We start from the raw sequence: 137,923 nt of genomic DNA, 5'->3' as shown, positions 1-137,923 counted from the left end.
TCCCCGCTCCAATATAAGAAGCAAGTTGGATTAGGATAGGGCAGTGCGGAGGAAGAAAAATACTTTTTTGAGATCTTATATACTTGGGGCAAGTTCGATCGGGCTCAAAGCAGGTTTATTCAAGGCAAATTCGGTGTGGATTTTAGGAGAAGGGCAAGGCGAGCAGGGTGGAGTAAATAAAAAACCCATACTTGCTCCACCCCACATAGCTAACTCAATTGGGTCGAGGCAAGGCGGGTCTTGATGGGGACTAAACAAATTATCCTCCCTACTTCAGACAAGGACATGCAACATGATCTCTAGAAACAGTAAAATTACCATTGTTCATCATGAGAAGATTCTCACCACTAAGTAAGGTAAAGAAGTTACATATTCACAAATGAAGGATGAAATATCCTCCTTCCATAGTCCTGCAGTAACAAAACATATAAAAAAATGTAGAACCATGAGAAAATTGATAACAAAATAGTTTTAGAGTCCAAAAGAGATTGACATCAAGTAATTACAGTTCAAAAAAAGCACTAATTACAGGTTCAATAACAAGTGGTAGATAATCAAATAGCATCAAGCAAGATGTAATCTAAACTTCATCAACATAATAAAGAAAAAGAAACAAGTGGAAAGAACAACTATAGTAAACATTGGATAAAAATTAAGTTCCTAAAGTCTGAAAATTTGTGTATATGTCATGGCATCATCTCTAACAAGGCTTAAAGTAAGGTATCTGACAAAAATCATATGTTTCAGTAATGTAACATGCTGACAACCAACATGCATTGAAGTGTGCCAAGATAAAGTCAGATGGATTTTTCTTCATTGATCTCCTTACACTTGGCTATTTTACTTCTAAAAATAAAGATTATTACAATTAAATAATGAAGTAAACAAGTTAAACATCTAAAGTAATGATATATCTTACTAAATCACATATTATTTCATATATTATATAGAGTTTTAATTATAACTTAATTACAAAGTTGTATCAATCAAACCTAATTAATTAAATATTTAAGCTCAATTATAAAGTATATAATTAATAGGTTAGGATAATTATTTATGTATAAAACATAAATTAAACTATTTAATACTAACTTAGAGTTAATTATTATATACCTAAATTTACCTGTAATTGTTTATTAATTTATGTAATATTATTAATTAAAAAATTAACTGATATTAATTGACTAATTTAATTACGTATAAACTTTAAAGTATATAATACAAATATATTTAAACTTAACTGTAATTAAGTAACGACACATAATTTTACAATAACTTACAAAGATATAAAGTATTATAATTAAATTTAAGATAATATTCTACCAGTGAAATATTAAAATATAATTAATAATTAAATATAATAAAATTAATCCATGCAATTAATTTATGTTATAAGCTTATAATTATAATTACTATATTATATTAGTCCATACATTTAATTTATGATATATGCTTATAGTTATTAATAACTATATTACCTAGAACTAATCCAAATTATTTAATATTTAATCACATATGTTGGTAATAAGTTTAATAAACTTATTGCATTGTACATTAATTAAAATAGAAAATTTTAATAATATAACATATTAAGCTTAATAATTTTATTAGCTTATTAATCAACAACTATATAACTTCAAAAGTTTGATAACATAACTTATAAATTATTATCTATAAATTTTAGTTAATTTATTGATCAATAACTTCATAATTTAATAATTCAAATAATATAACCTATAAATTGATTAAATTAATCACAAACTTTATAACCTAACTATATCAAGTTAATTTATATTAATTAATTAATTCAATAAACTTTACAACTCATTGATCAATAACATCATATCTTACTCCATAAACAAATTATAGATTAATTAAATTATAGATGTACTCTTCAAAAACTTTGGCTACCACTTCCTCCTTTTTCTTCCATGTTTTTGCTTCTCCTCTCATTCTCTACCTTATTTTTCCCATATGCCCACTAGATTCTTTGTGTCTCAGCCCATGCCAACTAGGACGGGATGAGTGTTGTTTGATGCCATGCAGTAATGTGTCGGCATGGACAGCAAGCCACAAAAAGGCTGTGTCAGTATAGCTCAAGTTTCAATTAGTTGATTGAACAAAGAGTTACACTACAATTCCTTTTCTGAAAATTGAGAGTACTAGGATCATGTTTATAAATTTGACAACCGCCTACTGTAGCCTCTACAGGATCAAAAAGTATTAATTTTCATCCATGGTGAGATTCATGTAAATCAATTTTTTCCCCATATTAAGATCCTTTGAAGGAATAACAAAAAGGGCAATCCAGTGTACGAAACTCCTACCATTGCAGGGTCCCGGGGAAGGGTCTATTGTACGCAATCTTATTCTGCTTTGCAAGAGGTTATTTCCGAGACTTGAACCTGACCTCTAGATCACACATCAACAACTTTACAGTTGCGGCAAAACTCCCCTTCCTTTGAAGGAATAACGCTAGAACAAAAAAGTGTTGACAATTTAGTAATTTGTTAATCTTGTTAAGAATCACTAGTCCTGAAACCACTAATCTGCCATCTCCCTCAATAGGTGCAACTTAAGGCTGCCAACAAACATAAAAGTCTCTGGATTCTTGTGCTCTGTTAATATTTGTTGTAAATATATCATATCCAAACTGCACCACAGATGTGCAGCTTGATAATCACTGTTCCAGAGTTGATTTTTTTTTATTGAAAGACAAGTAAGAAAATAATTAAAATGGTCAAGCACTTCATATCCCATAGCCAAAATCATTCTACAGCATCTATAGCTATCACTCATCTTAGTGTCATTGGAGTTGCACAAATTATTCCCTGTCAATTGATCCCTTATCTACTATCTAGTGTATGTTATATATTTTCCCAACTAATTATTGCATTAAATGGATTGCATGAGCTAAAAGAAGAAAAGGCATCTACCAGGTGTATCGAGCTCGAAAAAATACTTCTCTGCTAAATCCTCCAGTTGCAATGTCCCTAAGGACCTAAACACACTTACTATGCACTTCGGCGAAGAAATTTTACCCATATCTATAATCTCCAGAAATTGCAAGAGGTCCTTCTTCCGATCACTACCACTTCGACAGAATGCCAACAAGTAGTTCTCTGAAAAACAAGGTAGCATAAGATTTGTAGCAAAACCAACAAGACATCAGCTAATATGCACTCAATAAATCAAAATAGTACCGTTCAAGCAAATTATGTCATTTTATTAAAGTTGATAAAACACACACAGCAGGTTACAGGGCTGAGATCTCAAAAGATGCAATAGAATCAGACAAATAAATCCATCCATGCAATCATGTTATGGGTGACCCTCATAAAGAAGTGGATTTTATTAACATTTCCAAGAACCACTTGGTTGGGTGTTGTCACAAATGCACCATTTAAATGATATGAAACCTGGGGCTCCATATACCTTGGAATCTGGAATGGTATAACCTGAAGATAGTTTTTTAAAAAATGTGTAAAATCTCCCAAACTCAAGAAGTATAAAGGCTTTTAAAAGAGGATGACAAATTTTTATTGGATCATGACTCAGATAAATTTATAATGTTAGGAACAAAAATATCAACCCAAGTAGAATAAGGTAGACTTTTATCTATCATAGTTATAACACTGATTTTAGAGTGCATCTTGCTATGTAGTTTATATCCAAAGTAATGTAAGAAGAAATTACTTTTGCAATATTTGGTTTCTACAAAACCTAACAAGGCTAAACCATAACTTAGCAAGGAAAATTCAGGCAAAGTGGCCAATCAAAATTGTTCCAGACTATGCAAAATTCATATAGACTAGAACTAGATTTCCATGGAACAAATTCTTAAAGCTCAATAATTAGATAGGTCAACTTGTTAACCAAGTGTCTACTTCTAAAGACATATTAAGTAGGGTTAACCTTATTGCTACATCAATTGAAAAATGTCAACATAACTAAACATAAAAGAAGGGTTATAATTTGAAGAATCATCACAGATACACTCAAACTAATGAAGGAAACAACAACGTTGAAAAAAAGAGACTATCATGCGCTTATAATTAGTTAAAGAAAAAAAAAGAACAAGTTCAAGACGATTCATCAAGGAATTACCAATATAGCAAAAACAGAATTTGTTTAAGCAAAAAACCAAAAAAAGTGATGCTATTAATAGATAAACCACAAAATAACAATTTAAGTAAAACATTTTTTATTAAGTTCAACAGTTACCTATAAAGGGATACTTGTCTTCAAAATTACCAACTTTGACCAGATCAAGTAGTTCCTTTATCTTTTTTTCATCACCCACCCTTATCCAAAAAAACATTTCATAGTAACCTATTCTTGGGCAATCAGGAATCTCATTTTTAAATAACTCAATGAACATCTGGAATCCTTGCATCAATTTCTTGTCAATCATGTAATTTAGAAGCGGACCATAGCTTTCTTCCTCAATTGGCATGCCCTTTTCTATCATGGATAGAAAAAGTCCATGAACTTTATTGATATAAACTAAAGAATCTTCTTCTTTGCTACAACATCCAGCTTTATCTATGCAAATCTTTATTAAGCTATTGTATTCCTTCACACCTGTTTCTCTCCCTAGCTTTTCAAAGAACTCCAAAGTGGACTCAGTGCCAAGTTTGTCAGCACATTTTTTCATCAGTTCTAAAAATCTGCGAGATTCTACATTCTTGAAAATGTATTTCTGCTTTCTTTCCCTTGATAATGTCTTCTTAAGCTGTGTTGTGCAAGTCTGAGATCCATTTGAAAACCAGGGAAAATCTAATATGTTCTTGAAAGGCATACCACTGGTGGAATCTCTGGAAGAATGAGGAGCAGTCATGGCCTTATCATGATCACCTTATAACATCAAGAAGGAAATGCTTAAAATATTACACTGCAGATAAGAGAGGAAATTTTCTATTTAAAAAGAACTCATTCATGTACTTGGGGATTAAATTGCAAATCATGTTAGCCACTCATCTAGTTCTATCGATCCAAACACAGAATAATGGATTGCAGTTGACTCCAAACCCAATGATGTAAACAACATGACACTGAGCCATAGAGAAGAATTATAAGTTACCACAGAAATATTTCACATTGTAAACATAGCATAAAAATGTGCACGGTATAATAACATAGACACAAACGAGAAAAGAAAGAGTGATGCAAAGAACATAATGTTGGGTCAAAGAAAAGAATTATAAGATACTGCAGAAATATTTCACAGTGTGAACATGGGACAAAGATGTACACAACATAACTAACATAGATACAGACCAAAAAGGTGTTAATGTAACTTGACAAAAGTAACAGTTCTTGGATATGTTTGCTGGCAGAAAATACTGCTAGAGGAAGGCCAAAGGTTTATGCAAAGTAGGGACAAACAATAGAAGTTCAGTCCTTCATACGAAATGGAAGATAAACATGAAGTAATAATATATTGGTAATGTTGGGTCAAAGAAAAGAATTATAAGATACTGCAGAAATATTTCACAGTGTGAACATGGGACAAAGATGTACACAACATAACTAACATAGATACAGACCAAAAAGGTGTTAATGTAACTTGACAAAAGTAACAGTTCTTGGATATGTTTGCTGGCAGAAAATACTGCTAGAGGAAGGCCAAAGGTTTATGCATAGTAGGGACAAACAATAGAAGTTCAGTCCTTCATACGAAATGGAAGATAAACATGAAGTAATAATATATTGGTTTGGGAAGGGTAAACGAACACACTATCAAGAACAAATGAATTGCAAACTCCTAGAAACTGAATTTATTTTGCAGAACAAAGATGTATCTTTCTACTCTCAAGCGACCCAGACAAATATGGAAAGGCTCTAATTTACCAAAGAAAAATAAGGTCTTCACTTGTGCAACAGTTGAAATTCTTAGTGTTACAAGCAATAAAATTCTTCACTTGTGACTATCAGCAGAAAACTTGCATGCTGTCATATGTGATTTTACAAAACAAAACGAACTTATTTTATGATATACATATCTTAATTAGCTCAATATCTCATATTCAACAAAAAGATATCTCTAGGACAAATCTTGTCTTAGTACCCAATTATGTGTGACGCCAAAAAGACACAAATGGCCTGTCATTGCATCATTTTAATTAGCTTAATAACATGACTAAAAATAATAAACTAAATTCATCTCATACTACAAGGTCAAAGCATAGTATTCCAATAAAACATACATACCGCACAAGATTGACGATATGGCACTTGCGACCTCAATGGCAGACTCTTTATCTGAGGAAGAAAAAGGAACAATGGTGGAAATAAATGTCAGAAAGTACTTTGCAATCTCGCCACTTAAAATTGCATTAAAAAAAGGCATCTTTGGACAAAGTAAGCTAATTATCTTTCCCATAAAAAACACTTGATTATCACCAGGAGCAACAGCTTCCTTGGTGTTCGTCGATGAGGATTTCTTCAGCAGCGCCAGCACCTGCAACGAGACGCCCGGCGAAGTCTTCGACGGTGTCCCTGCGGGCGGCGTAGGCGAATCAGCGACGTGGACAGGGTTGAGGCTCCTCTTGGCGATTGAGATATCGTGGCGTGGCGAGGCATTCTGGAAGCTGTTGGAGGTTTTCGCCACGGTGGAGGCGAAAAGACTAGCCAATTTCTTCGCGGGCATGAGAGCGGACCTGGACGAGGGTTTCTCACTTCTCAACGGGGTTCGGCAAATTTATAGAACCGCGCCGTGAGTTTGAGAAATGCCAAAAAAATAAAACGCTGCTTCATTTTTAAAACTGCAATTTACCAAATCAAAATGAAAAGGGTTAAAAATGATAATTCGGTAATTATGAAAAAGACAGGAGGCAAAATGAAAATTTTCTACATTATAAACCCTAAGGCCCCAACCCAAGTCATCCTCAGATCTCATCCTCAACTCCACAGACGCAACGCTGCTCAGCAGTGATCTTCCCTCTCTCTCTCTCTCTTTCTCTCTCGTTGAATCTTCTTCTCCGATCGAGCGAAGAGTTCGATCGGTCTCGAGTGAGATGGTCTCCTTTTTCCGTGATTACCTTCGTTGATCATCATATCGGACCTGATGCTAATCAGGAACAAAGATGCGATGCCGACGCCGACGATAACGATTTCATAGCCAGATGTTATGAAACATCTGGTGAGATCGCCGGATGCTTCTCGATATTGAATTCTTCATGTTTTGTTGCTTCTGATTTCCAATTTATCAGGGTAGATGATAGATCGGAAAGGAATACATCATGCTACTTGGCCTACACATTTTTCCTGTCGATCCCTCCTCTTGCAACTCCGGAGTTGGGAGAGGAAGTTGTTTAGGTTACAGCGGAGTGAGAATAGATCCTTGATAGGTGGAGCTTCTATGGACACAGTTTTTTTTTTTTTTTTTGGTGGAAGATTTCAGTCTTTACTTCTTGTTCTATTTTTATTTTACACTTTCGAATCTAATAGTTTGGTTTCTTTTATATGTTCTGTGTTTGTATGGTCTTTCTTTGCTCCTTGAGGACTCTTGATAGGTCACCATGAGTAGATCGGACAAGGGTCGGGTCACCTCTGATCAGACAATTCTTTATCAGGTTGGCTCTTATAGGGTCGGTTGTTAATCAGTCGGCAGCTGGCAGTTGATCAGGTCACCTCGTAATAGGGTAAGTCGGGGCCGTCGACTATCGAATTGGGGCAGAAAAGGAGGACGACCGGAGATACGTCTGGCCCAGGCGAAAGTTGGTGGAAAGATGAACACCAAAATCAGTTCAAAGCCTACCTTCACCTGCCTATACGAACAGTCTTTTACACCAAACGAAGGGAGAGTGGGAAAAAATCTCGCCGTGCACTTCTAGTCCTATCCACTCACTCGTTCACAGCTCTCATTCGTGCTCAATTCAGTTGGACCATTAGTTACGCGACTCCGCCTCAAGATCTGAGGACGTGACCCGAGCTCCTTGTCGGGTTGGACTGAAGTGGCTCTGTTCTGACTAGCAGACCCCGCACCGGGCACGTGGCCCCTGCTTCTTCCCCCATATCAACGTAAGACTTTAGATGGTTAGCACTTGATTTTGGACTTAGGTTTTTAGTGTTGAAAATTTTCAAAAAGAAATGTTCGATCTTTTTGGCATAGTCGAATTTGACTTGCCTTGCGTCAAGGACAAACTGTTGCACGACCCTTGTTGGTGGCATGCCATGCCTATGGTTCATGGAGACTCACTTAGGGTGTTTTATTTTAAAACTATGGATATTTCAGTTTTGGTGTATCACTACTAGAGTTGCAAAGCTGCTGAACTGCAGTTTGTTGATTTTGATCTTTTAGGCTGTTTGTTAACTTGCCTTTTTTATCCTTTCTTGATTCTTTCTTTTATGTTCTCCCATGTCTGTGCATCATTTAGCTTTCAATTCACCTCTGACCATCAAATTAAATGTGAATAGCCCATCCTCCTCTCTTTGAAGCAAAGGGGGTTCTGTGTATGTTTCAAACAATTTTGTCTTCTCCATATTACCATATATCTAGAGTCAATAATTTTCTATGATGAATTATTGAACTCAATCACTTGTTATCATTACTCAACAGTTTTCAATTGAGGTCTATTATGTAATTGCTCAAATTATATCAGTGATCGATTTCTAGGTTTTGTTTCTGACTGATCTATTTGGAAATTCTGGTGCATCTGGATTAAAAGAGGCTTAGATCTTTTTACTCTTTAAAATGGATTTTTTTTCCCAATATCCTTTTGTTTTCTCATAGCCAGTTTACTGAATAGGGATGTATTATTTATTACAGTACTGATTTTATATTCACTATAGGAAAGAAGGATGAGCACTAGGCCTGTGCCAACAAGAGAGAGCCCTTGGGGCTTACGTGAAGGTGATACAAGAGAACTTAAGGCACACAGATGCAACGATCGACTAGAAGACATCATTCAGGTTCTTCTTCTTTGCCTTAAATGTTTGAAATAACCTAGTGCCTTAAGTGTATGCTTCTCATTCTATAGTGCATGCAGGATTTTTGCTATTTTGTTGGAGTTTTTTGCTCTCTTGTAACTGGGAGCTAGTCCTTGATGTGTACTTTTTTTTATGTATTTGTTGTATTTTTCTATCCAGACTCCTGAGCTCTGTTTGTACATAACAACCTCAAATTCCACATATACTAGCATAAGTGGAGTCACATGCATCTGTCCGACACAATCAGTCCAGTATATTATCAGAAAGTTGATTGATTTTGATACTTTAATCATGCTCCAATTATATGGAACATATAATGTTTAACCTATTTAATGAAGGTATAGTGTATTAGTTGAAAACTTCACTCTTGTAACGATTAGGAAGATGGGACATTTTGATAACTATGCCAATGCATATGTGTCTGTTATTTCTGAATTCAGAAGTAACATGTTTTGGAATTTGTTTTTCAGTTGCAAACCAAGCAGAGAGATTGGTAATGGAGTAGTTTATATTCTGTACTAAATCCTAGTTAAAATTTTGATTAATACCTAAGAGGCACCACATGAGATTAACAAGACCCAAATAATACCTAAGTTCCTAGTATTTATACACTTAACAGTTATTTGCAAAAGCTTCTTTAATAACCAATCGATTAATTGATCATTGTGATGAACTTATTGCACCTTTTTTGACCAAAGAATCATTATTTATACTTAAATTAAACTAAATATGACTAGATTGATCATTGTCTTCTCATCTAATCTGTTCTAAAGATATTAACTGTGGCGAACGCAGATACCAGCTTCATCTGGGTAAGTCAACTGCGATGTGCAAATCATATAGCATGTGTGTGCAATTAAATACTTTCTAAAACTACGATTTCTGTACGAATGTGTGTTGTTAGCCTATGTGCTTGGACTATCAAAGGTGTAGGTGACTAGAGCTTTTGTGATTATACGATTTTTGTTCATGCTCACAATTCCATCATCGGTTACGTTGTAAGATTCTCGCCTACTTCTAAAATTGTTCGAGAACTTATGCGCATTTAATATGTGCCTCTGAGAATTCTTTTGTACATCTTGTTGAAGTGCATAGCAAATGTGGTTCTGTATAAAATTGTATAGATTGCAATTAATGATTTTAATGATTGTGCTCACAAGCTACTTTTCCCAGGCTTGCTTCGAAGGAAATCCATTTAAAACGGTTCCAGGCCCCTTCAAGCTCTTCTGGCAATGCATGAAATCAAAACCTGGGTATTGTTCATCTCTAATATTCTTTTATCTTACTTTTAAGTCTTTTACGAATAGTACAAAGTGAATCCTTTAGGATCTATTTGTTACAAGGGATGAAAAGGACTATGGGAAGAAGTAAATTTTTTTCCTTTAGATTTTTTTTTTGTCTTGTTGTTGGCAAGAAGGGGAGTCCTAGCACGGTAAAGTTGTTACCGTGCGATTTTGTGATCACGGGTTCAAGTCGCGGTAACAATCTCTTCCAATGCAAAATAAGATGGTGTACAATAGATCTAATGTAGTCTAACTTTTCTTTTGGACCCGTATTAGTGGGAGATTTATGTATCGAACTGTCTTTTGCTGTTGGCAAGAAGGAAAGGGGATGGTGGACTTTGGACTGGTTAATTTTGCTTCTCCTGTCGAGCAACTTTCTTAGCATGAAAAAACATGCTTGCATATGAATTCAGAATCCTTGTGCTGCACAAAGAAGTCCTTATAAGCTTTAGTGTCTCAAGTATCATGTGTTTCTTCAATTCAATGACCAAGAAGATTTCAAGGCCCTTCGTTTGTTATCGGGCATGAACTCAGTTTTTTACACCGGTCCCTATTTGCAGGGAGGAACCAACTGAACCTTTCTACTACTTGGAATTGGATCCACCAAAAAGGCCAGAGACCGAATCAGAGTAGCTGATGCTTCTGATGGGCAATAGCCTTTGCCATTCAATAATTGAAGCCGACGATATGTTTGCTTCATTTTCTGGCTGCCTCGAGAAACAAATGTTGCTTAACCATCACATGTGCATGTACATGTCGCTAAAACTGCTCGAAAGTGTTCACTTCTCTTCCTTTTTTCCATGGTCGAATGAATTCTTCGCGTAGATAGCATGCTAAAACGTTTGTGTTTAGCTTGCAGTAATTAGAGTCGAACATTTCTTTAGAGCTTTTTGTTCATTATATGAACTATAGCTGCTTGGAATTCCACTAACGCTGAGTTGGTGCAGTTACGATAAGTTGTGCGCTTAGACTCTAATGTAGCATCATATTTGTGTTTGTTTGGATGGTCGCTTTAGTTTGAATCTCTCGATCCATTGTCTTCGATTGCACTGTGACTGCTGTGACTTGTGCTGTTGAAAAAGATACCTCATCATCATATACAAAAAATTAAGTAGGCACCTTTACTACTTACATGCCTTTGTTCAATAAAATAGTAAAGATCCAAAATTCATTTTAACCACTACACAACTTCAACAGTTCAGTACATAAAATTCCTGTCAATGTAGAATCTTGATGAAAAATTTATTGTACGCAAATTTATTCTGTATGGTAAGAAATTATTTCTTACAATTTGAATTCATGGCTATCAAGTCTATGGACGGATGTAAGATCTAATATTGGATTTGAATGGAGGATATAAAGGGATTTTTTGGATTCAATTGAATAATTAAGTAATCAGATAGGGGGATTTTTGAATTTATGTACGGAGATAAATTTCATAAAATCTTACTTAAATATTTGATTAAATAATATATATATATATATATATTTCATTTCATCCACGATCAATTAAAAAAATAAAAAATAAATTTTTCCCTCTCTTATAGAATATTTATTTTATTTGTATTAAATCATTTTTTAATACGATATTAATTTTAATATATTTTTTATTGAATGATAACAATTGAATGAAAAATTATTAATATAGAAGATATCTAATGGATATGAATATGAGAATGAGGAACGAGAGATGGACATAATAAATAAGAATAGAAATAAAAAGATATAGAATCAAATCCAAATTCAATTAATTATCATTCCTAATCAATTCATACAACTCTCCTTCAATTTAACACATCATATAAATAAATAAATTCTAATATTGGATTTGAATGGAGGATATAAAAAAAAATTTAGACTCAATTGAATAATTAAATAATTAGATACGAGGATTTTTGAATTTAAGTACGAAAACAAATTTCATAAAATTCTACTTAAATATTCAATTAAATAATATATATATATATATATATAATTTATTTATTTATTTATTTCATCAATTAAAAAAATAAAAAAATAAATCTATTTTTTCTCCTCTTAGCTTATATTTTTATTGAATTATATTTTTTAATATGATATTAATTTTAATATATTTTTATTGAATAATAATAATTAGATGAAACGAAAAAAATTATTAATATAGAGGATATTCGATGAATATGAGGATAAGGAATGATATCTAATCCACTGATGGAGATAAAAATAGATATAATAAATGAGGATGAAGGCACAAAATATGAAATCTAATCCAAACTCAATTCATTATCATCCTTAATCAAGTCACACATTAGTAACTTTATCATTACACCAAAACTCTCCTTCAATTTGACACATCATATGCTACCCAATATCATTATATATTGTAAGTAAATAAATTCAAATTAGGATGATTAATACAATACATCTTACATTGGTCATAGGTGAAGGAAACAAGAGGCGAAAATACAATAAAATTGACTGATAAAAGCTATCCACCTTATTCTCAAACAAAATCAAAGTAAACGGCAACAAGTGAAGTTATCCAAGTAAATAACAGCTAGAGAGTAGTAACAAAAAAGGTTGCCAAACCTTCTGGCGTGGCAGCTTATTCTTGATGGGAAACGATAGATTTAAGTGTCTGAAGAACCAAATAACTAGGCTGGTGATCAATGCTGTTATGACTGAACAACTAGCCTCTGAAGATGCTCACAGAATATTTGAAGACTAACATCGTCGGTGAAGATGATATCGGAGCCCACGGCCACCTCATGACTAGAGTTATATGTAGCAGATGGATTCAACTTAGCTAACAAGAATCTTGCCTGTGGAGATTATTAAAAAACCAAGCATTTCGTTAACTTTTTGCAGTTGTATTCAAGGGGGAAACTTGAATTGAACTATACAAGGAATCAAATGGGAAAGGGATTACTGTTAACAGTTAATCAGGAAACAACTTTGGCCCTTATAATGAAATGCCTTATTATCGCGCATGAAATAATACAAAAACAAAGAATTAGAGGTATATGAGGGTTTGCTGCCTTCCCATCATTTAAATTTTTAGGAAGTCTTCTGTAGACCCACATTAGTGCTTTCTTCTACATTGTTTTCAACTCAATTAGGTAAAATCGAGTGATAATAATAAGATGGTAAGCTCATGGCTTCAAAAAGAATTTTCATGAATGTATGGGATGCCAGATCTGATTCCATGTCTTTCGGTTCCAATCTGATTATGCTAGGTAAAAGGTAAAGGAAACATCCAGGAATAAAGTGATGGCAAAATAACAAAATAAGGTATAGGAGAGAAAATTTTGACGTTGTAAAAGGCAAATAGCAACAAACCTGGGAGCCATGTTGGTCACAAACAACTAATCTTGGGACAGGAAAACGATCTCTGATGATCGTCTGGGCATCGTCTTGAGGAGCTTGTAACAGCTGGGCAAATGCCTGTGGATAGTAGAAGCAAATGTAATCGATTATAGCTATACTAAGCTATCTACGAAAACAAATTCATTCACGTAAAGATTTCTCATCGTCATCTAGCATGATTTACTAGACATGCAGGATCCAAGGTTGGCTCTGATGGAATCAGAAAACTGAAAGGTTGACATTAAGTGTAAGTTGAATTCAACTTCAACTAAGTATCATTTAAAAAACGAGCTTGTAATCCCTAATTGTTATAACTATGACAAGCATCGACTTGATCAGTCATACAGGCATTGAAATATCTTTAGTATACATACTAACTTCCTAGAGGAGATGAAAGTCAGGTTGTGAACCTAAGATGGGTTCCCACAGTGAATGGAGTAGATTAGGAATAGAATAGAAGTAGGTACCCCTTATCCTAGCTCAACTCACCCGACTTGCCTAGTCTGCTCCAGTTGCGAATCCCATATAGTTTGCATGGCCGTAGTCGTATCAGTCCGAAAAGTTCATGCTAGTTTCTGCAATAGACTGAATTTTTTTCCAGTGAAAGGTAAAAATCTACTGACGGAGTTCAATCTTGCACCAAACAACATTGGTAGGGATAATTCTTAGTTTGCTTTCAGTTAATGTAGAACATCATAAGAGAAGAGGCCCCTATCCTACTGTTTAGTTACTGTTTTTCTTTACTTATTCCAACTTCGAAAAGGCCGAAGCTTTAATGATCTGATCAATAGAAATGCTTGTGTATAATCTAATCTAATTACCTGATGCTCAGGCTGATTTTGGTAACCCATATTGCGCCATTGGGCAATGGTCATACCATGGAAGATAACAACACTGAAGTAAGCATCTAGCAGAAGTATACGATCTGCAGATATAGATGCCACATCCAATAGTGCAGGAGCAGGAGGCGAGTTAAAAGAATATGAAAGAAGTGAAGGCTGTATCATGACAACTGAATTACTGATGCTTTCACGATTCAACATCATGCGGAAATAAGCTGTTTCATCTGGGCTGTTGTTAAAAACCTGACATAAGAATTGCGAGAAGAAATTTAGAAAATTTTGCAGAAAGGAAAAAAAATATTGCAAGTGCCAATGTCAAAAGAGAATCACAAATATGAAATTATATTGTAAGTAATCCAGATACCTGTACAAATTGTGAGCGCCTCAGGTTGAACATGAACTGTGGAAGTATTGAGAAATTTGGATTCAGTGTAAATGAAGCAGGGTCATCTCTTCGATAATCACCAAATCTTGAGCAAAGGCGGATAAGAGATCTATCCAACCATCTTGTTGCATCAAATCCTTCCTGAATATTGAAGAGATCAGATTCTTACAGCAAATGCTGCACATCACCTAGTTTTTAAATTTAGCTGCTTAAAGAAAATATGAAAGAGACCCGTCTAATAAGTTGAACTTAGGAATAATATATAGGTGGCAAGATAGAGTCTCAAACTCTCAATTCATAGAAAGGGAGCATGTACAATGAGATTATTCCTGGATAGTGAAAGGTGAACAGCTACATAGATTACGATTAATTGAAAAACAGATATCCTTGTATCGGCATATTGATGTTCTCATCGAACTGTGAACTATAAGTACCACCATATATCGTGACAAACAATAAAACAAATAATAAATATCATGTTGTAAACATTTGGTTGCATATCTAAAATTTCTGTATCTTACCTCCATTTCCATTTTCAAGGAGATGAATCTTGCCAAAACAACTGCAGCTGTTTCCTGGTCAAATCCTTGAACCAATTCCTGTACAAGGCAGGGCAGCATTAAAAAATCAAGCAACTAGATATAAACTAACAGTAAGGAATAAGGAGTTGCAGCAAGAGTCTCTTTTTGCAACTATATTCTATATTCACTTTGATGATAGTGGTTTAAGGAGATTTATACTTTATATCAATTTATTTTCTAACAAAAAGTTACATTCACAAATTAATAAGATGGAAATAACTAGATGACCACTTCATAACAATTTTAAATTAAACTTTAGAAAGTAAGGATTTTCAAACATATATGCAAACAGTTTTCTGAATTTTGAATAACCTCTGTGTTAGAACTATCTGCCCAATTTCTGGTAACAGTTGTAACACGTAACCTCATTTGACCTTCAGGGCCCTGGTAACTGCAAGGATAACTCATCTGATTTTTAGATTGCAACATCAACTTTGGCATTGAAAATGAACAAAAAAAAACAAGATACTATACTTTGTCACAAATTGTATATATAATTGTGGATTGGGAATTCCAGATTGGTTTGACCGTTCAGTTGGTGAAATATCAAAGAATACTGTTAAACAAGTGCTCCTATCAAGGCCACACATCTTCCATGAAGTTGTGTTTCCTTGACCTACAACTGTATCAGCACAAAGAGTTCCCTTCTGCAAATGTTACAAAGTTAGGGATCAATTTGGAACATTGAGAATGCTAATTATATATCTTGTGCTGATCAATGACATTGAGATTTACAACAACCTTCTCTAGAGAAGTACATGGTCCAATAATCCCCTGAATTTTGATATCCTTTGAGCAGTTGAGCTCAAGTGTGCCACTACAGGGAACATGTAATTGTATGAATTAACAGTATAGGAAATAGAAGCTAAAGAGAAGATAATGAAGATGACAGCATATTAAAAGTGGTGCTCTCCACTTTTAATGAAGATAATGAATTAACAGTCACACAAGACTCCAGAAATGCAAGAAAATTACTTAAAAGAAAGGCCAAGAGACTGTTCTCCATCTTCAAAAATTTGCTTGAACGAGTCCTTGAAAACGGGATGGCCAAAACTTTCTGCAAGAACAACAAGCCCGCCTGTCCTTTCAACTGCTACTTTCATCTCGGCAACTCCAACCTGTTTATATGTTTGAATAGTGAAAGCAAAATCAAATCTCTGACCACAGCTAAAATTCTTATCTGAATTTAGCCATTATAATAACTACAACCAGAGAAGTTTATTAGCTGAGGCAAAACAATTACTACAATACAGAAAAAGTGGGAACCATGTGACTCAGACCTGATCAAGGGCAGAAGCAAATAGGTCCAATACGTGGCCCTGGTTAACCAGTTGTTTGGCTAAATTGTCAAAGAATTTAACAGCCTTGTGAAAATGTGGAGCTGCATCTTTATCAAGATCTTTGTGGCACCGCATGGGATCTGACAGATCCTTTGACACAATCTGCATATCAAATAGCACAATCAAGGAAAATGAACATAATATTTCCAGAGAAGATCTTGATGGCATAACTGAAGCAAGATGGTATAACACAGCCAAAAAAATGAATTCTTCAACTATACACACACACACACACACACACACACTCCACTGAAATCTCAAAGATGCAAATTAGGCTTAATACAAGACTTTAAGTTGTATAATGTGTTGGGTAAAACTGCAATGAAAGTAATTACATAATTGGGATGGTTGATTCTATAGAATGGTGAGAGCAATCAAAATCAAAATATCAAGGGAACCAGAATAAAATATAGTTTTAGTGCTAACATAATATTGTACCCTTATCCAAGCATTTCAAGCCATCTATTAAAAATAGTCATCCAATGCGAGGAAGCATAATATTTGCAATTTAGAAAAAACATATATAAGGACAAAATGAAATGTGATAATTGAGTACATTGCATTTTTTATCCTCCTTTCTCTTGATGCGTCTTATCAAAAACTACAGTGCGTAGATCTTCAATCAATATGTATCATTACAAACTAAATTGGTTTAGGGATAGGAAATCCAATAACTACAAAAGTTTTGAAAAATGTAAGAAGCAAAAAAACGTATATTTACCATTCCAGGGCCCTGGGTGCATGGTCCACCGACCAAAGCGATGATACGAGCCCCAGTACCAGGCATGCATGCTCCAAGGAGGCCAGCGGCAACACTTAGAGCCACCCCAGTGCAACGTAGAGAACGACTCCCTGCTTCGACTGGCCACTGATCCGTCTGCATCTCATCCAACAACTGCAAAAGGAAAAAAAACAACAAGATTAAGTAAGAAGAATAGTTACATAATTTGTTTACATAGACAAGGATCTCACAGTATTCAAAGCGTATTCACAATCCGCTGCCGGAAGCAGGAATCTATTAACCGAACCAGATGGATGAAATCCATTACTCTGCGGCGATTTGGGATATCCTGGAGCTCCAATTACAGAACCATGCCGGACATTGGTAGTAGATAGCCCGAGTTGATCCAAGATCTGCTCTTTGGGAATTTCCTTGGTCCCTTTGAACACGTAGATCTTGGAGACTTCCGAGAACCCTAGCTCGTAAAGCTGAACCATGCTGCCGAACGTGAGCAGCCCGACGAGCGCATTATCAGGGAGCAGGCCTATGGCACGACGCATGGCCGACTTGAGGAACCCCAGCTCCTCCTCGATGATGCAAGTGTCGATCACGAAGAGGAATACAGGAGCAGGCGGCGTAGGGGACGACGGGTGGTCGAGGGGCGGGGGAGCGTACTCGACCGTGGTGCATTGGGGATAGAGTTCGCCGGGCATGTTGTTCTCGCTGATTCCAGCGTAGTGAGGGGGGAAATGGTTGCGGGTGAAGCAGAGAGGGCAGATCCAGATCTTGGCCGCGAAGTCGACGACAGCGAAAGGGTTGAGCACGGCGAAGCACGGCGGTTTGCATCGGAGGGGGTGGTAAGGGAGGACGAGAAGGGTGGGGGAGAGGCGGATCGGGGAGATGGAGGCCGCGACAGGGACGATGCACTTGCTCGCTTCCACCTTTGTGCGGGGCCAATTGTTCCAGGTCATGCGGACGCCGTCAGGACCGTCCGGATCGGAAGAGGCGGCTCCCGTGCCGGCGAGTTCCTCCGCCATGTATAGGGCAATTGGTGGCGGTGGCGGCTTAGAGTTGGCGGAGGAGATCGATCGCCGGCGACGGTTACGAGCAGGAAGCGTCGGGGGACGGAGGAGTCGATCAAGAAAAACAAAAAAGATCAAAATAAGTTTTTTATTTTAATTACTTGTAAATTTATAAATAACACCTACTATTTGTTACTTTGGCTCATTATATTCAAAGAACACCCCTATTGAAATTTTAAAATTGGCCCATTTTCCTTGAATCTCCACATTTTTATTCTTAAATGGGCAAAAATTAAGAAAGGTGAAAATCAAAAGCGATCTCTAATTTTTAAAAATATCAAAATAATATTTTTTCTATTTTTAAAATTATTATTCTAATCTAACTTCAATTAAAATTATTATAATAAAAAATAAAATTCCTTCTACTTATTAAAATTATTATACATATAATATTATTATATCAAATTATTTTTTTAACTTAATTAAAATTATTTCAACTTCCTTGAAATCATTCTAACTCTTCAAATTCGCTTCGATATTATTATAATAATTTTATATAAAACTATTATAATGTTTAGCAGTTTTGAGAAAAGCTATTAATAATATTGAATAAAAATGAGATGAAGTGCTATTTTAATATTTTTTAAAAACCTAAGATATCTTTTTAATTTTTATTCAAAAATATTAAAAGCGTGTTCTATTTTATTTTTTTTTTTAATTACTCTTCTTCAATATTTTTGTAGATCTTTAATTAGAGATGTTGCAATATAAAGTAATCAAAATTGTTACATAAATAAAATATATCAAAAATACTTTTTTACTTAATTAAAATTACTTAAATACTAGTATAATATAGCTAAACCCTATGTTATTTTAGAGTGACTTTGATAATAAACATTTTTATAATAGTTAAAATATCATTTTAAAATAAAAAAATAAGATGAACTACTTTTTTATTTAAAAAATACAATAATGAAAATAAAGTTCTTAAATGAAATTTGCCGGTGTAAAATTTTAAAATAGAGATTTTCGAAGAAAACTGACAGCTTTGATTTATTATCTATAAAAAAATAAATTAAAAAATTACAATTAATCAGGATTTAAACGCTTACCCTCTTCTTCAACTCTGTTATATCTCAAAATAATTAGATATTTAAATTTAATTTGGACGGAAAATAATTGAATAAAATATTTTAATTTTAAATTTTATTTTTAAAAAATCTATCGTATTCGAGTTCAGCAGATAATTTATATGCGGTCGAGATGCTTTATATGCGGTCTTTTTATTCTTAATGAAAAGCGTGGTGGTGCTTTGGATCTTGATCGACCGTCTTCGGCCAGCTGCTGGATTTAGCGAAGCCCTGCGAACGCAGGCACCTCCTCACAGAGATCCGAATCCCGACCGGTTTAGGGCACCCAACGCACCCACCATCGTCTCCGGCCAGTCGACCACCATATCCGACCACCTCTCTGCTCCCCTCCTTCCTTTTCCTCTATCGTTCAATCACACGCGCTGCTTCCAAGGTTTCGTTTCTTTGGCATCGCCAATTGGGTGCCCGATCGAGCCGCTTAGAGCTACGCGAATCTCTGCTGCGGGAGGAGAAGAAAGGGGGAGGAAGAGAGCAGCGAGTCCTGCCATGGGGCAAGCCTTTCGCAAGCTCTTCGACAGATTTTTCGGCCTCGTCGAAATGAGGGTCTCTCTTCCGCTCCCCTTATTTCACCTCTCTGTTCTTAGAGATCGGATTTTTTCGTTGTCCAGATAAATCTACCATTAGCGCGTAGTTTTCTTTGCTTTTCTGTGATTGGTAGGATTGGCAAGATCGGGTTTTTATGTAGGTAACTGGAAACATGATAACTTGGAAGATGCTTTATGGACGAGCAAAAAGATTTTTGATCTAGAATTTGATGAACGAAAAGGGGCACGTATAGAAGTGCACATGTACTTCTGGAGACAGAATTATATAGCAAGATATGCAGGCTTTAAGCTAGTTTGAGAATACACAGAAGCTTGAGTCCAGAGAAACTTGTCCTGTGATGTAATTGATATATCAGCTTGGAGGCTCTGTGGAATCATGAACGGAGCCTGAACGTGCCCTCGGCCATGCTTGAACATTCCATGTACTAAAGGATCAAAGAATAAAGAATGAAGAACTGGTAGTCGAGACAACACAGAAGCTGACTGGCTGGCCAGAGAAGCAAGGAGACTTCAGTTATCTATTGGGTGTCCTGGATAACTCTGTCAGGGTTAGAACAAAGTAGAGCGGATGTCGCTCTTAAAGAAGCGGGGAGGGATGTAATGTAATGGATTAACTGCATTAAGAAATTGAGGCATTGCAACCTGCTATATTTACTTTGGAAACTATGCTTTTTAAAAATTAAAGCATAATAGGAATTTATAAGATAGATAAGTAAAAAGGTTTGCATCCATTTTTTTCTTCCTCCACTTAGGTGTTGCCTCGTTGGTTCTGTGCACATGGAATCTCGCATCATACTTCTTTCTTTTTATCTGTATTCATTTGATGAATTAGCACAGAGAATATCTGTGACATTCTGAATCTAGACTTTTGTAGGTTGCAATGCTTGGATTAGATGCAGCTGGAAAGACAACTATTTTGTATAAGTTGCACATTGGAGAAGTTTTGTCGACAGTTCCAACTATTGGTAAGTCATCTTTAACTGTTAAATGTAATAGGTAATCTGCAGAAATTATGGAGCCATTTTGCTTATTATAATTGCCAAGAAGTGATGACTGATGAGTATAAGGTCTGCATGGCTTTCATTGATATTGATGGAATATTTAGGTGTGAGTAGTAGAGTAGCCAAGTGTTCTTAAAATCGGACTGTGACTGGTGTCCAATTAGTTCATACTTATTCACGTTGAACTGGGCTAAAATCCTGTTCTACCAGGATGCCCCCATCAATCAAACTGGACAGTCTTGTTCATGGGTTAGCTGGTAGAACTAGCTGGTTTGGTTCGGTTTTTAATATACTTGTCTACCACACATTGGAGGGGAAGAAATTTGTTTTACTTGAAGACATTTTGTTGTCTGCATAGATTTGAAAAAGTCACTAGTGTATGAGTAGAAGTTCATATTCATCTTGTACTACTACTCAAGCTTGTATGACGTATTATCTCATGAGTTGATCCTTGTTTATTATTCCTCTTGATCATTGTCTTTTTGATATCATATTTTTAAGTGGAATGTGGTCCGGCTCAATGGATCTTATCCCTTCACAAGCCATTCAAATTATAATCTGTTAACTTTCTATGGTTAAAATTGATATTATATTAGTAATTAAAATATATCATTGATAGATATACAGCTAGTTTTGTGACCTCTATTTTTTTTTTGCTTTTGCTTTATATTTGTCCTTTTATGTAAAAGGTCTCTTGCTTGATATGGCTCTCTTAACTTTATTAATGAATTATCTATTTGCCTATGATATTAGAATCTTCCAACTATTCTCTATTCTACTTTCTAGTGATGATATCTAATATGATTCTTCTTCTCTTTGTTCATTATATAGCTATGAGAGTTTTACTGACCTCTATTGCTTTGTTGATAATAAATGTCTTTTACCTATTTTTAGGCTTCAATGTGGAGAAGGTTCAATATAAGAATGTGGTCTTTACCGTCTGGGATGTTGGTGGGCAAGAAAAATTAAGACCCTTATGGAGGCACTATTTTAGCAACACTGATGCACTGGTAATTTGTCATCCTTCATGTTCTAGTTTTAGTATTGGTAAGCGGTATAGTTTAGTATTGGTAAGTAGATATCTGATTCTAGTTTTAGTATTGGTAAGTAGTACTGATGTAGTGTTCAATAGTGAGATATCTGACAATTTGGAGTGTCGAAGTTGATTCTATTTTTGCTTGTTTTAAACACAGCTCACTTGCTAAAATACCTTCTGTCATCCAATTTTTTGAGGCATGTCACCTGAAATTTTTTCAAAGTTATTACAAAATGTAATAAGTATAGCTTCAACAATTATTAAAATGAAAAATTGTATTTAAATGCTCAAAGGTTAGAAGAGTTGAATCAACTAGAGTAGGTGTATGAGATAGAGAGAGACTATAAAAAATATTCTTCAGTAAAACAAAATATTATTAATCATACCACCATGAACATAACTTAATGAAGGGATTCAAGTAGCCAACCTTAAATAGTTAGGAAAAACATGGCTTGATGGCTTGATTACTATGATGACAACGACAATGACACCATCAAAAGATTCTTTAGTTAGTTGTTAATTTTGTATATTATTGGCTCTATATAACTCACTAAAATATTTTTTATCATCCACTTTTTCTGATGCGAAGCATCAAAAGTTTCTTGGCTGTTAATTTGCATGCACTATGAGTTGTATGTATGCTTCTATATGGATGAACAAAATGCTAATGTTTAATACTGTATCAAATGAACAAATTATATGATAAAATAAAAGAAAATAGCTTAAGATGATATTGACATGTTCAAATAAAGTTAATAGATTCTCAGTCAAAAAAAGTTGAATAGGTTCAACTTGAAGGTTTGAGCGATAAATGAAGATCAAAGAAAACTCTAAATACTGTAAGCATAGTTGTTAGAACCATACAATTCATGATATGTATCATACAATACAGATTCTCACATATGAAAAAAATAAATTGTAATAATTTGAAACAAAGCTTACCGTATGATTTTGTATGAATCTAAAAATAAGAAAGAGAAATCATTAAAAACTTAAATCTTATAAAAGAAGAAATGATAAATGTTGTGTTATAGGATTGAAGTATAATGATCAATTAGGGTGAACTTTCAAAATTAATGATGTGACAAAAACATATTATTAAGTGAAGATACAAAGTTTATGATAGGCAATGCGAACTTGACACCTCACAGTGATTGAATAGAATAGATCTTGTTAGATTGATATATAAAATAAGAATAATGATGAAATTGATAGTGACTTAGAAGATATGTAGTGCCTAAATTGGCTTACATTCGACTACAATGTATTTTTCTATGTCAAAAGCGAAAGGTTCTTATTTCTCATTTTATTTTAATTCTTAATGGAATAATAATTTATATATATTGTCATAAATAGATGATATAAACTTATGTATTCCATTATGAATTAACATCAACTTACTGTATTTATTCTATTTTGCCATTAAATGAAACATTTTATTATTTTTGTATATTTTAGGATATCAAAACTAAACTGAATAAAGTAGAGTTTTTTTAATATATTTTAGAATTTTTTATCTGAACCATATGATTCATGATTCGAGAATTAAACAAAATGTTATCTCTTGATAATGATGATGAAGTTTACAAATTCCAACAATAACATTGGATCATGTTTATGTAATTTTGGGTGCTTTTGGAGATCTTTTTTTACTGTTGTCGCATTGCATGATAATATGAATCTATGGACAAACTTTTATACTGAAAATTTATGAATCAAAGGAAAAAAATGGTACGGCGAGATAAAAAAGTAACAGAAATAACAACACGTCATGCATGGTTATTTTAACTTCAATACCCTTGACCTTCAATGCATAACCATGAATCATTAGAATAGTGCAGCAGAAGCACATTTGGTTCTCACCAATGCAAGCTTAAGAAGGTTTCTCTGTATGAAACTTTATTCTTTGTAGTGAAGCTATTTAGTGATTTTACCTGGTAAAATGATCAATATTAGCAGGATATCAAGATTCTCTCTCCAACTTTTGTTACAATCAGTCACTGTTATCTTGTTTCACACATTTGATTATATGTTGTATCACAGATTTGCTTTACATCAACCGATCACTATGGATTCTAATGTTGTTTATGCTTCTAGATCTATGTTGTTGATTCTTTGGATAGAGAAAGGATTGGAAAGGCCAAAGAAGAATTTCAGGTATGGAGTATAATGATTGAGGATGCCATTATTTAGCCTTTTTCCCTTTACAAAATTCCGATAAATAGTTTGTATATTTCTTTCAGACTATCATCAGAGATCCATTCATGTTGAACAGTGTTATATTGGTATTTGCTAATAAGCAAGACTTGGTAAGTAGGCGATCCTATTTTCAGCATGTCATCCTTAATTTATACAGCTCGTGTTTCTATTACAAACATTGGCTTTGCATTTTGTTCTTTGTCTGCAATTTTCGAGGATTGAGAGTGGAATTCTTCCTTTTGAAAATGTGAAATAAGAGAACAAGGAGTTTATGACAGCAAAGATTATACAATCAATTTTTATAACAATATGAAAATCTCTTATTACCATGCCTCCAGATACACTATAAAATTTCGAACCATGCCTTTGTTTGTATAAGATCTCAAACCATGTCTTTATCTTAAATATCCCTGCATAGATCTATACTCGTTTTACTTCTCCATATGCTTATGCATTTCATAGGCAGAGACTCATGTGAGTGTTTCAATTAGCAAATATCAGCCAGGTGTGGAAAATTTCATTCCTGCTCCTCCTTTTGATATGTTCTTTAGATTAATCTTCCTGGCAAAATCTACTTCCTGTGGTTCTTTTCTCCGCCATAGCGACAACTAATCTCTTCTTATTATGTCTGCCCGGTTACACCTTAACTACTCGATAATCAGTGTTAATGTTTTCGAGTTACAGCACTTCCTCCATGGAAAAATCTCCATCCTAACAGACTTAATACTGCAATGCACATGTCAGATTGATTTTGGTGTTTAACTTCATTTTCTCATTCAGAGAGGTGCAATGACTCCAATGGAAGTGGCCGAAGGGTTGGGTCTCCATGATCTGCGGAACCGAACTTGGCACGCGCAGGGAACTTGTGCCCTCACCGGAACCGGTCTGTACGAGGGACTCGACTGGCTAGTGTCAGCTCTGAAGGAGTTGCAGGTCCCCGGACGGCATCCGACTTGATTGGTTTGTAACTCCTTGTTTCGATTGCAAGTTTACGATAGATTTGATCCTGAAGATTGTTTGTTACTCTGTATAGGTCTTTGGTTTTGTAGAGTATGTTGTATACTGATTCATTTGGTTTTGTAGAGTATGTTGTATACTGATTCCTACAGCATTTGCTCCACATCAGAAGTTATTAGTGAAGAGTCTTCTGAAATTGATAAATTTTGGAATAGAGATAATTTATTAATATATTTTTAATTTTTTATAATCAATTTAATATAATATTAGTACACAAATTTATTGTACTTTTTATTTTTTTTTCAAAAACATTAGTTTATATTTTAGTGTTAAAACAATATTGTAATATTTATAGTGTGTTACTGAAAAATTATATTTTAATTTTTAAATCTTTTTTGGTCAAAAAGATATTTTCTTTTTAAAAATTATTAAAATATCATGCCATAATCGCTCCTTGTGTGCTATACTTTCTAGTAGTTTTGAATCAAAGTCCCTTTAATTTTGGAGTAATTTTGATTAAAATTATTTTTGTCGACTAAAAGTGTTCTAAGATAGTTAGTTTATATTATTGTGGTTAAATCGATTTAGAATGAAGAGATATTTAGGGTATCTAATTAGATTTTATCTTTTTGATAATGTAGATAATTAGTAGTGTTTTGATTTTTTTTTATCATTTATTTTATTCCAAAATAATCATTTTTACATAGTTTTAATTATTATTTTTTAAATTTTTTTAAAGGTAAGTGGTAAGCTAATTTCTATAAATACATTAATTTAGAACTATTTCGTAATTTATGATTTTTTAAAAAAATAAAAGAAATTTTTCGATCAAAGCACAACCGGTTCGACGAACAGAACGAGTCATGCTACGGTTCATCCAGACCGGCATCCGGTTAAACCGAATGAATTGGACTAAATCCAACTCCGGTTCTGTGTCTATTCTCATTAAAACTTTCGAAAAATCCGGTTGGGTACGAAAACTTCAAAAGTCGAACCGCTGTGAACTCTAAACCGAATAATTTCGTCACCTTCCCGCACCGGTTCGAACCGATCTCTGGCTATTTCTAGGCATTCCCTTTTTTTCTGCTATTAATCCATTCCTCTATTTAAGCGTTTTCCTCCCCGCTTCAGAAATCAGGGACGCATTTCGCCGAATTCAGCGCCGCCGGATCCACAGCGTAGCAATCTCGAAGAGGAGAGTAGAACCACCGATCCAATTCTCTCGTGAGTTTTTCTTCTATTATGTTTCTGTTTTTGCGTCGTTCTGTTGTTCGATTGGTTTTTCTTCTTCTTCCCGATCGACTGGCGATCTAGGGTTTCGATGCTTATTGTGTTGCCGTGGTCATACGGGATTTATTTCGCGTTAATTCAATTTTTTTTTGGATTGGCCGATCGGCATTTAAGCTTTCAAAAAGATAATGGCTTCCTCTTGTGGATATAAATGAAGATTTTCATCTCAACTTGTGATATATCTATTCTTTTGGTTATCTATATCTTAGAATTGAAAATAAGTTCTTTTTTGTCACTTTGTAATTCTACGTGATCGCAATAGCGCCAATCAAAAACAAGTTATCTTTCAGATTTGCGGGGTTTTGTTCCCGTGTGCGACAAATATTGCTTGCAGTTAATTATTTTTGTATCATCTCTTGGATCCCTTGGCTTTTACGATAGTTTTTTCTACTGCCTTGGTGTTTACTGGATGCTGATGTTATTGCCTGGTATGGTGAACAAACTTACTGTCTAGGAGCAATTCTTTATTAGCTACAATGTTTGATGATATAAGTAAAACGGACATGGAGGACATGGACATATTCAAAGACTACATAGATTCTGTAGCTATAAAAGTTAATTTGATTAGTGTATAAGGCGTGAGCATTGTGGAAGTTTAAAAAATATAGATATCACAAAAAAATATCTTGGTATCACAAAAAAAATATATATTTGGCTTGGGTAAGTGATTTAGAATATCTAGATATCACAAAAGATATAGATAGACTTAGAATTCAAACATGGGATATGATCTTTGGGGGTAGTCAATCCCAAAAAATGGGGATATGAGATCAATAGATTGGGTGGGGAGCAGTTAATTTAAATCGAATGCAAGAAACCAATGATGAAGATGGTCTGAAGTAGTAAGATTTTTGATTGGTTATAAGGTTGGGTTTGATTGAGTTGAATAGGACACTAGACAAATAGCGGCAGAGTCTAGATCTATAGAAATGAAATGACAAGCTTTTAAAAGGTGGTTTTATATATTAGGTGCCAGCCCATTGGTCATTGGAGCTTTATGTAAAATAGTTCTTGTTAGGTTCATTTTTCACCTTAAAGTCTATAATAATGGAACAATGCTCATCACTTTATTTCGAGTTAGTTGGGTATTCACTAAATCAGCTAGACAACTATGTTTTCTCAAAAGTAATAGATGTGAATTTTCTTCACTCATATCAAAATGATCTCGCTAGGATGCTACAAGAATCAATGCTCTCATTTGAATCCATGACATCCATTTTGGTACTAGTGACTAATAATTACTTAAGTGTTTGTTATTATTTTGTAACTTGTTTTTCAAAAGTTTTAATTTGGTTTGACTTTTTCATTGAGGTGGGCTTGAATTTTTAAACAAGCTAAATAGAAGATGACTGAAATTAAAACTCATGAGTTGATCTCGTCATACTAAGGGTGCTGAGATGTGCTGGGAGCACAACATAGTATCAAAAATTTTTCTGTTTCAGACTAAAATTTTGGCACAAAATACTATAGTTTTAACAACCATAGTTCCTTTGTGCAATTTTCACTTTCCTACTTCTAATTCCATAGTTACATGGCCTTTATCCTTTTTCTTGAGTGCTCAAAAACTTAAATGCTGGTATATATGCTCAAAAACTTAAATGCTGGTATATATGCTACAGGCAAGCATGACAGCTGGAAAAATTATTGGAGCTTCTGTTGCAACCTGCATTTTCGCCTATGTATGTGATACACTAGTTTCAGATAAAAAGATTTTTGGAGGTCAGTTAGATCACACACCATAGTCCGTAGGTGGAGACTGGAGATCATCAATCGAAATTTAACAAAATGGACTTGCGTCGTCTTTTTTGTTTTGAACCAGGTACAACCCCCAAAACAGTCTCAGACAAGAGATGGTGGGAGGAGACTGATAAGAAGTTCCAGGCATGGCCTCGTACTGCTGGACCACCCGTCGTCATGAATCCTATTAGCCGGCAGAACTTCATCGTCAAGTCGTCTGAGTCATGAAGAAGAGAAGCCATGAGTAACATTCTGCTGCCATTTTGATCTCCCATTTTTTCTGTTCTGTTTTAAGATTATTGCTTACTGGAGATGTCCGAATTGTAATAATTTCTCCAGATTGACTCCGGTTTATGTCCTTATTGATCCTTTTACTATGAAAACTATGAACATGGTGTCATCATTTAAGATTCCTCTGTTTCAGATTCATGGACTCAAAGATCAATTCTTGCTTTTCTTTGTCTTATGGCTAATCACACAAATTGTTTTTATCATGCTTGAACAGAATTGAAAGGTGCATCTATTCTATTTTTTTCCAGTCTTATTGAATTGTATTCTTTTAACTGGGATTTGATATAAATGTAAATTAAATGTTATTTATGTATTTTGATAATCCAGATTTTTGTCCCTTATGATTCAATCCTCTTTTGTTCCCTATTGCACTATACTTGTAAGGGCAAGATAGGAAAGTTATTCTTGAACATAAAGGATTTATTTTTTTTTAGTAATTCATGTATTCAATTCTTACAATCTGATTAATTTTGAAAGTGATCGGTTTGATCTTACAGAAATTTCTATTGACCATCAGGGTAATGGAGGTAGACGATCTAGCATTAAATTTTTCAAACTCCTTATGTGTGGTGTGATGTGCCTGATTTAGATTTGTTTAGAAAGTTCATCTCATCTTTTACCATCACATGAAATTAGGTAGAAAATTAAAAGGTACTTTTAATTATCATATTCACTCCCGATTGTTAAAAAAGTACTGCTCATCTCCTTCCTCCTCGAACAAGTGGGTGCAGGTTATCCCTGAAGCTGTTGCTGGTCATCATTTGCTGCGAGGTCTCAGGCGAATCGCCCTCATTCACCTACTGTTCAAAGCCACCCATCGAGGAGGTCCGGTGACGCGTTCCGAAGCAGTTCTCAACTGGAACATTTTTCAAATAAAAGATGTAAATGTGCCCTTGATTTAGATTTATTTAGAAAGTCCATCTCATCTTTTATCATGAAATTAGCTAGAAAATTAAATGAAAATTTATATATATATATATATATATATATATATATATATATATATATATATATATATATATTTATATGGGTACCGTAGTAAAATATTAAAATAAACAACTAAAAGGATTAATATTTAAATTAGATAAATATTTTGAAGATTAACTCTGAGTTTACATAAATACTTCATGATTATTTAATAGATGAAATTAGTAATGGAAGTTGTCTGTCTAATATTAAAAAATTATTAAAATAGTACTCTATTAATAATTGATACTAGAAATCTCACTTGCATTTCATTTTAAAAGCAATTTTATTATTATTATTTTTTGATGATTCAAATTAGGACACGTGGATCCTGACAGTTCAATGTTGTAAAATTTTCAAACTCCTTATTAGATGAAATTTAAATTTTTAAACGTGAGATTTTTAAAGTTAGATTAAATTCAGTAGTAGGAATGATATATCTATTTCATCTTTTACCATCACATTATATCTTCGAGAGCATAATTAATTTTGATTAAAATTGATCACTTTAAAATTATCTTGATCAAAATTACACGACTATTTTATTTTAGAGATACAATTTTTTTAAAGTATAATTAATTTTTTTGCTTAAAGTAGTTTTAACTAAAGAGGTACATTCATAATAAAAAAAAGGACGCTTTTTTTATTTTCTTCTAATAAATAATACCTTTTGGGCATTCATAATGTAGGATGCATCTTGAGATAAAGCAAAACTTCGGGGTTTTTTCGTAAATTTACTTCATTTCCTATATTTTGTTAATAACACGACGTAAACAATTCCTCAGAGTATTTTATGAACGTGGCAAAAAATTAGGGCCAAAATGAAAGTTTATCTTGTTCGAGGCTTTTCTCGCCGGAGAAGGCATTGGCGGGGCGCCAGCACCGATTGCGATCTACTTCTGGATTCGCGGAGCTCATTCTGTGGATAAACTGTTTCTTCTTGAAATTAGAGTCAACTATAGAACGAAACTGTGACGATCATCTTGCTTGCCTCTTTTCTTTCTCCTACTTGCTCTTTTGGCGATGCGTTCGCTTTCGGCTGGATTTTGAGCAACTATGAACAAGAGAGCGAACCCTAGCTGGTAAAGGTAGAAGGAGCTGAAGAAAGGGGGTCTTTTTGGTGCTTTTGACTCGAAAACAAGGTGGGTATCTTATCCTCAACCATGAATTCACTAGATTTGTGTTCTTATTCCATTATTAGCCACATGCTATGCATCTCTGTTTAACTATCACTAAGCAAAACCTAGATTGCTCTAGTAACGTACAGATTTCGTAAACTTAAGGGAAATGGAGAAGATGTTGTTGAGGGAAAATAGAGGCAAAAACAAGAACAAGGTTTGTGTTCTTATTGATGAAGTCACAAGATTTCTGTTCTTATTCCATTATTAGCGACATTCTATGCATCTCTGTTTAACTATCACTAAGCAAAACCTAGATTGCTCAAGTAACATACAGATTTTGTAGCCACATTCTATGCATCTCTGTTTAACTATCACAAAGCAAGATCTAGATTGCTCTTGTAACATACAGATTTCGTAAACTAAAGGGAAATGGAGAAGATGCTGTTGAGGGAAAATAGAGGCAAAAACATGAAGAACAAGGTTTGTGTTCTTATTGACGAATTCACAAGATTTCTGTTCTTATTCCATTATTAGCTACATTCTATGCATCTCTGTTTAACTATCACAAAGCAAGATCTAGATTGCTCTATTAACATACAGATTTCGTAAATTTATGTGAAATGGAGTTGTTTAGGGGAAATGGATTCAATCTGATTCGATGGCAATCAATGGGATGTGGAGCTGCAACCTGACTCAACTGTACTACCATTTGACTGGAAGAAATGGAGTTGGCAAGAGATGTGTGTCCAGAACCTCACAGAGACAAAGATGCCCACCTTCCACCTGGTTTTTGCTTGCCCTTTGAGATCAAACGGCACGATTTCTCGCCTCAATGCCTTGTCCATGGCCTCCATTGCACCCTGGTTCAGTGGTATTGGTAACGATTGAAAGTGATAATTGAGCGGGCGGGAGCTGTTCTTAGGAACCTCGAGTGAGTTGGACTTCAGCACTGCAACATCAATGTCATGGAACTGGAGACGGAACATCAGGGCGGAGAAGCTGGTGTGGGCCTTGTTGTTATCATTCACTGCCTCCAAATTTATGGTTATCTCTATCTCGAGCAACCCTAATTGATCATAGTTGAGCTGGTCGAGATGTGCATAGGCCACCCTGATGAAGGGCATCTTTGGTTGGTAGACCATGTACACTACGAACACCGCTATGCCTGCGATGATAACAGCTATAGTAAGGATGGCACACAGAACTGCAAGTGTCCAGATCAAGAAATGGGTCTGCTGGCCCTCCTTGGTAATCAGCCGTGGTCGCATTATGAGCCCTGATCAACAGCATTGGGGAGAAGAAATGCTGCGACCGCGATTTGTGTTCTTATGATGTCTGTTACCCATGGTATGAGGTCAGTTGGTGGCTTCATCCCTGTGCTGGGGTTCTTGTCCAAGGCAATGTGGAAAGTTTGGTATCTTCTTTGCCGAGTAATAGGTTTTCTTGCTAAATGTGATCTTTTAAGACATTGATTGCTTTCTTGTTTCCCCAAGAACAATACCATGCTTGCCTTGTGCATCTCTCAACTTGTTGAGTTAGCCAAAAGCAACCATTTTAGCTTTAAATATTCCCTTGCGAAGTGTTCGCTTATTAAGCATGATCGAGGAATCGATACGGCTAATATATATTCTCTCATCATAGTGTTCTAATCATTTTTGCAGGTGTTTGTGTTTTGCAACTAAGGCTTTGGCTTCCGAGCGGAGCATTGGTTACTGAAGATTCAATTCGAGTACATGCCAACCTAAAGATTACTTCATCGACAAGGTATGAATCTCAAACAAACATGTAAGCTTGCTTTCCCTCAACAATAGCAAATACCTCGTTCGCTATGGAAGCTACGAATGATGTTATGTGCTTCATGCCGTTTTACCTCTTACCTCATAGTACTCTTTCGGTGAAGTTCATGTTCTATCGTAGAGTTTTGTGAAACTTCTGATCAGGGAAAAGTTATTCGACTGTTTGTCAAGAACATCACTGTGCACAATACATGGCCATGATCTTCAACAAAGTGAAAGGTGAGGCTTAAGCAAAGCTGAATAATCAATCGGTTGGCTTTGTATTTGTTTTATCATATTTCCATAATTTCTACATAGATGAATGTGGTTTGTAATTTATTCTGAAACCTTTTTCTTCTTGTCGTATAAGCATGGCAATGGATCGTAAGCTGTGATTGAATCAGGGCCTACGAGAGGAATTAGAAATTAATTTGGATGAAAATGATCTAGAATTATGATTATTTTAAAATTAAAATGGATATAATATTCTCTATCTTTTTTAATTTGATTTGTTAAAAAATAAGGATATTACTGGCTATTTTCAATGGGAGGCAAGAATCAAAACTGAATATTGGTTAAATGGATCCCCTACCTGATCAACTTGGTCTCGACTTGCCAAGGTAGAGCAAGTTCATTGAATAATGAACCTTGCTACATTAAAAGGAAATAAAAATAAAAAACGTTGAGAAAAAATGTACTTTACGAAAAAATTAACAAAGAAAAATACGCAACAGATGAGAACGAAAATATTTAAAGAAACAAAAGAGAGAACAAACTTAATAAAGCAGTGATAAAAGTTACAATAAAAAAACAAGAAATAGTGTTACATCAAAAATGAAATTTAAAAACTCAATAAAAAAAGGTGCACAAAATAATTAATGTTGAGAGTGGGATTTGAACCCACGCCCTTTCGGACCAGAACCTTAATCTGGCGCCTTAGACCAACTCGGCCATCTCAACTTTGAATATCACATAACAAAAACAATTGGAAGAGTTTTTTTGTCTGTAGTGGTAACGGTGACACGAAGAGGGAACAGATTCAAGCTCTATCAGAAAAAGTGTTTTTTCGTCTGTAGTCAAGTTGAATCTCGAGCTTACAGCGTGGTTAGCTTGTCTCGCATCAAGTACAAGCTTTGTTTGGATTAGTTTGTCGTGCCAACTAATTAAACAAGAACAAGAAAGTAAAAAAATCATGAGCATATATAACACACACACTTACATCAAAAAGAAAATAAAAAACTTAATAAAAAAAAAATGCACAAAATCATATATAAATAAAAACAATTAATGTTGAGAGTGGGATTTGAACCCACGCCCTTTCGGACCAGAACCTTAATCTGGCGCCTTAGACCAACTCGGCCATCTCAACAACTGAGGTCTCATTATAAAAATACATAAAAAATAGAAGAGTTTTCTCGTCTGTCGCTCATCAACAAGGTGTAGTAGTAACGTTGACAAGAAGAGGGAACAGATTCAAGCTCTATCAGAAAAGGGATCGACATTTGGATGGTTTTAAAACTTGTAATGGAGCACAATCATGAACTGAAGCCTTCTCCGCCGAGCAAGGCTCAATGTGTTCGTTCACAAAGAGAGATTCTTGTCATCGCGAAAGCCTTTTCATGTACTCAACCTTCAATCAAAATGCTCAAGACCCACACTGCTTTTTACAATGCAGTGCAGATTGAGAGTAGCAACTGCAGGATCAACATCTGACTCCATAGCTCAAATGGCTCACTGCTACTTCAATGATGCTGTCCGAATTGAGACCATGCACACAAACAATGAGGAGTCGATTCCCATTGTCGTGTTATTTTCCGATGTCCACTGCTTGTTGATGAAGCTGAGGCATCACTTACTTGCCCCTTCAGGCAGTGGATTGCCGCAACACCAGCAATGCCGGACTTGTTTCCGCAATCTCACCATCATCGTTTCGGCAAGATGTGCATTTTGAGCCGATCCAGGAAGAAGAATTGCACAGCATGACTTATTACTTCACAGGCAATGATCGAGATCATTAAAAAGCTCAACACTTCATGGTACACCATGACTATAAACTAAAACTGCAGTGAAGTTTAAATTTACTAAGTAACAAAGAACATAAATATGTCTTCAAATAGCATCTACGACATGCATGCGAACAGTCGTCCAACTTATAATACTGAACCATCGATCATACGAGTAGACATGCTTCTCATTTTCCTCATGAACATCGAAATTCAATTGTCAAAATAAATATTTGCAGAAGGAATCAAGGGAAAGTGAAGGAGCCTCCGATCTGTGAGCTACTGCCTGATGGTGGATTGATTGAAACCCAAAGTAGTGATATGGTGATGGCGAGGAGACCGGACCACACGAAGACGATCGTCGGCGTCCTTCCTCTCCGTCCCATGAGTCCTTTTGCGAACGGGTAGAGGTGCGCCAACACCCAGAAGCTGAAGAAAACTCCACCCAACAACTTGCTCCACTCCGGTATGGTGCTGTATATGGTGCGGCTAACTCCGACTGCAATTGCAATCAAATTCACCATCATGATGGTGATGGGCGGTATCATCAACGAGGTCCACTTGACGATGTAGAGATCAGCAAACTCATCGTCTTCATCATCGCCTGCCGACTTTGATGTGAGAGTGAATGAGATCTCAATGCCAGCGATCACCTTCAGCAACCCCTGGAGCACAGCAGCGAGATGGGCACTAGTTCCTCCGATCAGCCAGAACTGCTCATTCCGCCACCATTCTTCGAGCTCGATGGCAGACCACTTGATCTCGAGAACCGCTAGCAAGCAGAGTGTCAGCGTGATGAGGAGCAGGTAAGTGAGGAAGGTCACGTTGAGGGTCTGCACTATGAACTGCCCTGTGAACAGTGAGAGTGCTGGCAGGAAGCAATAGACGATCAGGAAGATGGAGGTGAACGGGTAGATGCCGACGTTGAGGTATGCAACTCTCTGGAGAATCTTCATTCTTGAACTTGCAAGCAATGCATTGTTACGGGAGAAGAAAATCTCGACAGAGCCTGTTGCCCATCGAAGTACTTGATGAAGCCGATCGGTCAGGTTGATCGGCGCCGTCCCACGGAACGCATCAGGCTTGGTCACACAATAAACAGACTTCCATCCTCTGTTATGCATCCTGTAGCCAGTGACAACATCCTCAGTTACAGAGCCGTAGATCCATCCGACACGCTGCCCCCACTCGGTCTTGTCTTCGTACCAGCATGAAATGACGCTGATCGCTTCAGCAACAGTGGATGCATCCAGAAGTTCCCTGGGAGCAGTGAGAATACCAGGTTGACGGCCATACTTCACGGCAGGATGATCAGCAAGAGGTCGGCCTTGGAGCTCAGCGACTGGAATAGAATCGATAAGGAAGGATGAGTTTCCAAACTGTTTAGGGAAGGTAGACATGGCCATCTCATCGTCCTCGTAATCTCCTAGGCGAAGTGCCCGTGTCTCCTCAGATGCCACGGCTGCCTGGTTTTTACGCATCCGAGGAAAGCAGCAGCTGCAGCAGCCCGCGCGATGCTCTTTGGATCGCGGAGGATCGAAGCCATACAGAGCAATTCGTCTGAAGAGGCAGCCAGTTCCGACGTAAACCGGACCTTGCAGTCCATCAAGCGCTCTCATGTTGACGTCGAAGAACACTGTATTGTTGTTTGCATAACGATCAGAGGGGTCGATGCCTTCAAACCGCTGAGGAAACTGAACGTAGCACAGGCGATCACCACCACGATCCATCATGAAGCACATGCCCTCTCGGAGGGCCTCCGAGTTATATACGTAGTGGTCACAGTCGAGGTTGAGAATGAAAGGACCGTTAGACATGATCGCAGAGGCACGGACGAGAGCATTCATGGCTCCAGCCTTTTTGTTGTGGTCATAGCCTGGCCGCTTCTCACGGGAGACGTAGACCAGCATCGGTAGACGAATATCTATGTCTGTGAAATCCAGAGGCCTGCCCTCTTCACTGTTCCCAAACAGTGGTTCATCGCTTGGAGGCTTCAACATTACCTGGAATCAAGAGTAGACAAATTTAGCAAAAAACATGAAAATCAGCTAAGAACACAGATGGTAGGGGAAAATATAATTTACTGACCAACAAATTACCTGAATGATTCCAGCATGATCACCACGAGTATGCTCTGAAGAAGGATTCATCCAAGTTCCAGGCCAGTGGGTGCCATCAGCCATCCATGTAGCTTTAGGAATTTTGATGGGTTCTATTGGATCATCACTAGCAACCTCTCTTTGTCGTTTCATTGCCTTCATCTCTTCACGTGCATGGTATGCATCAGATCGACGTCTGATTGATTCGGGCAAACCATTGATCCGAACTTTGAATTCATCATACTCTCTCTTTACCCGTCTCCGGTCCTTGACGAAGTCTGGTCGTACCTTGTTCTTGTAGGGGTCCTTCTTCAAATTAAAATAGCTTTCTGGATTTCTTGGCTCAATGCCATGTTTCCTGCAGAAAGGAACCCAAAGATTGGCAAAGCTAGCAGCCTCAGCCATGGCCTCGAAGGTCAAAAGGGCACCACCATCATCGGAGACATAACAAGATAGCTTTTCGACAGGATAGTCAGCAGCGAGGATGGAAAGTATGGTATTTGCAGTCACAAGTGGAGGTTCTTTCTCTGGATCGGCTGTGGAAACAAACACGTCGATGCCTGGAAGATCAGATTTTCCAGAGGGATTGTTGATTGTAGGAGTCTCAAACTTCTCCTTTAAGACAGCAAGGTCAGTGGCTCGATTTACAGGAGACAACTTTGGAAGCTGATCCAATAGCCAGGAGAATGCAAACCAAAGCTCACAGACAACTGACATCCCCCATAACCAAATAGCATCCTCATTTTTGTGCCTTATTCTCCAAGCAAGAAACAGCCCAAGAGCAACCATGCGGACGAAGATGAGGAGACTGAAAACAAAAAAGTATAATCAATTTTTTTCCCTCAGAAAGCAAAAAAAAAATCTCAAATGCAAGGATCAAAAAGTTTAGTGAATCTGATGATTGCCTACTTGGAGGATATATGGTCTCATACACAAGAGACAAGCATACAAACTGTATCACCACAGCATATAGAGATTTAGTACAAAAACAATGCCAAAATCAAAGTGACTAATCTAGACAAACAAGAATCGAGCACATTTCAACTTGAGGCAACTTTTGAGCAAAATTCTAACTGCATATTTGTCAATCCTAATTGCATACCTAGCAAACTGGACTGCAAGAATAATTCACAATGTATGCCAAAGAAAAGGATAAGAAAGTCATAATTATTACCGGTAAGGGCTCAAAATTGCAGCTGGGATCTTTAATTTTCGAGTAAGCGGCCGCCATGGTTTGTGTGTTAGCTCGCTGGGCTGCCCATTTTCTCCATCCCCTGTATTTTCTGTAGGCCAAATTGCATTGCCATAGCCATAGGTCCCTTTTGTCTCGAAGAGCCAGCGGTTATGATCCCAATCAGAAGTCTGGCTCCTAGTCAACTTCTGTGATCTCATTATCGAAAGCCTTCTTTCCATCTTTGACATCCCGAGAGGAGCAGGCAACTGGAGCGGCCGCCCTTCTAAATTATTGTTGACCATCTCCTCCAATTCAGTGGTTTTATATGGTTCTTTGCATCCTGGACAGATCCCACCACCAACCTTCACTGCATCTGAAAAACACTCACCGCATATTTTGAAGTCACATTCACAGGGAAGGATATCGACCCCACGCTCATCGCTCATGACCTTTGAATCACATCCAGGCATTGCACAAGAAGAGCCCTTGGCACCAGCCATCTGAGGATGGCTTGTCTCAGATTCAATCACTTTGTCCATCAGATGTGCACGCGTGACGCTATTGCATCCACCAGTAAACAGTGAATTTGAGACGTATTGTTCTTCAACCTTTGCAGAAATGACTGGATCCATCGGTTGATTGTCAGGAGTGGGGGGAATGTGCACATGATAATTAGTAAACTCCTTGTCAAAATCACCGCTTCCGAAATCACTATCAAGGTCATCTCTGGAGTAGCTAACGTAGCGGCCCGATGAAGTTCGACGGGCAAATTTGACAGTGGGGGCTCCAAGCGGTGGTCTGCCATCGCCCTGCTGCGGATCAGATGATGAAGCAAGCCGCACAGATTGACTTACTCTAAGAACATTGTTTGAAGACATCTCGTATCACTTGTAGAGATCGACCTTCAGAAATTACAGATAGAGACATGGAACAGCAAAAATAAAAATTGTCGCTTCTATAACAAGAACCACAAAATCTTCCTGATTTAACAAGTGTTAGAGCATAAAAATCTTAGCTTTACCGAAAAATAAATAGCAAGATGACATCTGAAAGAGTCGACAGCCCTTTAATGTTTCGTGTAACGAAAAAAATCCCCAAATCATAAAGAATAACAGAGAGAAGACGTTCGGAACAAGATCGGGAAAATGCGGAAGAGCAGAAACCTAAGCAGTTCAAAAGAAGATGACCACCGGTTAGATCGCCTACCTCAGAGTTCAACGAGAGCGATGAAGCACATGATGGTTTTTCTTAAAGCGAGAGAGAACACCACAGGGGAGTAACACCAGACTCGTCAAAGATCGGGAGGTTGGACAACAGACCCGACCGATTCTCCACCGAACACCGCTGTTGAACCCTTCAGCGTTGTCTCTTTCTTAAGAAAGCGTCTCACTTACGAAGTACCGCGCCGAGAGGCGCGACGTGGTCAAAGGAAGAAGAGGAACCAGCGCAGGAAGCGAGATGGGCTGTCGGCCGGAGGGCCCCTGGCCACCGGAGAGGAGCGCCTGCTAGGGTTCGGCGACGGCGATGCGGAAGAGTGACGAAGACAGAGAGGAGAGATTTGAGCGAAAGGAGCGGCCTTTTTAAAGAAATTAAATTAAAAGGAAAAAGACAGTGAAAGAAAAATATTTTCTCAAAGCGACGAGGAAGGCGAGCCGAACGGAACTAATCTGCGCGAATCCGACGTGCTGCTTCGGACTCGAAACAGCGTGAGACCACCGTTTCAAATAGGACAGCTGGACACGTGCGCCCCAAAGGCAGAAGCTGTCTACGCGTTGACATGGCAAGCTCTCATTCGTCAAACGAAGAAGATTCTCGAAGCGTAAGGCACCGGCGTAGGAATTGCCCTGTCCGGGGCGACGGATCGCGTGTTCGCGTCGAACCAGAATACTCAGTGATTTCGTGACCTGTAAGTTTCCAATTTGTTATCATCTGTGGGCCTCGGCGAGGGCCCGGTGCTTTAATCCATTATATGCGTGTGAATGTGTCTGAGGTAGGACAACTGTTCTTCAATCTCGTAGCTCATAGCAAACGCGTGGGAAGCTTGCGTGTGGGTGTGCATATCGAACCAGAGTACGCAACAGCATGCTGACGCGTCCGTACTCTATTTGCCATCCTTTGTAGGACACACAGTGGACCCCAGTGATCAACTAAAGTTCAGCATCCAAACTGTGTCCGGGGTGCGACAACCGTTGGGTTAACGCGGCGAGGACAAGGGTGGAGGCGAGATTGGTGCGTTGGAGATTAGCTGTGAGGAATTAACATTTGCATGGGAGGAGAACGCACGTGGTCAGCATCAACGCGTTCTAATGGAAAATTTTGAAGCACAAAATATTTGTTTTATTTTTTTAATTGGATATAAAATAATTTTTTTTAATTTAAAACTAATAATAAAATTATACCATGTTTAGGATTATTATTATTTATAGAAAAATATTTTCATATTACAATTACCAAGTATATTAATTATTACTGATTGACTTTAATTTTACCTTTATTGAAAATTTCCTAAAATATGATCTCGTTTTTCAATAAAAAAATATTGATTTTTAAATTCCCTTTCAATTCAAATGATTTAGATTGTGGCATGATTTAGGGAGGATGTATCTTTTTAGGGAATATTTTATATCCCCCCTCAAAGTTTACCTTTTTGTAAAAGTACAAATTTTAAAATTTTTAAACTCCTCTTTGTTTACCGAACATATTATCCATTTAGTATAATAATTTATATTTTATTAAGTTAATCGTATTATATGTCAATTATATATTCAATCAATATATATTTTATCCCCAAAAAGGGCACTTTTATTTATTAATAGTAATTTTTTTTCCCCCAAAAAACTTTTATTTATATAGTAATTTTTATTTAAATTATTATAACGTTAACTAATTTTAGTCAAAAATAGTATAATATAAATCATTTCTACTTCGTTGTCAAAAATACTTTAGTGCTTGTTAAAATTATTCCAACATTATTAAATATTGGTTAAATTTTTTAAAATAAAAGTACTGTGACTTAAAATAATTTTAGTGAAAATTGCAATTAACAGATAAAATAGAAAAAATAAATAGCAATTGATTAAAGGCCGCACATGTTAGGAAATTCCTAAAACACACTTAACTTTTAAATTTTTGACGTACTTATTTTTTATTTTGCCTCTCCCGTTAACCACTATAATGCCACTATGATACCAATTTTTATCACTATAATATTAATTTTTAAAAATCAATATTACTATGATATTTTTTTAAAAAAAAAATCAATATCACAATGATATTACATTTCAAAAATTAATATCATTTTAGTATTACATAAACTTTAAAATCAACATCACTATGATGTTAAATTTCAAAGAATAATATCATTGTCATGTTGATTTTCACACATCAACACTATTGTGATATTGATTTTTTAAAAAATATTATTTTAATATTAAAGATTGAGTATTTTTTTGAAAATAAAGTGTACCTTTTATTTATTATATCATATAATATTAATTTTCTTAATCCAATTAAATATTTTTTAATTAATATTTTTATATATTTCATGGAAAGTGACGGTATACAATATCTGAGGTGGGTCACGTTGCCGGGCGGTGGGGCATGTGGCGTCGTCATGCGCGACGTAACCGAGGAAATCGCGGCGCGAATTCTCCTCATTTCCTTTTTATTTATTTATTTTTATTTCCTCCCAAGGAAGAAAACTTTTAATAATTAATAATTTTCTTTTTTTCCAGATAAATACTTTCTTTATAGATTTATTTTATGAATATTTTGAAATGGAAAGTAATGTTTATTATACAAATGAATAAATTTAATTTCAAGAGATAAATAAGAAAAATATAGACGTCAAACTTAATAATAGTATTTTTTTTTTCATTAATTGAAACTTAACCACCCCTTGACTGTAACAATTTTGACTAAGATTTTCTTTTGACTAATGATTAATTATATTTTTCAAAAGAATGAAAATCATATCGATGAATTTGGATCAAACCTAACCCACTATCTCACAATTTGGGGTAAAAGAAACCTAATTCAATAACGAATAGATGAAAATTTGATACTCACAATGAAAAAGAGAAAGAAAGAACATGAACATGAACATGGCAATAGTTTTTTAACTTTCAAGAATAATACTTAAAAATGTTGAATGTATATTATTATTCTACTATCCCATGTGATAAAATGATTTTAAAGACCGGAAAAAAGTAAAATGTTTATAAAATATATGATTGTGATTAGTTGACTTTCTCTACACACGTTGAAATGAGTTCTTTTGACAAGTTGAGTATGGGTCAGGTCGACTCCTCTTGAGTTTGTGTTTATCTAGGCGATTATTGTTAGGTCGGTTTCTATTGGATCAGCTTGTATCAAGTCAAGCAACATAAGGACGACGTCAAGACATTTCAAGTTTGTGTTTGTTAAATATATGCTTTGGCGGAGAGAGCTGAATGACTGAGTGGTCAACTGCCAAATGCTGAGCAGAATGGCCGAGCAGAGTGGTCGAACTCAGTGCCGAGCAGAGTGGCCGAGCCGAATGGCAGAACTGCCTAGTGCTGAGCCGAGTGGCCGAACCGCCGAGTGCCGAGCCAAGTTGCCGAATGGCCGAGCCGAGTTGCCGAATGACCGAATGGCCGAGCCGAGTTGCCGAATGGTCGAGGCCTGCGTTCAACGCAGTTTCCTTAAAACAGATTTATCCCCTCCGGCGGTGCTTAGAGGTAAAAACGGACGTCTGTTTCCCAGGATACAACGACAGAACCGGAAAACAATCAAGCACAGATCGTTGCCGGCGAACTGATTACACCCGTAGGCTATCACAGGGGAAAGCAGAGAAAAGAGGAAGTGATGGATCGAGAATACTCTGTTCTCTGCTCCCATCGCTGCCTCTTTTATAACCTCGCACCATATCTCCAATTAATTGGAGATTAATGGTGGAATTGATGGCTTGATTCAAAACGTCTAATTAACTCTGGCCGTTTCAACGCCAGGTAATAACTCTTGTCCGTTTCATTGCAGCCAACGTTACAAAAAAAATTGAAAGGAATGACAAAATGTTGGTTCATCTGCTTGGGCAAATTACGCCCTGACCGATCCGACATTCGACGCGCGTAGGTCGCGCTCGCACACAAGTTACCTTGTGGGCAATGCAATCCGGGCCCTGGATTTGCACCCCCCTTGCGCACCCACGCGTGAGAGAGAGCCTCTCCCCTTGCATTTGTTCATAACATCAATGCTTGTGATACAATATAAACCAACTAAGTTGCCCTTCAACTACCAATGTGGGACTAAAGTCCTCCATATGAGGGTCTTCTCCATCCTTCCATTTCATTGTTTCTATTCATATTTCCAACAATGTTTTCCAAGCCGACTATTGTTGGGTCAGTTTCTATTGGATCTGCTTGTATTGGGTCAAGCAATATAAGGACAGCACCGAGATATCTCGAAATTGTGTTTTCCTGGCCGACTATTGTTGGGTCGATTTCTATTGGATTGGCTTGTATCGGATCAAATAACTAGAGCTGTCAAACGGGACAACCCATGGCGGGGTGGGCTAACCCATGACGGGCCCATCATATGGCGGGGCGGGGCGGGTTGGGAAATCTCCAACTCAACCCAACTCAAGGTGGGTCGCGGGTTAGGCGGGCCAACCCGCGGGCCTATTAAAAAAATAAAAAAATATTAAAAATTTTAAGTTTGAAGTATAATTTAAATTCATTAAGTTGAAAGTTTTAAGTTTGAATTATAATTTTTAAACTTAAATTGTATTTTAAATAGATATGAATCCCACTAATTCATTAAATTTTATACTTTAATTTTAAAATTTAAAATAAATAAATAAACTTTCTCAACCCGCGGGTCGACCCAAGCCCGCCGCGGGCCAACCCACGCCGGTCGCGGGCCTAGGCGGGCCACCTCAACCCATCTTAAAATGGATTGATAAAATTTCAACCAACCCGCCTAAATTTCTTGACGGGGCGGGCCAACCTGGCGGGCCTAACCCAACTTGACGGCTATACAGACAACACAAGGATGGGTCTGAGACATCTGGTAAGAAGATATCCGGTTCTTATGAGGATCTCAAACGATGACAACTGCATTAGGAAGATTGAGAACACTGTAAAAGAGTAAAAAAAAAAAAAAGGTCAAGATGGATCTTCATGAAATTTCTGTGATGCTCAAGTCAAACCCTTACAAAGAAAAAAAGAGAAGTAGATGGGAAAAACTGTAAATAAGTAGTAAAAAATTATTGGGGGTATTTATGTCCGTGTGAGCGGACCTCCTTTTATACCATCCTAGGAGAGTAAAGATAGTCTATCGTTTGCACACTTCTTGCTTAACCGCATCATGCCATATTATGATTGCATGACTCCGTCTTTCGATCTGCTAGCTCGACCCGAGTTTAGTCTTGAATTCGGCTAATTTATCTTGAACTCGCTGTGAATTGACTTAGTTTGACTTGAGCTCGACTGTGAATTTGATTGACCTGACTTGAGCTCGACCATGAGTTGAACTAACCTGCCTCTGCGTTGATTTAATTTTAGACATGTCACGTGGCCTCGATTGCCTCCACTACATCAATATACAATAGCAAAAGGTATTGTAAATGGCCAGTTGATCTTTCAATCATGATTTTGATGCCCTAGAAACACTTCCTGCGTGTTGTTTTACGAGGACATACGAAACATTAATAAATAGCAGTTCCTGATTGATTCCGCAATCAACGACAGTTCAGACTCTTCGTTGTTTATTTCATTTGCCAGAATGTTCCAAGTGAACACGGAGAGCGAGAGGAAATAAATAGAGTAAACAGAGATGCGTGCTCATGTGTGATTGTGAAACATTGCTGTTAACGCAGCAGTTGAAGCAAGCATTGGTTGAAGGTAGGCCAACAGCTGTCCAGACAAAGGTGTTAAACTTATTTGTTAAGTTAATCGACTAACTCAAGTCAATATTAAAAATGATTATTTAAATTCGAATTGATTTTTTTAAAATTTGATTTAAATTTATTTGAGTTTGATTTGTTTAGATATTATTGAACTTTTAATTTAAATTTATTTGATTATTTAAAATTTTATATTTTTAAACCAATTGATTAGTTATTAAATTTGATATTATAATTTATTTGTTATTTTTAAGAGTTTATTTATTTATAAATTTTATTTATAGATATAATTTATAAAATTTTATTTATGAATATTAATAAATATTAATTTAATAAATTATTTAAATTTATTTATTTAAATAACTCATATCGAGCGTAATATTAAATTTGTCCATAAATATTTAATTCATTTATAATCTTAATAATATCTTGGATGAAAATTTAAAAAATATATAAAAAAATGTCCCATCGTATTATTGTTCAATGGCACAGTAGGAATAATATTGATTAAAGTTGCTTCGATTGATCAAGTACGAGTAAGTTGTAATAATTTTGATAAAAAATATTTCAATAATATTCAATCCATTTTAACTAAGTTGAATGATTTTTTGATCGAATTCAAAATAATAGAAGGCTATCTATCTTTAGGATTAATCTGATAAAAAAATTAGATATTTGATTAATAAAAAAATTATAGAATATCAAGTTCCCTTTTGATATTTTCTTAAAATGCGACAATTAGGAAATAAAGGGCACCCTAAGATCTTTATCAGCAAGGGCGTTTTTAGAAAGGAAAATAAATTTGATGACAAAATTGGAAGTTTCCCGGTTTTTGGTTAATTAACCGTTTTATATAATTAGACATAATCAATCTGCTAAAACCCTGGTCCATAAGCCAATCCCTAACTAAAACCCAATCCAATTCCGCGATCTGCTTCGTCTCTTTACAATCCTCCTCGATACTCCGGCCGCCGTCTTTCCTCCCACACCGATCGGAAGGCGAGAAAGAGTGAAAGTGATGGCTCCTCCCGAGGAGACTACTGCGGCCCACGCTGCGGCAGAGGCAGCGGCGATCGAGGAGAACCTTGCTGCAAAGACCACCGGCGATCAGCCCATCTCAACCATCGTGATCGTCGTAGGTACTGGACGAAACACTATTTTTCTCTCCTTCATTTCAAGTGTTGGTTATTGAATTTGGTTGCGTGGCTTCGGATCGGTAGCGATGCAGACGGAGGCGCTCCCCTTGGTCGCAAAGTTCGAGCTTTCAGAGGATCTTGATCGATCAGTGTGAGCTTACAGATTAAAATATGTATTTTTGTCCTTAACTTTGGCCAATAAGAAAGCAGGACGCGTATTTTCTCCTTCGAGAAGGATTTTTTTTATAATTGTTTTGCGAAAGTGAATGTTTAGATTGATCGACGAGTAGGGTTAGGGTGGTGCAGGATGCAGAGCTATGCTCCCGCCGATGTTGTTTGTCACTACACCCCCTGTAACAGATATTTTCGATGCCATCTCATGAGTGGCCACAAAGAGTAACCACAATATCATTGTCCATAAGCACTAGCCTTCTGTTGCTGCAAAAAATTAATGCCGCAAAATCGTCTGATTTTTCCAGTGTGGTCTAACTGATTGATATAGTTTGACTACCATTCTGGTACTGAAGTATGATATAGTTTGACAACCATTCTGGTACTGAAGTATGGTATAATTTGACTACCATTCAGGTACTGAAGTATGATATAGTTTGACTACCATTCAGGTAGTGAAGCGTTATAGAGAAATGTAACATTTGGTTCTACTGATCTGCAAAAGAATAACCATGTATCCAATTTAATGTATTTGCAAATGTATTGCTAATTGGTTTAGCTCTCACATCATTAACTGCTTTGATATTTCTATTACATATCTGTGAGAGTTGAATTCTGTTTGCAACAGGTTTCCCAAAGGTGTTCCATGGGTCCGATATCATGGTACTTACAAAGGCCTGCATATCAATCTAGTATGGCCAGGGAAAGATGCAGTATTGGGTAAAATCTCCTTTATTTCAGACTTCTTGATTCAGATGTGATATTGGCTAGTATATTTTTCTTCTAAATGAGATGCTTTATTTTTCTCAAGGCACTCCTGTTTGTATAATGGGTCTGGTAATTTTAATTGCACAAGATCTATTGATTGATAAATGTGAATGATGGTTGAAGAGTGACATTGTTGTTTGTTCTGATAATAATTCAGTAATAAATATTTTCATTCTTTTATCCCTTTTTCTATATTTACACAATAAGATTGCTGCATGCTTACATTTTTTTTTTGATTTTTTTTCGAAAATTGTGAATTTGACTGCTAATAATTATTTTAGAGTTTCTGTATGTCTAGAGGATCTACAAAAGAATCAAGTTGGTGTGTTGTTCTTTTAAATCGATGGAATTTTTTAATCAATTAATTAACTAATGTGATTTCTAAATGTCTCTGAAAGTATTTAAGGTATGGTACACTTTTCTTATCTAGATCATTTAATTTCTGTGTTAACTATGCTCTGAAATGTTTCATACCGAGGTGAAGCTCAAGTGTCATCAAGCTCTTTCTGCTAGGTTAATGGCTCTAATCTAGCATTTGAAATTCAGAGTTCTTAGATTGTGTTTTCAACTTAGAATGACAAATCCCTTCCCTTTCTTTTTCGTTGGCTGGGAGTTATCATTGAACTTTTCTACTAATTTCAGGTGTTGATAGTGTTGGCACTGTATCAGCATCTCTTTTAACTTATGCTTCCATTCAAGCATTCAAACCAGACCTTATTATCAACGCAGGAACTGCTGGTGGCTTTCAAGTATGTTTCTCATATAACATCTTGGAAGTCCAACATAAATTTCATGACTAAAAGATCAACTTTTAATGATTATATGGATGATTTAGATGAATAAAGCTTATCATTGATGTTTGCTAAAGGCTTGTATGTTTTTAAAAGAGATAATGATGTCTGAATAATACGACTTATGAACTTAGTGGTGAATCAGTCGCATTGAAACCCGTTGATCTTTGTAGGGACTATTACCTTCCGCAACCTCTCTTTTGCATTTGCAACTACATCAAACTTTACTGAAACATTTTGAACATAGATGTCCACTCATCCAATCGTCTATTTTTTGTTTCTTCGTTGATAGACTTATGCCCTTGACAAGAGAAGAAAGTTGTCCTAAGAGCCTCTATCGAACCACTTTGTCTTGGCTTTTTTTATGTATGTCACATGTTTGTATCTCTCCATAGTCCACTCATACACAATTTCTGTCGGTTTAAAAGGAGTATTAAAGTTTTGTTTGTTATATTGGTCTTGCTGATGCTTCTGGCTTTCTGTTAATTGGTTTTATTCTTATTAGATTCTTGGCAATTCAGGCAAAAGGAGCTTCAATAATAGATGTCTATCTTGCTTCAGATGTAGCTTTCCACGATAGAAGAATTCCTATACCAGTGAGTCTTCCTGCTGCTATCTCGCTTGAATGCCCTTTATTCGTTACACTCTTCTGACCTATAAAACCACAGAACAATTATTTGTTTTTTTTTTACTTTATGCCTTTGAAGTGATAGTGCTTGCTAAGCTTGGTCAGGTTGGATTGTTATGGTTTCTTTCAAATTGGCCATTTCTCATTAAGTAACCTGTTACAGTTCTATGTTTGATCTCAAACTTTGGAAAAATGGAATATTTTCTTTTATATTGATGTGAAAGATTTGAAGAAGTTTCCCTGCTGCATTTGACTCTTTTTATTTTTTTACATATGCAAGTCTTTGATTTATATGGAATCGGAGCAAGGCGAACATTCTCCACTCCAAATCTTGTAAAACAACTTGGAATCAAGGTATTTGTGAGGAGTTTTAATGCATGTTCTTTATACTAGCATTATCTTGAAAATATGGTGGCTGCATATGAAAACTTAGTACGGGAATCCAACAGCATATAGAGTTGGCCACAGTCACCTAATCTTTTATCTCTTATAAGCCAATCTCCATTTAGTACTGAGCCCCCTCCCTCTCTTTCTCTCTTACACATGCCCACGAGCATGCTCGCCTGCTCCCCCTCCCTTCGGTGTTCCCTACAATTCCTTTCTCCACCCTTGTCTTTCTTCTTCCGTCATCTTAGTTAATTTTCTCATTCATCCTGCATCAGATGTATTTTTTTTTTATTTTTTTTTGTAAAACCTTTTATTTGCTGAACCTTTTGTTCCCGTTTCATAAATGCTTTCATCTAAATGCTCGTGTTATGATGCTGGCCTAAACTTGACTTTTAACGTGGTTCTTTTAATCAAATATGACTAAACCATTTTCCCTCTTATTTTGATTGGAAGAATTGACAATTGTGTGTAAATTAAATGCCTCATACTGGTGCCCCTTGTTAATAGGCTTCTTTTGATCTACCATAGGTCGGAAAATTGTCCACTGGGGATTCCTTGGATATGTGTCCACAAGATGAATCATCAATCACGGCAAATGATGCAACGCTTAAAGACATGGAGGTAATATGCTTGTCTAATGATCCATTTATCTTTACAAACCTGCAAGTTCGGTTACATGTTTGAATTATAGTGCCAATGTCCTCAGTCTAGTAGCAAGGGGCTTAAGATCAAAGAATACTCTACAGTCCCTACTAAACCTCAGGGCTAATATCAAACTTTTTATCCTTACCGATTTGAGACTCATGGAGAAGTGAAACCATCTTCTATGTACTCTTAAGATGCTCTTGTACTAGAAAATAGAGGCTATAAAATGAAGAGTGCCACCTTCTACATGCGATCATTGATCATTTTAAAGCCTTAGAAATGAGTTTGTGCTACTTCATCTCCACATCGCAAACATGCAAGTTTGGTTAGATGTTTAAATTATAGTGCTTATGGCCTAAAACTAGTGGCAAGGGGTTTAAGATACAAAATTATTGTATCATCCCAACTAAACTTTGGGGCTTTGTAACTTGCATATCGAACTTTTTGGAAGTGAAACCATCTTCTATGTTCTTTTAAAATGCTGTTGTACTAGAAATCGGGCTATAAAACGAAGAGTTGCACCTTCTACATGTAATCACTCATCATTTGCTACTTCATCTCGGTGTTCCGATCCATGATTCAAGTGTATTGGCTGATAGTTACCGAAAGACTTGCATTTTCTCAGGGAGCAGCAGTGGCATACGTTGCTGATTTATTATCTGTTCCGACAATCTTGATCAAGGCTGTGACGGATATCGTGGACGGTCCAAAGCCGACCGCCGAAGAGTTCATGGAAAACGTAGTTGCTGTCTCAGCCGCATTACACTATGCTGTTACTGAGGTGGTCGACTTCATAAGTGGTAAGAGCCTCTCCGATCTTTGATCTTACTCATTGGCCATGCTGCGAGTCGCCTATTTATGAACTACCTTGTAGCTAAGTTTGCCGGTGCGATATCCAGAATCTCATTCAATGTTGGTGGATCGTTGATCATAACTTCTAAGTTTGTCTGTCTTGATCATCGATCCTACCCTGTATAAAGAGTTATTTTTACCCTTATTAGCAATCCTTTCTCATTGTGGGAAATCTTATATTCATCTATTAGATGTTTACTAAGATCTGAGAATCCATGTTTATATGGTTTTGGCTCATTCAATATCATATTGTAGAAGGTTTATGTCGTCTCTCCTTCGTTTGGTGTTCTCAGAATCCTTGTCTGTGGCTTTGGCTCATTCTAATTTGTTCAATGGTTTTTTTTTGTTTGGCTCAAAATAATACTTTTGGCTTTTTTTTTCCTCAAAATTTGAATCTCAATACCTAATACTGTTTCCAAACTCCAATCAATCTTTCCGGAACAGAAATGCTTTTAAAAATTTTAAATTTTATGGTTTTTAAATTGTCTAATAATAACAATTAAGTTTTCATTTAGGTTTTAAATTGTCTAATAATAACAATTAAAAATTTCCGGAACATGATTTTTTTTATTATATATATATGTGTGTGTTTTGACATTCTGTGCGACTCGTGCTGTGCGACTCTATGAGCGACACAGTTGATCCATCGTCGTTGTTATCGCCCTCGTCTCGCCGTCCGATCATTGTCGGTCGCCGGCCCGGGCATGATCGATGCGGCACTCATCAGCACGTCGATCGGCGTCGAATTCCAGTCCGATTGTGGTCGGAATCCAGCGCAATTTGGTCGGAACACGGTCGACAGTAGCACGCGTGCATTTTCGATCAAATCGCGGTCGGATTTCGACCAAATCACGGTTGGAGATCGGCCGAGGAAGGATCACCGTGCGACACTGGTCCTTCCTCGGTCGGTCTACGGTCGCAATTTGGTCGGAATCCGATCGCGATTTGACCAGAAACGCGATCGGCAATGGCGTGCATCGGTTTCCCGCCAAATTGCGTCGGAATCTGACGTCGGCCGACACGTCGGCAAGTAGCGCATCGATCGTGGCTGGGCTGACAGTCGGTGCTGGTTGGACGGCGCGACGAGGACGACTAATAGCAGCAAGAGTCAGGATAAATACTGTACATTTTACCATATTTGGACGGTCAGTCTATTCAAATCGTGTTTTACTCATAATTTGTGTTTAAAATATTTTTTTTTGGGTGCTTTATGGGTATGGGTATGCTCTTTTGGTATTGAAAATTAGTGGTGGACACGTATTCAAAGCCCTAATGGGCCAAGCCAATCCCATCCCTATTCCAATTAAATATTAAATGGCGGATTTGGGCCTTCTTCTATACCTCTCGCTTCGCCAGCCACGACCACATTTCCTATTCCTACCTCCCATCCTCGCCGAATCCAAAGCCTCTCCCCTTCCTCCGATCGATCTCCGATCGCCTTCAATCTCTCGTCTCCGATCGCCTCCGCCGTATCCGATGGGTAGCAACGCACGAAACAAGCCGATCCGAGGCTTCCGGAAGCCCCGCCGCTCATTGAAGAACCCGCCGGACTCCGCCGCCTCGGCCTCCGATCCCGCCATCGACACCGCTTCCTCCTTACCTCCCAATCTCGCCTCTTCCTCGTCCGGACACCCCGATCCCGACCCCGGCTTCGGCATCCCTAACCCCTCCTACGTCCCCGGCCCCTACGACGACGCCGGGTGGGGGTACTTCACCGAGGAGCAGCTGGAAGAACACCTCCTTGGGAATCTTGACCTCGTCTACAGGGAGGCGCTTTCGCGTCTGATCGCTCTGGGCTATGACGAGGACGCGGCGCTCCGCGCTGTCCTCTGCAATGGCTATTGCTACGGATCGATGGACGTGCTCTCCAATATCCTCCAAAACGCCATCGCTTATCTCAACACGCCATTGCCTCGGAAGGATTCCTCCGTCGTCCCTGCCGCATCGAATGGATTCACTGACCTCCGCCATCTCCAGGAACACTCACTCACGGGATTGGTCTGTCTTCTCCAGCAGATGCGCCCTAATCTTACCCGTGGCGACGCCATGTGGTGCCTTTTGATGAGCGATCTGCAGGTTGGCCGCGCCAGCATTATTGAGATCCCGTTCTTGTCGCTGCCGCCGTCGGCTACCACACACCCATCTCCTACTCTGGACCCACCTCCTTCTCCTGTGACCGCATCCACCACCCGAGATGACGAGTTGAGAAATCCCTCTTTTAGTCTTTGCAAATCTGCTGAAGCTGCTACAGTAGCCCCAGCTGTTTTTGGTGGTGATGTTGCTGCCGACTCTCGGCGCTATGCTCTTCATCCTTCTATGAAGTCTGCCATGAGGCGGAATGCAGCCTCGTTTACTCCGACTTCTGGTTTTCGTCCATTTTTAAAGCCATCGACACCCCAAAAGATCTCTAATTTTCCGTCAGAGCAGCTGAAGCCGAAGGTAGATAGTGCTGCTGCCGATAGAAGGGAGAATGACTCCTCTTCGGATCTCAGCGCAGTGGATTCCGTACTAAGGGCTTTGGAAGGCATGAATCTTGAAGAAAATGGTTCAGGGGATCCCAAGAAAGACATGATCTTGGACGTTATTAGCCAGATTCGGGATCTTGAGGCTCAGGTGAAGGAGAGGAAGGAGTGGGCTCAGCAGAAGGCACTGCAGGCTGCTCGCAAGCTGAGCAATGACCTCACAGAGCTGAGGCTGCTGAGGATGGAAAGGGAGGAGAACTTGCGGTTAAAAAAGGGAAATCATTCATTAGAGGATGCCACCATGAAGCGGCTTACTGGGATGGAAGGTGCACTAAAGAAGGTGAGTGGGCAGGTAGACCGATCAAATGCTGTCGTACGGCGGCTGGAGACTGAAAATGCTGAGATGCGAGCTGAGATAGAAGCTTCCAAGTTGAGTGCATCGGAGTCGGTAAGGACATGTGCTGAAGTGGCTAGGAGGGAGAAGAAGTGTCTTAAAAAGCTGATGGCTTGGGAGAAGCAAAGGGAGAAAATGCAGAAAGAAATTGCAGAGGAGAAGAAGAAGATCAAGCAGATGCAAAAGAAATTGGATGAAGCCAGGGATGCAACAAAGGAATATGAGGTAGGTCTGAATCAAATTCAATTATTGTTTGTAATAAAATGCTAATCCTTTTTGGAATATTTTTAGTTAAATATCATCTTAGTTCATTCATTGGTTATATTAGCTTCTTTGAATATTTGAGATCTCAGATAACAAGAGTAGACAACAGATTACAAATTTAATTTCATTGTCGAACATAAAATTAACCAAGTAGTGATAAACAAGGAGATGGGTTTTTAAAAGTTTGAGATTTTTAATGATTTTATTTTGGTAAGAGCTCCTCTTTAGGAGTATAAGGTTTTAAGAAAATGTTTTATTGGTAATTGTTTCTTTTTGGGCATTGAATAGTTTTGGTATGTATAGTTTTGCTAGGATTGTTTTTTTTTATAGTTTTTTTAGGTTAGGCTTGTAAAGAGGTCCAATTCTTCAATGTATGACCATCTTTTAATTTAATAAAAACTCCTCTTATCCCTTGTGCTGTGTCAATTTTGTCCCAATTCTTTGTGTGAGTTTGGGTTCAATTTTTGTGCTACATGAGATAGTTTTCTCTGTATGCTTTGTTTATTTGGAGGGGAAGAAATAGATGGGAAATGAAATAGTACAGGAAATAGGAAAGAAAGAAATGGGTTGAATTATCTTATTTTCACTTTGTTTCATTTATCTTGCTGGGAAGAATTGAAGGAAGAGATACACCTTCACTTATTTGTTCTTACAAAATGTATAAATTTCATTTCCATTAATTTCTGTCTGATTTGAACTACAGGAGATGGATGGAACTAAATTACTCTCTTCTCTATTTTCTCCAAAGTAAATAAGAGAAATTGATCATGTCGTTCCATTTCTTTCTTTTCTGTCTAATTTTCATTTTTGTAAACACAGCATTAGAAGACTCAGATTTTAGTTGTCATCACATTCAAAATAGGGTTAGATTTCAAGGGTCTTATGATGCTTCAAACTTCCAATTCTGTTTGTTTTATTTATTGTATGTTGCACCAAAACAAAAGGCTTGAGTCACTAGTTGTCTCCTTGACTGGCACCAACCTATTCAACATCATAGATGTTCTTGGTTTCTCTTTCCGCCAAAAATTGTTATGCAAATTGGTGATTGCTCTATCACTTATTAATAGTTGAATATTTTACTATTATTTGCACAGTGTTCATAATATAGGATTCAACTTTACATAGTCTCTTCTTCATTAACTTTATTGTTTATTGATCTGACTTTGTAGATTAACTCAAGATTCAGCAGTAAATTCAAACTACTGAAATTTTTATATTTTTCTCTAGCATGTTGAAGATGACGATTACTTTCAGGAATTTACTAGTATTGTGTTGCTTTATCTTTGGCATGCATACAAACATCAATGCAACTACTATTTTGAAAACCAACATGGTATTTTATCTATCAACTTCTCAATGCAACAGTTGTTTGGCATAAAAGTTCCATTATATACTTCATCCTTCTCAATGAATGAATCCATTTAATTATTGTGCTAATGTTAGGATGTTTTCTGAAAGGAATACATTGCAGAGTCTGATTGTAACATCTTGGCAAAGACTCAGAGCTCGAGTGTAGTGATAAATATGCAAGAGTTCACATTGCAGGGTCCGACTGTAACGTATTGACAAGGACCGCTATATCTTCATGAAAACTTGGATGTTGTGTTAAATAGGTAAGAGTTCTCACACCATAGGTTGGATAAGAACAAATATTATAAGAAAATTAATAGTCTAAGATTTGGAACGTGGAACATAGGAATGGCAATTGATAGTAGATACGATGATTTGGAGAAGAATTAATATTTTGTGTGTACAATAGACAAAATAGGTAGGTGAGAAGGCAAAGATGATAGAGAACTCAGATTTTAAATTATAGTACACTAGAAAGAGTAAAACAAGAAATGGAGTTGGTATTGTTATAGATAGTTCGTTAAAGGATGAAATTACAAGAGTAGTTAGAAAGAGAGTTAGAATTATAGCTCTCAAGATAGTAGTGGAGAAAGAAATTATGAATGTAATTAACATATATACACCTCAAGTAAGATTAGATGAAGATATCAAATCAAGATTTTGAGACGATCTAGATGAAGTATTACAAAATATTCTACCAAATGAAATGATTTTAATAGGAGATAATCGAAATGAGCATATCGGAGTGAAAAATGAGGAATATGAGAGGGTGCTTGAGGGTTATTAGTTTGGAATAAGAAATGAGGAAAACTATATTGGATTTTGCGATAACATATGATCTTATACTAATTAATAAGTTTTTTTAAGAAAAGAGAAGAACACTTAGTCACGTTCAAAAGTGGGAATAATAAATCGCAAATTGACTTTCTTATGGTTAGGAAGAAAGATAGAAAATTTGAAAAGATTGCAAGGTCATCTTTAGAGAAAACTTAACTATCCAATATAGGTTAGTAGTGTTGGATATACGCCTTAAGCATAGTATCAATAGAAGGAAAATATAACAACTCCAAGAATTAAGTAGTGGAAGTTAAAGATGAGAAACAAAACATATTTAAAAAGAAGATAGGAGTATAAGCATTACGTGAAATATACGATGACTCTAATACGACATGCGATAAGATGATATCAAAGTTAAAAATAGTAGTCAAGAGTGTACTTGGTGAGTCAAAGGAGCATGCACCATCAAGTAAGAAATCTTGATGGTATAATGAGAAAGTACAAGAGAAAGTGAAGGAAAAACAAACAGCCTATAAAGAATTATATACTTGTGAGAATGAGGAAAACTTTAAAAAATATACAATAGCCAAGAAAGAGGCTAAGAAAGCAACGAATGAAGTTAAGAATGAAATTTTTGATCGGTTATATCGAAAATTAGATATAAAAGAAGGGGAAAGAGACATTTATAGAATAGCTAAAGTGAGAGAGAGGAAGATAAAAAATATTATCCAAATAAGATATATTAAAGATGAATACAATAAAGTAAATGATGGAGAAATAAAAGAGCGGTTGAAAAGATATTTTTATTGACTTTTTAATGAAGGTTTAGATGACCAACTTAACTTAGGTAATTTAAGTAGTTCAAATAAGTATAGAAATTTAAATGTTTATCGTAGAATTCAAACTTTAAAAGTATATAATAAGTTCTAAGTGGGATGCAAAATGGAAAAGTCATTGGATCTGATGATATTCCAATAGAAATAGGGAAGTGCCTAGGGAAATAAGGAATTAAATGACTTATCAATGAAGGACAAGTACTCTAATTCCCTTATATAAGAATAAGGGAGACGTACAAAATTATATAAACTATAGGAGTATTAAACTAATAAATCATACCATGAAATTTTAGGACAGAGTAATAGAAAAATGATTAAGGAAAGAGATCACTGTGACCAAAAATCAATTTGGGTTCATGTCTGGAAAGTTGACAATAGAAGCTATATATCTTCTCTAACAACTAATTGAAAAGTATCAGAAGCAAAAGTAAGATCTACACATGGTATTCATTAACTTAGAAAAAGTTTATAATAGAGTTGCAAGAGAAATTATATGGAAAATTCTAAAAAAGAGAGGTGTTAGCGTAACATATATTAAATTAATTAAGAAATGTATGAGAATGTAACGACTAGAGTAAAGATTTCAGGCGGATTAACTGAAGCGTTTCCAATAAAGATATGGTAACATCAAGAATAAACTATAAGTCTATCTTTTTACACTAATCATGGACGAAGTCACTGGATACATTCAAGACACAGTATTGTAGTGCATGTTGTTTGCAAATGATATTATTTTGGTAGATGAGACATGTGAAGGAGTAAATGCTAAAGTAGAATCTTGGCGTAAAACACTAGAAGTGAAAAATTTTAAATTTAGTAAAGTAAAAATAGAATATATGAAATTTAAATTTAGCAATATTAAATGTAACGAGACAATTGTTAAGATAGAAGATGACAAGTTGTCTGAAATTGAGTGCTTTAAGTATTTAAGATCATTTTTTCAAGACGATGAAGGATTGCGAAATGTCTTACATAGAATACAAGCAAAATGGTTGAAATAGAGGAGAACATCGGGTGTTTTATGTAATCCTAAAATACCTCTAAAACTTAAAGGGAAGTTTTACAAAGCGACGGTTAGACCTGTTATATTATATGACGTTGAATGTTGCGTTATGACTCAAGTACATCAGCAGAAGATGAGAGTTGTAGATATTAGGATGTTAAGGTAGATGTGTGGACATACGAAGATAGACAGAATAAAAAATGAGAGTATTAGAGAGAAAGTCGGAGTTACATCTATTGAGGAAAACTTCGAAAGATATGTTTAAGATGGTACGGACATATATTTAGACGATCAATAAATGCTCCAGTTAAGCGATGTGAAATTATGACAAATACGCACATCAAACGAAAAAGAGGAAGATAAAAAAAACTTAGTTAGCAATAATAAAATAAAATAAAAGTTATTTAAATATAGATGATGATATAGTAGGGGATAGAGTTTAATGGTGCAGAAGGATCTATGTAGTCGATCCTATCTAGTGGGATTAGGTTTGTTGTTGTTTGTAAAAGTGACTTTACACGTAAAGCAGCTATTCCTATGGGGATGAGGAGAAGCTAGGGAAAGGATTGAGCTGGGAAAAAGAAATTGGGAGAAATAAATGGAAAAGTATATTTCTAGTTTGTGATTCCTTGAGGAGAAATTTGGTGAAAACACCAGAACAGAAATTATGATAAATATGCACATCAAATGAAAAAGAGGAGGATAAAAAAAGACTTGGTTAGCAATAATAAAATAAGATAAAATTTATTTAAGTATAGATGATGATATAATAGGGGATAAAGTCTAATGGTGTAGAAAAATCTATGTAGTTGATCCTATCTGGTGGAATAAGGTTTCTTGTTGTTTATAAAAGCGGCTTTACACGTAAAGAAGCTATTACTATGGGAATGAGGAGAAGCTAGGGAAAGGAATGAGCTGGGAAAAAGAAATTCGGCGAAATAAATGGGAAATTATATTTCTAGTTTGTGATTCCTTGAAAAGAAATCTGGTGAAAACACCAGAACAGTAATCTGAAATGTGGTGACCCCCACTCTCTTTCATCCTGCTCTCCTCCCAGCAGTCGAATTACTTAGATGGAAGATACGGGAAATTATTATAAAATTACACATGAAACTCTAACTCTGTCATTATGTACAACTTTGTGATCCTTCATCTCTTTTCCCTAATTTATTTCATCCAAGTGGATCCTTAGTGTAGATTCTGTCTCTTATGCGAAAACGCAGATAAGGGTTTGAGAATATAATTAGGATTTAGAATTAAGAAATGATGAAAGTTTTGAAAGCAATACTGACTTCATGTTGATTATATTCTAGTCATACTGGAGAAGAAATAATCATGAACTACCCTGTTTTCTGCCTATCTCATATTTCTAAGTACAGAATCTGAATTGGATTAAGGTTTAAGCAGTTAAAGTTTGGACCAGTTTTTAGCTAGAAATCAGTCAAAATAATTTATCCAACAGAATATGATCAAATACCACCTAATCAGATCCATTGCAGCTGCAGCCACAGGTTTATCCTATGCTTATTCCTTAGGTACTGTCATTACTTCTCCTGGAAAATTAGTCCACAACTCGTAAGCCTTCTTCCTCTACATGGCCTAATCAAACTTTCACTCTGTGGAAAATTCTCTCTTTTTGCCTCCCATAGTGGTCATGTCTCAGCCCCAGTTTGTTCAAACTCGCATGAACACGAAATAATTCCTTGTGGAAGAGTCGAGTACCTGGTTAATGTTGCAGTTTTTTGAGGTAACAATGAAGTATCCATCAAATGAATCGATGTTACTACATGGAGCACAGTCTTGCAGAACCCATTTTTCATTTGTAGGGGCGATTGACCAATTACTCTTCTGAACTTAATTATAGAGGCGTTTTTAAGGGACTAGCAGTACCTTCATAACACCTTGGCCTCGCTTTGCAGTAAGTCATGCAATCATCGATCTCTAAGTTATCAAGCAGGAGAGCTTTCGATTTTGTCAATTTTTAGTCCAAATTTACAGGAAGCTGCATATATGCCCCCTTCTAATTTCACCTAGTGACCGGTTTTGTTACTTTTTAAAACTATGCTAATGGAAGCTGTATTTCTCCATGTTTAGTAGTTTAAAGGTAGCAATAAAACAGTGATAGCTGGTACAGTTTTGATGTTTTCATCCATTTTACTTGGTCAGTAATAGCTGGTACAGTTTTGATGTTTAAGTTTTAACATGCAGGTGAAGTGGAAACAAGAGACCAAGGCCAAAGAAGAAGCTGTCAAATTGGCCGAGGAAGAACGTAGAGCCAAAGAAGCAGCTAAGGTGAATGCCAGCCGAAGACAAGAGTTGCTGCGCCAAAAGATCGAGTTAGATTTTCAGCGTCACAAGGACGATATCCAGAGGCTTACGGAAGAATTTGCTCGTCTCAAAGCATATGCAGTTCCAAATACAACAATGTCTCTGTCAATTGATTCAGAAGCCAAGCCTGTTAAAGAGGCCAATGCCAAGCCACTCACTCGCGACTCTTCTAAAACAATGCATCGCAACAGGGCGTGCGTCGTTTGTGCAAAAGAAGAGGTCTCCGTCGTCTTCTTGCCCTGTTCACATCAGGTTCTTTGTGCGAGTTGCAATGAGAACCAGGAGAAGGCAGCAAAACCTTGTTGCCCTTGTTGCAATATAAGAATCGAGGAGAGGATACGGGTGTTTGGCGCCAGCTCGTAGATTGAATGCTGGTGCTATTGATCAACAACAATGCCTTATACATATAGAGACCTTGGCCATTTGGCTTTGCTATGGCATGTTGTGCTTGAGTTACATGCTGAATAAAACTCATACTTTGATGGATGAATGGATGACTGAAAGATGAATAAGGAACCATGCTGCAATATGTGCCACTCTAGGGCTTCCTGGATTTGTGCCTTTCATGTGAACTTTCATCTGAATATCTTGGATTGAAGACAACAAGTGGAAATGGTACATAAACTTGAATAGAAGAGTGTATCCATGGGCGGTGTTGCAAATGAATAGAATAGTATGAAAGGGTTGCAAATGAATATAATAGTATGAAAATATTGATATTCAAATTTAAATTTAAAAAATATATATGATTTTTAAATTTGATTCCAAGTTTGAAAATACAAATTTGATTTGAGCAAATTGAATGATAGCTTGAAATTATTTAAATTCGAATTCGATTGGAGTTATTTGAATATTAATTTGAGTTTATTTAAATTCAAATTGTATAAAAATAAATAGAGTTTAATTTGAGTTTTGATTTGATTGGATTCTTGAATAATTAAATAAAATATTATAAATTTAAATTTGATTTGAAAAATATGAAATATCTTCAAGTTCCACTCGAATTTGGATAGGCGCACCTCTCATAACAAAAGAAGGGTGTTATTATATATATATATAGATATACGAAAATGCTCCGCTGCGCGACAAGTATTTCCGTGACCCATTCGCGACACTCCGACCCCCAGCCACTGTTCCCACCGCCGCGTCGCCATCCGGCCATCGTCCGCCGTCGGACCGGGCCCGATCGACGGCCAACTCGTCGGCGCACCGGTCGACACCGGATTTCGGCCACAATCCCGGTCAGTGCGCCGACGAGTTGGTCGTCGATCGGGCCCGGTCCGGCGGTGGCCGGACGGCGAGGCGGCAGCGGCTGGGGGTTGGGGGCGTGTTTACTGTGCATTCTCAGTTTTGGACGGTCCGATGGGCTCGCAATCGCGTGATGGACAGTGATCCCACTGTCGCGCACGGGCGCGTAGGAAATTGACGCGCAACATAGCATTTCTGGATATATATATATATATATATAATGAAAAAGAAAATAAAAACATATATACCAACTACTTCTCGAGATGTTGAATAATATAATTTATTTATTTTACATAAAATGGTGTTTGACCATTTTCAAGGATAAGAAAATTAATATTTTTAATTTTGAAAAAATAAAAGTAGAAAATAGTGGATTGACAATTTGAAATAATTATAAAAAGAAAGATTGACATATATGCTAAAACCTTGCAAAGTATATATTTGAAAATATTTTAAAAAGAAAAAAAATTGAAATTGAAGAAAAAGGCGAGCGAAGAAGCATTATGTCTAATGAAAAAATATTTTTTAACAATAATTATGTCTCTTTGACAGAAATATTTAATCTTTTCTGGAATAAACAGTAAAAAATGAAGACAATAAAAAACAAGAATATTTTATTCCAAAAGATATTAATTTTGTTTTTTGAGAATTTTGTATTCCTCTTAAGTCCGTCCATGTCACGTGACTTCCACGAGAGATCTAAATGGATCGGGCCTTGGAGGGGGAGCCCAATTAAAGGCTTCCTTGGAGCTGAAGGCTCACTTGCCATCTATAAAAGGCTAGTCAAGCTTATGAGATCACTGGTTGGCCATTTTGTCGCTCAAGGCGAGATCTGTGAAACCGTAGGAGGGCCAGCGCTGAGCGGTCTCTGCCCTCAACATCAGCGGTCAAGTTCGTGTTCTCCTTGCCTTTCGATCGCGAGGATTCGGTGAGTAGATTGCTACTTTGAATCCCTGTAAATCTTAATCTGTGCGAAGAAGGTTACTTGCTAGGTCAAGCTGTCGCAGATCTAGAGTAATTCTATTGCCTCTATAATTTCTCTTCTGCATCTAAATAAATAAGGATTGAGATTTCAAATTCAGATTGATTTTGTGTTGTCCTAGTAATTTAATGGTTTTTTATTTTATCACTTTATTTTTGACCCTTATGTGCGTCTAGATTTCATGGTGTCGTAAGAATCTCACATGTTATCCTTTTTCAACTTTGCAAAGATCTTGAGAGAACAGTTTATTGCTAGCTTCCATATCTAGTTAATATGCTGTTTAATTGGTCAAAACACTGAAATAGCTACCGGTTGCAGGTTAGATTCTACATGTTCGAAATTATGTATCTTAAAAAGTTGGAAGTAAATGTTTGTTACTGCATCTCACTGGAATCTTAGATGTACACATGCTTATCTCTATTATGTAGCCAAAGAAATTATTAATTGGGAGGACAATGTAATCACTAGTCTGTAGATCATAGAAGATATGGGCTAAACCTATTTTAAAAAAGCAAAGATTCCCCTAGATTCTGAAACAGGTAAAATGAACATAAATTATTACCTTTTCATTGTTATCTTTGAGCAAAATTGCGAGAGCGTCATTTTTCACTTTGTCTAAAAAAATCAATGTGGTATGATATATGCGCTTTATGGGCGAGAGTATTAGGCTGCAAAACATAACAAATACAGAAAGCTAATTTAGTCTTTATGAGAATGTTGGAATGAATGTGGAGAGATAAGGTAAAAAATATTAATAATTTTAGATGTACTCCTATAGATAGTAAACAGAGTGAAACAAGGTTAAGATTAAGATGGCATGAGCATATTCAATGATAAATAATAAATTGCATGGTTAAATAAGTTAGTTATAGGTGAAGGTTTAAAAGTGGTAAAGAAAGACTGGTCAAAACTCTATATAACATTATTAACAGATTTTGGATGCTATTTTTTTCTCTGGATCCTTGGATTATGTAAAATCTTAGTAGTTATCTTTGATTGAAGTTTTTTTCCTTTTAGCATTGGTAAGCAAGTCAGTTGGTGCATGCAAGCCACCATCATTTAGAGTGAAGTTATTAACTTATGGTTTGCATTTTGAGTGTACTAGTTCCACTTTTTTTTTTTTTTTCTGTTTAGGTGAGTTCAAAGTTGATTAATTTCTTGTAGCATAATCCAAAGTCTAAATGCCTGGTATTTCGAGCTTTAAATTTTTTTTGCCTAGAGCTCTTTAGCAATAAAAAATATCTGTATAATTGACTCCAAATAGTTGGGATTCACAGCTTGTTGTCCTGGTCATTGTGAAGCTTTTGTAGGAATGGTCTTTTCTAATTTAATAAGCCCTACCCAAGTTGAAATATTCATTTGTGCAATTCCTTTATAAAGATATAGTTACTTGGTTACTGAAATTTATTTACTTTATGTGAACTGCACAGTTTCAACTTGTAGTTATTCTAAAACAGTTGTTTCTTTGCAGGTTATTTTTAATCGCCTAGCTTGCCAAGATGGTTTCATTTGAGATGAATGATCAAAAAAGTAAAGTCCTGTCCTTTTCTAAGCACCAGATTGTTCTTTTGTCGACGCATTGTTTTATTTCTATAATATCTAGTCAAATATTTTTAAATTCGGTAAAAGACCTAGTACAAATCATTGCTATCACAGGTTCTACTGGTCTTATATTAAACCAAATAATTTTTAGCAACATTTCGTCTTCATATGATATCCATTTCTATGTTGAGGATCTGACATCATAATAGTCACTAGCATTCCTTATCTAAACCAAGTTCTGAAGCAAGTTCACTGATGTTATCACCTAGAAGGGAACCAATAAAACCCATTGTCGAGTGCTTTTGCGATTGTTTCGGTCTTTTTGTCAAAGCATATTAGTTGTTAATATGATTCTACCTTTGAAGCCAGCAATGTTTTCTTGAGGTGTTTGTTTTCTCCTCGTTCGAAGTAGTCAAAAGACTTTACCATAGACACACATTAATCCAGGATCGAATCTAAGTCATTACAAATTGCCGCATGATACTGTTATAACAGAACTCAGCGGGTACCTATTTTTTTGTATTGAAATTATTTTTAATTTTTTTTTGGTGAATTCCATAGTTATGCAGATTCAGTTATTTACTAATCTCCTATGTTTATATCTCATACTTTGTTCATATACACGGCAACAGAGATCGGGCTGGGGCTTACAGGGTTTGGTGTTTTCTTCTCGATCCTTGGAATAATATTTTTCTTCGACAAGGGCCTGCTGGCAATGGGTAATGTAAGTCCTTATTGTTTTTTTTCCGGTCGAAATGGTGCCCTAAGGCTGTATAAGTTTCTTGTCTCTTGAATGGTAATGCCGCATTGCTCTTTTTCTGTGGACTATCAGATTCTCTTCCTTTCGGGTCTGATGTTGACCATCGGACTAAAATCGACCATGCAATTCTTCGCCAAACCTAAGAACTACAAGGTTTGCCCACACTATTTGTCGATCCAAAACCAAAGCATTTACATTTGACTGATCGGTTCCTCTGCCGATTCCAAAGGGAACAATCTCATTCGGAGTTGGCTTCTTTATGGTATTGATTGGATGGCCTGTAATCGGCATGATTCTTGAGTTGTATGGATTCTTCGTTCTCTTCAGGTTCAACTTCGTTCAAACAACTTTTTCTTAGTTGGCATCGAATGCTTTGCTGTAACTCTTCAATCCTGACCTGGTTTACTTTGCAGCGGCTTCTGGCCAACCCTCTCAATTTTCCTGCAACGGATCCCTGTTCTTGGATGGATATTCCAACAGCCCTTTGTCAGATCAGTGAGCATCTATCCAAACCTCAATCGCTTACGGACTCTTAATTCACATCATTCGCTGTTATTTACAGTATACCAACCTCTTTCCTCTTCAGTTCTTCGATCGCTCTAGAGGCAAACGAGTTCCAGTTTAGCATCGACGTCAGTGTTTGCGGCAGATTCTCCTGGATGGTGCCTCTCAATGGCCGAAGCCATGTAAATTTGAAAAGGATGGGGAAGTTCAGGTCATTGCACTCTCGATAGCAATCGTTATCGGCTTTGGTATCTTCTACAATACCTTCATTTTGTTAAATACCGTATCTTCACTATGTGGAAATTTTACTCTTTTCTTCTTCAAATTAAGTTTAAGTTATAATTCGCCAATCAAATGATCCACCAAGTGGTCTTGCCCACCTTGTATTTGAGATTAGGGGTGATAATGATGATCGAACCCATTAAATTAAAATTGAACAAATAATTTTTTTAAGTAATTCCAACTTTCCTTTAAAAAATCAAGCAAGTTGGATTAGTTAAAAATTGATTAATTCAATTGAAATTAAAATAAATGTTTTTTAATTGACTGATATTAGTCGATTGGAATAATTATGAGTTGTGAATTTATAAATTAATTGAATTGAATTTTTGATTTCGATATGTTAATTCAGTTTGATCGATATTATTTTACTTAGTCCTATGTGTGATTGACTCCATTTCAAGTGACTCGCCTGGCTTATTTGATTGAGCTGAAGAATCATTATGGCTCGACTGACTTGACTAAACTTGCTTATCCTATTCGACTCACTCAACTTACTTTGTTCGACCGACATAATTGCCCCCAATCAATCTCTCGGGCTTCACTTAGTTCACTAGCTTGATTCGTCCAATCAAGCCTAGTTTAACAAACACACACTTAACTCTCCTTCATAGTATATATCATTAAAAATAATTGCATAACGTAATAAATATATTATTTAAAAATAATATATATTTTTAACACCTTTAAAAATCTAATTGAATTAAACTTAAAATAACTTACAAATTACTCAAAAAGAAAAGTAAAAAAACTCCCTTTTATCACAATCCACGTGATGGTGGCACAAGCTTGGCTTACACTATTGTATTGTTTACCTGCAACTGCAAGCTTAATCTTAAGCATGCATCCCTCTCTTTCTACGCCACGTTACTCTTATTCGTGTTATAATGAAAGAAGCCTCTCCAAGTTGAGTTGGTTATTATTTGAGAATTGAATTTCGATTAAATTGAGAAAATATTTTTTTTAATAGTCAATTGTAATTTTTTATTTATCTCTTTATGGATGATCGTGGAGTTGACTGTGTGGAGCCGTTGAGACGACGGATTTCACATTTTACTGTAGTATTATAATGAAAGAAAAATTTATATATTCAAGTTTTGGGTCTAATTAATCTTGAAAGTGGATAATTTAGCCTTACATATCAGTTATCAGATAATTTTAAAAAGCACAAGTGGATCTTGACTTGGCCTCCAACATCACCAGTGGTTTGAATTCCACGAGTGTTCAAAATATCCAACGTAATATTCGAATCTTCATTGAATGGAATCATTTTTATTTTTTACCATTGCACCATGCCCAAAATTATTAGTGCTTTAATGATTTTTTTTGCTAGGTCTTCAACTTGCGCCAACTAATCTTACGTTGTACGACTTGACTCCACTCCCCGTACACCTAGTAAACCAAGGAAGCACAAGTGGCTTTTGGAGTTGACGGCCACGTAGATGAGTAAGTAGAGGCTATCCTAGGCTCTAGCTTAGCCTGTGAGATTGGGAGTGGCTTGTCGGTAGCGGGATCGATGGGGAGGAAGGACTAAGTTGAAGAGATGACCATGGGGGCTTTGGATGTAGGTTTGTTGATCATGGACGTCGATTTGGATCCATTTCTACTTCTACTTCTGATATCGATTTAGTAAACTATGATTCAAAAGAAGAGCTTTCATTCAATAATCACATAGGTTTTACTCTTCTACTCATTTTCGATTTTTCTGTTTGTATTGTTTGTATTGTGACGAGCATCTTAATCTTTCATTCGTGGTTCCTTTGCTTTTTTTTATTGTTCTAAAAAAATATATTTTTAGTATTTCTTTTGTTCTAATTAATTTTTAAAAACATATATTTTTGATGAGCGAGTTTCAATAAACTTTCAGAAAGAACGTGAAAAGGTTGCCATGGGTGTGATTGGACAGCACATCCAGAGGATCCACATGTGGCCTTTGCTTCAACCGTGTAATTTTTTTTCCATATTTGTTTTACTGATTTGATCGACGCATGCAATGCCATGATCTTGTCTCGTCGTATCATGATTTTTTATATAAAAAATTAATGTTATTTGATCAGACATTTACCATTTACTAGTTTTTTAATAAATTATAATGCATCTTTGTGTCTTTTTTAAAAATTTATTTAATATGTTGAAATAAATAAAAATAAAATAAATTGCACAACAATCCACTCTAAATTGTACAATATTTACTATTTATTAGTTAATTACAATAGAACAAAATTATTAAAGTGGAGAGTTGAATCTCGATGATGTCAAGACAATGTCTTCTTCTGTCGTGATCAATTATAACTTTTTGATTTACTTTCTCATAGATGATTATATGATCGATCATGTGAGGTCGTTAGGATGACAAATTCTATTTTTTACTAAAATAAAAAGATTTATCTATTAAAAAAATTAAAATATTAAAGTTATTCTAGGGATAAGGTGTCAAAATATATCTTATTAGTGTTTTAATATTAATAAAACATTAGAGAGCATTTTGGAAAATTATTAAATTTTAAGGATATTCTTAAAAGACAATGTAGTTTATCCTCCTAGTTTATTATTATTATTATTATTTTAATATTTTAGCCCTAGTGTAGAATATTATTTTTTAATTCTCCATAATTCATAAAATAAGAATAAAATATCACAGTCTCTGAAATTGTAATTTTATTTTATATCTATTCACTGAGTTTTTTATTATGTTTTAAACCTTTATATACTCTTCAATCTTTTTTTTTCAAAAAATTATTATCGTGATCTCTTATCAAATAATCTCGAATTAAAATAAACTTTAGTGGCGTTTGGAAAAGTATCTAAGTTATTTTTATTTGTAATATTTTAAATTAAGAGATAAAATGAAAAAGTATTTAAATTATTAGGTAAAATGATTTTAATTTTTTGTTTCAAATTTACTCAAAGTGTTCATGTCTATATGTAAAAGCTTGCACTCGTCTCTTCACTTCACCCAAAAAAAATGGCTACTTTCTCTTCCACTCTCCTTCCTCTCTCCCTCCTCCTCCTCCTCCTCGTCGTGCCGGCGGCCTCCGACATTGTCGACGACGTGTGCTCGGAGAGCGCCGCCGCCGACCCCAACGTCGACTACGGATTCTGCGTCGCGGCGCTGCGCTCGAACCCAGCGAGCGGGCGCGCGCGCGACCTCGGCGCCCTGGCGCGCGTGGCGCTCCGGCTGGCGCGCGCCAACGCGACGCACGCGCGGGCGGCGGCCAAGGCGCTGCTGCGCGAGAACAAGAAGGCCGGGCCGGAGAGGCGGTCGCAGGCGATCGCGGCGGCGGGCGAGGTCTGCGTCGAGGTGCTCGGCAACGCCGCCGGCGAGCTCAAGGCCGCCGCTCGGGCGGTGAAGGCGGGGAGGCTCGATGATGCCGACTCCTTCGCCGCCGCCGCGCTGGACGCGCCCGGCGACTGCGACGACGCCTTCCAGGAGGAAGGCGTGGCGTCGCCGCTGGCGGAGCAGGATTTAGGGCTGTGGCGGCTGACCGTCGTCGCGCTCGCTATCACCGCTCGATTGGCGTCTGCTTCCGTGGAGTCGAAGCAGAGTAATGAACCAACCGTTTGCTTCTACTCACAGTAAAGAAACAGAGCATGTCTTATACAATTACAACGGTTGCTGTATAAATTTGATATTCTATTAGATACAAATTTATTTATATTTGTTCAATATATATAAGATTAATTAAATAATTAAATTTAAATAATTTATTAAATTAAATAAATAAATTTAAATTTATATGCATATAACTCATTAATATTCATGAAAAGAGATAGTAAATTATTGAACATAGTCAACCCACTAATCAAGGATGTGTTCCGATCAAAAAATCGATGACAGTACAACCCACTAGTCAAGGAAATGCCACCTCAACCTTGATGGACCTCCGGTGAGACGAGGGTCTGCAAGATCATAAAGAAACAAACGGATTACTGGGTGTCGGAAAGCCCGGTAAGCCCCTCCGACGCTCAAGTCAGTATTTTGTGGAAGGAAAAATGAAAATGTAGAAGAAGCAGAAGAGTTTAGAAAATCAAACCAGCCCTCCAAGAGGGAGAATAAAAAGAGCTTTCTCTCCGAAGAAGAGGTGAGAACCTGAAATGCATAACCCGTAGAGAAGAAGAAGTGTCCTCCCTTAGAAGAAGAGGAAGAAGACGAAAAAATAGCAGCCCTCCCTCCTGGAAGAAGAGGAGGAAGCTGAGGAAGAACACCTCTTTCTCTTTGCTAGAGCTCTTCATTATGTAGGCATACAAGGAGACCAAATCTGACATGTCCTTTCCTCTTGCTTCCTTTTGTCATTATGTGCAGGAAAAAGGAGTTCAAGGACATCTTCTATGACAACTTTATAAAGGCTCTTTATGTGGCCATGTGTCTTGGAACATGCGCAGCTTGTTGAATCCACAAAAGACAAATAATGACCATAGTCCATTTGAATAGCATTGCCAAATCAGCCCTATGCTTGACTCCCCCTTGACTCTACTTTTATCTTAGAGAAAGAGCCACGTCATTTATGCACTGACATCCAGATGATATTAATTATGATTTAGTTAAGAAAAAATAATTTAGAAGGTGATCTAAATTTATAGTTTTCATTATCTAGAAGTTCACAAAAGTTTTTTAAAGATTTTTTTAAACCATTAGAAAAAAAGGTGCAAAGTAGTGTTTTCTAATTTTTGTTATTTATAAATATTTTCATCCTTTAAATAAATATACAAATAGGGATTTCCAACTCATTTTCTTTTAATAATTTGTGATACACAAAATTCCTAGGGATTTATGGACCAACGCAAACAAAAAAGATAATAATAATAATAAAAGAATGGACGGCTGACGTCTGCGACCGGAGCACCCAATGCCACGTGAGCCGCGCGTGGGCCCCGCGGCGGATAAGGAGGCGTTGCGCTTTTCCGCGCCGGTCTCGCACTCCTCACCACGAACCGCGGCCCGCTTCGGCCTACCATCCTATGCGGACGTTCTAACAGCTGGACGACCTCGCGCCAGCGTGCTCCCTGCCTCCTCCCCGAATCCCGTCCGTTCGCTTCCATCATCGTCCGCTTGGATACAGAAACCGAACGGAGGATCCGTCCCCGCACGTCAACAAATACGCGTCGCCCCCGCAGGGAGACGCCTCGACCGGCGCGGGGGCTCGTGTTCGTGTGGCCAGATTTGAGCCAACTCCGCGGTCCGAAAAGTGTTCTCCTCCACTGGCTTTACAACACGTGTCACGCCGACTCTGACCCAGACCTTCCTTTTTCTTCCCTATTTAATCTTACCTTCTCAAAAGTACCCTATTTTGTATCCAAATTGTAATTGGTAAATCCAGGCCGAGCCAACTAACGCTTACGGAGAAGTCAAAATGGGGTAACGAACGCGTAGCGTGTTCCTATTTTGTGTAGAACTATCCAGTTCTTCCCTCCTTTATATTTTATACAATTTTTTCCATTCTTTTTTAATATTTTGGAATAATAAAAAAAATTAGTTCAAAGAAGCCCACAAGAAATGGTAGTGGCTGTGATTCCTCCATGAGAGAGTGAAACCGAACTGGGCTTCGCCCTCTTCCTCCTCCGCCATCTCCTCGATCGGAGCCTCCGCGATCGCCATTGTCGGCGGAAGACGAGTTCCGCTTCTGACTCTCGCCGAGGAATTCCAGCTTTCGAGCAGTTCGCGGGAAGCATAGCTGTATTTGGGGACGATTCGTGGGCGTTCTTCGTCCGGCGCCGTGGCTTCCTGAGGTGAGTCGCTTCGGTAGGAATTAATACGGTGCTAGGAAGATTGGATTCACTTTTCAATAATCGAATCTGAGATTTTCGGATTTTCCCCTCTTTTAGCGATGTAGATTTGTTGATGCATGAGGTATTTTGGGGAGGATGGAGGATTTGAACTGCCACCGATCCAGGGTTGATTTGGCGATTCGTTCTTCTGGAAGATTTAGGTTTTAAAAATGGAGGAACAACAATCTCCCAGAGAAGAGTTGGCTGTAAAGGTGATGCTGCATATGGATTGGTTCAAATTTTGCGGATTGTTCTTAGATGTTCTTCGTTCTTTGTTGACTTGTTGTCGTTGGGTTGCAGGTGAGGAAACCGTATACTATTACAAAGCAGAGGGAGAAGTGGACGGAGGAGGAGCACAACAGCTTTCTCGAAGCTCTGAAGCTGTATGGGAGGGCATGGCAACGAATAGAAGGTCTGTGTTGACGCTAACCGACTGAAGTTAGAATTCTCTGTTATTTAGTGGATCACTATCAGTTCAATACTATAATTTTCCTGTTCATATTTGGGTTATGTTTGTCACACAATGCTTGGAGAATGTCTTTTTGTCTGATACGGCCTTCCTAAAAGGAACGGTGTCATCAGCTTCAAGTACAACAAGTACATATCCTAGAGGATCGGGATTTGAAGAATATTCTAGAGGTCAACTCTGAGTATGCATAAGTCTTGATCTGAATTTTAGAGTACAAAATCTAAAAGACATGTGTTTCATGGTTCTATATATCCAAGTGAAAAGTTAGCTTACTTCATGGAAGAAGATGAGATCTTAACCAAGGGCAACATCTCATCTTCCTAATCTCTCCTAGTAAACAATTAATTAACGATTTGATTTTTTCCCCCCTTTATTCATTATATTACTGGTAGACATCAGCATCTTTTCCATGCATTCTTTCCTTCTTTTTTTTTCGTTCCTTCAACTCCCCCTTTCTTCTTCCCTCTTATTGCCCATCCAAGTAAACAGGGTATTTATATAATTACCATGACTTGAACTCTGTGCAATTAGTTAAGGTTTAATAGTAAAATATATTTAAAAAACTATCACTTTCAACAAATTCATTCCCATATTTTAATTTTAACAACTTTATTCCACTAATAATTTTGGTGAGGTCAAATTATCCCTCCAATACCTAATTGACATGAGGTGTAATCGAGCCAAGCCAAGCCATGCTGAGCTGTGTTGAAGCTCAATCTTTTCGAGCTCAGGTATTGATATTTTATCTTATAATTCAATTATAATATTAATAAATCTTTTTTTACATATTATAAGTTATTTAAATTTATGAAAAATAACATAGTAATATATTTCTTTTATGTATTTGAATAACATATAAATAAATAAAATTATAATTATACAAGTTAATAAATAAGTTATTGATAAATTGTTCACGGGCTTTGATACCATTAACAAGTCTAAGCTCACTAGTATAGTTTGTTTGAATAAATATAAATGAGCTCTAATTGAGCTGAACCCTATGTTTACTCATGAATGGCTTAGACAATCGATCATTTTTGGTTGCATATGACATGACAATTATTTCTAATTAAATCAAATTATCATATTTATTGTGCCATGTAACAGTAAAGGTTAAGGTATTAAATAGGTTGTAATATATCTGTTAACATTGCAAGATGGAGAATAATTGTAAAGGTTGGGTATTTTTATTGAAGTTTAATATACATACAACCATTCTATTTCCAGGATTTGACTATTTTATTGAAGTTTAGTACATTTGTAGTTTGCTCAAGCACAATATTTTTGTCAAATTTTATGGTTCAATTCCTGTTACAGATCACATTGGTACAAAGACTGCAGTACAGATTAGAAGTCATGCGCAGAAATTCTTCACAAAGGTTAGATGCCCTTATGAAATCACTTTCCAACATCTTTTAGAGTAGAGTTCAGAGTGATCTGTCATGAAAATACTGCAACTTGTAAAGGGTTCATAGTGTCATTGATTAATTCTATACTCAAGTGCTATTTGTGAAAAAAGTATTCAATGGTCTGTATGCAGTTGCAACTAGGTCAACACAAGCGTCTTGAATCGTAGAACCTAGGTCGTGAACTACCTAGGACTCACACACCGGAATACTCAACAAATCGTCTCCGCCTGCTTAGAGAAGATGGGGCAAGCTAGCCATGCTCATGGTTTCTATCCTTGATGTCGAAGATTAGAAACTCTTTATGATGGATTCTCACAACCCTTTGCTGTTCTCCCTCTTAATTTTTTTTTCATCTGTGAGAAGATCCTGTTTTAAGTGTGATTCTCTTGAAGAAACCCCACATCATCTCCTTGATGGGTCATGTTTGTACAATACAAAAGCTCTTAGGCATTAAAAATTTAGAAATCTAGCCAAGTTACTTCATGTCCCAACCTAAGATTATGGTTCTGTCTGCACAATGTCCATTGAACTCTATTCAATCATCAGCTCCATCCCACATTACCTAATAATTAAAGCAACCCTTGAAATTGATGAACTCCTTGCCATGGTCCACCTCTTCCATCTCCTCTCCTCTAGCGTTCTAGTCTCTTCTCTTGACATTGTTTAGGACATCCACTTAACATCTAGTTCAAGATGACACATCTTATCAGCGGTTTGGCCTTCGGAGAGTATCCCTTGTCTGCTCAATAGGATTGTTAGATAATCACTCGCTTCCGAGTGCTTTGTGCAACCAGTTGGGCAGTTAGCCACTTGCCTGAGGCTCACATCCAACTCAGCAGTTACACTATTCAATCTTGATTGCTTCTGTTTAGAGAATGATAAATTTTGGCAATTATAATTTTTTTGAATGATTCATGTCATGATCATGTTCAACTGAGTTTTAATTTTGCTTCTTTGTTTCGATCGGGTTTCCTTCTTTTCTTCTGTGACTGACAAGTCGATTTGCAGATGGAAAAAGAAGCCCTTTCCAAAGGTGCTTCCCCAGGCCATGCCCATGACATAGACATACCCCCTCCACGTCCTAAAAGGAAGCCAAACTATCCATATCCAAGAAAGACAACCACTGGCTCCCTTTCTCCCTCTGGGGAAGCAGCAGCAGGCAGCAAACCACCAAACCCTATTTGCTTTAAAAATGATGCTAACAAAGAGGTATTAAACATCTGTTGTGTCGATAAACACTCTTCATTTCTCAATTTCACCTTCGAGTTTTACATTGGAGCTTTCCTTTCCCCCCACAGAAACTTCAAGTTAAAGAGATTTCTGAAGGCGGTAACTCCTCAGTAGTTCTTAACATTGCTCAGCGTGGGTTGTCTGCATCTGCATCTGCATCGAACAAGGGTTCAACTAGTCCCATCTTAATGGAATTTTTGCCTACAGTTAGAAATTCGAAAGAGAATGCTGCAGTTGATAACCTCGTATTGCCTGTCAATGGGATCAACAAGACAACCTTGGTGTATCAGGAAAATGTACTCATCCAAGGGAGTTGCACGAGTTCAAATATCAACATTGGGGAGGTTAACGCTAGCAAATCATATCATCATGTTCCATCGTCCAAACAGGCATGCACCGTCGGCATGAACAGAAGTAAAGAGAAGAATGGGCAAACCCTCACAAGCAGTGACCAGCCAGGACCTGCAGCAGCTGTTAGTCCATCAATGGGTCCTAAACATTCTCCTCTCCTGCAATTCCAGCACAATCTAGCCTTGGGCTTACAGCATCAGTTCTCGCCAGTCGTCCAATACAACAACCAACATGGATCTCATGAAACTTTTCTGAACATGTCGTCTGCATTTTCAAGTCTTATCATTTCTACATTGCAACAAATTCCACCAGTACATGCTGCAGCAAGTCTGGCGGCATCGTACTCTCCACCTATTGAGGCGGACGGACACCTCTATTTGAATCCAGAAATACCAGGTGGAGATGCTTCAGCGAGGGGCACGAAACCGTCTCCAAGCACGCCAGCTTTAGTCACTGCTACCATTGCTGCTGCAGCTGCATGGTGGGCGGCACAGGGGTTCATGCCATGGTCTACCCCCCACCTTTCGCCTGTCTTTCCATCACCTCCTACAACCGAAGTCCCTCCTCCGACTGCAGAGACGATGCAAGTCCTTCCACCTCTGGCTGTGGAGATGATCGCAAGTTCCAGCAGGACATCAATCTGAGATTCTAAAACCACCAAAATCCTCTCCTAAGCCAGTATCATCATCATCATCTCCTTCTGATGAGAGTGCAAAGGGTGAAAACTCTAAATTCTCCGAGTTGAACCAAGCCAAAGCTAACAGACTGCAGTGCATGCTAGCTAGTGAACATGATTTAAAGACAAAGAATCAGGATGAGTTTTGTGGAATGGGGAAAAACACTATACCAGACGAGCTTGAGATAGATGAAGATAAGAAAACCAAGCATTTCATTGGCGAAGCCAGCGACAGAAGCAATGGAGTGATGGGCCAGTCTTGGATGCCAATCTCTGAACAGGTTCTCATGTGTTCCATCTGTTTTTGTAACTAGTAATCACATATGAGCATGTACCTTTGCTCTAATCGACATGCCTTTTTTGTCAGAATCATATTGCAGTTGGAGCATTCTTTGAAAGACGACCGTATGACATTGCATTGCATACTGGAGTTGCACAAACAAAGGTGAGCAATCCAGTTGATCGTTTGCGCCCACAAACTATGGGAAGCCTTCACATGAAATCTGTGCGAAGAGTGTTCATTTTGCCTTCACACGACTTCATGTGAAAGCTCCCTTTGTGTTAGTGCTGACTGCAAACTGATTCTGCTGTCTTCAATGCTTTGCAAAGGGAGAGGCACCGACTAAAGTGAATGACAACAATACAGAAGCAAGTTCTTCGAATAATTTCAAACACGGGAACTTTAAGGCGAGCCAATCAGTATTTAAACCATACAAGAGGTGCTCAGTGGAAGCCAAGGAGAACAAAACAACCAGAGAGGAAACTGGTAACAAGAGGATATGCCTACCAGAGGAAGCTTGAACCTAGAAACACAGTACAAGACAAAACAGCAATGCATTTCTTGTGGTTTGATTCATCATATGCCAATGAATTTTACTAAACATCAAAGCAATTAGATCTTACGTGACATCATGACAATATAGTTTATATTAATTTAGTACTTTGTGGGACTAAATTTATTGAAAATCCTTGTGTGCTGAGCCAAAGGCTCATATTTTACCTACAGAACTTTCTATTCCTATTTAATCTGATTTCATATATTAATAACTACTTCAAGAATCACTGATTTAAGTGTATCATGATCATCATGCAATTCACCATTCCAGCAGCTTCGAATTTTAAAACAAACATTGATTTTGCTAATAGATTCACTTCTTCATTAGAATAAATAAACTATTAAATCTACAAAAAAAAAAAACACTAGATTTTGTAAGCGTCTACATCATTAAGTACATAAGATTCTTTAAATTATTGAAATTAAATGCTTAACACCTGCAACATAGAAAGAATTATCTTGCCGAATAGATTTACGACAAGGTAAAGGTGATGCTGCCTGAACAAAGTTATGCACACTGTGTGCTTAAAGTTTGGTACCAATGGATAAACCACCTGTAGCAGCTACAGCATCGCAATCGCAAATAAGGCAAGGGTAGTTCCACAGTCGGCTCATTCGTCTTCAGACCATATATTCATGATGCAACAAATGGTGTACGCAAATTATACAAAGGTGGAGTCGTTCCACAATGAAATATGAATCGAAAATACAAAACGATGCATTGTACCCAAACAGCACAATTTAGACTAGAAAGCATTGTACCCAAACAACTGAGATGACTTTGCAACTACTGCGCTTATTCTCGGCATGACTTTGCATTTCTACTGATACAACTCACCTTTGGGTATTCATTATGATCTTAACTCACCATACAAATTCAAATTCTACTCATCCGCAAGAAATCATTAAAATCATGATTTCTTGCCTTATTCTTAGAATGCTCCCTCCGAAATTATACACACATCTTAAAGCCAAAGATTGGATTTTTTGAGGGATTTTACTCCATTTGTTCTCCATAAACCAAAGGATCTCATCCAACAAAGTGAATTCAAACTGATAACAGATTTCTGCTATAATCAAACAGGCAACTACTCGACAAAAGCCTAATCAAGAAAACTTCTTCTGGCATGGATTAAACAGTAAATTTTCAAGGAATTTATACACACCTTAAAGCCAAATATTGAACTTGATGAGTTTACAAGATTAAACACTAAGTTTGTAAGGATCGAATTGTATCATGAACTTCAAAACCTCGTGTGGATTTTATTCCATTTGTTCTCCATAAACCTATGGATCACCATGAAGACGATTGGAAAGGACTACTCTCCCAACAAAGTGAACTCAAGCTGATAACAGATTTCTGCTATAATCAAATGGGCAACCGCTCATGGATTAAACAAGAAGCTTGCAAGGAATTTATAAACATCTTAAAGCCAAAGATTGGCTTGTTTGAGTTTACAAGGATTTCATCAGAAACTTGACCACATTGTGTGAATTTTATTCCATTCGTTCTCCACAACCCTAAGGATCAGAATGCAGATTCGAAAGCGCTACTCATTCAACAAAGTGAAATCGGAGCAGATTCCAACTGCTCCACAAAAACCTAATCGATAAAACTTCTTCTGGCACGGATCGAAAAAAAAAAAAGCAAACGCCGAGAGATTGATTCCAGGTACCTGGAGTAAGTCCTCGCCGTACGCTAGCTGGAAATGGGATCGCAGCTGCTCCGCCAGAGGTTCGGGGGACGAACGGGAAGGCGATCCACTGGAAGCATACGGAGACAAGAAGGAATCCTCCTCCCTCCTTGTGGCCTGAGAGAGCACTCCGAAGCCCTAACTCAGTGGGTTCCGGCGGAATGCCCACGTCTCCGAGGGATTTAATATGAAAGGCGGCCCAGTATGGCGCCTTGACCGGATCGTTTGGGCTTTATTCACTTTCGGCCCAGTTAACTAGAAAATCCCTTCACTTTACATTAGCTTATTTAGGGCTGTACATCAACAAGTTGGCGAATAAGTTTGATATTAAATAATATAAAAATAAATATTTTTTTCAAATAATTTAGATTTTCTCGCTCGATTAATTCTGAAAGTTACAATATACGCCTTTCATGCATACTTAAATATTGACCTTCATATATTCTTAAAATAAATAAACTTAAACATTAATAAATTTGTTTCATTAACATTTATGAACAAAGTTAATAAATAATTTATGAATAAAAAATTAATTGTAAATTTATTTTGTTTAAATACATCAATTTTATGCATAATAATTCATAATATTAAAAATTAAAAATTATGTAGATATTTAACCTAATTCATAATGACATCAATACTATTAGTTTGAGCTCGATAAAAAAACTCAACGTCTGCTTAAATTCGATAAGATTTTAATAATAAGATTGAAAATAGTTAAGTTCGTCTTGTCTTGTCTCGTCACACTCCTATAACTATTAGGTCAAATGCTATATGCTTAATTATTATTAAGGATTATAATTTCCTCCGAACTCAATAGAAAATCTAATAATCCAACCTAAATAGATGATTGTATGAAGAGATTTTTTAAACTTACTAAATAATTAAAAATTTTTGATTTCAAGTACAAACGCAGGTCAGATAAAAATCCTATTCATATTCTAAATATTCCTATTCATATTTGACCCAAATACCTGATTAATATATTGTGGTGCTCATTTTGATTTTTTTTATTTGATTGAAAATTTTAATTTATTTAATTTAATCAAATTAAAAATTTTAAATCGAAATCGAATTAAATTACTCAAAATAATAACTATTTTTTTAAAAAAATAAAATTTCAAAATAATCAAATCAAAATTTAAAATATTGACTGCTAGAATGATTAATTTAATATAGATATAAGGATAAAGATAAAAGTTAAATATAGGAGGATATGGATAGTTATTCAATCCTCCAATATAAGAACAAGTATATGGATGAAAGTTAAATACTAGATGAGGATGTAAATAAATATAATAAATAAGAACAAGAGTGCAAGATATGAAATTCAACTCAAATTTGATTCATTGTCATTTTCACTTCTTCAGCATATGTGTGACATCTTCTATAATTACTGATTCATTGCCATTCTCATCTTCTACAAAAGGTGTCATGCACAATTCTTCTTCATCATCATTATTTTAATAAATTAAATGTCCATACCTCGCCATTTTTAAATTTATCTACCGAGTAAATTTAAAATATAATTTATGTAAGATCAATATCTAAAATATTCATTCCTATTAGAAATCGAACTCTAATCATTATAAAAAATATGAAACTTTCAAATTCGGCTCAATCGCCCAAGTCCATGCAATGCTTGACATAGGCAATGCCAAACCTAGCCCATGAATCGAACCCATTTCACCTAGTTTGACCCATGGATCAAACCGGACCCTATTCATACTGATCACTTTATATATATAAATCCTAAATTTAAAAAATAATAATTTTTTAAATAAAAAATTAACACTAAATATTCAATATTCACGGGAGCTCACATATGAATATCATCTCTATATATAAAAGTGTATATATATACTAAACTAAACTGAAGTTTGAATTTAATTCTCGTCCTCTCTGGAAAGTCATGGATCACGTTTACGTGACAATCCCCAGAATGATCATTATTGCTGGCTTTCGCGAGGAGGCCTCATCGTTCCCCACAAGGGCAAGGCCACATCCCCGACCACTTCCATTCATCTTCTCCACGGCGTTAATTAGTCTTCACCATTTGATAATAAGTTACATTTATATCCATCAATGCCAACGACAACAACTACATTACTAGCACAGAGAGCACATCAAGAGAAAGAGAAGGCCTTGCCAATTCAACTCCTCGCTCGTGATGAAGAAGATGGTGACTCATGTGAAACTTCAGAAATAGTCTTCTTTCTCTCATGTCAGGAAGGAAAAGGAAAGTGCCAAGGGCCTCCTCCAGGTCTGCTGCCTTTCTCCACTGGGGTTTTGAACTGCACTATTTGATATGTTTATGGATATTTCGATGTGGTAAATAACTATGGTCAATAAACAACAAGAACTAATACGTTATTAAGGCACCAATTCAATCCATTCAATGCTCAAAGGTTGAATGTTATATGATACACCAATAGTTATTCTATTTTCTACGAATTAGTAAATTTGAAATATTCACTCCAATAGTTACCAACCCAAGTTGGGCTTGGCAAGCTGAGATGAATAGACCGACCGGGTGGACTGGATCGATCAAGCAGAGCAAACTATTGAACAAAGAAATGGGTTGGGCATGCCAATTGCCAAGTGCCAAATGGATGAATGCAGTTGGGATGAGCTAGTGGAATCGGGCTAGATGAACTAAGCAGACCGATTTGAGTTTTCCCTTCTCTATTTATCTATAACATTCCTATAAATTGTTCTTATCTGTTATATTCCTATTCTACTTCATTCCATGAACCTAACACACCACTAAGTTACAGTACCTGGGGAAATTCAATTGTTGGGTGCATGCCTTGGGGAAAAAAATCCCTCTCACCCTCTAGCCACTTGACGATCGGTTACAAATTGACCCCGTGATTTACCTCCCTTCACATAACCTGGGAACGAACTGTGAGGGGTGCATGGGGTAAGCATAATCACCTTTTGCTACAATGGGAGAAATTCAATTGTTAAGTAGCATCCAACAGCCAGGTTTCTACCAAATATCATTCAAATATTATTCAGGAAAACACCCAAAGAGCACAATGGACAAGTCTAGAGGTAAAATATTGCATGTTAGCCAGTGAAGAAAGCCAGTTTGTGTGTCCATCTTACAAAGACAACAAATAAACAGAAGAACTTCCTTAGATTCCATCCATAATAAACAGAACTACCACAGATTTTCTAAACAAGTCAATACTAACAGGCTAAGTGTCAACTCATACTTAGATTTTACAAAACAAGATTTTGACAAAAGCAAAACAACATATTGGCTATAAGGAGATGCTTTGGCTACTTTAGGAATATATGTTAGATTTATCATACACACAAAAAAAAAAATCAACTGCAACAAATTTTTACAATGAGTGAATTGATCTGAATTTTCTACCAAATGATGAATAATACAGCTCTTGCACAAACTTATGGCACACAAGTTAACAGATTCTGTACGACCATGAACATACCTACAAATACTCTCTTGTAAAATGATGATCACTTGGCCTAGCTACTGCCTGGCCTTCCAATCATTAGCTTGGTTTCTACGTCTTCTGAATGCTCTTCTCGAGTGTGACAACATGCACCGTTTTCTTGGGTAGGAGCTAGCTTCAACAGAGGTTCTGACTTGCACTTCACATATATGAATCATTAGATTTAAGTTTCTTGTTGAGGAAAAATCATATCGGCAATTCAAACTGTCAGTCTTGTATTGTTAGAGGAACTTGTAGTGGTTAAACTAGTGGAACACTGTAAGGCAATGCAAGAGAATTTGCTTTTTATTATGATACCTGTTCACGTAATGATGCATTCTCATTCAGAAGAGCTTTCTCCTGGAGTTGATTGGTGAAACCAAATGTTATTTTGATAATAATGTCAGAAATAGATATGTCTTGGTGGCACGATATGATTGCAACTTACATTCTCCTTTAGTTGCGCAATTTGCTCCTCCAACATTGTTCTCTGTAAAAAGATGACATATAGTTTTTTAGATGTGTCAATTATATTGAAAGCTGAACAAGCGATAGTTGCAAATTACTTTTTTTCCCTTTACTCTGCTTAAGCTTTGCTCTAGTTGAGCCTCCAGCTCATTCAACTCGTCGATGGAACTTGATCCCAAATTTTCACCCAAGAGCTTCCTGCAGCAAATGCTGGTTTAGGACAATTGAATTTTGCATCAATCTCAAGAGTCTTATAGAAAGAGGAAAAAGCTAACATTTATCACCTTTTTTGAGCTTCAAGGTGCTCTATCTTCTTTGACATGTTTGTGGCTTCACACTTCCATTGCTGCTTGCAAAATTGGTAAAATGATTTGAGGCTATTGAAGCAATTAACAATGTAATATAAAAATATAGTTATGGCGCACAAATACTTCTTTTTACCACTTCATTCGTTTATTTGTTTAGGATGTAGATGAATCTTTTTTGTTGACAAAATGGTTGCAAGTGGATCCTAATATTGTTTACATATAACTATAATTGTTTCCTTTTTTGTAATTCTTAACTGCTATTGGAATTAAGCTACTCAACTTTGAATCCTTCAGTCTTGGACTAGTCATCTAAACTATGAGAAGTAGCTCAGTTAAACATCTAATTTTAACTGATGAAAAAAATATGAAATAGTCTTGTAATATCTACCTCCATGCTCCTTTCTGTTTCATTGTTATTGATCTCAACTTCTTTCACTTTCGCCATGTACCTGTCAATTGTATTCTGTACACTGAAAATTAAGAGAAATAAAGAGGAAGGTTACTACATGACTCTAATTGGTATAATTCTTTTGAAATGAATGGTTATTCTTAGATGATATGTAAGACCTCCAATTGTGTAGTTCATATACTAAAGTCACAACGACCAATTGAATCAATCAGTCCTAATCTTAGACGATTCTAATGAAGACGCTAAAATGTTGTAGATTGCAACTACAAGATACTGTAGAGATCTAGATCAATTTGTGGCCAAGTCTTGCCTTTAGGACAGAGAAATCATTTCAGTTCGTTCTTAACCTCTTTTTGTTATTCTGTTTGTTTGTTTCTATAGAAAATTCAATCGATAATATTAGAATACTAATTTTACTAATTAATTAGTTATTACTGAGGGATTGACACTAAACAGTACAAGTAGTCCAATATTCAAATTGCCTACAAGCTCCCTTGACTGCACTTGGAATGATTGTTGGACTTTGAATTACTCTCTTTTAAGATAAAGTTTTTTTTAATTCTTCTTGCCCTATTGAGAATAGTCTCTAAGCTTATTGGTAGCAGACTTTTGTTTCAACCATGGTTAAAACATTATGATGATCGATGATGCAATTTTTTAGCCGACAGCTACAAAGCCTCAATAAAGAGAAAAACTAATCGTAATTTTTAACTTCGTATCAAAGTCTTCCCCTCCCTCTCTCGCTTCTGCTCTCCCTCCTTTCTGAGTAAAGCCCTACACCATAACACATCCCTTCCCTTCATTGGCAGACCAACCATCCATTCTCTATATTCTCTTATACAAAAGCATTGACTAGGAGATGGAGCTGATCAGCTGTAGGAGAGAGAACAGACTATCATATTTTATATATATACCCAAACAATTTTTGGGAGATATAGTTATCACCTCACGATGTCTCATTACATCTTCTGTATTCAACGGTAAAAAAATACCTTTTTCAATATTTTATCTTATATATTCTTAGGCAAAAATCAAAAGGATATCCTTTTATTTTCAAATCAACAACATTCCATTTTGACTTTTTATCAAAAGGGCATAGTGTTCAGTCATGTATAATTATCTAAATATCCTTCTGTACTGTTCAGTACTGTTATCTCCCATCTAAATCCTAAATTCTAATTTCTAAATCGATCGGATGTATTGTAACAGCTACGGTTTCGTAACTGTCAAAATGCATCTGACATACTTAACGTTCAAAAATATTCATGTTGTAACAATTACGATTTCATAACTGCTACAGTGCATACTTGTTCAAAAATATCCACGTTATAGCAGCTACAGTTTCATAGATGCTACAATGTAGATTCAACACTGTTCACCTACCATTCATGTTGTAGCAGCTACAAAATCATAGTTGCTACAATTGTTGTAACAGATATAAAACCATAGCTACTATAATGCAGATTCAACTTACTCACCTAACATTTACATTGTAGCAATTACAAAATTATAGTTACTATAACATATGTAACAGTTGCAGTTTCATAGCTAATATAACACGTTGGACCGGTTCATAAATTAAATGAAAATTTTAGGTGAGAGAAAATAGTACTAAACAATATAGAACAATACTGGAAGGTATTTGAGTAAATGTACAAGGCAGAACACCCCTTTGATAAACATATACCCTTTTGATGATTTAGAAATAAAAGAACATCCTTTTGATTTTTGCCCCATTTTATTTACCACCAGGTAGGAGCCATCTTATCAACTTTAAGAAATATCTTGATTAGATTCATAATCTCCAACAATCTCACTTATATATTTTGTTAGATCCATTGCTATTGAATGTTGATTACCTACTACTCTCTCTCTCAAAAAAGAAAAGGTTAGCGCACCTTCATTATAAATTAAATTGGCAATTTTATTTTCTTCAAAAGTTTGAACTCATCTTTAATGAGATTGTCATTCTCTTATCATCTATGAAATTCAAGTGACAACATGAAGCTCTTATACATCTCTAATGAGGGGGAAAACAACATCGAACCACATGGCAAGACCTCATTGTGTGACCATTTGATACACAGATATGTAGAAGGCCCCTCTGACCCGACCAAAGGAAATTCGAATCCGCACTCACCTTTTGGGCTTCAGCTTAGTGGGCCGACCTTCGAGACCAAGTCCGCTAATGGAAATGGGAGTTCGACCTTGCAAATCCCCTAAAGAACTACGTACCTAATCTACCTTGGCCAATGAAACTTGGGAACCAACCAAAGTGGTGGAAGGAGAAGTCGCGCGGGGGGGGGGGGGGGGGGGGGGGGGGGGGGGGGGCACCATGTGCAGAGCTTACATGAGGTCCACACAAAACAAAAAAACAGAACAATAGTTAGTTTCAATTTCTTGGAATGTAAGTATATTTGAGAGGTTGGCAATAACCCTTTGCCCACAGGGTCGGAGGCCCCAGAATTTTTTTGACTTACTTTTGAGAGTTTCTAGGGTTCTACATCGTCGATTTCTCTCCTGTGTTGTGTTCTATGTGCCATTTTTTTATCATGAGCAAACGTGTAGATGTTGTCCTCCCAAAGCGGTTGACGACCCACTCTGCGATCATAGGTAGTTGTTGTTGTTGCTATTTCAATTTTCCTATCACGATCTACGTTCTTTTGTTTTGTTTTAGATTCATTTGCTTGAATATGTTTTCTAGTTCAAAGGACACAAATATCTATGGAGCCAAGTTGATGGCAATGGGCATAGAAAAAAAATTAAAACCCTTCCTCTACGCAAATTGAAACCTTGAACTAAGTTTTATTTCCTTTTTCCTTCTTTTGGTAGTGTCGTTATTTAGATTTTGAGCCGATAGGAATGAAATTTGGGATAAAAAGATGATTTATTTCATATGCCATCGATTCATAGCTTTAGGATTTTTAGTGTTTAAGTTTGGATTGTTGGTTCATTGTTGTTAATTTTTATTAAGAAATCACTATAGCTACAATGCATAGATTTTTTTAAAAGAAAAGATCTAGAACTAGAAGAACAAAACATTGGAGATGTTATAGTTAATGAATTTGATTTTTCACAACTACCAGTAAATCTTGTACTAAGAACTCCAATTTGTGCTTATAATGCTAACATTAGGGATCAAGTTCAAAGGACATATTTGCAAAAGGTCCATGTCAAAATTCAGGCTACGAATTCCTAAAATGAAAATTTGGAGAAAACCAATTTAGACGATTCAATCCTTCATAGTTTAAGGAATTTGGTGATTGGTTGGAATATAGTATGAAAAAAGATGTCGCGTATCATTTGTATTGTTGTCTCTTTAAGACAACTAAGAGAAAACAAGTAAGAGGGAAGACTTTTGTTAGCAAAGAATTCACAAATTGGAAGGGTAAAGATAGGTTAAATATTTATGCCCACAAAACTCATTTTTGACTTTTGATAAGAAAAAATTTATGCAACTAGTTGAGTTTTATCTACAAGATTTGATCTTCTCGTACTTGATGATCAACTTGAAACTTATATATGTGATATAGGTTCTAATAAAATATTTCAAGGATTGAAAGACCTTGGTAATCTTTCAAAAAGTTAGTTGTGTCAAAGAAAAGTATGATGCACCCATTGATTTATAAGTTTTTGACATTGACATTAATTCTACCAGTTGCGACTGCAACTGTAAAGAGAGTGTTTTATGAAAATTGTGAAAGACAAATTGTGCAATTGAATGAGTGATAATTGAATGAATAATAGTTTTATTGTCTATGTAAAAATATATATATTTTCAACAGTTGATAATGAAGTTATTGTACAAAAGTTTCAAAATATGAAGAGTCAAAAAGAACAATTGTAAAATAATTATTTTGTAATGCTTTATGATTATAAGATTTTATATTTTTTACTTTATTAATTATATTATATTGTTGCCTACATTGAATCAAAATTCTAGCTCCGTCTTTGGGGGTCACACTAGAAGTTAGCGAGACTGTGCCCAAGACCAAGAGCCCCCACTCCTCAAGCTGCTCCTATACATAAAGGCAAAGCTCGAGAAGTAAGGATTCTCAATTTCGAGCTTTTTGTTTTCCCACTACTTCTTTGAGATTTGACTTAAGCATCAGAAGAGTTTAGCCAAGATCCTCCTCAACCCCCTTCTCACTCTTCTCTTTGAGCGCATGCATGTGGTTCACACCAACATCCTTTTCCTTCGTTCACCTCTTGGCTGATATTTTGGCACTCACCTGACTACCGGCTGACCCAAAGCAATACCGACTCGACACAACCTTCACGTTTTCCCAATCTCAACTATCGGCAATCTGAAGTAATACCGACCCAACACAACCTTCACGTCCTCCCCAATCCAATCTCATCTGGAACAATCTCCATTACAAACAAGTTACGAATGAGATGTATACTCTTCTGTCACGAGAAATATGAGAATTTATTCCTCAACCTGCTATTGTTCATTTGATATCTTATCCATTATAGTGTTAGGCTATTTTAAGACATTCTGCCTTGTGATTCATTATAATTTGATACGTAATGGTTTTGAATCTTGAGCTACATCGGTCAACATAGGAAAAGGAAAGTTGTTTCACTCATCGACTTGCATAAAGAAGCTTTGATACCTTGATACATGAGTTGGTGAGTGCTTCTCTAATTTTGCCTTTATCACAATCATCTTTTGCTAGCTCGAGCACTTTTGCGAGGGCCATCAAATCCACCCGAATCATAACATCATAAATGGGTAAGGAAAGGACGATTATTTATCTAAAGGAGCAACCCCTCGAAGGCAAATGACCCAAGATTCAGAAGCTAGAAATTCGAAAATAGGATGGTTACGTCATAGTTAATTAATTCCATGATCAACGAGAAAATTTTATCCTACATGAGACAACGAGAGAAATCAATGAAGCAATGAGGGAGACTTATTCAAATAAACAGAATACCTCAGAATTATTCGAAGTAGAAAGTATTCTATGTGATTTGCGGCAAGGAGATTTAATGGTAATCCAATATTTTAACACTCTTAGATGTTATTGGCAATAAGTTGATATGTGCAAAGAACATTCATGGAAGAGTAAGTATAGACAAATTGTTGAAGAAAAAAATAGCGCATAAATTTCTATTTAAGCTCAACATAAACCTTGATAAAGATTGAGGAAGAATTCTATAGATCCATGGATAAAGATCAAGCTATTAAGTGTATTTTATTAGGATATTCTTCTCATAGAAAAGTATACAAATATTATTCTCCAATTATAAGAAAAATCTATAGATCTATGAATGTTACATTTTTTTGCACATTATATTACCCTCGAGCACAACCTTCATTTTATTATATTTAGTCTCAAGATCATCACATGCACCTAATATATACATCTTGCATGGTGGAGGTAATGCTATCTCATCGTTGATATGAAAATTGATAATTAATAAAAATTATAAAATAATTAGCATAATTATCTAGGATAAGTCGAGGTTACGATAATATTTTTAAAAAAAACTATATAGGAACTTAATTAAGATTTCATGAGAAAAAAAATTGAATATCTAAAATTGATTAAACTAACAAATTAAGCAAAAGTATTAGCAATTAGTGAAGAGGTGTTAGGCAATGTTCTTCAGTCTTGACAAAGGATAATTAACATGCATGGGCACAAAATAGCAAGCTAGGTGAAGGGCTCATGCATACACTTGGAGTTAGTCTTAGCATTAACTCAAAAGGGTGGGCTGACATGATGTTGTGACTTTTCATTATTCGAGAAGATAGGTGGAGGCTTAAGGCAAGGGGAAGTGGAGGAAGTGAAGAGGAGTGTGGGGAAGAAATTTGTGAGCTCTAGCAACAGGCATGTTGAGAAAGTTGTGAGGGAAGTAGGGGAGTGGAAGCTTGGGATGGTGAGTTGTGGGAGTAGTGAAGTTTGGGATTGGAGGAAAAAGCAAATTGGGCAAGGCAGAAGAAGCAAAGGTGGTTGGACAATGGGGAATGAGCAATGGTATCATGGGTTGGTTCATTGAATTCATGAGTGGTGGAATGCAACAAGAGTAGCTATTGGTTTAGTTACAAAAAGAGCAAGTGTTGATGAAATGTGCAAAATAGCATATCAAAGTTTAGTTCTCATACCATTTAATGCCACACCGGAGAGAAAACAGTAACAATAAAATTACTAACAACTCAGACAAACTAAAGAAATAAGAAATTATAGTTTTTATAAGCTCTACAATAATCCCATTCTAAACAAAGTTTAAATTTCCCAGGTTTCAATTCTATAAGTAGAAAATAATATGATTTTACTTGATAAAAAACTTTCAAACTTCTATAAAATAAAATCTCTTTTATTGCCATATAGTTGTTGCATCATAACTACAACTTTTATGTCATTTTTTTTGGAAATCTCTCACATTCACTATAATATTTTCATCTCTAACATGGTAAGTGTTATTTTCTTATTATCGACCAAAATTTTGATACATGAAGTATGATGATTGTACCATGGTCTTATTAAATAAAATAGCCTAATGGACATACAACACTCACCAAGATTTAAAAAAATTCTTTCAATTTTAACCAATTTGAACAATTGCTGAATAATCAATAAATAGAACTATCTAAAACTCTCATACAAATTCACAACCATGCAAATGATTATCTCGCCATTTAGATATACATAATTTTAGTGCTACTTAAATATTTTAGTGTTAAAAGTTTCTATCCATTATATGATCTCCTCTGCACACTCGTATTTAGCACAACATTATTTGTAATATAATTTTGAATAATAAACTCACATAATAGTAATATAAAAATTCAAGATTAAAAGACAACCAAAGGCATACAATATGAATATGGCTTGTCATTGTTTAGTGTATATGTGCTAAGCAAGTGTATAACTGTATACGTGTTCCTTTTTTAAAAAAAATAAAAATCCTCAACATAATAATGTACAACATCATGTGTTAGAAACATTAATTTATATCTATATATCACATTAATCAACCTATAAAAAAGGTAAAAATCAAATTAATCGCCTTATGCAAGATATAATTTCTTAAACAATATTTTACGTATTGATCTAAGCAAAACTCAAGAGCCTTGGAGTCAAATATGAAGAAGTAACGCATAAAGATATTTAGTGATGCGACTCCTTTATATTAGTTTAAAGAAATAATTTAGGAATCAGAAAATTAAAGAAATGGTAAAATAAATAAGTATAAACAAGATATAATAGAGGCAAAATATATTAAGAAGCAATAAAAGATTTAAGGCATAAGCTGATTGATATGGCAATGAGGTAGCAAGCAATAATTAAGTTAAAGCTATTATCACTATAGATCACAAAAAGACTAAATAAGATGATATACAGAAAGAAAAGGGGGCAACTTTACACAGATACGAAAACTGTAACGATGGGCATGGATAGATTGCATAATTAAGCAGAAAATTAATACAAATGATGTTGATATTGAAACCAACAGGTAGTGCTATTTTAATATAGTACTTATGATATTACAAAGAATTTAATCATGAATACAGCAAAAAACTTTCACCTTAGAAGAGTGGATTCGTACAAACTATAGTACTTGATTGGGAAACAACTCTACAAGTTACTATATGCTTTCGTTGTATGGAGGCCCTACATGGGATACTAGAACAAAAAATTATCTTGTCACTCGCTGTATCTAAATAATGAACATGCAATATAGACAGATATTTGACCAATTGAAGCATTAATTAGAAACTCAGAAAGCAAAGATATCTACGGATTTCCTGACCCCCTCAGACTCGACTTGGAACAAGAGATGAATATACCTTAATAGGGAAGCATTGGTTAGAAATTTCTGCAAGTAGTGGAGTCGAACTAGACCGAGATGGGTATAAAGACAGTATACATTAATAGCAAAAGTTATTGCTCCTAAACTGATCGAAGTATCGAAAAACAAACCATTGCCAATTGAAGCACCGTACCATAGCTGAGATGACTTCGCACAGAATAAGAAAGATGCATCCGTGGTTATGTACGGGGCACGTAACAATGGCTTTTTTCACCAAACCCTAAGCACAAGGACCCCCAAAACAAGCACCGAAGCAAAAATAAAAATAAAATAAAATAAATGCTGCAACAGCTAGAGAGCATCATAGCAAGAGGGGGAAAAAACGCTGAAGAGAGAGAGAGAGAGAGAGAGAGAGAGAGAGAGAGAGATGTGATCACCTGGAGCTGGCGAACTCGTAGAGCTTCCCCCGCGCGGAGAAGACGATGAGCGCGACCTCAGCGTCGCAGAGGACGGAGAGCTCGTACGCCTTCTTGAGGAGGCCATTCCGCCGCTTCGAAAAGGTCACCTGCCGGCTCGCCGCGTTCTCTATACGCCGCATCTGGGTCTTCCCCCTCACCATCGATTTCTCTCTGTCTGCGCCTCCCCGATCGATCCAAAGAAACCCTACGCGACGACAAAATAAGACTTAGGTGGAGGAGGAGGCGGCTCTCGATCGATCTGGGCGCCGGTGGAGATCAACCTACCAAAAAAGAAAGGCAGCCACGAAGGAGAAGTTGAGAACCAAACAATTTTATATATATATAAGCGGAGGAGGCGGATTATTACCATAATTGTTGCCTCCTCTCATTTCCCGGAAAAGGAATTAAAAGAGCGGTGAAGGGAAAGGGAAAGAGCAGGGTTATTCATAATTCATATCTTCGCTGTTGAAGACAAAGGCACTACATCTCTTCGTCAACTGACTTCGTGCCATTTTTTTTAGTCCTAACTTACTACTCGCGTGCAGTGGATGGATTTCCTGAACGATGTCTGAGACAAACAGCATCGCTGCTTCCAGTCCAGGAATCTGAGAAAGGAGTCCAATTAAAGACGGAGAGAGAGATGAGAATAATGGATGCGCGACGCGTGGCGCGATGAGATTGTTGAAGAAGGATCGGCCTGCCGCATGGGCTCCACTAGGACTCACCTCGTACGAGGGTTCGTTCCGTACGATCCGAAATTTCAATGAAGGCAAAAATCTGTCTAAATTTTCACTTTTGTCCATCACAATTTGAAAAATACATTAGCCTCATGGAGTAATCCTTGTGACTGAATAATATAAAAATATTAATATTTAAGTTTCAGATTTAAAAAATATATTTGATATATCAATTTGATTTGAATCTTAAAAATATTTTTAAAGGGGCGTTTGGTTTTAAATTTTTTTTATTTTTTATTTTTTATTTTTATTTTTTTATTTTTTGATCTAATTTTTAAAAAATAAAAAATACGTTTGGTATGATATATTATTTTTTATTTTCTATAAAAGAAATATGAAAAATGAGTTTGGTTTGTTAATATGAAACATTATAAATAAAATATTTTTTTTAATAAAAAAATTATCTTATTCATAGAAAAGAAAAAATCAAAAGGAGTCAAATCTAACATTCTAATATGTAATATAAGAAAATAGCCCAATGGATACCCTCGGCAAAGGTATCAAGATCCAAAAGCCGCAATCTAGCAATCATTTAACCATGAACACCTCACGACGAAAATCCATTAGAAAAACAGAACATATGCACAAATTAACCTTACCTGAGAATTGCTGCACCTAGGTTCCTCTGCTCCGGATCCAACAAAATCAGAGTCGTCTGGGAACCTATAGAGGAGAATGTGATGGAATCTTGACGTTAATTAAATCGTGAGGAGGAGGGATGAGTGGCGTCGACAGACCTGAGGAGGGAAGGAGAGGGTTATGGTGTCGCGCGTGGAGGAAAAGACCCATGAGGAGGGCTGCGGCATCGACTTGCTTGCGCAAGGAAGGGAAAATCGGAAAGGACTATGTGTAGGAGAGGTTGCGGCGTCGGGGAGAAAAAGAGTTGTGCGATGAGGTTGCGACGTCGAAGGAGAAAAGGAGTTGTGTAATGAGGTAATTGCGGCGTCGGAGGAGAAAAAGAGTTGTGTGATAAGATTGCGACATCGAAGAAAAATTTGGAGTTGTGCGATCAGGGTGTGCAGCGTTATTGTAGCCGTGTTTTCGCGTTTTCTATTTACCAACCGCAGTTTTCATTCTCTACAGAAAATGATATTTTGTCATTTTCTGTTTTCTTAGAAAATGACTTCTCATTTTTCAGAGAATGAAATTGGAAAACACAAAACAAATAACAATTTTTAGAAAATGAAAAAACAAAAATGAAAAAAAAAACTAAACCAAACACTACCTAAATAATTTTAGTTCAAGTTCCATTCAAAATAAAATTCAAACTCGAGTTCAATTTGAATTATTCGAACCTTGAGTTTATCAAATTATAGTTTGAAATGATTTAAATTTGAGTTCAGTTCGAGTTACTCAGATTTTATTTTAGCATATTTAAATTAAAATTATGTAAAATAATTGATATGCGATTTGAGTTTGACTTGTGAGCGGCTTATGAAATAATTGATATGCGATCTGAAAAATTTATCGAACATGCTTAGTTCGGTTTGAATTATATTTGATAATTTTAAATACAAATCAAATATTTTTCAAACCAACTAGAAAAACTTATGAAACAAATTCGATTCATTTACAATCTTACTTTTTAACTATACTTGTAAATAAGTCAAATCGAGCCTAGCTTTATTATCGAATCAAGTCGAGTCTAAAATGAACTAAATCATTGAAATACTTGTTCAAATTTAATTTTTTTATGAGATTGAGTTTGATTTAAGTTTGATATGAGTTTAATTCATTTAAATATTATCGAGCTTTTAATTTAAGTTTGTTTGATTGTTTATAATTATTATTATTTTAAATTTATTATTAAGTTTGATAATATAAATTTATTTATTTATCATGTTATAAAAATTTTATTAATGAATATATTAATAAATTTTGTTCATTTATTAGTTTAGCTTGAACATATATATATAATGAGATTTTAAGATGAGAAATATATTGAGGCGTTATTTTATTTTATTTTTTAAAATTTACTCACTATATATATATATATATATATTTTTTTGTTTTGAAAATTTGGTGGGCCAACGGAGCCGAAATTGGGCTGTGACGGGTTGCTCGGCCCCACACGACTTCCATGGAACTTGTTTCTGTTCTTCTGTTTCCTGCCGCTATAAATTCGAAAGGAGTCTCCCGTGGATAGCTCGAACCCCCTGCTGACTACCACTCCCGCCAGAGTTCCAGATGAAATGGAGCAGGATCTCATCAAATCGTCGCTCTTCCTCCCCGATCAACGCCTTTGCTCCGAGGAACTCCTTGATCCATCCCAGGTTTCTAGATCGAACGCCTCCCTCGTCTTCTTCTTTAGCATTGCACTGCTTTTTATTCGAGCATTCGTCTTCTTCACGCGTTTCTCGGGCGATGATCTAGGTTTTCCTTGCAATCATTGGCAGGTGCGAGTACGGATCAAAGTCTAGGTTCTCAGTTCCCTGAAGGTCCTCACTGTTCCCGACCCAACCATATCCAATCTCGTATCGATCCGTCTCTTTCTCGATCTACACGCTCGTGAAGAATCTTTGATTTCACAACCAACATAAACTCCAGTTTCGTTTTCACTATGGACCCGTATTTTGATGTTCATTTTAAAACCTAATTCGTTATTAGGGTTCCGGTCGTGTTTTTTTTTTGTATATATACTTCGTTTGGGATAGTAACGCACTGCGCTATCCGATAACCCATTTGATCTGAGATCAGAAGGAAATCTGACAACAGAGGGCTCCGTCGAGGGATTTTGAGTGAGGTCCGTCACGATAGTAACGGACGCGAAGCCGTTCGTAAAAGGTATAATTTCTGTGATTAACTGCCCCATCTTGCACAATGCAGATATCGTGTTATTCTTGGGCCTATTGAGTTGCTCTCACAGTAAGAAAGTCATGGCAATGTTGTTGCTCTCAGAGTAAGAAAGTCATGGCAATGTGTTTTCACATTCTTGGTGAGAGGAAGCTTCTCACACCAAGAGCTTTTCTATAAGCCGCTTTGTGACTCACCTGTCTATTTCACACCTCAGGATCAGGTCAACAGTTCAGCGTAAGATTACTGTCTTTTACCACCCACATTAGTATAATAGTATCAACTATTAACTACTGTATATGCTTGTTTTGTGTCTTGTTTCTCAATTTTTGCAAATAATTGTTGCAGATGTTGTTGCATTGCTTCGCTCAACATAGTCTAGGTATTATTGCATCTAGCAGAGATGCAGTTGTTGTGTCTTAGAGGGGCAGTTCTGAACTTTTGTTTTAGTAAACTAGATAAGCATACATTATTAATTTGCTATTTATAGCATTCACCCTTTAAGTGGATTGTAGCCGTTAAAGAAACATCTTTAGGGCACTATTGTAGTTTTTCCTCTTTCTTTTGATTTATATACATCATGTGTTTGTAGGAGCCCGGTGAACACAATATTGACTGTTCCATGATTAGACAAATTGGTTATGGACCTTTATGCGTTGAACAGATTGTTCTTCATTTTGATTCTAGATATATCATCATAGTAGAGAGGTAAACTGAGGCCTCTGCAAACTATGGTGATAAATCCTCTCAATTTCACTAATTTATATTATGTAATTGAGTAGGATGCTATATTTCAGCAATCGACAGATCACTATCAAATCCAATGTCGAAGCATGTGTTATACCCTGCTTAAGGGAATTTCTTAAACTTCCCCATATATTCTAAAACTTAATTAATGGTTTCAAGTGCCAGTAAAATGCTTGAGAAAACATAAGAACAATTAAGAGACTGTTTGGGAAAGGGTTGGATGCTTCAGAAACATTTGTATATTGCTCTATCGGTTGCCTATCTCGCATGTTGACCTTGTGATTGAAGTAATCTTAAAGAACATCCCCAAGAGCCTTTAATGTTTGCATGACCTTTAAAATTGCCAGCTTGGCGCATTGGAATTAGGCATCATAACGGCGTATAGTTGTTTTTAATTATTTTAGTGAAAAGCTTGCATGGAAGCGTGGCATTTCAATTCTCTCAACTTGCTTCCCTCTCTAGTTCTTCCTTTCAATGAATAATTCATGTCTTAGTTTTGGGTGCTTTTTGCGCTCGATTCGTAACAATGCAACTTGTTTGTTATATTGGTACTTGTCGAACATATTAGTTGAAGCACACTAGATAAGCCTGCATGACACTTTGAAATTAGGCATCATAATGGCGTATGATTCGTTTTTACTATTTTAGAAGGCTTATATGGACCCTAATGAATAGCTTGCATGGAAGCATATTGCACATATGGTGTGACATTCTCCCCTATAATTTTGCCAATGTCCCTGTTACCTCATGTGTGGAAACTTCTGTATCTTCAAGTTTGGTGAACTGCCATGGATTTTCAAGTTATTCGGTATGCAATTGTACCCCGTTATCCTGGTAACAGATTGTCCTAATCTGGAAAAAATTAATCTTTTTTTGCAAAGGTTTTTGTTTCTTAGGTATCTGTCATAGATCAATACCATATAGCACCCTTTTTTTTTTTTCCGTCTTGAATTGGAGGGCCTCACTTTAAATCATTAATCCCCTCCACAACAAACATAGCCGACTCGTGTCTGTCTTTGAAACTTTTAGTGCAATCATGGTCGAGAAGGGACAATGTGCAGATATAGGATCTCTGTACTACCATGGGTTTGATTTCTTGGGAGAATACATTGCAAAGAAGATTGTACAGGCTGATTATATTTGATGGTAATTTAATTTTCATATCCTTTTAGTTCCAGTCGTGGTGTTGACATGTTTGATTGATATATGAATGAACGCAGAAACTCCATACAAATGCATGAGAAAAGAGGAGCAAAACAATCAACAAACACTTGATGACTATGTAAGTGGAATTCTACTTCCAAGTCTCAAATATTTCATTTACTACTTGTAATTAGGTTTCTTGATTCCTTTCTCATATGCATTGTTCATTTTGTACTACTGTTTGATTGATAGTTTGTGTATAACGTGGGTCTCTTGATCTGGGGTATCTTATCTACTATGGGTTGGTCATCTCAAATTGCCTTGAGCAGCTTTCTAAGAAAAACCCATGACCGCACCAAATCCTGCAATCTCTAGAATTAGAGGTCTCAATTGGGTTGTAAGATGTAGATTAGGATGGCCACTCACGGTCTAGCTCAGCCAGTCATCCTGTGGATTGTGTTTGGCATATGCCAATCCGAAACGGCTTGTCACAAGAGGGCACGCATGCGTGAGCAGCCTGGCCCTTATGCCACACTTGGCTAATGGGTTGTGCTGTGCTGGGCACGCATGTTTGCCAGGCCCAACATGATTTTTTTATATATTTGTTCTAGTAAAATAGTCATAATTTTTTTTAAAAAATGTATAGTAAATTCTTACACTAACAATAACAATTAAATTTGATCTCATTAGATGAGGTTGACTATTTTAAATTTTATCTTATTTTATTATTGTTAATTAAATCTTTTTGCTCTTTCATTTCCTTATTTAATATGTATATTTGTTATAGTTTTATGTCATCTAATTAAAGTATTTATTAGTCGTCTAAGTGCATATTTATATATACCATATTAAAAGTGTTTTTCAAAATTATTCCTCGATATTATAACAAATATATAGCAAATAAGAGTAAAATCTTTTAAATAGATTTAATAAATTCTTATCTTGTTTGTAGCTGTGCTGGCTAAACATAGTCCAGCTAGAAGTGAGATTTTTCAAGTTCTGTCCAAGTATTATCCATAGGCATACTTTATGGAATAACAGAGTATGTACTATAAGGAATCTTGGTAGCACATTAGGTGTGAAATTATTTTTTAATTTGGAGTGGAAATAATAAAATTAAAATCCTTTAAATAATATTATAATATGAAGACATTTTAATGAAAAAATCATCAGATTAGACTAAGCACAACTAATGCATTCTTCATTATATGTTCAAACACTCAAACTAGGAAGCAGATTTATTTCTTTCAATATAATAATGCAGTTGGAAGATTAGCAAGCCAAATGGACCCAAGACAACCGAAACTCAGATTATCTTGGCCTCTGCTAATTAAATCCATCAATATATGTGTTAATCCCAGACCAGCTCTTGATATATCATATCTTACATGTTTAGTCTCCTACTAATTAGTATGCTTAGAGTGATGCTTATATGCCTCCCCACCTTGAGCACATTACACTGCGCTATCCGGGTCGTTTTCCACATCAATCAATGTGATGTGTGGGTCATGCAATTAATGTGTCCTGGTCTAGCATATGCGACGGTGGTTCCCCTACCAGTGGGTACCTCGACGCTACTCCTTCCTTGGCCACAACAAACAAAGAACAATAAAGAAATGGGGGAGGGGGCATGCAATGCATGCATGTGAGTGCGAAAGGAGAGATAGAGGCGAGTCCGGTTTGGAACTTAATGGCGCGGAAATGAATGCGAGCGTTGGTTGGCGATGGGGAGCGTCGTACGACGCCCTCGACCGCCACCGTGGTGTGACAGCAACAGGACGGCAGCGGTCGATCCCGGAGGCTGTCGCTTCGCAGTTATCCAGCGGTCCACCACCACTCTAATCCTGTCGGCTGCCGCTGCACGTCAACCACCGGCCCAGCCATCAGGACGAATAAAAAGGTGTACAGGTGCAGGATTTGCTTCTGCCATCGGTCGACCTCCATGTGACTCACTGCTGTCTATAGTCTTAAAAATTTGGAGGGATATCATTTAATTGATCTCGCAAAGTGTTTTTTTAATAAAATAACTAGTTCAACGAATTCGGTTCTTAACTATTAAGCTAAAAAGAAAATCGATTCGATAGATCCAATTTTTGATGATTTGGCTTGTTCTTGATTGGATCTAATAATGCTATTTACTTTTAAATAGCATATTTATTCATTTTGTTGAAGTAGATATTAATGCTAAAGGTACTAGCTAGGATTTCTGGTAATTAAAGAGGTTTTAGGTTTAAGAACCAACTTCATAAAAAAATATATATGGAGATTCAAAGACTTCCATATGTATCTTTCTATTTGGTTACAATATGAGATGACAGGGTGGAGTGAAATGGATGACAATGGTCCATTTTTTTCTAATTTCTTTCAATATTTGGAAGGACAATTTGAGTGAAACAAATCATTTCAAGAAATTGACTCATTCTATTTCATCTATTCTAAAAGCTTCATTTTATCACTATACATATAATACTTATTAATAAGTTATAATTTTAAAATTAAAATGTTGATAATTGGACTGAATAAACGAACAAACTAATCAGGTCTAAAAGGATTGTGCAAACCCAGTCAGGCCAAATGGATTAATTGTGTTGATCAAGTTAGGTGGGCTAATCAAACGGACAAAATTATTAAATTGAGTATGTTAGATGGATCAAGTAAATTAAATGTGTTGAATATACTAGGTAAATTAAATGAACTAAGTCAGTCAAATATAAAATGAATCAATCTACTAGGTGTAACATTCTATTATTATAATTAAATAAAAGAGTAGGTGGCCCATTTTATTCTAGTATCAAACACTAAAAAAAAGATGAAACTCATTCTTTCTGAACCCTTATTCCCTCAATGCTTCCTAGCTACTCCTTTATCAATTCCAAAAACAACTATTTTGGTGTGTTAAATAGTCATTTCATAAATTAAGGAATACCTTTTTTTCACGGGGCCAAAGTAGAATAAATAGTTCAATTTTATTAATTCAGTCGGTGCGATTGTCTTGCAAACACCAATTACTATAAGAAACAAATGGGAGGACATATTAAAGGGTCTCCTCCTCATTACACAGATAGTGGACGAGAGTACATATGATTAGCTAGCTAGCCAGCTCAGTGTACCCTACCTTGTCCTTGTCTCTCCACTATTCCAGTCTAATGTTTGTAATAATTGAGTCTTACTGACTGATTTTGGGTGCTCCAAGTGTGCATCTTCCATTGCTCTCTTTCTTCTTCCTTAGAAAGGGTGCAGCTAAAGTGGGAGGACGACCGTAGAAGGAAGCAGCTTAGGTAGGGCTCAGATTACATAGAACAACTACTGTACCACCTTTTTGCTAGATTTTGTGGCATTTGGAGCTCTGAACATGCCAGTAGTAGTTCAACAGAAAGCTTGAGGGAATGCCAACTGCAGTACTGCTTGATAAAGAAGATTGTACTGCCTTTATTTTTTTTTCATTTTTCTATATTTTTTACTTCTATTTAGTATCCCTAAAAGTTGATTGCATTTGAGAACGAAGAGGTTACTGATTAAATCTGTTTGATAGAAATGAAGCTAATGATGGTGTCAGATTCTCTCCAGAGGATGAATGAATATCTCTCAGAAGATGACCGTCGTGCTTAGTTGTTACGAACCCAAAAAATGACTCGAAGCTAGGACTCTTGGGTATCACTTGATGCGCAAGCCAAGATTTTAGTCGCAAAATATTCAGTATTTAGTTTGATGAAGATGAACAATTTTAGTATTTAGAATTTGACTTGCCCTTGAGGTAACATCTCTTTAAGATTCTTCTTAGATCAAGATATGATACAAATTACAGTTTCGCATGGAGAAACTTGTGAGGTAACAATTTTGAAACTTCCATGTTGGACCAAGTTGTTGGCTGCCTTTAATCGAAGAAGTTGGTTGTGGGGGAATGAAGATAATTAATAGAGTAGCAACATATTGGATATACGCAATAATGATCTTACATTATGATACTCCAATCATTGAAGTTATCCAGTTGATGGATCATTTTCTCCAGAGGATTTATAGCTGCTAGGTTAGTCTTTTCAATTGTTGTGATCTCCTGTAATAAGAATGATACATGGGGTAGAGTTTCTTGATGAATATCTTTGATGCTCACTAGATATTTAATAGATTTGTCGAAGAGAAACCTAAACACTTACAAGCTAGCTTATCCTTGGGATAATCTACTGCATTTGAGTCTTGATATTCTTTGCTTGGGAAATGATCACTGCCTTTTTCAAGAAGGTGAGAGTATTGTGGGTGTAATGAATTGGCATGTAGGTTGCATCCATGCATGAAGAGAGCCTCAAAGCTAGCTGTCGACTTCCTTTAGTCTTTAGGATATTGACTGAGATGTTCCTTTGATGGAGGTTGCCCTAGACGGGTCCAAATGAATAGGCAGCTAATCCATCAAAGGTTTATTACTGTTGCGGCGATTCGGATGGATTTTGATCTAGTGCAATTTGTAGATTGATGAGTAATTCTCCATGTATCGGCTGAATCTGTAGTCAAGAATCATAACATCATCCAGTAATGGTTTGGAGAGTTGTGCCTGGTGCCACCAAAGCTTCAGACTAGTTTGAACTCCGAGTGTCTCTCTACCAATGAGGAAGGAAAGGAATAAAAGGTGGGAAAAATTCTTTAAAGAAAAGGAAGAAGAGAAAAGAAAGAGAAGGGAACGTGAATTCCTATGGAGAAAAAAATAATACAAGGATGGAAAAAAGAAGCGGGTGAAGTTGTCGGTGGCCGCGTGCAAAGTTGGTTGTGCTCGTGAGCAAGGCCGCTCGTGATCACATGAGGCGGTCGTGTAGGGTTGCTTGTGCCGGCGGTTGTACAGTGTTGCTCATGCCGAGCCACATTGTGTCGTCCGCACAGGGTGGCGCGAGGCGGTCGCCTTGGGCCAATCGTGTAGGGCCACGCAAGGCGGCCGCCTTGGGCCGGCCACGCATGGCCATGTAAGACGGCATGCAGGGTCGCTCACAGCCGCTTGTGGCTCGTGCGGTTGAGGGCAAAGATACAATAGAGGAAGGAAAGTCGTGTTCCATCCAATTTAGATAAATAAAAAAAATCTAAAAAGTAATATGTGGATAGATTCATAAATTCTTCCATTGATCATTTTATAATAAGTAAACAGTAAAAAAGATAAATAATTTATTTTTTTTATGAAATAAACATCGAAAATTTTTTACATGGATTTTTTTAATTTTTAAATCCGTCCTCCAAAGTAAATAGGACATAAATACTCAAAGCCAAAGGGCAAGATAGCCCTAGCTGACAAGAAACCCCACCAAGCTTTCCTGCAAGGCTTGTCAGGCCAAGCAAATAGGTCTTCAAGCAATGCACAGATGCCTGCCACAGTTGGGCATCTGCATGGCATGCAATTCCAAGGGCAAACATGAGGTGAGCATAAGAAGGCTGTGGCCTACTTAACATGCAAAACATATGATGGTTGCAGCCTTAAGAGTTAGATTCCCTTCAGGATATGATCTTCAATGGAGGTTTCATGACTTTCGTTGAAACAACAACAAAAAGAAAAGGGATTCCTGTTTGAAGTGATTTGCTTTTGCTATTTTAATTAGATGAAGACAAATAGTCTTTGAATTTTTGTCCCAATGGGACAAGAAAAGCATATAGGTGTCCCAGTTTTTTAAATTCTTTTCAGTGAAATCAATCAATCAAAAAACTGCTGTCATATTATAAAATTAGATACTATATTTTATTTTCACTTTACCTTTCACAGTCTCTCTTATTTCAGAATGCTTATTCATCTTTCACAAGCATGAAAATTTTCGAACATAAAGTCAGTGCCACCCTGAACACCCAATTCGTTTTCTGACCTGTTGCTTCTTCCACGTGGCCAGCAAATCCTGATGACACGTGGTCTTTCCTATTCAAATCACTTTTAGAAACATATCAAATCACACCCTGGTCCTAATCACAATATGATATACTGTATATATTTAAAGGGGAAAAATTATTTCAGAACTGTGTTATAATTTCGCTTTATATCAACTGCCTTTTGAGTGGACCAGTGTTATTTTTGATGCAACTACGTATGTCAAGGGCCTGTCGAATCTATCCATATGAGTTGATTGAGGTTGCCATGTCAATCATTCACCAATTTGAAATCTGTATCACTTGATCTTTTAGATAGGGATTTTTTTCTTTCCAAAATACTTCAAAAATTTTCATTTTTTAAAAAGAAATGCTCCAGTTTTTGAACTTCTTGTTTTCATCTTTGATTGAAGTTCTGATTTCCTTGTTATTTTGAACCATCCCTTGCTAATAAAGAGGTCACTTGTGCTTTATTAGATTGGTTTAAGCATGTGATTGCTTTGAGAAGCTCAATTCCATGAAGGTGTTAATTAGTGTCCTGAGATTACAATCCATGTTACCTCTGCACTCATTTACTTGACTATGAATGTGTGGTTGTTGGGTTCACTTGGACAGGTCTCTTTATTTCATATATATCACGATCTACCTCTTTTGTTATATAGCGCAATGAGTCTGACACAAATGTCAATGCTTGCACACATGGAATCATATACATATTGATTGCATACAAAATTAAGAGGTCCTTGCAGAAGAAAGATAATGCGTTAGAAAATATTCCATCGCAAATAATCATTGAGCATACGATCTACTATGGTTTATATTCCCTTTTGTGCTTTAATTAGTAGAAAGGAATAAAAACTAAGATGTGAATACTTACATAGGATTCAAGATGATTCATGTGTTCTCTTGTTTGCTATATATAATGCACTGCGTTATGTGATCGATAGCATCATCATCGCCATCATCAGGCTAGTCTAGTCATGCAAATACAAGTTAGGGATTCAAAAGATAACACACTTGGATCTTTAATGATCAGTTCTAGGGCTATAAACTTATTGAGCCAAGTTAAGTTTTGTGGTGTTTAAGTTTGTTTGATAAGGTAATCGAGTCAAGTCTAAAATGAATTAAATTATTGAAATGATTAGTTCAAGTTTAGTTTAATTTCTTTTTTTGAGTTTGATTTATTTAGATGTTATCAAAATTTTCAATTTAAATTTATTTGATTGTTTGAAATTTTTATATTTTAAATTTGATTGATTAGTTATTGAGTTTGATAATTCAAACTTATTTGTTATTTTAAAAGTTTATTTATTTATTAAAAAAAATGATAAATCTCAGTTAGTCCCATTGACTATATCTTGAGTGACCGGTTCAACTCCACGCGAAGTTTTCCATCGGCCACCCGCTTCTCGGTAACCATCGGGACCGGACCCGTGCAACCGCAACTCAGGCGGCCAGTCTAGGCCACGTTGGCCCATTTCGCATCCTTTGATTGCGCTCTCCATTTGGAAGAAAATTTTTATAAATATGTTGTAGTTGGGGATCGAATCACAGATGCTCTTTGTTTATTTAATATGTTGACAAGAGTGTTATTGATGAAGATGGTTCAAAAATTATGAACATTGTTCGTGAATGCATTCATGCTAATCAGTTAAATATATATGTGTTTAAGATTATTTATTTAGTTTAATAAGTTATTTAAATTTATTTATTTAATTAATTTTATGTATTGAATTAATATAAATAAAGTTTTATTAAATTAAATATCAAATTTGTTCATGTTTGATTTATTTACCGTCCAAGTTAGTTCACGTAGTCAATCTAATAGACAAATAATATAGAATAGATTTGATGAAAGAGTAGCAAGTGATTATATATAATCCCATTTTGTAGATATAAAAGTGCCTAATTAATTCAACTTAATATCACTTTTTTCCCACCTAAACACTCACCTTCAGTAGCATATAGGCAATGGAATAGATAGAGGCGGGTTTATTTTGTGTGGGAGCATATTGTTTTTGGCACCGTACCTTCCACTTTATTTTGGAGGCTGCATGTAAAGGTGGTCCTTAACAACCTTTGAGGATGTAGGTGCCGCCACTAAATTATAATACCTCTTTTTCTGTAAAAGGTGGAATTCGGTCCCACACAGTCGGCCCCACGATCATTTGTGAGGGTAAATCGAGAAACTGCAGTTGGTCACGACGCAAGAGGGTATTGCCTGGCTTCGTCAGGATTCGAACCCTTGCTCTCTTCTGCAAGTCTACTACGTCGTAACCAACTCAGCTATGCTTCGAGGGCGGCATCGTACCTTTCACTAAACTTTATCTTGGAGGCTAAATAAAGTTTATGTAGAAGACGGAATGCAAGATTTCTTGGTCCTTAACAACCTTTGAGGAATACCTATGTAAGGTTGTGGTGGTCACTGATGAGGAAGTACATAGGCAATATCATCAAATTGCTAGGAAGAAAAAGAGACATAAAACAAATTATTCTTCTAATATTCTACTATTTTATTATTATAATTAAACAAAATAACAATAATAATTTGTTCTCCTTTTTTTTTTAAAGATGACTTGTCCAATCGTGTCAAGTCATTCAAGCATTACCTCTTTGTTACTCCTACGTGGCTGCTGACTCAGCTTGGGTCCACCTTATCTGCTCACGCCATTTGCGTGTTCACCTCCCGGGCTCCACCCCACACCATGCTCCTCAGGCCATCCCATACATCACTCCATTCATATCCGGCACTTAAATTTGCTAAATCATCAACAATAAATGATTAATAAAAAAATTCCTCTTTTATTTTCTCAAAATGATCTTCCAAAGTTTAAAATTGTTTTAAAAAAAAAATCAAAATTGTTAATATTTAATAAATAGAGATTTAACTTAAAATGGGATGACTATTAAAAATTTTTACTAGAATTCTAATAGTGCCATTAGTTTTTTCGATATATGTATGAGAGGTCATTGGAAAGGAAAGACAGTCTTAAATAGAGTTTTATTTATTCACAAAGTAGTTTTTTTAATCATAGTATGGATGTTAGACAATAGTTAATGAATTTATATATAATATTTGTTTAAATTTTAATATTAGCTTAATATAATCCTCATCTTTTATCAGAGTTTAGGATCGGAATATAGTTGCGATGATCAAAGTTATAATATGTATGTTATATATATATATATATATATATTAATTTAATTATATTATTCTATGCCATAGACATACATCTGCAAGGGCATTTAGACATTTTACATTTTTTTTTTATGATCGAGCTTTTAATTTTTGAAACGGACTAATTTTGGAATGATCCGGTCTCACATTTTATTTGTCAAGTAAATCAAAAGTGTTCTTGATTGTTCGTTCAAAGCTTCTGACGTTCTAGATTTATCATCCCATTATAAAATATTCATCATGCATCGTGATTGAGAATTGAATCCAAATTATTTGATTAGCTGTTAGAGTATCTAACTGCTATACCAAAGCCCTCGGAGCACTCAGACATTTTGCATGATTTTAGCCAGGGATGTTTTGGTCAACAAGATAGTTTAAATTTGATTTAGGATTGAAAATAAAATTAATTTGAATGCTCGAACCGGACCGGAATTATTAGATCGGCTTTTTTCCCCTCTTTCCAAGGCAGGTGAAATGACTATTCCAACCTTCGTCCGTACGCATGCCTGGCACGTGCATGGCACTTACTTCTCCCCACTGACGTCATCCCCGAGCGCCGATTTCTTTAACCCTTTTGTTTCGATCTACTACACCGTCTTACTCTTATACCAACTACCGCACGGCGAAGGCGAAGAAGAAGAAGAAGAAGAAGAAGAAGAGCGGAGGAGATGCAATCTGGCGGTGGCTATGGCAGCGTCTCCGAGATCCAGCAATTCATGGTCGACAACTCCTCCCTGTTCGCTGCAGCCGCATCCGCCGCCACCACTCCTGCCGACGCCGGCCACGCGCACCACCCTCTCAAATACCACCCTCAGCAACCGCCGCAGATGCCGCCGCCCTTCTCCCACTTCAACTCCATCCCCATCACCCAGCAGCTCCTCCACCAGCCCCCGCCTCCGCCTCCGCACCACCAGTACTTCCATCTCTTCCACCCGCCTCCCCCGCACCAGCAACAGTACCTCCCGGAGCCACGGCGGTTCATCCCGGCGCACCAACTCGGCGGCGCGGCCATGGATCGGGAATCCTGCCCCGACAACTCGGCGGCCAGCGGCGCCGCTCCGCCGTTCCTCGCGTCCGCGATGAGCTTTAAGCTCGCCGTCGAAGGCGGAAGCCGTGAGAGAATCAATGTTGACGATGGCAGCATGTTGCGAGGCGACGATGTATCGGAGAGCCGCCTGCATCACTGGCAGAGGGAAGACGACTCCGCCATTGAACAACTTCCTTGGTAAATCGTTCACGATGTCTATCATCTGTTTGTGGATTTGCTCAATTCAAAATTGTGCTGATGATTACGAAAATGAGAAAAGTAGATGAAAAGAACGACTAAAAAGACAAGATTCGAATGATTTAGAAGAAATTAATAAGCGAAAAAGATCCATCTTTTTCAGGAGGCCACTCGACATCGACTACATCGACAGGAACAAGAGGTGCAAGGATAAGGAGGCGGAGACCGGCAGCAGCAGCAATTTCTCCAAGAAGAGAAAAGAGGTGACGGATTCCGAGCGCTTGGAGGTCGTCGGCGGAAGCAATTACAAGATCTTCAGTGAACTGGAAGCCATCTACAAGCCCGGCAGCAGTGCAATCGTCGGCCAGACTGGCTCCGGATCTGCTCTCACCGGCGAGGAGACGATCCACCCTATCTTAAACGCCGCGGCCATGACGCCGCCGCAGGATGCGGCCGTCGGGGAGACGTCGGCTGGAGAAGAGGCGACTGAAACGGTTAAGTCTTCGCCCTCCATGGGGCGGAGGAGGAGGAGGAGGAGGAAGCGGCGGTTGCAGCAGCTGAGCGCGATGGCGGCCTTCTTCGAGTGCCTGGTAAAGCAGCTGATGGAACACCAGGAGGGCCTCCATCGGAAGTTCCTGGAGGTGATGGAGCGGCGGGAGCAGGAGCGCGCCGGCCGCGAGGACTCCTGGCGGAAGCAAGACGTCGCCAACACCAGCCGCGTGGCGGCGGCGCGAGCCCAGGAGCGGGCCCTCGCAGCCTCCCGCGAGGCGGCGATCATCTCCTTCATCGAGAAGATGACCGGCGAGCGCCTCCATCTCCCATCCAATCCCCAACTCTCCATCGCGGAGGACTTCGACAGCATCCAAATGCCAAATCGCGACGCCACCGACACTTACGGCGGCGGCGGCAAACAGGCGCCCAAAGACTCGGCGACGTTGAACTCAAGCCGGTGGCCGAAGGCCGAGGTGGAGGTCTTGATCGGCGTGCGAACAGGGCTGGAGGCCCGGTTCCAGGAGCCCGGGCTGAAGGCCCCCCTGTGGGAGGAGGTGAGCGCGGCGATGACCGCAATGGGCTACCGGCGGAGCGCGAAGCGGTGCAAGGAGAAGTGGGAGAACATCAACAAGTACTTCCGGAAGACGAAGGAGAAAGCCAGAAACCGGCCGGATCACTCCAAGACCTGCCCCTACTTCCAAAAGCTCGACCAGCTCTACTCCAACATCAAGCATCCTTCTTCATCAACCCTCACGAACTCTCAACTTCTCGAAGCAATTACAATGCCGCCGGCCGGCGAGAGCAGTCGCCTGGCTACCCCCGGTGACGAAGACGAGGAGCAGCCAAGCAGAGAAGAAGAAGAACAAGAAGAAGAGGAAGAAGAAGAAGAAGACAGCCATGGAAACGCAATAAACTGGTAAATTCTTTTCAGAATTGCTCTCTTCTTTCATCACTATAATACATGTTTTAGTAGTTTAATAATAATAATAATAATAATAATAATAATCATCGAGGGTAGAATAATGATCCTACTGTAGTTTATAATATTTATATATTAAAATTTTGTGTGGAATTTCTGGAAATGTGTGTCTCATGCCTGGAGTAGGAACAAGAGGCCACTGTAAGCCACGAGATGGATCATGGATCATAATTAAGTAATTAATTAATTAATTAATTATTAACGTGGAGTGATTGAGGATAGTTGCTTGATTCTGTAGGTTTGCATGGGATATTTTGGGGAGTCCACATTCATATTTGTTTCTATATATAGAGTCTAGTTATCGATAGCACACCTGTTGAAATTTGTATCATATAAAGAAGGGTTCTCTGCTGGGACTGTTGTGGAAGGTAAGTTGTTCACCAAGGCCCCCTTAAGGTTGCAGGATCATGTGATCGACGATCGAGATTAATCTCCTAGAGGGCCTTCATGTAGAAATTCACTCTCAATTTTGTGTGATAGTGTGTGTGAAATAGAAGTCGAAGGGTCTATTTACCCTCGAAGAATGCCAACGATGGCGAATCAAATGAGTTGCATTATCGATATCAAACGCTTGTCTAGGGTGTGCATGTAGCAGCATATCATGCAACTACAAAAGAAAAAAAAAGAAGAAGAAATTTAATCTAAACATATTTGAATATTATTTGGAAAAAAACTGAAAAGTATTATGAGGAAATTGGATCTTGAAGGAGTCAATTAATATTTGTGATCCGCTTCATGTCATCAGCTGTTTTCATAGGAGTTGACGTTGAGGCCTGGCGTTCTGGTAGCTTTCACCATCACCCCCATGAAGGAAGCTAATCTTCTTGCCAGCGAAAGAATATTTCTATCACGTTGTGGAAATCACAGGAGCTCTTAATACTTTCTACCAAGCCTATTCAAATCTAACACGACAAAAATCCAAAACAAATAAAAAGATCAAAGTTCGAATATTTTAGAAATTGGTCTTTAAATGTGCATAAACTATACTCGATCGGATAGGATCAAAGTCAATAGTTCGAATAGGGAGATTGATTCTTGACTAGTAGAGATCGATGATGACAGTCAGACGACATGTTTATGGTGGCTAGGGTTGCAGGGAAAGGGTTAGGGAAGCAGGTTTGCTGGGGACCAGGAGGCACACCAAGGTTTGGGTTGGTGGGTGGGAATTAAGTTCCTTCATGCTTCAATCATGATTCATTCATTTCATCAATTCACATCATTTCCACCCAAGAATTTATTAGAGCAGGTAGGTTTTAATTATATGGAGATTTCAATTTTGCCCTTTATATATTTACATAATTTAAACATTTTAAATTAATTTATCTCTATTAATTATATTTTAAATTGAGTTATTAGTCCTTTTTTTTTATTACAATGTTGAATAAATTTAATTTAGTTTGTAGTAAGCTTGTTTAAGCCTTGCATCAACCCTTTTTGATAAGAATGGCAATCAATCTTTTATTCCATGAAGTCAATTATATGAATCCTTTTACACTATTAGATTTGATATTCTATTATATTTTCATCTATATTTAAATTAATTTTATTCTCTTTAATTGTTGTTAACTATGTCTTCTTTGATCTTCCTCTTTTTCAATTAATATTTTCAAATTATAAGAAATATAAAACTATGAACGCGAGGAGAAAAAAAACACATCCAAGAGATCCAACAAGTATGGAGACAATGTATTGAAGACATCACTCCCATACAATAATAAAATACTTAGAGGAATAATAAGAGAATCAGAATTCCAATCTCAAATGAAATGAATATTCTAAAAATTAACTTTTGAATGTGTATAAATAATACTTCGAATTTATTCAGTAGGAACTAAGAAAGAGGCCGTCTACTTTTAGAATTAATTGAGCAAATGCATTGCCATTATTTCTTCCTTGTGCCTTAAAAAGATACATAAGTCTCAAATATTTCTTTTATTTAGTTTATAAAACATAATAGATTAAAAAAAAATTGTATCAAATATTGTTTTATTTAAATGATAGCAGTTCTCCTGAGAGAGGGCTGTAACATAACAGAAGAACTGGCTTTGAGTATTATCAACTCCTTTAACAAGTTTTCTAAGATCCTATTTCCTAAAAAGAAATAAGCAATTAGAAAAAAGGGATAAGATAAATAAATAGTTGCTAATCTTGGGAAAGAGTTTAAAAATTAACTGGAAAAGTGGAATATATTAAAGAACAATTAGAAGATGATAACAATGTCTAATATCTTGATCTATGCAGCAGCTAAGGATGGAAACAGTTATTAAGATGATAGTAATCTGAGCTCATGATTTATGCAACTGCTGGTTCATGGTATGCACACAACAATAAATGCAATAACCTTTAATTTGCAGTTGTGATGTTTTTCTCGATTTCTCTCTGTCTTGCTCGTTCCATCTTACGCTTCCGCCATTCCTCGAGAGCTGAAAGCAAAACAAAAGGCGATATCAGGTCAGCATATTTAAGTGGTCGAGACTCAGTCACCATGTAGGTGGATCAAGAGGTGTCTATTTCAAGCAAGCTAAAATCAACATTGCTTAATGGAGTTTTCAAGTGAACCGAACTAAAGATTATAGCTTCTGTTTGGTTTGGGTTGGATTGAGCTGAGATCATTGAATAACTATCGAGATGCACCGAATAGTCAGAATGGAAATGAGATGTAAAAATATTTGGGTTTGGCTACATGAACCCTAATTCACCATATATTACTAATTATAGCCTTATTTTGGTTGATTTGCAATTGGATTGCTAACTGAATCGAACATAATTTTACTTGCAAAGAAAACTGAAGTAAAATAAATGTTAGAATTTGATTAGAAAAGTAAAAAATTAACACCCTTGCAACTCGTCGAAGTGTCGTTTTTAGGGTACATGATGACTCATTTTTAGTAATATTTACCTACACAAGAAACTAGCTCATGTCCATGAAATTGCTGGAAAGAAACAATGGTTAGTTCAGAATTTATATGAATTCCACAATGACAAGCTGAAGTCACAATATTATATTATTCTTATCTTAAGAAAAAAAAATGTTATTATAGCCTTCTCATAGCACTCTGATAGGCGAAAAAAGGAGTGCGAAAGAAAAAGGGGGGTTCGACCAGATTGAAAGATGAAACATTGATAATTACCTTGCTGACTGCTGGCATCGTTCATTGCCCTGTCTCTTAACCTCTTTGCCAGATCAACTGCCGCATTCTGCTTCGGAACTTGCTGGATCTCATGATCTGTTTGAGTGTGTGTTTCTTGTTCAATTTCCTTAATCTAATCATTAGCAAGAAAATGAACATGATATGTCACATATCCTGCTATCTGCCAAAAGATAAGTAATTGTGCAATCAATAAACTGAAGTTTGTTATATGTACATACCCTCTTGATTAGTTCCAATGGCTCCATAGCACGGCGCATCTCTTCAGACTCCAAAATGTACCGTATTTGTGCTGCAATATAAATTATTTTGAAGTTCCAAAGATCATTTTACATACCAAAGGAAGGTCTAGTGAACCAAAAGAAATCAAAGACGAATTGTTTTAGTGCCCCAGAAACAAGGAACTCAACGGAATACATGACATCTTGTTTACTTGATAGAAAAGTGAAGAACCCCAGCACTTGATGACTTGCCTATTCAGATGAAATTTGTGAAGGAAAACAAGTTTACATGCATGAAATAGTCCCACAATTGACAAGCATGTACACTATAATCACAAGAATATACCCATCTTTCTTGATACTGTTTCTTTGATGTGCAGAAGGGTTCCCTGTTCTACAACTTTTTTTCTCTTATTATTTAGATCCTATTAAGTTCGTATATTCTCAGTTAATTTAAAAGAAGTCTCACCAAGATACCTCACATTGGTTCACTGTGGGTCTATCTCAACCACTTGGAAAAATATATGCAACCTCATCACATGGATAAGTTGCTATAGATTTAAAATTTAGGATATGTTTTGTTAGAGTGATTGAAAGTACACATGAGAGAAAGGAAGAGAGATGCCTGTGTTTCATCTCCCTTTCCCTACCCTAACTTTCTCTCTAAAGAAATGCCTGTGTTTCATCTTTTTCTTGTTTTTTTTCTTCACCCCCTCTCCTCCTTACTTTTTATCAAAGGAAACACAGCCTCAAAGTTAGCTTCTGGCATGAAACATTAACAATTATCACAACACAAAAAAGAGGAAATGACATTTCAAATTGAAGTGTTTAGGAATAAGATTCTATCGTATCGTATTCTCAGTCTATGGAATCCAAATATTAGTGTACTTCATGTCTTTACTCATGTCAGTAGACCCCTAATGCAACAATTTACTGTAGGACTATGTCATTAAGTTTCACCCAATTCAACTTCAATTCAAAACTCCCAATATGATCAAGGCCCATAAACTTACAATCAAATAGATTGCCACAAGAACATCATACTATCTTTCGATTTGCCTCAGAACCATCATATAACAAATAGTCCAATGAACTATCTATTGTCAAAAAGTAGGGTATTTTTCAGCTCTTATTCTTCCTTGGCTAGTTCAAAATATGGCCTACAATAGTCTATAAACAAGCAGTGAGTAATTTCGAACAAATAGCAATCCATTTTTTTCCCTGAAAACAGCATTTTTCTACGACATTTTTGAATTCCTAAACGCAAACAAGATCATGAATTCGATACCCACCTGGATCCATCTGGTGGCCGCCGTCGGCTCCCCGCTTCGGCGATGCGAAAAATCCTTGCATGAGCAACAGAAAGGCAATGAAGTTAAGGAAGCAGACGAGGATGGTGGCGTTCTTGAACGACAGCCTCGCCTTCCAGTACATCTGGCTCTCCATCTCGAGGAGAGAGATGAGGAAACCGAGTACAGATCTCGAAACCCTACTCAAGGACCATCAAATTGCCAGACGAGGAAAGGACTAGCCATCCGAAGGTGCAAACGGAAGATCGGCCACCGGAGGAGGAGAGAATCCGGCCGCGGAGGGCACGAGAGCGATCGAAGCCCTGACCTGACGCGATCTGAGAGACTTTTGAGAGGAAGCTTTGACGTTTCTTTGAGAGGAAAAAGAGAAGTGGTTTACTATTAAATAAGCGTTTAGCTATTTGTGGGCATCTGTTAACTGCACTAACTACTAATCTCTTTACTCCGAAATTTGCAAAAAGGGAAGGAAAAGAATTTTTTTTAATAATTTAATATTCAGATTATATTCGATTAATTTTGAAAATAGATGATTTATTTATTTATTTATTAGATAAATTTAAAATATAATTTTAATAATTATAGTAGTTATAATATTATAATATAAATATGGTAATAATGAAAATAATATTGTATAATGATTTTTATCGAATAAAAAATAATATCTAAAACTCTTTGCCCATTATTAAATAAACGCCCTTATAAATATAAAAATTATGGACTACAGTTAGTTTTAACGCTCAAACCACACAAACTTGCTTCCTTTTGGCTGGAAACCAACGTGACACGCCATGGCCGGTGCCGATCGAAGGTCTTTAGACCAGATCGCGTCGCAACAACGTCGCTGCCAGCGATGGCAGATCGTTGGCGACTCATCTTTGCCACCAGAACTCGTGATTCCGTTGCATGGAGGCGCACCGCTCGTTCGAAAAGCTATTTTTAGGGCGTGAAATCGAGTTTCGGGCGACGATGTCTCATGCGCGATGCGGATGCGGGTGCAGATTGTTGAGAGACAGAGAGAGAGAGCGCGACGAAGAGGAAGTAGAGCGCGTTAAATCCAGCTGCTTTGGTGCCGCATTTCTCGCATGTATGTTCTTCTCCCTTAATCTTCGGAGCTTTTAATTATTCCGTGCCACAAACAGAGCAAAGGGAATGGAATTAGGAAAAAGAGAGAATTTTTTGCAAACTTGTAGAGATGGAAGTCTTGTCGATCCAAATCCATATTTTTCTTCCTGATTCCTTCTGAACTCCGGATTGGGGATCGATCTTAAGCTTGGTTCTTGCTCGTGCATCTTGTGGATCCGTCTCTTTTCTGTCTTGGGAACGCATGTTTATTCCTGGTAAGGATTCCTTCTTGCTTTTTTGCTTGCTGGTATTACAAGGAGACAATCTCCTATTTGTTTTCTCTAATTCTTCTATTCAATCGGTGCCGTCTACGCTATTGAGGGCTCGACGTTGTTTTTCCGATCAGCTTTGTTAGTCCATCTCTTCTAAAGAAAACTTTCTGGATATGAATCAGATTATGCGATTTTAACATGTAAAAGTACCTTTTCCTCAATGTCTGATAATTTTTTGCAGGTAACTGTAATGTGCAATTTCAATTCAAATTGATTTACAGTTATGCTTGGTTTAGGTAAAAAATTTGGTGCTTTTGGTTGATAGAATTGTGGCTAGAAATTTCTTCCTCCCGAAAAGTTTGAAAGCTCGAGGTGATTTAAGGAGTTTAGACTGACACAAATTGCCTAGGAAATTTTGTTCGTGCCAGAACCATTTCAGTTGGATTCAGGAAACTACTGCTATCAATAAATTTCAAAATGCACAAGATGATGGAGGATGAATGTTTTATGAATCCGATGATGGACAATCATGGTGGTTCCAGTGCTGCAGGTTAAAAGCTCCTGCTAGTTTAAATACCATTGTTTAATAATTCTGGGTACGGTAGTTTGTTGATCTTCTTGGAAATTAAGCCTCTTCGATGGAGAGAACTTTTCCACCCAAAATGGATCGTGTTTTTATGCAAAGAGTTGCTTATAATGATCTCCAGAATTTCCAATCAGGCTATGAAGATCTGACAGGTACCATTGGTCGGAGGGGATCAGATTGTGAAGTATATTCAGATGTTTCAAATTCTAGCTTGGGCGAAGGGCATCTGAATGCCAAGTGGGATGTTGATGGGATTATCTCTGAGGATAATTGGAGGGCTTTCGGGCACCATGGGGATGAGCACTCTGAAACCACTTTTGCTTTTCACCAGCCTGGTCAGGTTTATAATTACCATTGGCCGGAATCTGGGGCCTTGGAGAGCTCTCACTGTGGGAAGATGAAGTTTCTTTGCAGCTTTGGGGGCAAAATTTTCCCCAGACCAGGTGATGCGAAATTGAGGTATGTAGGTGGTGAAACTCGAATTATTTCCGTCAATAACAATATTACCTGGAAAGAATTCATGCAAAAAACTCTTGCCATTTGCAAGCAACCTCATACCATCAAGTATCAGCTTCCAGGTGAGGAACTGGATGCTTTAATATCTGTTGCATCAGATGAAGACCTGCAGAATATGATGGAAGAGTATTGTGGGAATGAGAAATCAGATGGATCAAAAAGACCTCGATTATTTCTGATCTTAGTTAATGAAACTGAGAACCCTTCTCTTGATTCACTAGGCTTGCATGGAAGATCAGAGCATGAGTATGTTTCTGCTGTGAATAACATGCTAGAGCCAAGCCCTAGGAAGAACTCAAGAAGAAACAGCTTCCCAGGTGAGGTAGGCAATCTTCTCGATACTACTCCAAGTCTGCATAGAGAATCTCCTTCTTGTCCTCAACTTGATCTAATTGATCTACCGAACACCCAGAACAATATTGTGGATTTCATGAATTGTCCTGCTTCTGAATTCTTTTTCAACTCTGGGCAGAAAACCCCCATGCAATCACCTCCTTTTTCACCAAGGCCAACTAATCAGCAAGACACCAGATATCCTCAGAAGCACTCAGGTGAGGATCATATATTTGCAGCAGCTAAACCTGTGGGGAATTATTATGCTGTTGATTCAACGCACAGTTCAAGTGCTCCAGGAGCTAAGTTTCGCAATAAGCCACCTATTGGTATTCAGCTGCCAGTAAGATCTCGTGCAGGCACACCATTACAGAGTCCCAGGCAGATAAAAAACTCATGCGATCCACAGTTCACCCACCATGAATCCAATCTTTCTCCATGTTACCAGCCTGGAGGACCTGCTCCTGTGGAAGTAGCTTTTGATTCAAAAAGAGGTCATGGACAAGACAAAGACAACTTGTATCTAGTAACAAAATCAGATGCTTTAGTTGAGCCACTAATTACACTTGAATGTTCTGATTCAATTGTTCAAAATCAGGGTGAAAGGAGAATTTCTGATGCCTCAGAGAAAATTACGACATTCATCAATGCATCACCATATTCTAAACCGTTAAATGTAGGTAACTCACATGGACTGAAGCCTAAGGAAGAAAACCTAGGTGTTAATCAGCTGGATATTCACTTTCAATCACAAGAAGCCCTATCCACCGGTGCTCAGGTTCCCTATTCTCAACAGCTAGAGCTATGTGGAAATTTTTATGCTCATTACCAGACTCCAAATTACACAAATGAAGAGCATCAAAGCGGCAAAGTTATAAATGAGCTTAACATTGGCCCACAAAAATATTTGTTCCATGGTTGTTCTGAAGATAATACTGTGCATATCACAAAGTGTGCTATCCAACCTCCAGATAATAAGATTCATATAGACAGTCTGTATGAAAAACCAGAGATTTCCACGAACAAAAGCATGATGCTTGGTCCCAATGCCTCACATGCTTATTCCGAAGAGTTTGAGACAATTGAAAGATCCTTTCCCATGCCTTCATCTTTTTTAACTTCTCAATCACACAGCGTTAAGTCTAATAATTCCATAGAATCACTGCACTTAAACGATTCTATGAACTGTATAGAAAGCTCTGGTGCCGGAAATTCCAGTGGTGTAATTTACATCCAGTCGAGTGAACCTCTCTCTCATCTTCCACTCATAAAATCTCAGAATATCAAGACTAACCAAGAATTTGGAAGTTCAAATTCTGGAACTAACATGTCATTTATTATGCCAAATGATGCTGGTCTGGACCAAGATGTACTCTCCCATAACCTTCCTTCATTGTCTTTGTTATTGAACCCTGCTATGGTTGGCCATCCTGAGAGAGATCGTTTTCGCCTCGATCAAACTCATATTAATCAGGATGATTTAGATTGCATTCCTACCGGAGATGTTATCTGCAGTAATAAGCAATTGAAAGAAGTAGGCAAAGAGTCTATGCTTGATAACTTTCCAATAGAGGTAGTTGTTACTGTTGAAGATGATGCCAGTCCTTCTAGCATCCCAGTTTTAGCAAAAACAAACGTGATTCATGAGTCTGTCAAAGATATAGAAAATGACCATTCCTCAATATTGCTAGAAATGACTAATGTTGATATCTCTCCTCAAACTGAAAATGAGGTAGGTAAATTTCTTCTTATGCTTATATATTTAACTTGTTAACACTGTTCCTCATGTTCAATATGGCGGCTTCACTATAATTATAGTACATGAAAGATGAAACACGAGAATTGGATATCTCTATAAGCGATGCTGCATTGGCTGAATTAGAAGCTGGGATCTACGGTTTGCAGGTGAAATGATAGATGATTTGATATATTTTTATAATCATCACTGCATTGCTGGAATTCTTTTCTGTGAAAATTTGTTCTGTATAAAAACAATTTCAGCTATGTTTGGACTAAGCTTTCTTTTGGTTTGTAACACATTATAGTTTTATGATATATGTTACCTTTGTTGCAATTCATATATTTATGAGTGTTTATCTATCTCATGTTCACCATAATAAGTAAATAGACAATAATAACTAAAATTTTCAGCCTACAATCTTTATCTTTTAGACGGTAGAAAAAACTTACTGCTGAACTAACTAAAATGCAGTAAAATAAATGGAATTGCTTTTATATTATTCTGCTTGTCATCTTTTTATGTATCTTGTACCGGTCAATCTTGGTGTACTTATTGACACAACACAGAGCCATATTGACACTATCGTGCTTCCCAGTTAGTGGTATTTCTTTCCTTTTCTTTTTTTGGTTGGTATTAAGTATATAAAAGTTAGCATCTCTGTTTAATAATCAGCTTTTGATTAATAAAAAATGTTTGATTAATTTGAGGTTTGGTTTCTCTGTGTTTGATAGGTATCTCATTGCTTCATTAGTTTCATTCTAGTTTTCTTTATGATTGAGAGTTCGAATTGGTGTTGCATTTATTTAGTATCAGTGTTCTTGTGATACATCAATTAGTGGGTTCTTGTGCTTGCATCAAGATCGACTCATTGCACAAGAACGCTTTGTGCCAAATTGACACAACACATAATTACTCTCATACCAAACTGATGCAACACTAAATAAAAAATTAAAAAATGATTAATACATTTAAGCACAAGACTTCTATAGAATCTATACAAACCAAATTAAAAGAAAATTAACAGTAATTGAAAACACAATAATCCCCAATTAAACTACTATAAATTAAAAGATACCAATAGAACAATCACCAAAAGCAAACTACAATTCAAATTTAAACTAACTCCTTTTCCTTGTTTTCATTAGTTGTATTAGTGATCATTATTTTCTTTTCACCTTTTGTCGCCCTTTCTTGAATTTGGTTTCATGAACTTCAATGCATGTTTTTTTTCCTGCATGATATTTAGTTTTTTCAAAGTTCAAATGGTTAACTACTTATAATTGATTTCACAGACTTGATATGTTTCCCCTATTCACCACCAGAACAGGTTTTCTTCTTCATCTATGGTTAATCTATTGTGTTTTTCCAGGATATTTTTTAAAAAAATCATTATTTGGTTTATGGACAATTCGTTCCAAAAACTTCCATGTCTATGATTAATCAATTTTTTCCCTTGACTGGCGTTTCATATTGGCATGGATCTCCATGGTTTCTGTTAGTGAAAGACATGTTAGACAACTGTTTTCTATTTTAATTCTGTTACAAATGCTTGAGTATTTTATTTAAAATTTTGTTTTAAGTTTGTCAGATCATTAAAAATGCTGACCTTGAGGAGCTACGTGAACTGGGATCTGGTACATTTGGAACTGTTTATCATGGGAAGTGGCGGGGAACAGATGTTGCAATCAAGCGTATCAAAAAAAGCTGTTTCACGGGGAAGTCATCTGAGCAAGAAAATATGGTTTGTCGATAACCAAATCCTTCATTGAAGTTTTATATACTTCTACTTTATAGAAAGCTGGATTAGTTTTCACTAAAGTTTTTTAAGCCCATGCATATGTTTTATAATCTGCATTTTCAGTTTTACTGTGGCTGTTAGGATCAAGTTACCAATCTCTGCCTCTCTACCGATTCATCGTGCATTATGTGGTTGTCGTTTGCCTTGCAGAACAGACCAAGAAAGTCGAAATTGTTCAACCTTTTTTTTTTCCTTGTCAAATCCATCCACCTATAACTAGGATAAAAGAAAGAAATTATTTTTCCTCTCCTCACATTAAATTCCTTTTTTTTCACCAATTCCTCCCCTTAACGTAATGCATCCTATTGTTACTTCATTTAGTTTAGACTATATGATAGAACCTAAAACATTTCAGCTGTGCTTGAGTTTTTATAAATTTAAGTCAACAAAAAAAAAAATTGTAACAAGCTGATTTTGCTTTCATGAATATCGAAATCTTGCTTCTGCAGGTTAAGGATTTCTGGAGGGAAGCGAAGATTCTTTCAAAGCTCCACCATCCAAATGTAGTTGCTTTCTATGGGGTGGTTCCAGATGGTACCGGGGGAACATTGGCCACTGTCACGGAGTTCATGGTGAATGGATCACTCAGACATGCCCTACCAAGAAAGGATAGGTGAATCCACTATAGTTTTTCGTAATATCATTGTTATTTACACAGAAGTTGCTTGTTTATTCTAAGTCGAGCTTTCCACAGACCACTTGATCATCGTAAAAAACTTATAATCACAATGGATGCTGCTTTTGGGATGGAATATCTGCACTCAAAGAATATTGTCCATTTTGATCTCAAATGTGACAATTTGCTGGTGAATTTGAGAGATCCTCAACGGCCGGTTTGCAAGGTAGGGCATGTCTATGAATGATACAGCTCAACTTGAACTTGCATATCGTTGTACCTTGCATATCATATACTACTGATGCAGCTGAATTGTCTTTAAAAATAATATTGACATGCCTTTTGTCATGAAGGAACCTTTGGTTTCAAAAGGTAGTCAATCTGCTGGCCGCTGCTGAGCACGGACGGATTAACTTGCTAACGACTTCGCTATATTGACACTCGTCTATGAATGATTTAGATATTTATTATTATTCAATATTGTCGTATAATCTATAAATTCAGCAAGAAGCTTGGATTCTTATTACACCTCCAGTTCTAATCCTGAAGATATTGCCATATTTTGAATTTTCGGTCATGTCTTCTTTAAGGTTGGAGATTTTGGCTTGTCGAGGATCAAAAGAAACACCTTAGTTTCCGGTGGTGTTCGAGGGACCCTTCCATGGATGGCACCTGAGCTATTGAATGGATGCAGTAACAAGGTCTCGGAAAAGGTTAGACTTTATTTGTAGTACTAATATTAGACTGTTCTAACATTTGCTAGCGTCGATTGATTTGTCTCTTTATTCTTGCAATTTCTAGGTCGATGTTTTCTCATTTGGCATAGCAATGTGGGAAATTCTGACCGGTGAAGAACCCTACGCAAACATGCACTGTGGCGCTATCATCGGTAACTACCATTATACTTTCACTTGTAATACAACAATTGTTTTCTTCATTAGAAAGACAAATTTACTTGTAAAATTATAATTGCATCAACTAAACCAAGCCTCAAACCATGTAGACCTCGCAAGTTACAGACAATCTTCTAAGAGTTACAAGATTGGCACGGTCGATGAATGCCCTTTTTCTTTTTCTCTAGTAATATAGTGTCGGATTATGCAGATTGTTAGCCAAATTGCTACACATTATGCTAAATGGTTGTTACATTCTTGAATGCTGTGTTATGAAATCACAGGAGGAATTTTGAACGACAAGCTTCGACCAACAATCCCTGAAAACTGCAATGCTGAATGGAAAACCCTAATGGAGGAATGCTGGGCATCCGACCCCGCATCACGACCATCATTTACTCAGATAACTGACAGACTTCGGGCCATGTCTATCGCGTACCAGCGAAAGGGACAGAGTTGAACAAGGAATGAAAGAGAGATTAAGTCTGGTTGCTCCGTATTCGATACTCAATCCAAAGGGAAATGGAAAGGGCTAGGACTATGATGGCAACTTCAAAAGTGTTTAAAAGATTAGTAAATGTGTGAATTCTTCTTCATTCCATAATTGACTTATCCATTCTTTATTGAGATGCCAAGGCACATTGTAATTGTATACAGATTTTTTGTGTTCATAACAGGACATATTGATCAGTATGGTTACAATTCTGTGCTCAAAACCATACCTCACAACTCGACTTTGCCATTTACATAGTTAATTTGATGAAAAATTATAATTTTTCAATCTAAAATTATTAGATTTTGATCTATCCATACATATTCTTTTTATGTCATGTATAATACATATTCACTTCCACTAATTTTTCATCTATTTATTTTAGTTAGAATCTTTCAATGATCAACATCATCCCAATTTAGTATAAATAAAAAAAATTGAATACTAGTAAAATTAGGTTTTTATTTAAATATTTAAAATTTAGGTTTTTATTTAAATATTTAAAATTTAAGGAAATAATATAATTTTTATGAATTAGATAAATATTTAATTAATTTATAAGGAGCCCAATCCGCTTCGACTCAGCCCAATTAATTTCGACTCGGCCCAAACGAAGTCGCCATCTCCGCTCGCATTTATAAGGACAAGGACGGCGACGGCGAGTCGTGACTCGCTGCCCTTCCACGCCGCCGGGACGAGCAGAGAGGCGATGACGTTTCATCGGCGGGCTGCGTCTCTTGCTCCCTTTCTCTCCAGCCTCAACAACTGCACCACATCCTACTCCTCGAGGATCTCCATCTCGCCTCGTCTGTAAGCGATCTCTTCTTATCTCTATCTCCTAAGATTCTCTGCTGTTGATTCCATTCGGAGTTGCGTTGTGTTGATCGGATTCATCTCGCAGTTCCTTCTCGACCGCTGCTTCCTCCGCTACGGAACAGGCGGCGGGCTCCGGCTTCAGTGCAGGGAGGAAAACGAAAAGGTCTTTGGGCCGGCAACTGTTCCAGATCGGGTTGATTAGCCTTACGGGTGGTTTTTTTCTCAGCGCCGTCAACGATCTAGCCATCTTCCATCGGTGCAGCAGGTGCTACTTCACTTCCTACTCCCTTGTTACTTCTAGTTCCTTTTCCCCTGCGGATTTTCCCCAGAACTCAAAATTTGATCCTACTGGTTAATTTGATTGCATGATGCCGATGGATAAGCTACAGAACCACTGTAGATATTTTATGCCTTGTGATAGAGCGAATGGATTATCTTTTGATGGTCTGTCTTCTTCTGCATAGCCGCAGTCCCAGTTCCAAGAAATAGGGTTTTTAGGTCTCACTGTATACAAATATTTCATTTTTTTTCCCAATTGGGTTCCAAATTATGGATTAGGTTGAATTGATAGTTTATCTTTGCTAGCAGTTTAAGACAATTGTAGCCAGTTTAAATATCCTACTAAATTTTGTGACCAAAGTAGATGTTAAGTGAGAAACATGTAGACCAATCTGATGTTTTTATCACATGGAGTACCATTCTCATAGCTGCTCAAAGTTCATGTTAGATTTTACCAAAGATCTCATAATCAATTGATAGTTTCTTATTTCTTTTAATTGAACACTGTTCATGATGAGAATCTTATGGTTTCCCTCTTATATTCATCTGATTCAGTAAGGCAATTGAAAAGGCTAGCCAAAATCAACAGATAGTGGAGTTGCTAGGCTCGCCAATTGTAAGGGGTCCGTGGTATGATGCTTCTCTTGCAGTAGGTCGTAGACGACATTCAGTGTCTTCCACATTTCCTGTTTCTGGACCGCAAGGAACTGGCATTTTCCACTTGAAGGCTATCCGACGAGGAGGTTTACCTTTCGTTCAGCAACTTGTTTTTTTATCATACATATTTCCATTTACTTGCATATTTTGTTGATTTGCTCTATGTTTAAGGTGCTTGACATCGCTTTTTCTATTGATTCCTTATTTAGACACAAGTTTTCGTGCATGATGATTTTCTTACAAGAACTTTTCTTTCAATGAGAACCAAGGGAGGATCCACACAATGCTTCTGTTTGGTGCCCTAGATAAAATTTTATACTTTCCATGAAATTAGGAAAATGAAACCTGCTATTAGTATCTCAGTCCTCGCTTTAATTAAAATTTGATCGACTATAGGCCATCTCATATGGAATTCGAAAGTTTCCATTCTTTGCATTCTCTTCTAGAGGCCAACGCACCGAGAACATCCACCTAACACTACTCTAAGAGGAACTTATTGACCCTTTAGGTGAATTTTTATATTCCCTCTACCGGATGGAAATAGAACATTTTCCTGACAACACTCTGGTTGAGCTGATAAAATCGATATCCTTCCATTGTCCATGGTTTTGAATTCTTGCAAATTTGCTTTATCATTGGTTGCTTTGGTCTAACTACTGAACACATGAAACTCGTTTCTTTTCCATGAGACAATGTTTTTATTTTGTTCCTACTCTTTGTGGTCAGTCATTGTCAAATCGACATTCATAAATTAGAAGAAATGATGAAAAATTCATGGTTACATATGCAACACACACACGCACTCACAAATCTTGTCAAGCTTATGCTTTTACCGAGCTCAACTAGCAAAATGGTTGTTTTAATTTAGTTAAATCATTGATCGAATAAGTGAAGCATATTTTATTTCTGAATCTTAACATGCTATAGATATACTTAAAACTATAAAATTGATAAGATATTACATATCTTAGGTGTAAATAGTATGAAAAATATGCACATATTCTTTGTATATTTGTATTAAAAATAAAAAATAAGAACATAATCAATCCTTGGACAAATTTCTAAACAATTTTATTATAAACGGCTCAGGAGCTTTGTTAATGAGCCAAGTTCGCTGCCATTTAAGCTATTTTCTTTATGTATCGCTGACCGAACAACCTTTTATCCAGCAGTGTATCAAGCTTGTTCACTAACATCAGATAATGGTCTTCAATGACTTCATCGAAACTTAATTTTTGTCTCCTTGCTCTGCAGACGAAACAACCTTCTCATTTTTAAGTCACAATGACTGGGACATCCTCATTCTGGATGCTCTTGTTCATGTTCCCTCCAACGACGAGAAGCACCAGACCGTACGGATAAGTGTCACAGACAACTGCCCGTTGCCCAATGCCTCGTCCGACTGTGTTCAATGCCAACTTCCACGGGCTGCTTCGGCTACGCCAGGGAAGTGAAAATAGGGGGTTTTTCAGATGAGTTTCTTGCCTTAACATGGTGCAAGATCAAATAGAGTCGACAAATGAAGCAGGTTCAACATACAAATGCTGAAGTCTCATAGATTACAATGTAGCTAATAAGAAGACTGTTGATGCTGCTCCAACTTGGTTTGCTCTTCAATTCTTTTTAAATTATATTATTTTTAGTTCTTGGTAGACAAAGTTGAATTGAAGGTTGATTTGCCATCAAAGCTTTTATAGTTAACTAGAGTTCCTCATGATGGAAAATGTTTCAGATAAGATTTCTATATTTTGAAATGTTCGATTGAAGCTTCTTAGTTTATGGAGGTTTACAGAGTCCATTATGGAGGGCTCTTTATAGCTCGTCCAACCTATTGATTCACAAAGCCATAAATCCAGCAAATTCATCGAGAAAAAGCACTCGGTCAGTGAAGCCAAATGCACATGAACAATGTGCGATATAAGTCGGTATGTTTCTTACTCCCATATGTTTAACTTGCTAGCAAAACTTGTACTCTAGTAACATACAAATTTTGCAAAATTCTACCGAAGTTTATTCCAGACTATCAATGGTCGTGTCCTTTACTATCTGCCAATGTCGATAAAGGAACTTCCTGGAGAGTTGTCCTATTTAGCATCCTTGGATGATAAGTTGTTGGAGTGGATCCTCTTGGCATTGGTGAGCTCATCCACAGCATCGCCTCGTTCGAAGACAGCAGCGGCGCCCATTCCAGTACCTGCAAGCAGCATGTAGACAAATTGTTCAAACATGAAACTTCGTAGCGCATAACTACGGTTAAACGAGTGTAGACGGAGACCTATGCACATGGAGATGATCCCGAACCGGCAATCTTTGCCTCTGCGCTTCATTTCATTTAGCAGTGTGCTCACACTGCGAGCACCTGCAACAATCCACAACAGAACCATGAATCTCAAGATACTTAAATCTCCACAGAGAACAAATGTTAAGACAAGTACCTGTCGCGCCCAAGGGGTGACCGATAGCAATGGCACCCCCGTTAACATTTACTTTTGCTGGATCCAGTTCCAGTTTCTTGCAGCAGTATGTGTATTGCGACGCAAATGCCTATTCGAAAGCAAAAGTTTCAGGTAATATACAGAAAAGAAGACCATCAAAACCACTTGCCCACAAAGGATAAAACCTCATTTATTTCGAACAAGTCGATATCCTCAATCTGAAGGCCAGCAGATTTTATTGCAGCTGGAATTGCAACAGCTGGGCCAATTCCCATCACTGCAGGGTCCACTCCAACTGCAGCAAAACTCCTAAAAGAACCATAGATGACTAATGGATTATAATGAGCTGATGTCAAGTAATGTATCAAAGTGAGTCACCACAGAAGTTGGGATTAACTAGCTTCGAAAACAACAGAGTAATACATGAATATCATCATTATGCGATATCTCAAGCTTGATCTAGCATATTCACTGTATAGAAAAGATTTTAATTGCTTCAAGGGGCTCTGAAAACACCAATAATTGGAAGTCCTCTCTGCGTTGCTGCATCCCTCCTCATCAAGAGGACAGCTCCAGCACCATCGCTTACTTGGCTAGAGTTGCCTACAATAAAGTATAGCATCGAAAAACATCGGTGAAGGATCGGCTGATATTGTATTTATACTACAGGATGAAAAGGCTTGAATACCAGCAGTTGTGCTTCCATCCTTCTTAAATACTGGTTTTAGCTTTGCCAAACTAGAGAGAGATGTCTCTGGCCTAATTCCGTCGTCAACAGAAATGGTCACCTGCTTCTCCTCACCAGTTTTTGGGTCTACAATCTTTGATATAGATAACATCGTCAAAAGGATGAAATAAAGGAATACTAAGTCTTTAAGTGATAGTTATTTAATGCTGATCTTATAATTGAGATAGGATCATCTACCTTTGTCTTCACTGGAACAATTTCCTCCCTAAATTTACCAGAAGCAGTGGCAGCAGCTGCCTTCTTGTGAGAGTCAACCTGAACGTAAAATAAGCTAAGGCTAAATCTATGATTGGGAGCAACATGGCAAGGCCAACATAAACAATAACCAGACTCACAGCAGCCTGGTCTTGCTCTTCCTGGTCACCCCATAGCGTTGTGCCACATTCTCAGAAGTAATTCCCATGGGAAGAAGACAATCTTGGGCTTGTTTAAACTCGTTCAACTAAAGCACTCGGACAATGTGAATTAGGAATAAATAAAATAAAAACAATTCAATGAGAAAAAAAGTATATATTATTATCAAAAACCATACTTTTGGATTTACTGGACCATCCAAAGACATTGCATTTGCAGTCATGGATTCTAACCCAGCACCAATCCCTGCATAGACAGACAACAGTAGAAGATTGGCAAGAGATTGTAACTCCATCAAGAAGACAAGTAAGCCATATGATATTTACCAATATCATAGAACCCAGCTTTGATAGCGGCAGCAACATCAGCAACTGCCTGAAGTCCTGATGAGCACTGCCTATTCACAGTTCGGACTGGAACAGTTTCTGTGGAAGGAAGAATGCCCATGGAGAATATTAAACATATTTAAATGCAGAAAAATTGATCAATCTGAAAGAAGTCTAACTACCAGGAAAACCAGCATAGAATGCAGCCATCCTGCATTCAGTTGCTCTTTGGGAGCCTGGTGCCAGAACGGTACCAACCACTATATCACCCACTTCATTTGGATTGAGTTTGGTCTTATCCAACAAAGCCTAAAATACAGAGAGAGTTTCCAGGATTAGTTCAGTTCTTTGATCTCTATATCATGAAACAAAAATCTGTGGAAGCACAGACCTTCAGAACAGCAGAAAGCAGCTCCTCAGGGTACGTATCCTTGAAACCCCCTCGCTTCGACTTGCAAATTGCGGTTCGGTAAGCACTACATGGGAATTTTGGATAACAAATATCAGAATGGAACCAGTGCTAATAGAAAGTTAATAAACCATAGCAAAGAACAAGAAAAATTAAGGCAAAAAAAACAGAATTCATGACAATTTGACAAATGAAACTTAGCCAAATGCATGAAGAGTTTATACACAATTGGAAAAAAGAGGAATTGCGATCATGAGACAAGTTACATAAGGGCGAGAAGTATCTTAACCCAATCACAACGTGTATCGTACTGATTAAAGTGTGTTTAAAAAAAACGCTTTGATTATCTCACTTTTATTGAGAAAACGACATTTTTAAATAAACAGTTGAAGACCGATGGCCTACCACCCAAGGAGTGAATCACAAGCTTCAAAAAGAGATTCAAAATTCAAAAATATCATAATTTTTTCCGTGATCTTACTGATGTGATCATGAAAAATGACTTACGCGACAATCACAACGTCGTCCCCAAAGCAAGAGGTCCTCTGGTAAGCAGCGCTATCCCCAGCGGCACACACAGAAGCCTGCGATCAAATATTCAAAACGCAACAGGCGAACTAATTAAGTATCTAAAACCGTAAAGAGCATCGATTTCCCAGATCGAATCCATCCTAACAACAACAAAATGACCTTCTACAAGTCGAATCAAGGTAGGGGAAATGACATCCTGAGAAATCCACGAACGCTGATCGCGAAAGAGAATAGAAGGGGTGGCGATTACCGAGATCAAAGGCGAAGAAGTGGCAGCCGAGGGCTGGAGGTGCTGAAGCAGAACGCGCTGCCGATTAATCGCCTTCTCCATCTCCTCTCGATCGGATTCAGATCCCTCTCCTCTCGATCTCCTCCTGAAGCACAGATATCAAGCGAAGAAGAAGAAGAAGCGTCCACGCAAGTATAAATGGAAAATATGACCGCACAGAGGGCTTCCATGCGCGCCGAAGCACGGCCTCTGACCGACCATGGAAGGGGGCTCAATCGATCCGTCGATCGACTGAGAATGGAAAGATCTGGCCGTCGAATTCAGAAAGGAATGTACGGAGGCGAGGATGACGCAAATATTAGGAATAATTAACAAAATAACCAAAAAAAACTATTTTAGCATTTTGCCCCCTAAATATAAGCATTATTATCATGGCGATCGTACAAGATCATCATCAAGTCCTCGACGACTCCGGCGATCTGTTCGTCGAGGTTCGTCGCGAAGCTCCAAACCGCAGGAAATGGTGGAGCCAGAGTGCAGGTCGTGGGAATCCAAGGGCGTCCGCATCAAGTACGCGTTCCGCACCAGCCGGAACGGCTACCAATCCGGCGCTTTCCTCCAAGGCCTCGAGAATCCCTACGCCGGCGATTGGGGGTGGGTTCGTCGCCATCTTCGACCTCGACTTCCAACCCGACCCCGCCCTGGTGCAGGTCAGTTGGAAGTTTGGTGAGCCCTAGTTGCAAAATCGCATTCTTTTGATCCCTAAATCATGCATCGTCGAAGCTTTACAATGTTATCTTTGCTCATCGATATGAGTTCGCACGTTTGATCATTAATCATGCGATGTTAGAACTCATCAATTCAATTTCACACCTTTGAACCCTAAATCGAGCAATATTGGAGTTAAAAAAAAAGTCATGGTTTCGACCTAAAAAACTCATCGTAGCGATGAATGCATGCTGATTGCTGACACACCTCCAAGAGATGTATCAAGAAGTGGGATCATCTACTACCCACACATTTTTCGGATTCAATGGTGAATTTCTGCTAGCTTCGCGATCCATCTTTAGTACTTGATCTCAGGTTTGGCTTAATTGCAGGGACTTTTGGAGTGTGGAGGACGCAAGCCCTGCCCAATGCTGATGGATGGAAAGATCAAACCACTGTTGGAGACATGGATTTGGCGATTAGAACCTCCTTGAAGGCTGGAAATTTCTATCCATTGGAGGCCTAGCAGGTGTTTGTTTGCTTGAATTATGTTGTTCGAATTTGAGGTGTTTTTAAGCTTCCAAAGTTTGTACCTTGCAGGCGAAAAATGAGCTACAGAGCACGTTCAAGGCATATATATTTCCTGCAAGGTATTACGATTGGTTTCAATGATATACTCTTTGTCAAGTTCCTCTACTTCAAATTTATGAGCACAACCAAGACGATGATCTAACACCTTGCAGTCAAGCCAAATGAAATTTAAACCTTGATCGAATCATAAGAAGAACACCGAGCTCAAGAAAGCTTCCTAATGGCACAGAGTTAGAAGAACAAATATATATAGAAACAACAAACTAGGGTTTGAACATTTTGCTGATAAATTTACCCCCAGAAAGTTGGCATTGCTGATAAATTTACTTCCATTATATTGGAAATGTATTATCTACTCTCTTTTTATTCATACGTATAAAAAAATTATTTACCCATTCGGATGCTGCTACGTGTCGCAGCGTAACGGACTCTTCTCCCGTGATGGTCCACATCGGACGGCTCTCCTGCGCCCTCCAAACCGACACCGCGCGTATTATCGATGCATGCATGACCGTCGCCTAATTACGCGAGCGAATCACCGCTTTTTCACCAAGAATTTCTATTGGCTGCTTTGAGGAAGAGCATTCTTGATTACATGGGTGAGCCGTGGGTATGTTCTCACCATTGATGTCTATATATTGCCTTCGGCCTCCCTTCGCTGGGTTCCATTTCCTCGCTTCGAAAAGGCAAAAAGAAAGAAGGCGAAGAGCAGCCGCCATGGGAAAGGTACGATCGAGCTCCATCTTCTCCTTCGATTCATCCTCCGATCGATCGTTCCTTTGATCCATTGTATGCTCGTATTGGCTTTCGTCGTAGAAGAAGAAGCAACAGAGCGAGGACGGGCCGGCGATGGTCAGCAACGCTGCGGTAGAGGCGACGGACGAAGGCGGAGAAAACGATGAGGAAAACAGAGGCGGAGGCAAGGGAAAAACGCAGAAGAATGACGACGGAAGCATCACCGTCGTCTTGAAGATCGACATGCATTGCGAGGGCTGCTCCAAAAAAGTCATCAAATCCGTCCGAGGCACCCAAGGTATGAGCCATCTCGTCGTCGATCTCTTCCTTAATGCATTCCTCTTCCGATCGATATCTCCGGCGAGGTTAGGGGTGGAGGCGGTGAAGGCGGATGCTGGGACCGGGAAGCTGACGGTGGTGGGAATGCTGGATCCGTGGAAGCTTCGAGATCAGGTGGAAGCGAAGAGCCACAAGAAGGTCGACCTCGTCTCGCCGGCCAACTTCCCCAGGAACGCCAACGCCGCCAAAAAACCCTCCGCCGCCAAGCAAACCGACGAGAAGAAGAAGCCTCAAGAAAAAGTATACCATCATGTAGATTTTTTTTTCAGAAAATACAATTACAACATTAATTTTCTTTTCATGATCCCAAAATCATCAGCTGGTGGTGACGACGGTGACGCTTAAAATTCGATTGCACTGCGAAGGATGCATCCGTCGAATCCGCAAAACCATCCTCAAAATCAAAGGTGAGTTTTAAATTTCATTTTATTTCTTCATTTTTTTTCGATGCACTGACAAATTTCACTCTACCTGTCAAAATTTTCTTCTGTTTTACGATTGAGGATGAACCGAAGCGATTTAAAAATTGAAATTCGAAGGGGTTAGACGAACCTTTTCACTTTTGGGGAGGAGTAAAAGCGAAATTCCATCAGTTTTTTTTCGTCGCCATCACATTGAACATGTACGGTTTCTATCGTACCTTCCACAGCAGCAACTGGGAATATTCGCTGGCTTTTGGCTTTCTTCCTCCTTTCCGATTCGACTCTGTATCGACTCTAATTACCGTTGTGCCACTCAGGGGTCGAGAGTGTCGTATTCGACACGCAGACGGATCAGGTGACCGTGAAGGGGACGATGGACGCGAAGTCGCTGCCGGAGAAGCTGAAGTCGAAGCTGAAGCGAGACGTCGCGGTGGTGCAGCCTAAGAAGGATAAAGGCGACGGTGGCGGCGACGCGGAGAAGAAGAAGAATAAGGACGGCGGCGAGGAGAAAAAGAAAGGCGGAAAGGGGGAGGAGGAGGTGGCGGAGGCGGAGGGGAGAAGGAGAATCCAGCGGCGGCGGCAGGTGCGCCGGCGGGATACGCGATGGAGTACTACGGTGGGTACGAGCACCGCTTCGATATGGTGCACGCACCGCAGCTCTTCAGCGACGAGAACCCCAACTCGTGCTCCGTTATGTGAACCAAACCGGTTTAAAGATGGTGTAAATAACAGTTCGTTCGTTTTGATATCATAGGACATGTTACGATACGACAATATACCGCCACGACCCGTATATGGTACCTCTTCAGGGGTTGTTTTTTGGGTCAACAGTGAGTGTGAGCAATACATTTCTGGCTGCTACAAACGTCATTTTTGGAACATATCGTTAAGGATGATGGTGTAGCACTAGTGTTACTGTGATCCTTTTTTGATGTTAAATGAATATAAATACTTTTCAAGATGTGATTATGATTTTTAAGCAACTTGATACTCCAAGGTGGTATTATTCATTTTATTAGGGGTGAAATAATAAGAGTTCAAAAATATTTTTCAATCTGAAATATTCTTATATTGGTTTTCTTTCATTACTAATGGATTATCTGAAATTATTTTTAATCATATTTTTTATTTCAATTTATTGTTTTTTCATTTATCTGTTTTTAAAAAAATAATAAATCTTTTATTTCAATTTGTGGCCAATGTTGTTTCTCGTCGATCACCGTTTATCTGCTTTTAAACATCATACTAATTTGAATATATATAGGTAAATATTTAAACTTCGGGGCCATGCTGTAAATAGCTAGGCAACTGAGGATTAAATGGCCAAATTCGTCCGCTTCTTTTCCATGGAAATCTCCGCCGTCCGCGTCCCCGGCACCGCCTCTCGCCGTCTCCACTGCCCTCCTCCGCCGGACCACCACCACGTACGGAGGTCTCTTCGTCTTTTTCTCCGCCTCGACCACAAAAGCCTCTCCTTCTCCACTTCCTCGATCAGGCCGTACAGAGGGGCCGTTTCTTGCGTCACTGGAGGCACCTCCTCGTGGAGTGAGGAGGAGGACGTGACCTCGAGGGAAGAGGATGAGTCGCCTACTTCAGTCCCACTCGAGCCTATCGCCAACGAGGAGCAGTTTAATCGGATCATCGCTGAAGCACATCGACTCGAGCAGCCGGTCATTATTCTATGGTTCGATACTTTACTTTTCCTTTCAATGCTTTCTCGTCTTGATCCTAACTTGTGAGTTGGTACGTTCAATTTTCTGCTCGGCTTTTCTGTCAAGAACCCTAGTTTGATTTGATTCTTTGGTTACGGTTGCTAAGCTACTGGTCAAATTAGGGTTATTGTTTCAGCTAGGGGGAAAATTGTGTTAGTTAGTTGGCATTCTATGCTCACAAATCACCCAAAGATTAGATAGCACAAGTGGATCACTGGGAATCCATTCTTCATATTCCATTATTCATAGTGTGCTTGTAGAATATGATATGGTAACAGATCCTAAAGAGCTTCTGAGTTCGGTTTCAATGTTCTCCTAATCAATGGCATTCAGAGCTGAAAGAAATCATATAATCTACTAATAGTGGGAAAAATTGGCACCTACTAGACTAAAGGCTTCTATAGTTGATTAACTGAAATGAGGATCCCAAATTGGATGATAAATGAGTTGTACACATTTTCAATAAATATTTACCTTGTCTATTTCATTAAGAACTAAACAACCAGCTTGAAAGCTAACAACTATGTTGGTCTTTGTTTCATTTTTACCGTTTCACCACTTGGGTTCTAAGGTGCATCTTAATGTTTATTCAAATATGTTAGGGCTTAAAATCCCATAGTAAGGGAGAACAACTGAAAAAGGAAAGAAAGATATGGGTGATATGCTAGTGGAGAGTAGTAGTGTTGTTAACAAGCTGAGTCAAGCTTGATTGTGTTCAAATTTGTTTGATTATCTTATTGAGTGGTTCCAAAAGCCACATGACTAATATATATTAGATTGTGTCACAACGAAAGACCAAGAGTGGTAACTTGTCAGAGGAAATTAAACTTTTTCTAACAGAGAAAATAGAACAAACTACTAATTCATTGTTCAATGGGTCATTGTATTTACCCGTTCAAAGCTGTATCATATCATTTTGTTGTCTTTAAAAACAATTTGAACAGATATGAACTGAGTTACTCAGTAAATTTCTCTTAAACCTTGTCAAAATTCTCCCATTTCCCCCTATTCTCCTATTCCCCTCGTGTTCAATTTTTGTGCTAGCTTGCATAAAACTCGTTCTTGTAGATCGCTTGAGACTTCTCAAGTCGGGTAAGGCTAGGAGAATGTGCTTGAGTCTTCATCAAGTGGAGGAGTGGTTGTTGAAGGTGATTGAGTCAAGGTGACATAGTTGGGAAGGCTATGACATGACACACTGGTATAGATCTGTAGATAGAGGTCACGAATGAGGACGAGGTCACTAGATGGGATGACTTCAACCTTGTTGTGATGATTGTTGTGCCTTTGCTCATCTAATGTAGATACTTTGTTTGATGATGTGTTCATTGGAGGCGATTTGACTATGCTAGGATTCCAACCAGAGGCTTGTTTGAACTGCCTTGCTTGGGTTGGAAAAGATTGTTGTGGGGATTTGTCTACAAGAAATATTCTAATAAAAATTGAAAATAAATGACTAATTATTTATTGAACGGTCATCCCCCTTTGTAAATAGGGTTTGTATCACTGTATTTTCATCAGATTGTGCATGTTAAATCTGATAGATTAGAATTACCTACATCAATTGATGTGAATATTGCATTTAATTTGATGCAAATAATGAACAAGTTCCTTTCCATATATGACAACATGCGTCTAAGAGACCTTTGGTGTATACCATATTTGCTTTTTCAAACTCCTCAGATGAAGTTATTCTGTAGGAACATCTTCCTCATGGCACCTAATCATATTAGTGATATTTTAAAATTTTGACCTATCTATGTATGTAGGTTGGCAAGCTGGTGCAGAAAATGTATATACTTGAAACCCAAATTGGAAAGACTGGCAGCTGATTATTACCCAAGGTCAGGAATTGATTTTTGTTGTAATAGATTCACGTTTGTAATTTTAGACTAATTCACATAATTTTTATGTTCTTTGAGTAAAGCTATATGTTGTTTTGAGATGCAGCATAAGGTTCTATAGCATTGATGTCAACACAGTTCCTCAAAGGCTTGTGAATCGTGCTGGAGTTACTGTAAGGCCTTTACCTCCATTGTCTTATCCCATCTTCTTTTCTGATATTATTTGCTTCAAATATGGTTATTGATTCCCTGATCTGATGTTTGTGACTTGTTCACCTCACTTTTGTCATAATTAATTCAAAGTGTCGAACAGTTTGTAATCCGCCATAACTAACTTAAAAGTGGTTGGGAGGACAGACTACTAACAGATTTGTTGGAAACATATCTGTCCATGAAATCTCACGGAATGACTATTTTGGGACTTGTAATTGTTTGTTCCTAAAAGTCGTGAGACACTTCATCATTAGCAACAAAATTGTGGAAAAGGATAATACATCGGATGATGGAACATGCCTCCTATCCAGATGATATTGTCCATGTCATTGTTACATGAGGAATTAAAACTTACATCTGTACCAAGACAAATGGGTTGAATTTGTAATAGTCTCTGCTTTCGCTAAGCTCAATCTTTGCGGGGCAATATTTATGTTAGGAATCCAAACTCTTAACTTTCTTGTCTGGTTTTAACATGCATTAAAATGCATATGGTTTATTAACTTATTGTTTTAGATCCGTACATAACTAAGGTTTGAAATATCATTTGGAGTTGAGGTTTGATCCCTAGACAAAACGTGATACTATGGTGTTGTTTCACCTATGCCGACACATGATGCCAATGACACCAATTAGGAAGAGGAAGGTGCTGCTTTGCAAAATCTAGATCAGACTCATGTCAAACTCTAATAGATGAAGAAGAAGAAGAGGAAGAGGAGCAGGAGTAGACGATGGCTTACCTCATCAAACATCGACGCAGTTTGAGAGAAATCCTCATTTTCTCCTTGTGTGTCGTCTAGTAGCAGAAACTTAGCCCTTTCATCCTGTTGCGGCTTGCAGAAGGTTGGAAAAAAGCATCTGCATCTACTTGTGGGTCAAGGAGGCCTGAAACTCATTGCTGAGCTTTATATCTTGTGAGTCAGTTCATTATAGAAGCTCATTGTGAAACCTTCCTTGGTCGTTGTCTCTAGTTGCTACTTGCGGAAGGCTAGAAGTGGCCCCTTGCTTTGCGTTGCAGCTCGTGGAAGGCCTGAAAGATTGCTCTTCTCTCACCTTGAGTCTCGAAGGAGTTTTGTGTTGGCTGATAAGGGGAATGATATTTTTGCCTGTGTCAACCAACATAGGACAAGATTTGAAACCTGGCTTACAGCCTATACTTTTATTTGATCCAATAAATGACTATATGAATTATTATTCCACTGGTTCAAAAAGTTATCACGGACATCTTATGAGGTGCATTTATCAGAATGACGGTAGAAACCTTCTGTATTTTCTTGATATGTTCAACCTATCAGATCATTATACTTTCAATCTTGTTTTAGCTAGTTTTTTATCATGTCTTCATCTAGAGATTGTTTTTGCACCTCCACTACTCAATCAATGTAGTGTAATCAATAAATTTTCCTAATGGTTTCCTTTTTTCTTGCAAATCGTGGAACTCGAGCAGAAGATGCCGACAGTACAGGTATAACTAGCAACCTTTCTTTGTTGAAGTGGCATACAATTTTTAATTTTTTCTGTTTGATTATTTTGATCTATACAGTTGTGGAGAGACTCTAAACTTCAGAACGAGATAATAGCTGAATATCAAGCATGGATGGTGGTAAAGGACATTCGAAAGATGATTGAATTTGAAGAGTGATCTGGTAGAACTTTTCTATTTCACTAATGATGTCATTGTGGGAATAAAAAGGATGTTGCATTTGCATCTATCCTGATTGCAAATGCAAGCGGTACTTAGTATCAACTAGGGAAACTCCATGACCATCGAAAACTCCGAGTTCATCTCGTCTCGTAACCGATATCAAAGAGAAGATTTGGATCTTGTTGATTTAGCATCACTGTGGTTTGCTTTATCATATTGAACTGTTAACTTCATCGTCTGTGTTAGATGATTTCAAGTTTTTGACTAATTCGCGAAGATGATATCTTCAGTTTTAAGATCTTTAGTTTAGGGTTTCCACCTCGTGAAGTTGTTGGACTTCACCTCTGTTCTGGTGTGGAACTCAACTAAGGGGGTCGTTCGTTGAATTCACTAAAAAAAACCCTTTTAATTCTGGTGTGGTTGCATAAAGGATCAGCATCCACTTCTGGTTAGTGTTTGGTCATTCGGTTGGCCACAATGGTGCAACGGTAGGGTTTCCTCACCATCTTATTTGTAGGAATTTTCTTTCGACATGAAGACTTTTTACATTAGATTTTTTCCCCCATTTGGACGCTTGAGTATCCATTGGAAGAATTTAACAAAAGAAGACGAAGGAAAACGAGTAGGTTGACGTGACCCTAAATACAAAGTCCACTCCATGGACTTGACTAATGCCCTTTGTTCTTTTATTAGGAATAAATTAAGAGATGAAAACGTTGAACAAGTCCTTTTATGCGGAAAATTCCATTTTAATACCCCCATTGAAAACGCTTGAGTTACCTTTGTTTTTTTTTCAAAAAAATGCTTCTAAATTTTATTACAACAACATAGCTGAGTTTGGTTTATCGCAATAGCGAAACACAGTGTTTGATCCCATCCGATTGAACCGAGAGCTGCTGCAACTCGAAGGAAATATCAAATATGAACTCTGACTGATCTAATTGAATGAAATGCAACTTATAGATTATTGAAGCACTTCTCACAGTAATGATATAGAATATCGAAGGTGAACTACATCCGATTTATTAACCGCGAACGACGACCAGAGGAACGATCAACAGAATCTAGTAGGTGCAACACTAGAGATGACCAGTGGAATTGAACATTTTGCATGAATTCGAGTTATCCGATCTGTTCTTTTTTCAAAAAAGTGCTTCTAAATTTTGTTATTGCCAAAAAATCCCATTAGCAAAATTTCCGACCGGGAGACCTGGTCCTGGTCGTCTTCTGCTTCTTCCTCTTCTGCGTTGACTTGCATCGTTTCTTTAATCACGGAGCTAAACCTTTTGCTCTTCCAGTGAGTCCTCTCTCTCTCTCTCTCTCTCTCTCTCTCTGCTCCACTTCCTCTGTTTTCACCTTTTCCGGTATCATGTCACGGGACGGATTCCGGTGGCCGCCGCTTCCTCCAGACTTCTGGTCCCAGTTTTTTCCTCCGTTGCCGTTGCCGTTGCCGCCGCCGCCGCCTCCGCCTCCCTCTCGGTCGTCGGGTAACCTACCCGTGCTGACTTTATCTATCCTCGGCGTCCTAATCGCCGCAATCTTCCTCCTCGCCTACTACTTCGTCGGCGCCCCGTTCTGTTTCTGCCGCCGGAGGCCCGCCGCCCTCGGCGGCACGCGGCGCCGCCTCCGCGACAATTTCATGATGTTGTCGATGGGGGCCCGCGGCCTGGCGGCGTCGGAAATACGCCGAATCCCCACCTTCCAGTACCGCAAGGAAAGCGGAGCCGGCGGTGGCGCCGGCGACTGCGCGGTCTGCCTCGGCGAGTTCCAAGAGGAGGAGACCATCCGGTTGCTGCCGGGTTGCTTCCACGTCTTCCACGTGAACTGCATCGACACGTGGCTTCAGTCCAACGCCAACTGCCCGCTCTGCCGGGCTACCATCACGCCGGCGGGCGCCGCCACCCCTGTCCCCATCGACAGGCTCCCTGCTTTCGTCCGGAGCAGAGGATTTGATCGGAGGAATCATACCAACGACGTGGTGATCGACGTGAAAGATGATGAAGGGGAAGTAGTCGAGCGGCGGAGGCAGCTCCGGCGCCACGGCAGCGTCGGCGCACGGCGCCCGCTCCCGGTCTCCGGGCCCATGAGGCGGTCGTTCTCCGTGGGCTCGGCGGCGGTTACTGACCGGCGGCTGTACGGGGAAGTGGAGAAGATCGATCGTGCAGCAAAACCAGCACTTCCAGGAACGGCAGCAGCAGCCGCCGGCGGAGCCAGGGAAGGGAGCAGCGGTGCCAGTAGAATCCGATGGGGGTTGTTTTCATTTCACCGGCGATCGAGCAGTTCACCGGCCTTCAATTAGTGGATTAATTTAGAGGTAAAAATGAGAGTGAAGATAGTGGAATATTAATTAATTTAGAGAATATAATTTTGGTTATGATTCCCCTTTGTTAATACAAGTGTTTTTTTTTGTTTAGGGTTTGTATATATGTATTAGAATATATATTATATGGGAAGGAAAAGAAAAGAGAGATGAAGAATATCGAACCAAACAAGGAAAAATTAAGATACATTTTATTGTATTTGAAAGTCAATATACTATTTTCTATTAAAAAAATGATAATTTCAGTTAGTTGCATTGATTCAATCCCTGAAGTGGTCGATCCGATCCCATAGAAGTTTTCTCAATTAGATTCTTACAAATACGCCATAGCTGGAGATCGTAACGCAGTTCCGGCCAACCCAGAGTTATATTATTTTCTATAGATATACGGCAAAATGGTAAGAGACTAAA

General features: G+C 37.3%; 20 protein-coding genes, 2 non-coding genes and 1 pseudogene across 30 annotated transcripts in view; 14 read left to right on the top strand and 9 right to left on the bottom strand.

Moving 5' to 3' along the window:
* Positions 1–6,670, bottom strand: part of LOC141819881 (pentatricopeptide repeat-containing protein At4g04790, mitochondrial-like) — a 17,839-nt gene extending 11,169 nt beyond the window's left edge. Inside the window, exons 1-5 of the mRNA XM_074707136.1 lie at positions 6,406–6,670; positions 6,214–6,264; positions 4,225–4,857; positions 2,937–3,122; positions 346–410 (exon numbers count right to left, since the gene is read on the bottom strand). Coding sequence (XP_074563237.1) covers positions 346–410; positions 2,937–3,122; positions 4,225–4,857; positions 6,214–6,264; positions 6,406–6,652 — 1,182 coding nt within the window. The 5' untranslated portion in view covers positions 6,653–6,670. The remainder of the gene's footprint in view (positions 1–345; positions 411–2,936; positions 3,123–4,224; positions 4,858–6,213; positions 6,265–6,405) is intronic.
* Positions 6,671–7,395: 725 nt separating this feature from the next.
* Positions 7,396–11,259, top strand: LOC141819966 (uncharacterized). 2 transcript variants are annotated; one of them, XM_074707237.1, is made up of 4 exons: positions 7,396–8,025; positions 8,797–8,916; positions 10,108–10,187; positions 10,778–11,259. In XM_074707237.1, exons 2-4 carry the CDS (start codon positions 8,806–8,808, stop codon positions 10,848–10,850), a joined length of 264 nt encoding a protein of 87 aa, XP_074563338.1. In that variant the 5' UTR covers positions 7,396–8,025; positions 8,797–8,805; the 3' UTR covers positions 10,851–11,259. The 2 variants fall into 2 exon arrangements, with proteins under 2 accessions (XP_074563338.1, XP_074563337.1); XM_074707236.1 differs by lacking the exon at positions 7,396–8,025 and adding an exon at positions 8,596–8,675.
* A 1,308-nt stretch (positions 11,260–12,567) lies between these two features.
* Positions 12,568–18,536, bottom strand: LOC141819899 (protein transport protein SEC23 E-like). The gene is made up of 12 exons (XM_074707156.1): positions 17,683–18,536; positions 17,432–17,605; positions 16,651–16,812; positions 16,346–16,488; positions 16,112–16,187; positions 15,845–16,017; positions 15,683–15,761; positions 15,311–15,388; positions 14,769–14,930; positions 14,384–14,647; positions 13,536–13,640; positions 12,568–13,018 (listed from the first exon to the last, which is right to left on the bottom strand). Exons 1-12 carry the CDS (start codon positions 18,466–18,468, stop codon positions 12,872–12,874), a joined length of 2,349 nt encoding a protein of 782 aa, XP_074563257.1. The 5' UTR covers positions 18,469–18,536; the 3' UTR covers positions 12,568–12,871.
* Positions 18,537–19,752: 1,216 nt separating this feature from the next.
* On the top strand, positions 19,753–25,505 carry LOC141819884 (uncharacterized). The gene is made up of 6 exons (XM_074707139.1): positions 19,753–20,147; positions 21,024–21,114; positions 22,045–22,160; positions 24,284–24,343; positions 24,430–24,495; positions 25,166–25,505. Exons 1-6 carry the CDS (start codon positions 20,091–20,093, stop codon positions 25,340–25,342), a joined length of 567 nt encoding a protein of 188 aa, XP_074563240.1. The 5' UTR covers positions 19,753–20,090; the 3' UTR covers positions 25,343–25,505.
* Positions 25,506–26,446: 941 nt separating this feature from the next.
* LOC141819886 (uncharacterized) lies at positions 26,447–28,783 on the top strand. Its single transcript, XM_074707142.1, has 3 exons — positions 26,447–26,566; positions 28,252–28,351; positions 28,452–28,783. Exons 2-3 carry the CDS (start codon positions 28,258–28,260, stop codon positions 28,595–28,597), a joined length of 240 nt encoding a protein of 79 aa, XP_074563243.1. The 5' UTR covers positions 26,447–26,566; positions 28,252–28,257; the 3' UTR covers positions 28,598–28,783.
* Positions 28,784–31,412: 2,629 nt separating this feature from the next.
* Positions 31,413–32,015, bottom strand: LOC141819885 (uncharacterized). Its single transcript, XM_074707140.1, has one exon. The coding sequence runs from the start codon at positions 32,013–32,015 to the stop codon at positions 31,413–31,415; it is 603 nt and encodes a 200-aa protein (XP_074563241.1).
* Positions 32,016–33,401: 1,386 nt separating this feature from the next.
* Positions 33,402–33,482, bottom strand: TRNAL-AAG (transfer RNA leucine (anticodon AAG)). The gene has a single exon. It is a non-coding gene; the product is annotated as a tRNA-Leu (tRNA).
* Positions 33,483–33,810: 328 nt separating this feature from the next.
* On the bottom strand, positions 33,811–33,891 carry TRNAL-AAG (transfer RNA leucine (anticodon AAG)). Its single transcript has one exon. It is a non-coding gene; the product is annotated as a tRNA-Leu (tRNA).
* A 681-nt stretch (positions 33,892–34,572) lies between these two features.
* LOC141819883 (cellulose synthase-like protein D2) lies at positions 34,573–38,720 on the bottom strand. Its single transcript, XM_074707138.1, has 3 exons — positions 37,799–38,720; positions 36,625–37,432; positions 34,573–36,528 (listed from the first exon to the last, which is right to left on the bottom strand). Exons 1-3 carry the CDS (start codon positions 38,674–38,676, stop codon positions 34,771–34,773), a joined length of 3,444 nt encoding a protein of 1,147 aa, XP_074563239.1. The 5' UTR covers positions 38,677–38,720; the 3' UTR covers positions 34,573–34,770.
* A 6,860-nt stretch (positions 38,721–45,580) lies between these two features.
* On the top strand, positions 45,581–50,296 carry LOC141820012 (5'-methylthioadenosine/S-adenosylhomocysteine nucleosidase-like). Of its 2 annotated transcripts, XM_074707292.1 has the most exons (8): positions 45,581–45,820; positions 45,902–45,968; positions 46,617–46,708; positions 47,399–47,505; positions 48,069–48,147; positions 48,456–48,529; positions 49,091–49,183; positions 49,833–50,296. In XM_074707292.1, exons 1-8 carry the CDS (start codon positions 45,700–45,702, stop codon positions 50,028–50,030), a joined length of 831 nt encoding a protein of 276 aa, XP_074563393.1. In that variant the 5' UTR covers positions 45,581–45,699; the 3' UTR covers positions 50,031–50,296. The 2 variants fall into 2 exon arrangements, with proteins under 2 accessions (XP_074563393.1, XP_074563392.1); XM_074707291.1 differs by lacking the exon at positions 48,456–48,529 and having other exon boundaries at positions 48,069–48,143.
* A 1,132-nt stretch (positions 50,297–51,428) lies between these two features.
* On the top strand, positions 51,429–59,963 carry LOC141820075 (MND1-interacting protein 1-like). The gene is made up of 2 exons (XM_074707359.1): positions 51,429–53,140; positions 59,354–59,963. The coding sequence occupies exons 1-2, from the start codon at positions 51,536–51,538 to the stop codon at positions 59,834–59,836; spliced, it is 2,088 nt and encodes a 695-aa protein (XP_074563460.1). The 5' UTR covers positions 51,429–51,535; the 3' UTR covers positions 59,837–59,963.
* Positions 59,964–61,534: 1,571 nt separating this feature from the next.
* Positions 61,535–64,864, top strand: LOC141820009 (vesicle transport protein GOT1-like). The gene is made up of 7 exons (XM_074707286.1): positions 61,535–61,649; positions 63,175–63,233; positions 63,878–63,969; positions 64,078–64,158; positions 64,235–64,332; positions 64,419–64,500; positions 64,592–64,864. The coding sequence occupies exons 2-7, from the start codon at positions 63,203–63,205 to the stop codon at positions 64,628–64,630; spliced, it is 423 nt and encodes a 140-aa protein (XP_074563387.1). The 5' UTR covers positions 61,535–61,649; positions 63,175–63,202; the 3' UTR covers positions 64,631–64,864.
* A 2,889-nt stretch (positions 64,865–67,753) lies between these two features.
* On the top strand, positions 67,754–68,382 carry LOC141819868 (putative invertase inhibitor). Its single transcript, XM_074707121.1, has one exon. It carries the CDS (start codon positions 67,754–67,756, stop codon positions 68,366–68,368), a length of 615 nt encoding a protein of 204 aa, XP_074563222.1. The 3' UTR covers positions 68,369–68,382.
* Positions 68,383–70,644: 2,262 nt separating this feature from the next.
* On the top strand, positions 70,645–75,901 carry LOC141819911 (protein CCA1-like; annotated as a pseudogene). The gene is made up of 7 exons (XR_012601107.1): positions 70,645–70,766; positions 70,855–70,966; positions 72,341–72,402; positions 73,441–73,641; positions 73,731–74,970; positions 75,057–75,134; positions 75,299–75,901. The product of XR_012601107.1 is annotated as a protein CCA1-like (transcript).
* A 4,595-nt stretch (positions 75,902–80,496) lies between these two features.
* Positions 80,497–90,467, bottom strand: LOC141819910 (MADS-box transcription factor 50-like). 4 transcript variants are annotated; one of them, XM_074707171.1, is made up of 8 exons: positions 90,457–90,467; positions 90,069–90,370; positions 81,847–81,928; positions 81,435–81,496; positions 81,249–81,360; positions 81,131–81,172; positions 81,001–81,042; positions 80,497–80,842 (listed from the first exon to the last, which is right to left on the bottom strand). In XM_074707171.1, the coding sequence occupies exons 2-8, from the start codon at positions 90,248–90,250 to the stop codon at positions 80,717–80,719; spliced, it is 648 nt and encodes a 215-aa protein (XP_074563272.1). In that variant the 5' UTR covers positions 90,251–90,370; positions 90,457–90,467; the 3' UTR covers positions 80,497–80,716. The 4 variants fall into 4 exon arrangements, with proteins under 4 accessions (XP_074563272.1, XP_074563274.1, XP_074563275.1 ...); XM_074707173.1 differs by having other exon boundaries at positions 81,249–81,348; XM_074707174.1 differs by having other exon boundaries at positions 81,847–81,907.
* A 14,699-nt stretch (positions 90,468–105,166) lies between these two features.
* Positions 105,167–107,299, top strand: LOC141820008 (uncharacterized). The gene is made up of 2 exons (XM_074707285.1): positions 105,167–105,741; positions 105,905–107,299. Exons 1-2 carry the CDS (start codon positions 105,185–105,187, stop codon positions 107,151–107,153), a joined length of 1,806 nt encoding a protein of 601 aa, XP_074563386.1. The 5' UTR covers positions 105,167–105,184; the 3' UTR covers positions 107,154–107,299.
* A 2,080-nt stretch (positions 107,300–109,379) lies between these two features.
* On the bottom strand, positions 109,380–112,252 carry LOC141820059 (uncharacterized). Its single transcript, XM_074707340.1, has 4 exons — positions 111,875–112,252; positions 110,583–110,653; positions 110,344–110,476; positions 109,380–109,635 (listed from the first exon to the last, which is right to left on the bottom strand). The coding sequence occupies exons 1-4, from the start codon at positions 112,026–112,028 to the stop codon at positions 109,556–109,558; spliced, it is 438 nt and encodes a 145-aa protein (XP_074563441.1). The 5' UTR covers positions 112,029–112,252; the 3' UTR covers positions 109,380–109,555.
* Positions 112,253–112,914: 662 nt separating this feature from the next.
* On the top strand, positions 112,915–120,411 carry LOC141819896 (RAF-like serine/threonine-protein kinase 20). 3 transcript variants are annotated; one of them, XM_074707153.1, is made up of 10 exons: positions 112,940–112,976; positions 113,083–113,229; positions 113,468–116,393; positions 116,480–116,566; positions 117,991–118,143; positions 118,650–118,813; positions 118,895–119,042; positions 119,407–119,529; positions 119,618–119,705; positions 119,994–120,411. In XM_074707153.1, the coding sequence occupies exons 3-10, from the start codon at positions 113,865–113,867 to the stop codon at positions 120,167–120,169; spliced, it is 3,468 nt and encodes a 1,155-aa protein (XP_074563254.1). In that variant the 5' UTR covers positions 112,940–112,976; positions 113,083–113,229; positions 113,468–113,864; the 3' UTR covers positions 120,170–120,411. The 3 variants fall into 3 exon arrangements, with proteins under 3 accessions (XP_074563253.1, XP_074563252.1, XP_074563254.1); XM_074707152.1 differs by having other exon boundaries at positions 112,915–113,229; positions 113,523–116,393; XM_074707151.1 differs by having other exon boundaries at positions 112,915–113,229.
* A 475-nt stretch (positions 120,412–120,886) lies between these two features.
* Positions 120,887–123,656, top strand: LOC141819898 (uncharacterized). Its single transcript, XM_074707155.1, has 4 exons — positions 120,887–121,012; positions 121,104–121,283; positions 121,853–122,040; positions 123,209–123,656. The coding sequence occupies exons 1-4, from the start codon at positions 120,912–120,914 to the stop codon at positions 123,406–123,408; spliced, it is 669 nt and encodes a 222-aa protein (XP_074563256.1). The 5' UTR covers positions 120,887–120,911; the 3' UTR covers positions 123,409–123,656.
* Positions 123,657–123,785: 129 nt separating this feature from the next.
* LOC141819949 (3-ketoacyl-CoA thiolase 2, peroxisomal-like) lies at positions 123,786–127,156 on the bottom strand. Its single transcript, XM_074707213.1, is given in 15 exon segments — positions 123,786–124,148; positions 124,230–124,313; positions 124,390–124,498; positions 124,575–124,700; positions 124,898–124,992; positions 125,078–125,210; positions 125,315–125,392; positions 125,473–125,498; positions 125,501–125,579; positions 125,670–125,737; positions 125,818–125,916; positions 126,000–126,126; positions 126,209–126,293; positions 126,734–126,810; positions 127,008–127,156. Coding segments are annotated over 15 exon segments (1,377 nt in total). The 5' UTR covers positions 127,089–127,156; the 3' UTR covers positions 123,786–124,038.
* A 1,846-nt stretch (positions 127,157–129,002) lies between these two features.
* LOC141819897 (heavy metal-associated isoprenylated plant protein 3-like) lies at positions 129,003–130,587 on the top strand. The gene is given in 6 exon segments (XM_074707154.1): positions 129,003–129,011; positions 129,105–129,318; positions 129,391–129,599; positions 129,679–129,766; positions 130,099–130,313; positions 130,316–130,587. Coding segments are annotated over 6 exon segments (900 nt in total). The 3' UTR covers positions 130,481–130,587.
* A 540-nt stretch (positions 130,588–131,127) lies between these two features.
* LOC141820058 (thioredoxin-like 3-2, chloroplastic) lies at positions 131,128–135,385 on the top strand. The gene is made up of 5 exons (XM_074707339.1): positions 131,128–131,465; positions 133,260–133,334; positions 133,441–133,507; positions 134,995–135,012; positions 135,091–135,385. Exons 1-5 carry the CDS (start codon positions 131,128–131,130, stop codon positions 135,187–135,189), a joined length of 597 nt encoding a protein of 198 aa, XP_074563440.1. The 3' UTR covers positions 135,190–135,385.
* Positions 135,386–136,505: 1,120 nt separating this feature from the next.
* On the top strand, positions 136,506–137,544 carry LOC141820103 (RING-H2 finger protein ATL1-like). The gene has a single exon (XM_074707383.1). It carries the CDS (start codon positions 136,562–136,564, stop codon positions 137,489–137,491), a length of 930 nt encoding a protein of 309 aa, XP_074563484.1. The 5' UTR covers positions 136,506–136,561; the 3' UTR covers positions 137,492–137,544.
* Positions 137,545–137,923: the final 379 nt, after the last annotated feature.

Source organism: Curcuma longa, unplaced genomic scaffold (genome assembly GCF_044706935.1).
Source record: "Curcuma longa cultivar G26 ecotype Majalengka, Jawa Barat unplaced genomic scaffold, ITB_CL_G26_1.1 utg2646_np1212_2152390_RagTag, whole genome shotgun sequence".
Taxonomy (NCBI): domain Eukaryota; kingdom Viridiplantae; phylum Streptophyta; class Magnoliopsida; order Zingiberales; family Zingiberaceae; genus Curcuma; species Curcuma longa.
This window is presented reverse-complemented; position numbering and strand designations above follow the sequence as displayed.

What these genes read in the sequence shown, in the direction of transcription:
- LOC141819899 (XM_074707156.1), bottom strand. Translation starts at nt 18,468, where the DNA reads ATGGCGGAGGAACTCGCCGGCACGGGAGCCGCCTCTTCCGATCCGGAC. An exon ending in GGCGCTCACAATTTGTACAG is followed by an intron (nt 14,648 to 14,768) that starts GTATCTGGATTA and finishes TTCTTATGTCAG; the next exon opens with GTTTTTAACAACAGCCCAGA. An exon ending in GTGACCAACATGGCTCCCAG is followed by an intron (nt 13,019 to 13,535) that starts GTTTGTTGCTAT and finishes TAATCTCCACAG; the next exon opens with GCAAGATTCTTGTTAGCTAA.
- LOC141820103 (XM_074707383.1), top strand. Translation starts at nt 136,562, where the DNA reads ATGTCACGGGACGGATTCCGGTGGCCGCCGCTTCCTCCAGACTTCTGG.
- LOC141820008 (XM_074707285.1), top strand. Translation starts at nt 105,185, where the DNA reads ATGCAATCTGGCGGTGGCTATGGCAGCGTCTCCGAGATCCAGCAATTC. An exon ending in GCCATTGAACAACTTCCTTG is followed by an intron (nt 105,742 to 105,904) that starts GTAAATCGTTCA and finishes CATCTTTTTCAG; the next exon opens with GAGGCCACTCGACATCGACT.
- LOC141819898 (XM_074707155.1), top strand. Translation starts at nt 120,912, where the DNA reads ATGACGTTTCATCGGCGGGCTGCGTCTCTTGCTCCCTTTCTCTCCAGC. An exon ending in ATCTCCATCTCGCCTCGTCT is followed by an intron (nt 121,013 to 121,103) that starts GTAAGCGATCTC and finishes TTCATCTCGCAG; the next exon opens with TTCCTTCTCGACCGCTGCTT. An exon ending in GAAGGCTATCCGACGAGGAG is followed by an intron (nt 122,041 to 123,208) that starts GTTTACCTTTCG and finishes CTTGCTCTGCAG; the next exon opens with ACGAAACAACCTTCTCATTT.
- LOC141819885 (XM_074707140.1), bottom strand. Translation starts at nt 32,015, where the DNA reads ATGCGACCACGGCTGATTACCAAGGAGGGCCAGCAGACCCATTTCTTG.
- LOC141819884 (XM_074707139.1), top strand. Translation starts at nt 20,091, where the DNA reads ATGGGGCAAGCCTTTCGCAAGCTCTTCGACAGATTTTTCGGCCTCGTC. An exon ending in GTCGACAGTTCCAACTATTG is followed by an intron (nt 21,115 to 22,044) that starts GTAAGTCATCTT and finishes ACCTATTTTTAG; the next exon opens with GCTTCAATGTGGAGAAGGTT. An exon ending in TTGCTAATAAGCAAGACTTG is followed by an intron (nt 24,496 to 25,165) that starts GTAAGTAGGCGA and finishes TTTCTCATTCAG; the next exon opens with AGAGGTGCAATGACTCCAAT.
- LOC141820058 (XM_074707339.1), top strand. Translation starts at nt 131,128, where the DNA reads ATGGAAATCTCCGCCGTCCGCGTCCCCGGCACCGCCTCTCGCCGTCTC. An exon ending in CAGCCGGTCATTATTCTATG is followed by an intron (nt 131,466 to 133,259) that starts GTTCGATACTTT and finishes CTATGTATGTAG; the next exon opens with GTTGGCAAGCTGGTGCAGAA. An exon ending in GCAGCTGATTATTACCCAAG is followed by an intron (nt 133,335 to 133,440) that starts GTCAGGAATTGA and finishes TTTGAGATGCAG; the next exon opens with CATAAGGTTCTATAGCATTG.
- LOC141820075 (XM_074707359.1), top strand. Translation starts at nt 51,536, where the DNA reads ATGGGTAGCAACGCACGAAACAAGCCGATCCGAGGCTTCCGGAAGCCC. An exon ending in ATGCAACAAAGGAATATGAG is followed by an intron (nt 53,141 to 59,353) that starts GTAGGTCTGAAT and finishes TTTAACATGCAG; the next exon opens with GTGAAGTGGAAACAAGAGAC.
- LOC141819868 (XM_074707121.1), top strand. Translation starts at nt 67,754, where the DNA reads ATGGCTACTTTCTCTTCCACTCTCCTTCCTCTCTCCCTCCTCCTCCTC.
- LOC141820012 (XM_074707292.1), top strand. Translation starts at nt 45,700, where the DNA reads ATGGCTCCTCCCGAGGAGACTACTGCGGCCCACGCTGCGGCAGAGGCA. An exon ending in AACCATCGTGATCGTCGTAG is followed by an intron (nt 45,821 to 45,901) that starts GTACTGGACGAA and finishes TCGGATCGGTAG; the next exon opens with CGATGCAGACGGAGGCGCTC. An exon ending in GAACTGCTGGTGGCTTTCAA is followed by an intron (nt 47,506 to 48,068) that starts GTATGTTTCTCA and finishes TTGGCAATTCAG; the next exon opens with GCAAAAGGAGCTTCAATAAT.
- LOC141819883 (XM_074707138.1), bottom strand. Translation starts at nt 38,676, where the DNA reads ATGTCTTCAAACAATGTTCTTAGAGTAAGTCAATCTGTGCGGCTTGCT. An exon ending in GCAATTTTGAGCCCTTACCG is followed by an intron (nt 37,433 to 37,798) that starts GTAATAATTATG and finishes TTTTGTTTTCAG; the next exon opens with TCTCCTCATCTTCGTCCGCA. An exon ending in ATCATGCTGGAATCATTCAG is followed by an intron (nt 36,529 to 36,624) that starts GTAATTTGTTGG and finishes TCTTGATTCCAG; the next exon opens with GTAATGTTGAAGCCTCCAAG.
- LOC141819886 (XM_074707142.1), top strand. Translation starts at nt 28,258, where the DNA reads ATGACAGCTGGAAAAATTATTGGAGCTTCTGTTGCAACCTGCATTTTC. An exon ending in AGATAAAAAGATTTTTGGAG is followed by an intron (nt 28,352 to 28,451) that starts GTCAGTTAGATC and finishes GTTTTGAACCAG; the next exon opens with GTACAACCCCCAAAACAGTC.
- LOC141820009 (XM_074707286.1), top strand. Translation starts at nt 63,203, where the DNA reads ATGGTTTCATTTGAGATGAATGATCAAAAAA. An exon ending in CCAAACCTAAGAACTACAAG is followed by an intron (nt 64,159 to 64,234) that starts GTTTGCCCACAC and finishes CCGATTCCAAAG; the next exon opens with GGAACAATCTCATTCGGAGT. An exon ending in GGATTCTTCGTTCTCTTCAG is followed by an intron (nt 64,333 to 64,418) that starts GTTCAACTTCGT and finishes TTTACTTTGCAG; the next exon opens with CGGCTTCTGGCCAACCCTCT.
- LOC141820059 (XM_074707340.1), bottom strand. Translation starts at nt 112,028, where the DNA reads ATGGAGAGCCAGATGTACTGGAAGGCGAGGCTGTCGTTCAAGAACGCC. An exon ending in CGGCCACCAGATGGATCCAG is followed by an intron (nt 110,654 to 111,874) that starts GTGGGTATCGAA and finishes TTTATATTGCAG; the next exon opens with CACAAATACGGTACATTTTG. An exon ending in CGATGCCAGCAGTCAGCAAG is followed by an intron (nt 109,636 to 110,343) that starts GTAATTATCAAT and finishes TTTTGCTTTCAG; the next exon opens with CTCTCGAGGAATGGCGGAAG.
- LOC141819910 (XM_074707171.1), bottom strand. Translation starts at nt 90,250, where the DNA reads ATGGTGAGGGGGAAGACCCAGATGCGGCGTATAGAGAACGCGGCGAGC. An exon ending in TACGAGTTCGCCAGCTCCAG is followed by an intron (nt 81,929 to 90,068) that starts GTGATCACATCT and finishes CTTAATTTTCAG; the next exon opens with TGTACAGAATACAATTGACA. An exon ending in ATGCATCATTACGTGAACAG is followed by an intron (nt 80,843 to 81,000) that starts GTATCATAATAA and finishes ATATATGTGAAG; the next exon opens with TGCAAGTCAGAACCTCTGTT.
- LOC141819896 (XM_074707152.1), top strand. Translation starts at nt 113,865, where the DNA reads ATGGAGAGAACTTTTCCACCCAAAATGGATCGTGTTTTTATGCAAAGA. An exon ending in CTCAACGGCCGGTTTGCAAG is followed by an intron (nt 119,043 to 119,406) that starts GTAGGGCATGTC and finishes GTCTTCTTTAAG; the next exon opens with GTTGGAGATTTTGGCTTGTC. An exon ending in GTAACAAGGTCTCGGAAAAG is followed by an intron (nt 119,530 to 119,617) that starts GTTAGACTTTAT and finishes TGCAATTTCTAG; the next exon opens with GTCGATGTTTTCTCATTTGG.
- LOC141819966 (XM_074707237.1), top strand. Translation starts at nt 8,806, where the DNA reads ATGAGCACTAGGCCTGTGCCAACAAGAGAGAGCCCTTGGGGCTTACGT. An exon ending in GACTAGAAGACATCATTCAG is followed by an intron (nt 8,917 to 10,107) that starts GTTCTTCTTCTT and finishes TACTTTTCCCAG; the next exon opens with GCTTGCTTCGAAGGAAATCC. An exon ending in TGCATGAAATCAAAACCTGG is followed by an intron (nt 10,188 to 10,777) that starts GTATTGTTCATC and finishes CCCTATTTGCAG; the next exon opens with GGAGGAACCAACTGAACCTT.